The sequence below is a fragment of the Trachypithecus francoisi genome, unplaced genomic scaffold (genome assembly GCF_009764315.1).
Source record: "Trachypithecus francoisi isolate TF-2019V2 unplaced genomic scaffold, Tfra_2.0 Lachesis_group10, whole genome shotgun sequence".
Taxonomy (NCBI): Eukaryota; Metazoa; Chordata; class Mammalia; order Primates; family Cercopithecidae; genus Trachypithecus; species Trachypithecus francoisi.
The window spans coordinates 127,843,047-127,987,225 of record NW_022681455.1 but is presented as its reverse complement, the minus strand read 5'-3'; the positions used below and the strand labels follow the sequence as shown (position 1 = coordinate 127,987,225).

Here is a 144,179-nt window from a genome sequence, read left to right as displayed (position 1 = left end):
TCACATATTGAGGGATGCTTATAAATATACATAAAATTGCTTAGTCAGATTTAAAATCAGAATCTTATTGCGATAACAACAGTCATCATAGCTGGCATTCACTGAGGTCTTATTAGTGCCAAGAATTGTAGAAAGCATTTTTAATACTTTTCCTGAATAAATCGTTAAGGCCACCCTGTGCCATGCATATTGTCACCGTCTCTATAATCATCATCATCATCGTCACTATTATGGACTGAATGTGCCCCCACCCCAAATTTGCATGTTGAAGCCCTAACGTCCAACTTGATGGCATTTGGAGATGGGGCCTTTGACAGGTAATTAGGTTTGGATGAGGTCATGAGGGTGGAGCCTCCATGATGGGTTTAATGTCAGTATAAGAAGAAACACCAGAGTGTATGTGTGCTGTCTCGCTCTCTGTCTTTCCCCCTGCCTCCCCTTCTGTCTCCCTCTCCCTTTTCCTCTCTCTCTTTCTCCTTGCCATATGAAGACACAGGGAAATATAGCTGTCTACAAGTCAGGAGGACAGCCTTCACCAGAACCTGACCATGTTGGCACTGTGATCTTGAACTTCCCAGCCTCAAGAACTGTGAGAAATAAATTTCTGTTATTTAAGTCACCCAGTCTATGGTATTTTGTTGTGACAGCCTGAGAAGACTGAAATAGTCACCGTCATTGCCGTCACCACCATCATCACCGTCATCATCACCATCACCACCATTATCACCATAACCATCATCATCACCACCATTCACCATCATCACCATCACCATCACCACCGTTACCATCATCACCATCACTAACATCACCAACATCACCATCATTACCATTATCATCATCACTATTATCACCATCATCACCATCATCACCACCATCACCATCATTATCACCACCATTACTGATGCCACCATCATTACCATCACCATTATCACCATCATCACCATCACTGCCATCACCATTGTCATCACCATCACCACCATCATCACCATCACTATCACCACCATTGTCATCACCATCATCATGATCATACCATCATCATCACCACCATCACCATCACCACCATCATCATCACCATCACCATTGTCATCACCATCACCACCATCGTCATCACCATTATCACCATCATCATCACCATTATCACTGTCACTACCATCACCATCATCACTATCATCATCTCCATGATGCAAGTTTTGCGTATTTCTACAAACATACATGTGTTTTAATTCTCTGCTCCTTTGCTCAGGTGAACTCTCTTCACCTGGGAGGTGGTAGAAGGAATGAGTATGAGCTGGGGCTCTGGGGTTAGGCTGCCCAGGTTCACGTATGAGGTATTAACTGTAACTCCTGGATAAGTGGTTTAGCCTTCCCAAGACTTGTTCATACAATGGGAATGAAACCAGGCTTGCAGTACCGATACTGACTCACAATTTCTAAGTCAGATGTGCACAAATGTGTTTTTCCTTATTTGTAAATAATTAAACTGAACTCTTGAGGTTCTGTTTTCACTCAGAGCTGTGAGATCAAATCTTTCTGTTCCAAGGAACTCAGTCATATCTGGTTTAAAATTCTATCTCTTTTTTGTCGGGGGGTCAATTTTTTCTGCACCCTTTTTCCTCCCCTTTTTTGCCGGGGGATGTAAGTTCCTGCAGGGTTTATGCATCCTTCTAGCGTACAGGATGGGACCCCTGGTTTGTGTCTTTCTCTGTTCTTGTTGGTGTTTCCTAAATGTAATTGCTGAGGAGGTATTTTAAAAATTGAGGTGACATTCATGTAAGTGTACAAAATTAGCCATTTTAAAGTGTTCAATTTGGTGGATTTAGTATATTCACAGTGTCCCCCAGGACTTTGGTGACGCCCTTCCACATCAGGGTGGAGGAAGTAGTTGCTTCTGACTTCAGCATCACTCGCTTTTCCTGACCTCTTGAGCAGCCGTTAATTGGGGGTGGTGCCACCCAAGGGCTGTTGGGAAATGCACAGGATGGTTTTGGTTGTCATAGTGACTGGAGGAGCCGCTATATCTAGGCCCTAGGGCCAGGAGAGCAAACTGTCCTGCCACGATTGTGGCAGCTCTGCAGGGTCAAGAACCGTCTGGTGATGGCAGAGGTGCCCGGTAGAAACAACGTGGGGAATTTTATCCACAATGTCTGCCCTTTGCAGCAGACATCCACCCCCACCCCCACCACCGCAGGGTTCAACAGTGCCCTGACTGAGAACTTGCAGTCTTCCGAAGGAAAGCAGCTGCAAGACTTCTGGTCAGGCTCACGTTTCCCAGTCCTGGTAGACCTTCTCCTCTGCTGACTTTTGCTGGGATTTCTCCTCCATGCTGTTCAGATTCCTCAGGTTGTATAATTATTACATCATTTGGAGGTTCCGGATCCAATTGTCTGAGCAAGAGAATTATAGTTATGCAACTTCCAGCCATTATGCAAATTGTCTCCAGTTTGCAAGGGCAGGAGCTCTCCCCTTTCCCCAGACATCAGCCAGTGCAGTCAGGGTCGCACTCTGCTGGGCCTGGCTCCCATGGTTTGGGGGACATTTCTGTTCATCAGCACTGGGTCTAGGGTGGGGGCCAGGGGGCCGGGAACTGTGATGCTAATCACTCTCTTCTGCTTACTTCGTTTTGTTTGTTTTAAAAATGACAGGAACATTGACTTTCTTTTTGTTGTACATGTTAACACATGTGTAGATTTGTGCAGCCCTCATCACAGTCAGGACATAAAGTGGTTTCATCACTCCAAAAACTCCCGCGGGCCATCCCTGTGAAGTTTCACCCTCCCCTCATCACTCACTCTTGGCACCCACTAATCAGTTCTTCATCACAAGAATTTCGTCTCTTCCAGAATGCCTTATAAATGGAACCCTAAGGGTATGGAACCTTTTGAGCCTCACTTTTCCCACTCAGCATAAGGCCTCTGATCGATCCGGGTCATTGTGTGTATCACTGACTCATCTGTCTTCTCTTTCTGAGTAATATTTCATTGTTTGGACATATGACATTCCGTTTATCCGTTCGCCAGTTGAAGGACATTTGGGTTCCTTCCAATGTGGGGTGATTATGAGTAAAGCAGCTACAGACATTTGTGTGCAGGTTTTTGTGTGAACATTTGTCTTTATTTCTCTTGGGTAATTACCTCGGAGTGAGATTGCCTGGTCCTATGGTAGGTATATATTTAACTTTAAAAAAAACTGCCAAACTTTTCCAGGGTGGCTGCACCATTTTACACTGTGAGCACCATATGACTGTTCCTGTTTCTTCCTTTCTTCACTGGCACTTGGCATTGTTGCGTTTTTCGTTTTAACTGTTTTAGTGAGTGTGTGATGGGGTGTCATCCTGGTCTTAATTTGCAATTCCCTGACGTCTAATGAGGGAGACCTGTTATGTACTTACTCGTCATCCATGTATCCTGTTTGATGAAGCAGCTGTTAAAGTCTCTTGTCCATTTTGAATTGGGTTTTTTTTTTTCCTGTTGAGGAAGAAAAATGAACTGCACGTATTTAGATCATAGCGTTTGGTGCTTTGACATATGTAGTCACCTGTGAAGCCATCACAGCAGTTCAGACAATGAACACGCCATCACCTCCAGAGTGTCCTGGTGCTCTTTTGTCTTCTCTCTCACCCTCCCCCAGCCTCTTTCCTGGGCAACTATTTTTTTTTGTTTGTTTTTGAGACAGAGTCTTGCTCTGTCACCCAGGCTAGAGTGCAGTTGTGCAAGCTTGGCTCACTGCAACCTCCGCTTCCCGGGCTCAAGCGATTCTCCTGCCTCAGCCCCCTGAGTAGCTGGGACTACAGGTGCCCGCCACCACGCCCGGCCAATTTTTATATTTTTAATAGAGACGGGGTTTCACCACGTTGGCCAGGCTGGTCTTGAACTCCTGAGCTCAGGCAGTCCTCCTGTCTCAGCCTCCCAAGGTGCTGGGATTACAGGTATGAGCCACTGCACCTGGCCTAAACCTCTTTTCTTTATAAATTACCCAGCCTCAGATGTTTCTTTCATAGCAAGGCAAGAATGGACTAGCACAGTAGTGTTCCCTGATTACCCCTTTAGTGTCTGCGGGTCTCACTGAATACTTTCTTGAATTTCTAATACCGCTAATAGATGCCTTCTATTTTTCCTTGTCATTCTTGCTAGAATTTTATTAATTATTTTGAGTCAACTTTTTGTTTCATTGATTTTTCTCTCTTATTTTTCTCTTTTCAATCTCTTTGGTTTCTGCTTTTCTTACTGATTTCCTTCAGCTCGCCCTGGCTGATTTTGCTCTGCTTTTTATAGTTTCTAAAGGTGGAAGCTCAGAGGATCAGTCTAAGCCCTTTCTTCTTTTTTTAATGTAAGCATTTGATGATATAAATTTGTCTGCCAGCACTTACTGTAGCTGAATTCCACAAATTTTATATCTTGTAGTTTCACCCTCATTCAATTAGAAATACTTTCCAACGTCCCTCCAGAGTTTCTCTGTGACCCATGAATAATTTAGAAGTGTTTTGTTTAATTTCCAAGGTTTTGGAAAATTTTTAATTATTTTTCTGTAACTGACTTCTGTTTTAATATCATTATTTTCAGAGACCATACTTTGTATTATTACAATTTTAATTTTTTAAAATTACTTTAATTCTTTTTTTTTTTTTTGAGGCGGAGTCTCGCTCTGTCGCCCGGACTGGAGTGCAGTGGCCAGATCTCAGCTCACTGCAAGCTCCGCCTCCCGGGTTTACGCCATTCTTCTGCCTCAGCCTCCTGAGTAGCTGGGACTACAGGCGCCTGCCACCTCGCCCGGCTAGTTTTTGTATTTTTAGTAGAGATGGGGTTTCACCATGTTAGCCAGGATGATCTCGATCTCCTGACCTCGTGATCCGCCCATCTCGGCCTCCCAAAGTGCTGGGATTACAGGCTTGAGCCACCGCGCCCGGCCTACTTTAATTCTTTTAAATTAGTTGACGTTTTGTGTTAGGAACCAGGAAAATCGCTTTGTAATTCTTTTTTTTTTTTTTTTTTTAAGAGACAAGGTCTTACCCTGTTGCCCAGGCTGGAGTGCAGTGGTGCGGTCATAGCTCACTGCAGCCTCAGTCTCCTGGGCTTCAGTTACCCTCCTGCTTCAGCCCTCTGAGTAGCTGGGACCGCAAGCAAGCGCTGCCACACCAGGCTAACTTTTAAATTTTTTGTAGATACAGGATCTCACTATATTGCCCAGGCTGGTCTCAAACTCCTGGCCTCAAGTGATCCTCCTGCCTTGGCCTCCTAAAGTACTGAGATTAGGCTGGGTGTGGTAGTTCACACCTGTAATCCTGATGCCCCTATCTCTACAAAACATTTAAAAACTAGCCAAATGTGTTGGTGTGTGCTTGTAGTCCCAGCTACTCAGGAGGCTGAGGCAGGAGGATCGCTTGAGCCCAGAGGTCGAGGCTGCAGTGAGCCGAGATTGTGCCACTGCGCTCCAGCCTGATTGACAGAGCAAGACCTTGTCTCCCTTGTCTCAAAAGAAAAAAAAGTACTGGAATTACAGGTGTGGGCCACCATGCCTGGCTTTTTCTGATCATTCTAACGCTGTCGTCATCTTGGTGTTGGGGTCTGTTCCTTATCCTGACTTGTGCAAGTTAAGATTTTCCTGTATTTTCATATGCTGAGTAACTTTGATCTGTATCCTGGAATTTTGCGTCCTATATTATGAGGCTCTAGGTCTCATTTAAATGCCATGGAGGATGCTGATAGTTTTGTTTCATTGGCCAATCAAGGTGTTTGGATTCAGGCAACAAGTTCCAAGCAGCCTTTGTGAGCTGTACTCCCAGTGGCCACTCAGTCGTCAAAGCAGGGCAGTGCTCTTCAGATCTGTCCTATGTGTGCACCACCCAGTGGCCAGGCCTGGGCCTGGCGATGGTTTATCCTTGAGCTCAGTTCTCAGTGTCTTGGGTCTGCTTTGTAGGGTCAAATGCGTGCCTGTGCAGTTTAAGGGTGAGCCCAGGATTCATAAAAAACTTTAAACTCTCTCTTTCCTGATCTCCGCCCTCACTGCAATCTCCCTGGCATTTTTTGGGCTCCCTGGGGCTTCCTTTTGGGGTCATCCACTCAGAAAGCTGAGACGTCAGTTATTCTGCTTTGCCACATACTTCTCATAACCGTGGCCATGTCCGGGACTGGGAGGTGGGAGTACAGAGAGAGAGAGACAGAGCGAGAGAGCGAGAGAGAGAGAGAGAGAGAGAGAGAGAGAGAGAACATCTGGGGTCCCCCTGACCTCCTGCAAACACAGATTTTTCTTATTAGAGAGGAAGGTTCTGCCCACCCTGAGTTTCAGAGGCCCATGGGCCATGCTGTAGTCATTGTCATTAGTAAAGCCACGGACTTGTTGGACAACTGGGGTGCAATAGAACAGAAGAAACTAAAAAGGAAAATGGGATTTCCCTAATTGTCTTCCTTCCCTCTCTTGAAGCACTCCTTCTCTGAGCCTGATACCCGTGTTCAGTTTCAGGTCACTTTGAGTCTAGGCTGGGGATACTGGGGGAAATAATGGGAGACTCACCTCTAGTTCAGTGAAACTGAATTTTTTTCTAGTCTGCCTGCTGGGTCTACAGTTCAGAGTCCTCGTACGGCTGCTTCATGCTTTCTTGTCGGACATCCCGGCTGCATTCAGTGGAGAAGACGGTGGAGAGTGCTGACTCCACCTCATCCTCCATCCCAGGCCCTTCTGATGGCTTCTTCACTGTTTTGGTTGGGACAGTTATGGCTGCAAGTGGAAGCCGGCTACATTCAAAGCTTAAGTAAAACAGTGTTCATTTACTCACTTAACTGAACTGGGGAAAATGTAGGAATGGCTGGTCCCAAGGACGTCTAAATCCGGAAATGCAAATGCTGTCATATTGCCATCTCTCCCCTCCATCACAGGTCTGTACCTCTCTCTGAATTGTCATTCTGTTTCCTCAGCTGCATTGAGGCTTGCTTCATAAGGTGGGGTGCCTATGGCCAGGGAACACTCTGAGCTCTTCCAGCATCGTCCTCAAATTTCCCCCAAATTCCAGGATACAAATCAAAGTTACTCAGCATACAAAAAAATCGAGGAAAACCTTAACCAATTTAATGCATAAAAACAAGGAAGGGACAGAAAATATCTGTCCTGTTCTATGGTGGAAAATCCCAGGGCAGAATTTCACTGGACTGGCATAGATCACATGCCCACTCTTTGGGCCAATCATGTGCTGACATGTGTGGGTACCCCAAGACTGGAGCTGGGAGGGGCAGTTTCCCCAAAGAAGGAAGCGAGGATAGAACACAGAGTGGAGTGCCTGTTACACTCCATAGTTTTACATGAAACTGAGTGTGCTTAGCAGAATAAAAGTCACTAGTGTGTGGCAGTGCCAGCAAGGGGGCGCGAGGGACTGGAACACAGGCAGGGGCAGGAGCTGGGAGGTCAGAGGCGGGTGGTAGAGTGGTTGTGATGGGATTTGAGGGGCCAGGAGCTTTTAAAAGTAGCATGAGAGCCGGCCCGGTGGCTCACGCCTGTAATCCCAGCACTTTGGGAGGCCGAGGCAGGTGGATCATGAGGCCAGGAGTTTGAGATCAGCCTGGCCAACATGGTGAAACCTCATCTCTACTGAAAAAACAAAAATAAGTTGGGTGTGGTGACATGAGCCTGTAATCCCAGCTACCTGGGAGGCTGAGGCGGGAGAATCACTGCATCCCGGGAGGCAGAGGTTGTAGTGAGCCAAGATGGAGACAGAGCAAGACTTTGTCTCAAAAAAAAAAAAAAAAAAAAAAAAGGTAGCATGAGAAATTCATCGGGCCTCACCTCCACAAACAGTTAAGATGGATGCTGCTCTGCTCCCTGGGGACTGACTCATTCCAGGGTGTGGGCTGCCAGTGCGACGTGGCTCCGCCTCCTGAGGCTCCTGAAAAATGTACAGGCTTTGAAATCAGAAAGCTCAGGTCCAGCTGGACACTGCTGCTTATGAGCTGTGTGGCCTCAGTCTCCACTTCCTTAAAATGGGTGTAGTCAATAGCAAAGAGAGGGAATCAACCTAAATGCCTGTGAATGATAGACTGGATAAAGAAAATGTGGTACATACACACCACGGAATATGACACAGCCATAAAAAAGAACGAGATCATGTCCTTTGCAGCAATATGGATGGAGCTGGAGGCCACTATCCCAAGCAAATCAATGCAGGAACAGAAAACCAAATAGTGCATATTCCTGCTTATTAGTGGGGGCTAAACATTGAATGCACATGGACACAAAGAGGGGAACAACCCACCTTCCTCCCGTCCCATCTCCCACCCCTCTCCCTGACCCCTGGCAACCACTTATCTGTGTTCTATTTCTAAAATGTTATGTAACACTTTAAATGTTATGAAATGTTTTATGTAACGTTTCAAAAATGTTACATAAATGGAGTCGTAGAGTAACCTTTTGGGATTGTCTTTTTTCATTTATCATAGTTTCCTGGAGGTCCTCCCAAGTTGTCCTGTGTGTCATTAGCTCCTTCTTTTTTCTTTTGTTCCTTTTTCTTGCTGAGTAGCGCCCCACAGAGTGGATGAACCACAGTTCATGCTTTCACCTGTTGAAGGACACCTGGGCTTGTTCTACCTCTTGGCAATTACAGGCAGAGTTGATATGAACCTTTGTGTACAGATTTTGTGTGAACCTCAGTTTGAACTTCTCTGGGGTGAATGATCAGGAGAGCAAAGATCTATGGGCAAACGTGATCATTCTCTCCACTTTACAGGTGAGGGAGACTGTGGTTAGGGGAGGTGACTTGGCTGAGAACACTGGGCGGAGAGGTGGCAGGTCAGAGTGGCGCCTGGGTGTGTCTGACCCAGCACCTGAACTCTTAGTGGCTACATTCAATGGCCTTCGTCCATGTCTGTCCTAGGCCAGACCCAGCACTGAGGGATGGAGGGGATGTAGAGTGGATGGGACTACCCCTCAATCACAGATGGCTCTAGTGTCCCCTCAGAGTCTTCTTCCCTGTCGCAGCTCTGGCTGTGGTAAGTACATCCTCAACATTGCCTTTCTCATTTAGGTTGCAGCTCAAACTTCTCTTTGGCTGATGATTCTGGCTCAAGGACCCCCGCCCGGGCAGTGCTCCCGAGGGCCACAGTTCCGGTCCTGAGCAGGGCTGCCCAGGGCCTGTCCTGGCCATTCGCAGATGCGCCTTTTGCGTCTGTTCCCTCGTGAGACTGGGAGTTGAGGGCTGGGTCTCCATTTGCTGACAGGTCCCTGGGGCTGTCACCCAGTACGTAGTGTGCCCAGTACGTAGTGTGTGCTTAGTAAGTATTTTATTACTGCCCAACAGCGTTGTTTAGGAAGATGCGTGTTGATGCTGGGAAGGCTGGGTGGCTGCTCTGGAGCTCTGAGACTGTTTATTACTGAAAATGAGCCCAAGAACGAACGTTCAGTAGCAGGAGTCTGAGGGTGAGACTTAGTGCCTGAGAATCTCTCACGATGCATCCAAAGTGGTGTGGGTGTTTTTTTGTTGTTGTGGGCTTTTTGTTGTTGCTGTGGTTTTTTTGGTTGTTGGTGTGGGTGTTTTGTTGTCATTGTGGGTTTTTTTGTTGGTGTGGGTGTTTTTTTTGTTGTGGGTGTTTTTTTGTTGGTGGTGTGGGTGTTTTGTTGGTGGTGGTGTGGGTGTTTTGTTGTTGGTGTGGGTGTTTTTTTGTGGTGGTGTGGGTGTTTTGTTGTTGGTGTGTGGGTGTTTTGTTGTCATTGTGGGTTTTTTGGTTGGTGTGGGTGTTTTTTTGTTGTTGGTGTGGGTGTTTTGTTGTTGGTGTGGGTGTTTTGTTGTCATTGTGGGTTTTTTTGTTGGTGTGGGTGTTTTGTTGTTGGTGTGGGTGTTTTTTTGTTGTGGGTTTTTTTTGGTGGTGTGGGTGTTGTTGGTGTTGTGGGTGTTTTGTTGTTGGTGGTGTGGGTGTTTTGTTGTTGGTGTTGTGGGTGTTTTGTTGTTGGTGGTGTGGGTGTTTTGTTGTTGTTGGTGTGGGTGTTTTGTTGGTGGTGTGGGTGTTTTGTTGGTGGTGTGGGTGTTTTGTTGTTGGTGGTGTGGGTGTTTTGTTGGTGGTGTGGGTGTTTTGTTGTTGGTGGTGTGGGTGTTTTGTTGTTGGTGGTGTGGGTGTTTTGTTCGTGGTGTGGGTGTTTTGTTGTTGTTGGTGTGGGTGTTTTGTTGTTGTTGGTGTGGGTGTTTTGTTGTTGGTGGTGTGGGTGTTTTGTTGTTGGTGGTGTGGGTGTTTTGTTGTTGGTGGTGTGGGTGTTTTGTTGGTGGTGGTGTGGGTGTTTTGTTGGTGTGGGTGTTTTGTTGTTGGTGGTGTGGGTGTTTTGTTGGTGGTGGTGTGGGTGTTTTGTTGGTGTGGGTGTTTTGTTGTTGGTGTGGGTGTTTTGTTGTTGGTGGTGTGGGTGTTTTGTTGTTGTTGGTGTGGGTGTTTTGTTGGTGGTGGTGTGGGTGTTTTGTTGTTGGTGGTGTGGGTGTTTTGTTGTTGGTGGTGTGGGTGTTTTGTTGGTGGTGGTGTGGGTGTTTTGTTGGTGGTGGTGTGGGTGTTTTGTTGGTGGTGGTGTGGGTGTTTTGTTGTTATTGGTGTCATTTGTTTTTGAAGTAGGTCTTGCTCTCTTGCTTAGGCTGGAGTGCAGTGGTGCAGTCACAGCTCACTGCAGCCTTGACTTCCTGGGCTCAAGTGATTCTCCTGCCTCAGCCTCTGAATGGGACTACAGGTGTGAGCCCCCACGCCCGGCCTGGGTGGTGGTGTTGTTTTTAGAGAGACTGTCCTTTGTTGAAATTAGATACTCTGTGGTGTTTGTGGGTTCCACATGATCAAATACGCCTGTATTTTATCTTACCAGTTTCCAGGTGCCCCCTGCACTGCCCCATGGTTGTCCTTGGTTATTTTTATTGCAAGGTTTTGAGAAGTAATTTTCGAGCAGAAATGGCACCAACTGAAGGGCCCATGGGCTTCCCAAGGGGCGGCGATCTGTCAGTGATTGAGCCTGAGATCCGGGCTTTGTCTCTAGGGCCTCATCACCATCACCGCATCTGTCACCAATGGGCTAGGAGAGGTCAAACCCCAGGGATGCTCTCCTGTGGGTCCTGCAGTACAGATGCTGCTGAGCACCCTGACTGGCCAGGAGGAAGCCTGTTTTACAAGACCAATGTAATTGGCAAAAGCAAACAGGATGAGGCATTCGGTTGATTGGAAAACGATAAGACTTCATGCTGGCCCAAGGGGCTCAGGCAAGACTCTTCATTTGCAAGTCAGACAAACTGCTTCGTTGGTCAGAATGGGCTGGGCTCTGCGGCAGTGGGAAACAGTTCCGCGTGTCAGTGTCATAGAGCAGCCAATGCTGATTTCTTGCAGAGATGTAGTCAACTGTGGGCGGGGGCTCCCTGGGACAGCTGCCGCCTATAAATGTGCTCAGCATTCAGGTGGCTTTGATCTAGGGGCACCTCCGTGTCAGCACGCACTTCCTGTGGGCTGGGCGAGGGAGAGCTGAAGAGCAGAGGTTCCAGCCACAGGATGCTTCTGCCCAGGGGGCACATGTCACCTCCATTCCCATTTGCTTGGCCAGAGCAGGTCATGTGGCCACACTTTACATCCAGGCTCAGGAAGAGGTGACTCTGGCTGTGGGTTGGCAGTAGTGGCTCCCACCTTCGAGGCTCTCCTGAACCGAAGAACACCAAGGCAGCAGAGGGGCCTGGCTTCAAACCCTGGCTCTGCTCACTGGTTCTTTTTTTCCTTTTTCTTTTCTTTCTATTTTTTTACAGCCTCACTTTGTCTCCCAAGCTGGAGTGCAGCGACAATCTTGGTCACTGCAACCTCTGTCTCCCAGGTTCAAGTGATTCTTGTTCCTCAGCCTCTGAAGCAGCTGGGATTACAGGCATGTGCCACCACTCCTGGCTACTTTTTGTATTTCTAGTAGAGACAGGGTTTCACCATATTGGTCAGTCTGGTCTCAAACTCCTGTTCTCAAGTGATCTGCCTACCTTGGCTTTCCAAAATGCTGGGATTACAGGCATGAGCCACTGCACCTACTTGTTCTTGTGATCTTTGTGCCCTGGTGTGAGCTGTTCACGTTTGTGCTGATTAACTTAATGTCGGCTTGACTGGGTATGCCCAGGTAGCTGCTTAAACATGATTTCCAGGCGTGTCTGTGAGGGGGTTACTGGAAGGGGCCAGCATTTGAATTGGTGAACTGAGGAAAGCAGGTGGCCCTCCCCAGTGTAGGTGGGTGCCATTCAATCCATTGAGGGCCTGAATAGAACAAAAAGGCAGGGGACAGTGGGGTTTGCTCTCTGCCTGGCTGCTTGAACTGGGGCATCCATCTCCTGCCTCAGCACTCCTGGTTCTCAGATCTTCAGATCTGGACTGGAATCTATGCCCTTGGCTCTCCAGCTCTCAGGCCTTCCCACCACAGCACCTGGACCAACTACAACTGGACCGACTTCCAACTATAGCACCACCACCAGGCCTTCCTGGACCTCCAGCCTGCAGACAGCAGATTTTTTTTTTTTGCAGGTCACAAACTGAACATTTATTTACAAATATATATATATTTTTTATTATACTTTAAGTTCTAGGTACATGTGCATGACGTTTATATCATGTATAACTCCCCAATGCAATCCCTCCCTCCTCCCCCCTCCCCATGATAGGCCCCAGTGTGTGATGTTCCCCTTCCCGAGTCCAAGTGATCTCATTGTTCAGTTCCCACCTATGAGTGAGAACATGCGGTGTTTGGTTTTCTCTTCTTGTGATAGTTTGCTAAGAATGATGGTTTCCAGCTGCATCCATGTCCCTACAAAGGACGCAAACTCATCCTTTTTGATGGCTGCATAGTATTCCATGGTGTATATGTGCCACATTTTCTTAATCCAGTCTGTCACAGATGGACATTTGGGTTGATTCCAAGTCTTTGCTATTGTGAATAGTGCCGCAATAAACATACGTGTGCATGTGTAAGAAGTCAGGAAACAACAGGTGTTGGAGAGGATGTGGAGAAATAGGAACACTTTTACACTGTTGGTGGGATTGTAAACTAGTTCAACCATTATGGAAAACAGTATGGCGATTCCTCAAGGATCTAGAACTAGATGTACCATATGACCCAGCCATCCCACTACTGGGTATATACCCAAAGGATTATAAATTACTCTACTACAAAGACACATGCACACGTATGTTTATTGCAGACAGCAGATTACGGGACTCCCCAGCCTCCATCGTGGCATGAGCCAATCCTTATAATACGTCTATATTGGTTCTGTTTCTCTGGAGAACCCTGATGAATGCAAACTCTGCATGCTTTGTTTCATCAGCTATAAAATGGGGACATAAATAGTGTTTCCTCATAGGAGGGCTTCTGTGGGGTCGAATGTGTTAATCCACGTGCAGCACCCAGGACAGTGCTTGACATCTTGTAAGTGCTCAAGAAATGCGCATGGTCAGAATTCATACGAGACGGCATGAGGCAAGCAGGGCACTGCCTCGGCTCATGGGAAGGGCAGGTGGGGAGGTGGCTTAGAGGTGCCCAGACCTGGAGACTGCAGTCCTATCAGGACCCTGTCTCTGTCTTCCCTTTCTGTTTTTGTGTATTGGTTCCCTTCTCTCAGGACGGCTATCCCACAGGCGTTCTTTTCCCCCTAGATCCACACAGAAAAATCCCAGGGAATAACATGATTGGTCTAGCTTGAGTCACATGCTGTTCTTTGGCTAATCACAATGGCCAGAGGGTGGAGTCCTATGATTGGCAACCCCACCACAAGGGAGGAGGGGCCATTCCGTAAAGGAAGGGTTATGGGTTGGAGGAGGGGAAAAGAGGTGCTTGGCTGCTAAGGAGCCCCCAGACTCAGTGGATTTTTCTCAGCTAATGGCCCACCTCACGCTGGTGGCTCCCTTGGCTCCTCTGTCTTACTGGCAGGCATCTGAGGAAGAATGGGGCTCTTCCTGGCTACCCTCCCCTGCCTGTGCCTGACAGAGGGAGATTTGAATGGTAGCCTTCCTTACAGGCTATAAAGGGGATGGCTGGAGCCAAACTCAGACAGTCTAGATTATTTTTGTGATCATGCAGGAGCCTCGAGACCATGTAGGGGACCAGACGTGGTGCTGTGGGGTCTCTACTTCCAGGCCTGGTTGGACTGGGCGTCAACCTGCCCAGCAGGCTTGGGGTCAGGGCGGAGGCTGACTCACTGTGTCCAAGCTCAGGACTCACTGTGTCCAAACTCTTGGAATCCAGGCTGCAGGCCCACACCCTGCACCTGCTGAGCCCAGAAGGCTGTCAGGCTCAACGCCCGGCCCCATGGCTGCAGATGCGACCTCGATCTGTGAGGCCGGGTCTGCGAGGGAGCAGGACTGCCGAGGAGGTCTTGGCAGCCTCTGAGCCCCCTGCTACCCAGCATGGAGTGTGGAGCTGCATTCCAGGACATGTGAGATGCTCTCTGCAGCTGGAGAGGGGGCAAAATGAGGCTCTAGCAAGAACAGGGTTCAGGATCCGGACAGTGCCCAAGAGTAGCAAGCCCTGGTGGACCCTCCAGCCCTGGAGAGGGGTGCTGGGAAGTGGCTGGGGAGGCCCCTGAGAGAGAGATCACTGAGGGGGCCAAAAGGGACAGCCAGCCCCACCCACTCGTGCTCCCCATCTACTTGTCTGTCTTAAAGCTGCAGCATTGGTCCTAGCAGCATGACTGGCAGAAAGGGGGCCTTCGAGAAGTACTTGTTGAACACTGAATTTATTTAGGGCCATCCCAGGATCTGCCATTCCAACCACAGGACCTCAAGCAGGCCACATTGCCACTCTGAAACCCCTTTCTCACGGATAAACTGGAACCACAAGGCTGATCTTTGCAAGGTGCTGCAAAGCACATGGTGGGGAAGTGTGTGCTCTGAGTCCCTCACATGCACCGTGCATACCTGGTTGCCTCTGCCCTCTCCATCATCCTAGGGCTGTGGAAAGTCTGCTCAGAATGTCTTCTGAATCCTTTGTTCACTAGCACTTGCAAAACATTATTAAATACACAACACCCTGAAAAATATTCAGTCTTGCTTTTGCCAGAACGTGTGGGATATGAAACCCACCCGCCCAGAGTGTGTGGTTTTTCCCAGGTCTTTCTTTGTTTTTGAGACAGAGTCTTGCTCTGTCGCCCAGGCTGGAGTGCAGTGGCATGATCTCAGCTCACTGCAACCTCTACCTCCCGGGTTCACACCATTCTCCTGTCTCAGCCTCCTGAGTAGCTGGGACTACAGGCACCTGCCACCACGCCTAGCTAATTTTTTGTATATTTAGTAGAGATGGGGTTTCACTGTGTTAGCCAGGATGGTCTTGATTTCCTTACCTCGTGATCCATCCACCTCGGCCTCCCAAAGTGCTGGGATTACAGGCGTGAGCCGCCGCGTCTGGCCAGTTTTTCCCAGGTCTTTGTATCCAGGTACTGACTCTCCTCATCTCCAGCTATTCCCTGTTCTGGAGATGCCCCTGAGGTACTGGTATGAACCATCTTTCAGCCTAGCCGTGACCACCCTGCTGAAAAGGAGGGGGTTCAGGGAAGTCAGCAAAAGCCATGAGGTCATGAAGGTCTCTCTGTGACAATGACTCTGGCCATTTTGTCGCGAGGGGTTTCTCTTTCCTTTTGTGGCTTCCTTGATCTCAGGCTACATTGTGGCTTTGCAGGTATGAAAATCCAATCCAGCCATGTCACCAGAAATGTGTTTGGGGCGTTCATTTTCTACACCTTGAGCCAGGCACCAAGTGCGATAGAGCCTGCCAGCCAGGAGGTTCCACTCCATTTGTGGGGTGAGCCACATCCACAAGTGACAGGATACATCACATGCTGTGAGATTCAGCAGGAAAGGAGAGGGACAAGCCCAGGACACAGAGCCAGGTAGATGTGGGTTCAAATCCTGGCTTTGCACTTGATGGCTGTGACCGTGGACAAGTTCCTTAACCTCTCTGAGTCTGTTTTCTCATCTGCAAAATGGAGATCAGAATATGCAAATTAAACGCAAATCTCAAATGCAAATTAAAGCCACAGTGACATATATGCATTTCTCACCTATCAGATTGGCCAGAATTGAATAACTCACCATACTGGTGATGCAGAAATGGGCATTTTCATAAATTGTTGGTGAGAGGATAAGCCGACAGCATCTCTAAAGAAAGCACTTTGGAAATACCTGTTGAGATGTACAGTCACATATCCTTTGACCCAGCAATTTCAGTTCTAGACATTTATATTATACTCATACACAGATGGAATGATTATAACTCATTATATTAAGATTAAGATTATACTCATACACAGATGGAATGATTATAACTTTCAATTTCAGCGTTGTTGGTGATAGCAAAAAAATAGAAGCACCCTAAGGATCTATCAATAAAAATATATTAAATCATTGTCGGTTTAGTCACACAATAATATATTATGTGGCTGTAAAATGGAATGAATCAGAAATTTACAAACTGACATAAAATGATTTCCATATTGCAGACCATGTGAGGGCTTTCTGCTACATCCTGCCAGCCCACTTCTGATTTCTGTGGACAGTTTCCATGTATGCCAACTGCATCCCTTCCCAGGACCTTGCAGGCCTCAGGAATCTCCAAGCTGCAGTCTGAAGGGTGGGGAAGGTGAATTCCCCAGGAGGTATCCCTAGACCCATTAGGGAATGGGAGTCCATCCCTGCCTCTTGTCCTTTAGAGCAGGGGTCCCCAGTCCACCAGGCCGAGGACAGTACTGGTCCATGACCTGTTAGGAACCAGGCCGCACAGCAGGAGGTGAGCAGCTGGCAAGTTGAGCTCGGCCTCCTGTCAGATAAGCAGTGGCATTAGATTCTCATAGGAGTGCAAACCCTACTGTGAACTGCATATGCACGGATCTAGGTTGTGTGCTCCTTCAAGAATCTAATGCCTGGTGGTGTAAGGTGAAACAGTTTCATCCTGAAACCATCTCCCCCAACCGTCCATGGAAAAACTGTTTTCCATGAAACCAATCCCTGGTGCCAAAAAGACCAGGGATGGCTGCTTTAGAGGACAACTCAGGTATAGCTTGAAAAGTTCCTCAGAAGCTCCCAGCAGGGCTGAGTCCCAGCTTCCTGTGGCAATGATGAACTCAGTGACTAGGGCATGGGAAGAGCTCAACAAATGTTCTCTGAACTGAGCAACTGGTGATGAGAACTTATTTTCACTGTATTAATTTTTTATAGTTGATTTCTATTTATGGTAAGTGATAGATGGCTTCTATTGTTTTTCTTTACTTTTTTTTTTTTTTTTTTGAGATGGAGTCTCGCTCTGTCACCCAGGCTGGAGTGGAGTGGCACAATCTCATCTCACTGCAAGCTCTGCCTCCCGGGTACACGCCATTCTCCTGCCTCAGCCTCCTGAGTAGCTGGGACTACAGGCACCCGCTACAGCGCCTGGCTAGTTTTTTGTATTTTTAGTAGAGACGGGGTTTCACCATGTTAACCAGGATGATCTCGATCTCCTGACCTCGTGATCTGCCCACCTCGGCCTCCCAAAGTGCTGGGATTACAGGCGTGAGCCACTGTGCCCGGCTGGCTTCTATTGTTGATGATAACATGAAGTTTCATTTTAAGATGCATTTAGGCTGGGCCTGATGGCATTTAGGTTGGAAGGCCAAGGCAGGAGGATCGCTTGAGCCCAGGAGTTTGAGACTAGCCTAGGCAACATATACTAGTGAGACCCCTTCTCTACAAAAAGTAAAAAAATTTAACTGGGCATGCTGGCACCATCTGTGGTCCCAACTACTTGGGAGGCTGCAGTGGGGGGATTGGTTGAGCCTGGGAGGTTGGGCTGCAGTGAGCTGAGATTGTGCCACTGCACTCCAGCCTGGGTGACAGAGTGAGACCCCATCTCTGTATATGTATATATGCATATATATGTAGGTATATATATATATATATATATGCACTTATATCAGTTTGAAAAGTAATGAGTGAAATAAATTAGTCACAAAGGGCCACATATGATACAATCCCACTGATATGAAATACCCAGAAGAGGGAGGTCCTAGAGACAGAAAGTGGATGAGTGGTTGTCAGGGGCTGGGGAAGGTGTGCGGGGAGTGACTGCTTATGGAGATGAGGTTTCCTTTCGGGGTGATGAAAAGCTCTGGAACCAGACAGAGGTGATGGCTGCACAACACTGTGACTGTACTTAATACCGATGAATTGTGGACTTTACTGGGGTTAGAATAAATGTTATGTGCATTTTACAGTAAAACAACAATGACAAAGTAATAGATGGATGTGACGTAAATGCCAGTACAGGTGGCCCTTGGTTAGGCGTTGTCCTGATGGGGTGAGAGGGTGTCTGAGGCTGGGGGGCCTGGGCTGGCCCCATCAACGGGCGGGCAGCTACAAGGGGCTCTTGCCTTCCAGTGCCTGGCCGTGCCCACCCTGTCCCGTGGTTTCCAGCCAGGCTCCCTTTGATCTCCTGTCCGGGTTTCTTGTTGATGCTCTGAAACGGCAGCCCTGAGCGGGGAGCCCACTCTGTGAGGCTCAGTCTTGGAAGCTGGCCCTGCCTCAAGCCAAGTGAAGGTCAAAGAAAACAAGATTCATTTCCAGGGAGAAGCCAAAACTGTGTTTGCTGTAACATCAGGAATCAAATGACGATGTGGTCCCCCCCACCGTGGAAAAATACTTCCATCTAGTTTCTTCTATTAATAACGGTGGTCAGCCCGTAAAAATTAATGTGTCAACTGCCTCAGAGCCGAGCTGTCTCACAGCCTTTGATCCCCTCATCGCGGCTGCTGGCCCTCAACAATGTTTTCACTCCACATTTTCCCTTGATGGGTTTGCAGGAAGGTAATTAAATTATTAAAACTTTAATTGCCTTCCTGTATATAATTATCGCCTGCTAAAGGACACTTTTTATTCACAGGCTGAAAAGCCCGAGTTTTTTCCCCACTTTTTCTTTCCAGAAACAGCCTTGTGATGCATCTTCTGAGGCATTCGTGTGCTGTGGGATTTTTTTTTTTTATTTTCTGTTTTTAACACGGGTGAATGGGAAATGGTGCTTTTTGATTCTAAGGATGAAGATGGAAGCTTTCTCTTTTCCCTCCCAATGCCCAGACCTTTTCTCACCCTGGCTTTTGTATGGAAGGACCTGTCACCAATAGGGTCCAAAATACCATCTTCTGGGGTTTCCCCAAGGAAAGAGCGTGATTGCTTTTTGTTAGGGATTTTGAGTCCCCCGGAAGGTGTTCTTAGTACAGACAAAAAAAGCCAGAGCTCAGAGAAGGACCTGATTTGCTCCGGGTCACACAGCAGTTAGGCAGCAAGGATGATAGCCAAGGTGTGCTCTGGGCAAGTCAAAGACATATTTTGTCAATGGATTTTACCCTCTGTATACAGGATTACAGCATCTACAGGGTCTTATGATTTTTTCAAGAAACTTCCACTCTTCCCTGGATGGCACCAGGGACCCACGCCCATGTAGCACAATGGTTTTCAACCTTGTCAAACCCAAGGATCCCTTCTAATGCAACTACTTTATAACAGTTCCTTTTTATTCTGAAATGGAATTCATATAACATCATGTACCTACTGATGGAATTTCAAAAATAATGCTGTAACTCAAATGAAAAACAAAAGGAAAAATCTTTTGTATTTGAAATATGTATTTCAATCTGTAAGGGCTCAGGGTCATCTATGCTAGAAGTCTTAACCAAGTAGTCAGCTGCTTCTACCTATCATGAGTGAATTTGGACTTTAAAGAAGATACTACTTGATGACATATTGTCAGGCCTGTCTATTGATATTTAAGATTTTTAGATAGGGATTAAATAAGTATATTTGCATATGGGCTCGCAGACTTGCCAAGAGGGTGGTAGCCTCAGAAGCAGCTCCTCTGAGTGCATGTGGGTGACTCAGATACCACAAGGGCTTGCCAACTTTCATTGTAATTTTCTAAACAATTTTTAATGAGGTAATGAGCCAAGCGAGTTGTAGTCTTCCTTTGATTTATGTGGTAGTTACATATTTGAAATATTCAGAGTATGTTAAAATTATTAAAAAATGCTTTGCATCTGTGTATAAAAAGAGCCATGTCCCAGGCTCAGATAATTACTCAATGAACATTCGTCTCTATGAGTGCCAAAAGTTGCACAGGGTGTGGGTCAAATTCTTGGTTGAATGAGGCTGTCTTAACCATTGCAGGATGCCAAGTGGCCCTTGCTGCACCTCCTTCTGTAAATGCCAGTAACACCCCAGCAATGTTTCAACCAATAATGCCCTTAGTTTCCAAAACACCCTCTACGCAGCAGTATCACCCACATTGAGAATTTCTGATGCAAGGTAACATAGTGCCAGGAATTTGGGTAGCAGGAATTAGGAGTAAAACATTTAATTCTGTATCGTGATTTTGTGGGTCAGGAAGTGGACAGGGCTCAGCTGGGTGATTCTTCTGCTCTTTGTCACATGGATGGAAGTCACTTGGTGATATTCAGCTGACAGATGGGTTATTCTGAGGGTCTCAAGGCTGCTTTACTCTCATGTCTGGCACCTTGGCAAGGAGAGCTGGAAGACTGGCTCAGCTACTGTCACCTACAGATGGCCTCTGCAGGGTGGTCTCAGAGTGGGTGAACTTTTTACATATCAGCTCAAGGTTCCTTCAGTGTGTTCACAGAAAACACTGAAGGTGCAAGCCTGCTTAGGATCAGTCCTTGGATGCCCCAGCTCATCACTGTCACAGTTCATTGGCCAACCAAGTCACAAGGGTAGCCTAGATTCAAGAGGAGAAGAATTAGACTCTGCCTCTCAAAGGGAGGAGGAGCAAAGACTTTGTGTCCACTTCAGTTGGCCATGGCCCCTTCTTTTAGGCTATCTTCTATAGAATGAAGCTGACTTTTCTCAGTACAGCCATTTAGGTGCTGGGCTGATGCAGATGAAAAGGTCTCACTAACCATTAAAAACACAGAGTTAAAGCCATCCACACACCTACTTTCCAAACACAGCTCCAAAGCTGCATTCCCATTGCTGTTACGGCTCAGCAGCAGCTTCCAGCTTTGTCCCAAAGGCCTACAGTCTCAGCTCATGGGGTGGCCAGTCTGGAACCAAAGAAAACAAGTTGCATTGCAGAGCGGCAACTGCACTGTGGAGCAGAATTGAAGCAGAGGCGATTCTCCTGAGGAACCCTAAGAAATTAATACCCAACCGGTGTCACTCTGCAGAAACCCCTTGTACTTTGGGTTGTCTCTCCAGGAATCTGATGCGCCTGTGGTAGGGTAATGGCCACCCAGGAAACCTCAGTCAACCTCAGGGCCACCCAGTCACTGGAACTGGAGGGCCTTCAGCAGGGACTGGAGATGCTTGGGGTGCAGCAGCCAACTATTTTTTTTGAAAGCCTTATTGAAATAAAATTCACCTACCATACAGTGTGCCCATCTAAAGTATATAATTCAGCAGTTTTTAGCATATTCACAGAGTTGTACCATCATCACCACTGTGTAACTCCGAAGCATTTTCATCATCACAAAGAAAATCCCTGCACCCAGTGAGCAGTTGCTTTCCACTTCCCACTCTCCCCAGCCCGGGCAGCCACCTCTCTGCTTTCTGTGCCTGTGGATCAACCTGTCCTGGATGTTTAGAGAAATGGACTCACACACGATGCAGCTTTTGGTGCCTGTCTTCTTTTACTCAGCATCATGGCTTCAAGGTTCATCTATGATGCAGCCTGTGCCAGAACTTCATTTCCTTTCATGTCTGAATCATATTCCATTGTGTGGAGAGACCTCGTTTTATTTATCTGTTCATCAGCTGGACATGGGGCTTATTCCACTGTGAGACTATTAGGAATCAGACTGCTGTGGACATTTGGTTCCTCCCTTGACAGACTGAGGTGCTTTGACGGGTGCCTGCTACTAATGAGGGTGCTGGTGAGCAGCTCACCATGGACCTCACGTGTGGGCAGAGCTGTGAGGCCGAGAATGAGAAGTAATGTCCGGTCCCACTGGGTTAGGACATGCCCTTGGGCTTCTAAACACCTATAGTTTTCCCACTGAGATATTGAGGAGGCGTAAACAACAACATTCAGACCCTGCCGTTGTGATTTACTGCCTGCTTTCTGCTTAGGGAACCTGGTGCCTCCTGCCCATGCTCCTTCAAAATTCAGAACTGTTCAATTTTGGAGAATGTGGGACCCAAAAGGAAGAATGATATGTACTTTATTTTTTTCTCCCTTTGGAGTTTTTGTATATTTATGTAATTCCTTACAAATATGTATATATTATATATCTAAAAGGTATATATATATAAATATATATAATAAATATACATATTTGTATATATTTAAAGCAGAATCCATTAAGGAAGATGTATTTCATAAAAGTTGCTTTGAGAACTTGGTGGTCATATAATGGGCTCTGTCATCTGTCTACACATGCACACGTGCACACACATACACCCACACACATGCACACATATACACACATACACCCACACATGCATGCACACATGTACACATACATCCACACCCACACATGCACATATGTCCACACACACATGTATACACAACCACACACGCACATGTACACACCTGCACCCATATGCACACATGTACACAATGCACCCCACACATGCACACATGTACACACCCACACATGTACACATGTACATATACACCAACACATAAATGCACATATGTACACACACACCCCAGACATGCACACATGTACACTTACACCAACATACATGCACCCATGTACACACCCACATGCACACATGTACGCACACATGCACACACGCACATGTACACACGGCCACACACACGCACACATGTACACACCCACACATGCACACATGTACACACATACACCCACACATGCACACACGTACACACACCCACACCCACTACATGCACGCATATACACACGCACACACACGCACACATGTATACACACCCACACACATGCACACATGTACACACATACACCCACACACATGCACACACGTACACACATATACCCACACCCACACACATGCACCCATGTACACACACCCACACACATGCACCATGTACACACACCCACACACATTCATGCACATACGTGTGAACTCTACCTTGTCTCCAGATCACACATGCATGAGGTATAATAACAGGCATGACCAGATGTGCAAGGCTGAGGAAAGCTCCGTGAGGGTCATGGCTGGTGTAGGGTGGCAAGGCTGTGGTTTTGTGACGGGGCCATGGTGTGCCCTCGGCTCTTGGCCTGGGTGACCTTGGGAAGGCTAGTCCCCTGAGGTCGTCAATCCCTACTAACGGTGGGGCTCATGCTGTCCTGTGTGCCCCTGAGAAGGGGCCCCTGACTCCAGAGGGCTCCCTCCTCTGGGAAGCCAGCCTGTGGCATAGGCTGGAACTCCTGCTGAGGGTGTGTGGGCGGAAAAACAGCTCACAATGGGAAATGGGCCGGACTCGGCTGGGAGAGAGGAAGTGCCGTCCGCAGGCCCGTTTGGTCTCGGGGTAAGATTTCAAAGGTCTCTGTTTTGAAATTATGAGACCACCAAAAAAGCATGCCAGGGCCAAAAATGACTGTAAAAGGTAATAATTGTTAATAACTTGGCATCCGCTCGGTCATTCGAGCAGCCTGGTTTTGGCAAACGTAAAGGACAACATTGTAAGCAATAGGAAGGCAACAGCCTGGCCTATAAAACCATTAACCGCACCATAACTGCATATTAAATGTGAGTTTTAATTCAATTTATAGTTTAAATAAGGATCTTTGCACCGGCTTAGAGGGGAGGAGGGATTGTGAGGCTCATAAAACACACGGAAACAGTGCTCTGCCCTTGGATCATCGCACAGCATCCTCAACCCTGGCCCTCCTGGGAGGTCGCCCTGGGTGTCCCTGTGTGCGGGGGACATTTTCAACACGGAGGGAGCCCAGTGGTGAGAGGCGGGTGCCCACGCCTCCTGGCTGGTCAGGACGGTGGGCTTCGGTTCTGTGGCCTCCAGGTCCACCGTCCCTCCTAGGTGGGCCGCCAGGTGCCAACCACAGCCGGGCGTTCTCTCTAGGTGGGATTTTGGTCTTGACCTTCAAGCTGCCCCAGCAGACCCCCCGCGGCTCATTAGGGCGGGATTTGAGGAGTCATGGAAAGAAAGAGTCCTCACTTTGGGTGTTGGCAGGATTGTGAGCTGCTTTCCCTGGGGCCTGGGAGGAGCCGGCGCTGACTCCTGCGGTCCTTTGCTGTGCGCTTTCTGTCCAAGCAGCGGAGGTCAGGACTGTCAGATGCAATGGACTTCCGTCTAAAAAACTCTCAACTCGCTCCTTCTCATTCCGTAAAAATTACATGTTGATAGTAGAAAATGTGGGCAATTCAGAACATTATCTTTAAGAAAATAAAAATCATGTGATTCTAACACTTAGGGGTAAATTTTGTTAACATTTTGATCTGTTTGCTCTCGTTCTTTTTTAAGCAAAAATATCTTTATTTTACAGCAACAATAGTGGCCACAGCCTGTTCTTACAGCGCACCAGGGACTGTGCCAGCTGCTTGCTGGAACTGGCTACTTTAACAATGGGAGCCCCCTTGTGGGGTAGGTTTTTATGGACCCATTAACGGGAGCCCAGGGAGACCAGGCAGCTGGTTCATTGCACAGGGAGCATTTGATGAGGTTTGAATCCAGGTCTGCCCGATTCCAAAACTCATCCAGTCATTGCGCTCTGCGGATTCCTTAAATCCAACGGCTTGTTCAGGCCGGTCCAGCAGTTAGTTATATCATTGCTATGTTTACCCGTGGATTTGTCCCTGTGGCTTCATGGGCTCCTTGAATGAGCGAAGCAATGGATGGATGAATGTAGTCAACAGTGCACGAATGGCATTTCCAAGCTAGCCCCCTGCGGGGAGCCACGGGGATAAACAGTGCACCCCGGAAGTCCTTTTGCACTTGGGAAGCTCGTTTTGTATGTTCCTAACAAATATAATGCTTTATATCATTATTTAATATTAACGCTATTATCCAAGTTGCATTGCTCTCCAGCCTTTATTATCATGTAAGGTTTTATTCCCAACATTGGCTCAAATTTTTTATACACACACACGTGTGCACACACACACACACACGTACACATACATATTTTTTTTGAGACAGGGTCTCACTCTGTCCCCCACGCTAGAGTGCAGTGGTGCAGTTGTGGCTCACTGCAGCCTCAGCCTCCCAGGCTCAAACAATCCTCCCACGTCAGCCTCCCGAATAGCTGGGACTACAGGCACACACCACCATACCTAGCTAATATTTGTATTTTCTTTTTGTAGAGACAGGGTTTTACCATATTTCCCAGGCTCAAACTCCTAGACTCAATCAATCTACCAACACCAGCCCCCCAAAATACTGGGATTACAGTCGGGATCCACTACACCCTCCCAGCTCAAGTTATGTTTTTGGAAGGGATGTCATTTCATTTTATGAATAGTAATCCAAATAAAGAGATTAACATGTTAGGGAATTATCCAACTCCAGGGACCCTGGATCCCTCTCCCCACCTTCCCTGCACCCACAGCCCCTCCCACTTCAGACCTCCATGGGAAAATGCCCCATGATGGCGCCTCTGTTTTTCACTTCATTTGTGCCTCCCCTGCCTTGCCCATCAGTGTCTCAGTCCAACTCTTTCCCATCTGAGACCCCCTCCCAACACTACACCCACACATTCCTTCTGCCTGGAACACCGCTGGCCCTTTCTGTGGTCAACTCATTTTCATCCCCCATGTTTTGGCCTAAATGCCCCTTTCCCCACCACCCAATCCAAGGCAGGTCCTCCCCTTCCTCAGTGCTTTCTATCTTTACCTGCTGTCCCTTCTTCACCAGCTCCCATTGTGGTTTGCAGCCTGAGTTTTTATTTGTCTCACATCTGGCTCCTCCATCAGACTGTGAGCCCTGCAACAGTAGGGGCTGCTGTCTCTTGCGCACTGCTGCATCTTCAACATGTAGCACATGACCGTAAAGATTTGAGTGAATGAACGCACGAAAGGTCGTTTCCAGGGGTTACCTTTCTGCATTGGACTGATCTTTGGGATTTTACTACCCAGAATATGCTTATAGATATTCGAGAGAAAAAGCTCGTGAGCACTCTGGGTGTCTGTTCAAGTGGACACCTCGGTGACAAGTGGACACACTGAGGCGAGTTTACCTGCACCTGCCCTGTGTCTCAGTGCTCTGTTGGGCAGCTGTTATGGCCAAGCAGCTATCATCATGGATGGACGCCAGGTGGTGCAGCTGGCAGAGGGCGCTCAGTGCTGGTGGCCTGAGAGCACTCCCTCCTACAGTCTCCTATGATCTGGGGGCCACGCCTGTACCCACCTTGGGGTTTTGCCTGGTGCCTCCTTCCTAGAACCTTCCCACCCCCACCCCAAGGCTCAGCTGAAGCCCACCACTCCAGTAACTGGTGAGTAAAGAAAATGTGGCCTATCCATACAGTGGATTAATACTCAGACATGCAAAGGAATGAAGAGCTACAACATCAATGAACCTTGAAAACATCAGGCTAAGTGGAAGAAGCCAGTCATGAAAGACCACCATATTAGACTATCCTTGGAGTGCTATAAATAAATGCCTGAGCCTGCGTAATTTATAAAGAAAAGAGGTTGAATTGGCTCCCAGTTCTGCAGGCTGTACAGGAATGTGGTGCTGGCATCTGCTTGGCTTCTGGGGAGGCCTCAGGAAACTTACAATCACAGTGGCAGGTGAAGAGGGAGCAGGCATGTCACATGTCTGGAGCAGGAGCAAGAGAGAGAGCCAGGTGCCACACTTTTAAATGGCCAGATCTCACGAGAACTCACTCACTATCTGGAGACCTGCACCGAGGGGATGGTGCTAAACCATTTATGAGAAATCCACCCCCATGATCCGGTTACCTTCCACCAGGCCCCATCTCCAATACTGGGAATTACAATTCAACATGAGATATGGGAGGGGACAAATGTCCAAACAATATCGGCCATATACTGCATGAGTCCATGTCTATAAATTTTCCATAATAGGCAAATCCACAAAGACAGCAGAAAGCAGGTGCCAGGAGGAGAGGGAACAGGGAGTGGCTGCCAGTGGGCATGGGGTTTCTTTTTGGGTGATGGAAATGTCCTGGAATCTGATAGTGCTAATGGTTGCACAATTTTGGAAATATACTAGAAACCACTGAATTGCATACTTTAAAGGGGTGACTTTTTAGTATCTGACTTTTATCCCAATAATAAAGAATTCATTTCTTCTTTGTGTCTGACTCCCGCCCTTGGACTATAAGGCTATTGTTTTTTTCCAGTGAAATATTCCCAAAGTGTTGGCTCAAGAATAGCCAAGAAGGTTAACACATTGTACAGTTAAGTCTGAGGTCCTCCTGGGCAGAACAGTGGGAGTCTAATTAAAGGGACTAGGGGCTTCTAGGGCTGTGGTTTTGTTTAGACTGGCAGGCACTGGTGAACTGGGGCAGAAGGGCTTCCTACTGGGCCTCCCAGTTTCTCTCTGGCTCCACCAGAGGGGCAGATGAGTAAAGGGCCTGTGGCCACTTCTGTGCTGGGAACAGAGCATGGGGCAGGAGGTCTAAGTCAGGAGTTACCTGGTGCCTTCGAACTCTGCAGGCCCTGAAAGCCCTGGGCTCCCTTCAGAGGCACCTGAAACTGTAAATCATCGGATCTCTGCTCCACCACTTCAGCTTTTTCTTCTTTTTTTTTTTTTTTTTTTGAGACGGAGTCTCGCAGTCGCCCAGGCTGGAGTGCAGTGGCCGGATCTCAGCTCACTGCAAGCTCCGCCTCCCGGGTTTACGCCATTCTCCTGCCTCAGCCTCCCGAGTAGCTGGGACTACAGGCGCCTGCCAACTCGCCCGGCTAGTTTTTTCTATTTTTTAGTAGAGACGGGGTTTCGCCGTGTTAGCCAGGATGGTCTCGATCTCCTGACCTCGCGATCCACCCGTCTCGGCCTCCCAAAGTGCTGGGATTACAGGCTTTTTCTTCTTTAACATGGGGATGGTGACGAGGAGGGCTCAGTGAGTGAAGATGTTTCAAGTCCTCCCACCCAGGCTCGTGGCTGCAGCTGCTGTGCCTAGAGGCTCTCAGCAAATCGGAGGGCAGCCACTGAAGGCAGCAGTCCTCCCCCTCCCAGAGCAAAGGAAGAAAAAGCACTAACCAGTTCCCCTGGCTTCCCCACCCGGTCTCACCGTGATGCGCACTGGAAGGGCTCAGGAGAACTGGAGTCCACTCGTGGGTTAGCACTGGGGTAACCAGTTCCCCTTGCTTCCCCACCCGGTCTCACCGTGGTACACACTGGAAGGGCTCAGGAGAACTGGAGTCCACTCCTGGGTTAGCACTGGGGTAACCAGTTCCCCTGGCTTCCCCACCCAGTCTCACCGTGATGCGCACTGGAAGGGCTCAGGAGAACTGGAGTCCACTCCTGGGTTAGCACTGGGGGAGCGTCGCTCTGTCCTGGGTTCTGGGATGGCCACGTGTAGGATGTGATGCCCCTCAGATGGACATTATTTTGTTTTTACCTAAAATTGGTGAATCTGAATGGGCAAATGTTCCCACAGTTTGAAAGTCAAGCTGGGAGGGGCTGCTGAGACGCTCTGCTCCAGTTCCCATAGGTCCACCCATACCCCGCCCCTCTGCAGGGCAGCAGCCTCAGTGGGATCCGCTTCTCTGGTGCCCTTCCTGAGCCCATGCAGCACACGTGGGCAGGAAGCAGAGTCTCTTTAAGAACAACTTGATTGCGGGAAATTTTACTCATCATAAAGTTCACTCATTTCAGGTGTGCAACTCAAAGATTTTCAGTAATTTTATCAAGTGGTGCAACCATCACCTCAAATCAGCTTGAGAGCATCCTTACCCCCTAATAAGTAAGATTCCCCAGTGCCCGTTGTCAGCGAATCCCCGGCCCCCTGCAAACATGAAACTGCTTCCTCTCTCTATGGATTTGCCTTTGATGGATATTCCATAGGAATGGAAGCTGCACTGCATGGCCTTTGTGACTGGCTCTTACACTCTGCGTCATGTTTTCAGGGCTCCTCCAGGTTGTTACATGTGTCAGCCCTTCCTTCCTTCCTTTTTTTTTTCTAAGACAGAGTTTCTCTCTTCTCGCACAAGCTGGAGTGCAGTGGCACGATCTCAGCTCACTGCAACCTCCACCTCCACAGTTTAAGTAATTCTCCTGCCTCAGCCTCCCAAGTAGCCACCACACCCAGCTAATTTTGTATTTTTAGTAGAGAAGGGGTTTCACCATGTTGGCCAGGCTGGTCTTGAACTCCTGGCCTCAGGTAATGCGCCTGCCTCGGCCTCCCAAAGTGCTGGGATTAAAGGTGTGAGCCACCGCACCCAGCCTCCTTCCTTCCTTGTTATGGTAAATAATATTGTGTGGTCTGAATCTGCGGTGTTTTGTTTGTATGTTCATCTGTTGATAGACACTTAGCTGTTTCATAAAAGCAGATTCTTTTCTTCCCTTTCTTACATGCTATGTATCTATGATTACATATGTGAATACACATATGTGTGTATGCGGGTGTCTGCATCTGTGTGTGCATTTGTATATGTATGTATGCATATATGGGTGTACTGTATGTATATATGCATATGTGCACATGTATATGTGTGTGCTCAGGTATGTGTGCATGCACACACAAGTTTACATGCATGTGTATATGTGTGCATGTATATGAACATGTACACATGCATACTATATTGCATGTAAATGCATGTTTATGCACATGTACACACGTGTGCATGTCCCTGGAGCGTATCTATATGTTTATGTATGTGCATGTACACACGTGTGCGTTCCCTGGAGCGTGTCTCTATGTATGCACATGTACACACGTGTGCGTGTCCCTGGAGTGTGTCTGTATGTTTATGCGCATGTACACATGTGTGCGTTCCCTGGAGCGTGTCTCTGTTTATGTATGCACATGTACACAGGTGTGCGTGTCCCTGGAGTGTGTCTGTATGTTTATGTATGCGCATGTACACACGTGTGCGTGTCCCTGGAGCGTGTCTGTATGTTTATGTGCATGTACACACGTGTGCGTTCCCTGGAGCATGTCTGTATGTTTATGTATGCGCATGTACACACGTGTGCGTTCCCTGGAGCGTGTCTGTATGTTTATGTATGCGCATGTACACACGTGTGCGTGTCCCTGGAGTGTGTCTGTATGTTATGCGCATGTACACATGTGTGTGTGTCCATAGAGTGTGTCTCTATGTTTATGTATGCGCATGTACACACGTGTGCATGTCCCTGGAGTGTGTCTGTATGTTTATGTATGCACATGTACACGTGTGTGTGTCCATAGAGTGTCTCTATGTTTATGTGTGCGCATGTACACACGTGTGCGTGTCCCTGGAGTGTGTATGTTATGCGCATGTACACATGTGTGTGTCCATAGAGTGTGTCTGTATGTTTATGTATGCGCATGTACACGTGTGTGTGTCCATAGAGTGTGTCTCTATGTTTATGTATGCGCATGTACACACGTGTGCGTGTCCCTGGAGTGTGTCTGTATGTTATGCACATGTACACGTGTGTGTGTCCATGGAGTGTGTCTATATGTTTATGTATGTGCATGTACACACGTGTGTGTGTCCATAGAGTGTGTCTATATGTTTATGTATGTGCATGTACACGTGTGTGTGTCCATAGTGTGTCTCTATGTTTATGTATGTGCATGTACACACGTGTGTGTCCGTAGAGTATATCTATATCTATGGTCTTGCACCTTGGTCGTTTCACTTAACAACACACATGTGATGTGATTCTTTTTGAAATCATTGCCAACGCTGATTTACTGCCATACTTCCCAGCTGTGGGCACAGCCCCCTGGTGCATTTTCCTTCCTCCTGGTCTCTGTGTGTGGGGGTGCAGCCTTTGTCCCCTCCCTTGGCCATGAGTAATAATACACCCAGTATGACCTTGTGCTGTTGGCACGGCACCCGCCAGTAGATGGTGAGCCCTTGGGGGCAGGGGCTGCCTGTCTCTGCCCCCTGAACCTGTCTGGCGTGTGAAGGAGCTCGGGGCTTGTCTGTTACTGATCAGAGGAAGGTGCCTGTGGCCTCCACACATGTTCTCCAAGGGCTTATCCTGGCTCGGATGCTCTTGGTTCTTTGATAAGGGAGGGGTGGGTCTCTCTTCCCGCTGCTGTGCCGCAATCTTGGGGACTCTCTGAGAAAGGACTCGTATTGGTGGGGAGACCTCCGTGGCCCCTGCTGCAGGTGCCCATGGCACGCATGTGATGTCTGCCCTGGAGGCTGTGGAAACTCCATGGGGGCCAGAGCAGAGCTTCACAGGCTTCTGATGGTGATGGAGGTGAGGGCTGTGGCAATGATGGCAGGAGCTCACATTGGTGGCACATGTTCTGTGCCAGGTGCTCTTCTGAGCCCTGCACATGGATGGACCCATTGATTCTGCCCAAGGACTCCATGAAGGAGGTGTTGATGCAAAGCCATTTACGGACGAGAACAGTGGGCACTGAGCCGACACCCTGCACCTGCCACGCCTCCTCCTCCTGCTTTCCAGCCTCACGCCTGCTCTGAAGTGACAAAACTGGAATACGGGTGACAACGAAACAAACCACGCATGTGCCAGGCTTCCTTAGGGACTTTGTGCGTGCCCCATGGCAGTGCTGTGCCTTCCCATTCACAGATGAGACCAGCAAGGCCAGCAGGGAGGATGAGGGGCTGAGGCTGCACAGCTGGGAGGGGCGGCTGAGCAAGGCAGGATTTGAACTCAGCTTCAAGCCAGAGGTCAGTGGTGTCCTCCCCGTGTGCATTCAGGCTGTGTAGGGGGGTGGGGCGGGAACTGTAGCTCTGCCTCCCTGGAAAGTTCCCGTTTCCTGCAGTGGGCTCTGGTCAGTGACCGGGCAGGTTCCTGCCCCTGCCCTCCCGGCCCCTGTCCTGGCCCAGGGCCCAACACTCCAGTCTGTTTTCCAGACAGGAAACATGAATCAAAATAGCATGACACATGAAACCGTAATTAGGGCTGTGCTGTGAGGCCCAGGGGGCCCTAACGAGTAGAGGCCTTTGCCATGGAACCTGCTGTGGGTGCCCTCCTTCCACCCTAGGAACCCTCTCCCCTGAAACAGCAGCCAGCAGCCTCGCTCCTCACCCAGGAGACCAACACGGGGAAGGGGGTGGGGGTGGGGAGGAAGAGGGAGAGGGAAGGAAAGGGAGAGACACACAGAGACAGAGGGAGAGACAGAGGGAGAGAGAGACGGAGAGGGGGTAGAGATAGGGAGAGAGGGAGAGAGAGAAGGGGAGACAAAGGGAGAGATAAAGAGGAAGAGAGGAGGAGAGAGAGCAGAGAGAATAGAAAGGGAGAGATTCATAAGAGGAAGAAAGGAGGGAGAGAGGGAGAGGGGGAGAGAGAGATGGAGAGAGAGAGAAAGAGGGAGAGGGAGAGAGACAGAAGGACAGAGGAAGGTGGGGAGAGAAGGAGGAAGAAAGGGAGGGGGAGAGAGAGGGGAGAGGGGAGAGAAGGAGGGAGAAAGGGAGGGAGAGAAGAAAGGGAGTGGGGAAGAGAAGAAGGGAGAAAGGCAGGGAGGGAGAGAGAGAGAGTGGGGAGAGAGGGGAAGAGAGAAGGAGGGAGAGGGAGAGAGCCACACAGGGAAAGTGGAAGAGGGATGGGGAGGGAGGGAGAGCAGAGGGGCTCTCTGTGCCTGGTTTGGTTGTGCTGTTTCTGATAACTCTGGCCCCGAACGACTGTTGCTTATTCTGGACATTTCCAGGGTCTCTGCGTTTAGGGTCCATCTGAAGGTTTCTGTGACGGCCTCGGCAGCTCTAAGGGCAGGTGGCCCTGTGGCTTGTCCTAACTCTGAGGGGCTCCTCTCAGCCTCTGTGTGTTTTCGTCTCTGCCTCTCTGTCTCTGTCCCTGTCCTGTGCCTGCATCTTTCTGTTCCTTTCCCTATCCCTGTCATCTTTGTTTCTCCTTTTCTTTTCTTGCCTTCTCCCTCCCCTAGTTTCTTGCCTCAAGTAAAGGACACGGGAGACAGAAGGAAGCTTCGGAGACCTTCGGGCTGTGTGGAAGGCCCCTTCCGACCCAGCCTCCTCCCTGCGACCCCCACAGCTGCGCCCCCTGTGCCCCTCATCCCATCGCTCTCCTCTGTCCAGCCTCCCAGCCCTTCCTGCCCGCTGCTCCCTCCCTTCCTGCCCAAGACCCCCCAGAATCTTCCTCCTGGAAATGCCATTGCCCCCCTGGGGCCTGACCCTCGCTGGCAACCCTCCACTTCCCTGGTGGTCTTCCCTCTGGTCAGCCAGGTGAAAGGTCGCCAGCTGTTGGAGGGGCCGGGGTCTTTGAGGGCATCTAACTGGGTGTTCCCCACATGGGGGCCTTGAACCCCTAAGGGGCCCCAAGGGCCGCCCCAGCCATGGGGGGAGGATCTGTGCTCAGTTCCCTCCTTCATTCGTGATGCGTCCTCCCTCTGCACACGCCATCTCTGCTCCTTGGGGGAAAACGCAGGCAGGCCTAGTGTGAAGTGGAGCCTCATCCTCTCTCTGTCCGGGGGGACCACTGAGGACCGTGGAGAGTAAGGTCCAATGGCGATGGGCTGCTTCATCCCGGATTTCCTCACTTGGCAACGCAGTTTTGTAGCTCAGTGTGCAGCTCTTAATGGTCCGATCTGGGCCAGGCTGCTTAGCCCCCTAAGCTGAGGGCACTTCCGTGAGCAGGACAGGTCTGTTCTTTACCCTCGAGGGCTTTCCGTCCAGCGAGCAGACGTTGGACACCGTCCCAGTGAGCAGACGTTGGATACCGTCCCGCAGGGACCTTCCATGACCCAGCTCAGATCTGTGAGAACGGCTGACCCGGCCTGCAGGTGAGGCAGGACTTCCCTGAGCGGGTGGCCGCAGTGGTAGGATTGGCCAAAGAAGTCAGCAAGGGGCAGCAGGCAGAGAGACAGCGCGGGCAAGGGCCCTGCGGTGAGCAGAGCTTGGCGTGATCCTGGAGCGGGACCAGAGTGAGCAGAGAAACATGGAAGGTGAAGGCCGGGGTGAGTGGCAGAGCAGACCCTGCAGCCTTGCAGGCCCCCAGGAGCCTGGTCTTCCCCAGGCTGGGGTGGCCGTGCCTTGTGCTGTGGTGCCCGGTCTTGCCATGAAAGTGCCAGATGTCATCCCCTCAATCGGGGGAGGCTGTAGGGAAACCTGAAGCCCAGGCCTGCCTTGGCTGCCAGCAGCTTGGTGTCTGACAGTGCACCCAAGCTGGCTGGTGGGAGTCCTCTGAATGTCTGTCTTACCGGCGTTGGGTTCTCCTGTTCTCATGAGGTCATGGTGGGCTTTGGAGGTGCTCAGCTCAGCAGGCTGCCTGGATCAGGGATGCTCATGTGCCCTGCAAAGAAGAGCTTTATCCTCATTGATTTCTTTTTTTTTTTTTTGAGATGGAGTCTCACTCTGTCACCCAGGCTGGGATGCGGTAGCCGGATCTCAGCTCACTGCAAGCTCCGCCTCCCGGGTTTACGCCGTTCTCCTGCCTCAGCCTCCCGAGAAGCTGGGACTCCAGGCGCCCGCCACCTCGCCCAGCTAGTTTTTTGTATTTTTTTAGCAAAGATGAGGTTTCACCGTGTTAGCCAGGATGGTCTCGATCTCCTGACCTCGTGATCCGCCTGTCTTGGCCTCCCAAAGTGCTGGGATTACAGGCTTGAGCCACCACGCCCGGCCTCCTCATTGATTTCTAAACAGCTTTATTGAGTGTGATGTACACACCCTAAAAGTCACCTGTTTTCAGTGTACAATGGAATCAACTCAATAATGAAAAAGAATGAGTTACCAATACATGTAACAACACAACCAAGGCTCAGAAGCATGCTAAGTGGAAGAAGCCAGGTGTGAAAGGGCACATATGCAATGCTTCTATCTGTATGACATTTCTAGAGAAGACCCTGTCTTTTTTTTGAAACATCTGGTCCAGAAAAATTCAATAGAATTTGAAGTCTGTTTATATCAGCCCTAGTCCATTTAACATCACTTTTGTCTGTGACGGAAGATGAAGCACAGCGAGTGTCTTTAAAACTCTCAGTTTTTATACGTTTAAACTGAGTTGGCTGGGCATGGTGGCTCATGCCTGTCATCCCAGCAGAGGCAGGTGATTATTTATTCATTTGTTTTTGAGATGGAGTCTCCACTCTGTCACTCAGGCTGGAGTGAAGTGGAGGATCTCGGCTCACTGCAACCTCTGCCTCAGGGGTTCAAGCGATTCTCCTGCCTCAGCCTCCCGAGTAGCTGGGACTACAGGCGCTTTGGGAAGCCATGGCAGGTAGATTATTTCGAGACAAGCCTGGGCAACATGCTGAAACCTCATGTCTACAAAAATCACAGAAAGTAACCAGGCATGTGGTGCATGCGTGTAGCTACTCTGGAGGCTGAGATGGGAGGATGGCTTGAGCCTGGGAGTCACGGCTTCAGTGCACCATGATTGCGCCACTGCACTCCAGCCTGGGCGACAGCGTGAGACCCGGTCTCAAAATAAATGTAAATAAATAAAATAGTTGTCAAAGTTGGTTAAAAGTCTTTAAAATCACCTGTAACTCCAGCACTTTGGGAGGCCAATGTGGCAGATCACTTGAGCCCAGGAGTTGGAGACCAGCCTGGCCAACATGGTGAAACCCTGTCTCTACTAAAAGTACAAAAATTAGTCAGGCACGGTGGCAAGTGCTTGTAATCCCAGCTGCTCAGGAGGCTGAGGCAGGAGAATCACTTGAACCCAGGAGGCGGAAGTTGCAGTGAGCCGAGATCCTGCCACTGCACTCCAGCCTGGGCAACAGGCAACACTAGGCCTCAAAAAAATAAAAACATAATAAATAAATAAATTAATTAATTAAATAAAATCACCTGCTTCTGCAGACAAACTGTGTCTTCGAGAATGATTATCAAGAAGTGAAAGAACTCACCACAGAAATGTCCTGGCCAGGGCCTGATGCTGCCCGTGCCTGTCCTGCATCCCTGGGCCACCCAGGTCCCTGCAGCTCTGTAGGTTTCCGGGAAAGGCAGTGGGTGATTTGGGAGTGTGTTCCACATGCCCCTCAGAGGCCTCCAGTGGGTCTGATGTCTGCCCCTGGGCCTGTCTTTAATGCATCCCGCAGGCTGGTCTCTTTTCTCTGCCTCAGTCTCCTCGCTCCTCCCTCGTGCTTGCTGGGGCCACCAGCCTCCCTGGCCACTTTCTCCCAAGGCCTCATCTCACCTCTGCCTTGGGAGGAACACAGACCAGGAGAATCCCACCGGTGTCCACCCATTCTGGCATTCACCTGATTCCAAAAAATCATACTCACAAAAGCACGATCAAGAGCTTATTATTTTTTAATGGACTTGCCTTTATTTGGAATTTTATTCTCTTTCAACGTTTAAAAATCTTCCCCAGTCGGGCGAGAGCTCACGCCTGTAATCCCAACACTTTGGGAGGCCAAGGCGGTTGGATCATGAGGTCAGGAGTTCGAGACCAGCCTGACCAACATGGTGAAATCCTGTCTCTACTAAAAATACAAAAACAATTAGCTGGGCATGGTGGCGCGCACCTGTAATCCCAGCTACTCAGGAGGCTGAGGAGGAGAATCGGTTGACCCTGGGAGATGGAGGTTGCAGTCAGCAGAGATCCTGCCACTGTACTTCAGCCTGGGCAACAGAGGGAGACTCTGTCTCAAAAACAAAAAACAAAAACCAAAAACCCAAAAAACTTCCCCACCTTTGAATTTCATGTTTTCCGTAGCTTAAGTAGAAAACAGGACGTTCCAGAAGGGCCAGGCTGAAGAGGGCAGTGGGGTGGGTGCCATGGTTTAGGGAAGTGGGTTTAGGAAAACTCTGGGATGATGGTTTGTGACCTGGAGTGAGTGAGAGAGCACGACCTGGAGTCGTGCTGTTGTCTCAGGGAAGAGCAGCCCGGGCAGAGGAAGTGGGACTGCGAAGGCCAGAGGTGGGAGGGGCTGGGCCAGTCAGGAGGCCATGGTGACAGGCCCTTGGAGGTGGAGGCAGGGCTGGGGCCGGGTGAAGGGCCTTGCGATTGTGCAGTGGCCCCAGGCTGTGGGTTCCTTCAGGGTGCTGAGCACGAGGGCGGGGACTACCCTATAGCACAAGGGACCCCCCTGCGTATTGGGGACCAGGCTGCTGCCCTGGCAGGGGAGAAACGGTGTTGGGGTCGTGTGGAGTGCCTGGCTTCATCTATTCTGAAGGAAGAGCTGAAGGGTTCTGGGAAGAGAACACTGAGTTCATGGTGTCACACTCAGTCCTTAGACCCTCAAGGCATGTGGCCTGAAAGGTTAGTGAATGCCGCCCTGAGGATTAGTACTAGCGACACTCCACGTACCAGGGACTCGACCCTTTACCAGGAAGCCATGGATGGGACCCACCACGGCAAACCTGAGTTTCCACCTGTGGGGGGGGTGGGGGCAGGCAGTTCTCAGCACCCCCACCTTGGGGAAGAGTGCTCCTTTCTTGAGGGGCATTCCCTGTGGTCCTGGGGGTAAAAGGGCCACTCTGTTGAACACAGCCATCCTCAGGCAGTCTAATTGCCATTTAACCTTTGTGGAGCTTAATTAAGGATGTTTAGTCTGGGCAGCCTGCACTTGACTCAGTAGGTCACGCCCGTGGCCTTCCCTCCAGCCCACAGCAGCCCAGACAGACAGGCTATAGAGGCGTCCCCAGAGGAAGGGGAAAGGGAGGGTTTTGCTTCTGCACTTCTCAGCCCATGGAGGGTGTGGCCCAACAAGGGGGCCCTGGAGGGTGGGCTGGGAGGATGGCTGCCCCCAGATACGGGCACAGTGCCCGGGGCAGCAGGGAGAGCTGAATGCATGCTCAGTGATTCACTCAGATAATGTCTGACCTCAGTGTGTGTGTGTGTGTGTGTGTGTGTGTGTGTGCGCGCGCGCGCGCGCATGTGGGTGTGTGCCCACACCTTCCTCCCTGCTTACGCAGGAGGAAGGCAGAACTAGGGGTTTCCTCTCCGTAGGTGAAGGTGTAGAAAATGGCAACTCCCAGCAGATTCTAGAGGCCATGTAGTGCAGGGGTTGACAAAGTCTTTTTTTTTTTTTTTTTTTGAGACGGAGACTTGCTCTATAGCTCAGGCTGGGGTACAATTGCGTGATCTCGGATCACTGCAACCTCTGCCTCCTGAGTTCAAGCGATTCTCCCATCTCAGCCTCCCGAGTAGCTGGGATTACAGGCACCCGCCATCATGCCTGGCTCACTTTTGTATGTTTGTAGAGACGGGTTTCACCATGTTGGCCAGGCTGGTCTTGAACTCCTGACCTCAGGTGATCCGCCTGCCTTGGCCTCCCAAAGTGCTGGGGATTACAGGCGTGAGCCACCATGCCCAGCCTGGCATAGTCTTTCTGTAAAGGGCCAGGTAGTGAATGTTGCAGCCTTTGCTGGTGTCTGTCCTGGTGTCTGCATAACTTGACTGCCTTGGGAACATGAAAGCAGGAACGGTGGATATGTAAATGGGCGTGACTGAATTCCAGTGAAATTCACCACGACAGGCAGTGGCCAGATTTGGCCAGAGGGTGCAGTGTTGACCACAGGTCTAGCGCTCGCATGACTTTCTGTGAGGAATCTGAGGGTAGAAGGATGAAGTCCCTGGTTCAAAGGCCCTGCAGGTTAATGTAGAATTTGCTCAGAATTCAGAGTGGCCCTGCCATATAGGTGTTCAAAACCCAGCTCTTGGAACCAGACAGGCCTAGGATTGAGACCTATTCTAAATTCTTAAGCCTCAGTGTCCTCACAGTAGACAATGCCGTGTTATCGGATCCACCCTTTCCATTTATTCAACAAACATGGTCTGAATCAAAGTAAACACATCCTTCTTTTCCTCCATTCCATGGCTATTCGTTGGATGTTCTCACTGGTCAGGTGCAGAGCTAAGGCAGTAATGGGGACAGACGTGGTCCCCATGTCCTCCAGTGCCATGTTCCCTGAGGAAGCTTTGCAGACCATCAGCTGTGCAGTTCCTGTTGCTGGTTACAAATGTGATTCTGGGCCCTCCCTGAGTTTTGGAGGTCGGGAATTCCACAGTCTCCCTACCACAGTCAGTTCTGCTAGGATGCTTGTCTAAAAACATAAATTTGTTCCAATATGATTGATATTTTAGGGAACAATTTGAACATCATGTGGATTTCAGCTGGCTTATACATGATTTTGTTGGGGAGAAACACTGGGTGGACACAGATGACTGCACTCAGCTGAGCCAGGTCACATAGGAACATGCAGGACACACACACATGCACACACATGCACACATGCATGAACACACACATGCACATATGCATCCACACAGACATGTAAACGTATGCACATGCACAAGATGGACATACATGCACGCAAATGCACGCATGCACAAACATGCACACACACATGCACACATGCACACACGCACATACATGAACACAATACACATGAATGAACTTGCACACATACATGCACACACATGCACACATGCATACACACTTGCACACATACATGAATACACACATATGCATACACATACCTACTGGCCACCCAGTGCACCTCAAGTGTTAGGGCCACACCTATCCTCATCGGAGTTACAGCTTTCTATCTCATACAGCTCTCCTTCTGCCGTGCATAATAACTCAAAAACTGCAACCCTGCCTGAACCCCCTTCCCCAGCAAACTTTGCCTTTTTCAAGGTGAAACATTGTATCTCTTGTGGTCTTTATGTACTGTGTAACTATTGGTACCAATTTAATTAGATTCGTATCATTTGTAATGTGAGGTGTCACTGTTGAGGTTTCTGAATGCTGTTCTCCTAATCCCACTTTCTCCATAAGCTTTGTGACTTTGATATGCAGTCTTGCACATAGTGCAGTGATTTTAAGGAAAAAATACGTTACTTTGCAGTAACTGTATTTATCACTGGGGCTTCCTGAGTTGTAATCCAGTATTTTCCCATCTGTGTTAATTAGGATGAGTTAGGCTTTGCTGCAGTAACAAATACGTCCTGAAATCTCAACAGCTTCATGCCATAAAGGTTCACTTCTGTTTTGTACAAAGCCCAGTTCAGGTGAGTGGCTCTCCAGGGTTGCTGCCTCCATGCTGAGACTCAGGGATCCAGACTGTTTTCATCCATGGCCCCCACCCCTCACCATGCAGCCTCCATAATCACTGTGGACAAAGTGAAAGAGAGACTTGCAGGATGTTTCCTACACTGGACCTGGGAGGGGCCTCAAACACTTCCACCAGCACCCATTGGTCAGAAATCAGTCTCACGGCACCCACCTAGCTACAAAAGAGACTGTGTGTCCAGGAAGGGGACCAGGGTCAATGAATGCATCACAGTGTCTCAGCCACATCACGTTGTCTTGGTTCACTCACCTTCCAACAGTTCCCTGGCACTGACTCAGAGCCAGGCCGTGCTCCAGGCTCTGGGGATACAGTAGAGAAGATGAAAACCAAAATAAAACAGGACTATAGAAACAAATCCTCCCTCCATGGAGGTTACATTCTAGGGGATAGGTAGATAGGTAATAATCTTTTAAAAGTAAATGTGATGTTTGTCTGCTGGTGACATGGAGCCAAAAAGAACACATGGAAGTGAGAGAGAGAGTTTGCAGTGGAGGGCAGGAGGTGAGGGTGGCCTTACAACTTTAAATAGGATGGTTGCCCCACAGCCCTCTCGGAGAAGGTGGCATTAGAGAAAAACATTTAAAGAAGTTAGACAGGGAGCCATATGGAAACATGGGGTAAGAGTCCCATTGGGTGAGCAGACAGTACAAAGGCCCTGAGGTAGGAACAGACCTGGAAAATACCATGGGCTGCAAGGAGGCCAGTATGGCTGAGAGTGTCTGGGGGGCGCAGCTGTAGCAGGAGATGAGATCAGAGCACCATCAAAGCGCAGCTTGCTGAGGAACTTGTTTTCAAGACTGAGTTTGAGGCCACTGAGAGTCATGTGACAGCTGCCCTTGTACTCCGGGCACCCCATTCTAGCTCCTGGCTCCCCTGCTGACCCCTTGGTGCCAGGTCCTTTGACAGACAGGAAATATGGGTCTCATGGAGGTCAAAGATGGCCATTGCCCAGGATCATTACAAGATGAAAATGAGAAAACAGCTATATGTGCTGGGTCCACCCAATGTCACTTTAGTATAATGTGTAATGAATTCTGAGGCAGGTTTGTAGTGGTGGGTGGGGGATTGGTAACCAAGGAAACAGCGAGTTACCCCTACTACTTCTTTCTCTGGCTGGAAGTTCAGCATTCAGACCCTCTGTCTGAGGATAGCATCTCTTGCACACACTTAGGGCCCTCGGAGGGCTGCAGCCCAGGTGAGGACACTCTGTGATAGCCCTTCCTCTCCGGGAAGATGGCAGGGGAAGCAGCAAATAATTAAATTGATGTCGACATTTATTGCTTGTGAAGCCAGTAAAAGCATCACGTGGCCTGCTCATATAGCCATATGGCCTATTTACAGTCTCACATCATTTTTTTGGTAATCCAAACCAGCAAAGCGCTCTGAAGCTCCTGTGTGTTCAGCTGAGAACTCCCCGCCGTGAGGAGCTGGTCGGGGATGCACCAAACCCTCCCTCTCCTGATGGCAGAGGGGGACCTTGTTTACTTGGGTTCATGTGTTTTACTGATTGAGGGAAAATACCTTTTGGCTATTGTCCAAAAGGTCAAATGCTGCAATCTTGGCATTTCTTGGGCAAATGGCAGGGATCCCGTGCCTGAGCTGTAGAAGCCAGCAACCTTGAATCAACAATTGCCCATGATGCCATCTCCCATGTTGATGCAGCTTAAACTTCCTCCAGATGTGTTTGAGTAAAGTATGAACTGGGGTAGGCTCTGAGGGGAACAAGTCGATCACATGTTTCAAAATTTAAAATTCATGTACCTCTTCATCTGGCAGTTTCACCTCTAGATACCCATGGTGCTGATTAACTTACAAATATACCAAAGGCACAGGCATTATCGCAACGGTTATTTAATTTGAAATGTTCACATGAATATATTTCATTTAAAATTTAATGAATGAATATATGATATGAATTGAACATTGGGATGCTGCCTGGGCGCGGTGGCTCACGCCTGTAATCCCAGCACTTTGGGAGGCCGAGGCGAGACCATCCCAGCTAACACGGTGAAACCCCGTCTCTACTAAAAATACAAAAAAATAAATAAATAAAAAACCCACAACTCAGCCGGACGTGTTGGCGGGCGCCTGTAGTCCCAGCTTCTTGGGAGGCTGAGGCAGGAGAATAGCGTGAACCCGGGAGGCAGAGCTTGCAGTGAGCCGAGATCATGCCACTGCACTCCAGCCTGGGCAACAGAGTGAGACTCCATCTCAAAAAAAAAAAAAAAAAAAGAAAAAGAAAAGAAAAGAGATGCTGAAACTACTGGGAACAACAGAAATGTCTGTTAGTAGATGATTATAAATAAATCAGGGCACACACCTGTAATGCAAGAATAGGTAGCTGTTAGAAATTGAGGGTGGTCTCTGTGCACAGGCAGCATGAGCTCCAAGGTACAAGGTTTGAAAGAATGAGGCAGAATAAAGACTGCATTTAGAATAGGCCCATTTATCTAGATTTTAAAAAAAGAATCTTGATGCTGGTATACACAAAGACAAATTCTGCAATAATAGGTAAGTTTTTTTTTTTTTTTTTTCTTTCTTGAGACGAAGTCTCATTCTGTTGCCCAGGCTGGAGTGAAAAGGTATGATCTCGGCTCATTGCAACCTCTCCCTCCTGGGTTCAAGCAATTCTCTTGCCTCAGCCTCCCAAGTAGCTGGCATTACAGGTGTGCACCATCATGCCCAGATAATTTTTGTGTTTTTTGTTTTAATAGAGACAGGGTTTCACTAGGTTGGCCAGGCTGGACTCAAACTCCTGACCTCCAGTGATCTGCCCACCTTGGCCTCCCAAAGTGCTGGGATTACAGGTGTGAGCCACTGCACCTGGCCTCAGGTAAGTATTAAAAGTAGTTTTGGTGATAAGGGAAACAGGGTCTTTAAAAAAAGTAATATGCATGCATTATTTTGTAGTAATAAAATAATTCCCATCCTGTAAAGGCAACCATTATAGAAGAAAGAATACTGGAATTGAACCCAGACCTTCTAAATCTGATCCCAGCGACTCACCTAAGAGCTGTGTGGTCTTGGGCACGTGACAGTCTTAACCACTTTAAGATGTTATTTACTTGGTAGGGTCGGTGTAAGGTTTAAATAAGGTGATATTTGCTGACACCGTTAAGTATGATATGATGTCACCCCATGGTCGACAGTCTTGATATTATTTCATCTTTATAATGTGTGTGTGTGTGTGTGTGTGTGTGGTGTGTGTGTCTCTCTAAGAAATAGAAATGGGCTTGGCCAACATAAGGAAAAAAAGTGGGAAGTGAACAAAGGGAAGTTACTTGGAGGAATAAGATGGGAACACAGAAGAAAAGCTTAACAATCAGGTCCTGGGAAAGACTGGAACTGGAATGCTCTTATGACTTGGGAACCAGGGAGCAGGATCCATTAATTAGATGAATTAGCTGTAACCATTTGTCTTCTTCATTTACTCTGCTCGGGATCCAAAGTCCCAGGATAGAGGCTGATTGGCTTAGTTTGGATCTGGTGCCTACCCCCAGACTTATGGAGGGTGGAGCACCTTGACTGACAGTAGGATTCACTAATGAGGGAGGAGGAAAATAGAAGGGGGGTCAACAAAAGAGAGATGGATTCTGGGTGAGCAGAAAGCCAAAATGAAACACATAAAATAGTGATTGTTTTTCTTAAACAGTATTGAATTAGCCATGGTAGGCCAACTGCTATGATAAACAACCAGCATTGCAATGGCTTAATTCATAAGTTTATTTCTCACTCTTGCTGCCCTCCAATGTTCTTGCTTCTCAGTTGGGTAGCTCTCCTGGGTGTCTGCTCCACACAGTCATTCAGGGACTCAGCTTCTTCCTGTAGCCTCCTCATCTTTCACTGCATCCACTGATCTGTCACACCGACAAGGGAAGAGCTAACAGAGGGTACCCTTATGGGGTAGAATCTGGTTATGTGACCATACCTAACCACAGTTGGAAAATTGTCTCATTGTGTGTTGAGCAGAAAAGAAAAAAAACACCTGGTGACTGACCTGCTGGGTCTACTGTAGGTATCATAACATAGAACAAGTAATATTTTCATTCCTGGTGTGAGGCCCTGTGAGTTTAATGCTTTCATCTAGGGTGAGTTATTTCTTCTAAGTCTTATTTTATTCATCTAAAAAATGAGAATGTGGCTGGGTGCGGTGGCTCACGCCTGTAATCCCAGCACTTTGGGAGGCAGAGGTGGGCAGATAACGAGATCAGGAGTTCAGGAGCAGCCTGGCTAACGTGGTGAAACCCTGTCTTTACTACAAGTACAAACATTAGCCAGGTGTGGTCACGGGCGCCTGTAATCCCAGCTACTTAGGAGGCTGAGGCAGGAGAATTGCTTGAACCGGGACCCGCAAGGCTGAGATTGCAGTGAGCCGAGATCACGCCACTGCACTCCAGCCTGGGCCACAGAGTGAGACTCCGTAAAGAAAAAAAAAAAAAAAAGAATGTTGCAGAAGATATAGGTTTTAAGCTTTTTCTTTGTCCAGATAACTTTCTCCGACTAGACCCAGTGAAGAACTAAACAACAGCTGCGGAGCTGCTCTGGCTGACGTGGGGTGCAGGTGGGGGGCCGAAAGCCTGCACACCCACCCTGCTCCTTCCTGGCGTGGCCCAGTGCAGACTGTTTATGGCTCTGGGCACCCCACGGGCAGGCTGTTGTTGACTTAGAGAGCCTCCAGTTAGGACGTGATCAGCTAGTCTTTTGGACTCCTCAGGGAACTTTCAAAGCTTTGCTCTGTTCTCACTTTGGAACTCTGAAGACATTTGAAACCAGGGCCACTTGGCACCCTCCCCGGCTGGCCCTGGGATGTGAATCCTCCCTGCTCAAAACCACCTGCTTGGCACTCCCTTACTGTACCACAATTTACTCATTTTTTTTTTTTTTAAACTGAGGGGAAATGTTTAGCATAATAAATCATGTGCTTCCAGCATTCCCTGAGCCATTTCCATGAAGAGGGGATCCAGAGCTGGTCTTCAGACTTTCAGGCTGTGGAGCACCGTGGGCAGAAGCTCTCATGGTGAAAGGGAAGCAGGTCTCCCCTGGGCATCTCCAGAGTCAGGGGAACATAACGGGCACATCTGCTTAGATTAGGAAAGAAAAGCCTCAAGGACGAAGTGTTGATATCAGTTTACAGAGTGGGGAGACAGTTCCAAGCACGGGACAGACTTTTAATTTTAAGTGACAATGATTTTGAAAGGAAATTTGTGTAATCCTGGCAATTTAGACATTAAGGTTTCAAAGCTCGAATGGACCCAAAGTAAATATATACACATTTTCCACCAAATTCAAAAATAATAATCCTAAACCCAATTGACTTTAGTCTCATTTCTTGAATCGGCTGCTTCCTTCCTGAAGTGGAAGAGGTTGAAGAATCAGAGGAGAAAAGGACAAGCACACGCCCTGGTGGGTTCAGGGGCCTTTGGTTTCTCCCCTGAACTGGATTCCAAATGTAGCTTGTGCTGCACTTCAAACTGCGAATGTCACCAACAGCCTCTTGAAATCGACAAGCCTCTCAGTGTTTTCTCCTTCTAGAGATGGCGTTAGAGTACCAAGGGACCCCGAAAATTGCCCACTTGGGATTAAAGTCTTAAAAATCAGCCAGGAATTCCCTACTCTAGCATTCTCAAGCTTCCTTGGAAATAAGTGTCTATGTCAGTAGACAATGTTTACCTTCTGGGTTTATCTTGACAACCAGAGAGACTGGACACTGCACTTAGTCAACTGACCTTTCTTTAGATCAGGAGAGAAGGAAGGAGATGGCAATTAAACAAGAGATGAGACCAGGCACAGTGGCTCACACCTGTAATCCCAGCACTCTGGGAGGCTGTGGTGGGTGAATCACTTGAGCCCAGGAATTCAAGACCAGCTTGGGAATACGGCGAAACCCCATCTCTACCAAAAAAATTAAAAAGCAAAAGTTAGCCAGGCATGGTGGTGGGACATGTCTGTGGTCCCAGCTACTCAGGAGGTAGAAATAGGGTATCACCTCAGCCTGGGGAGGTTGAGGCTGCAGTGAGCCATGATTGCGGCACTGCACTCCAGCCTGGGTGACAGAGCGAGACTGTCTCAAAACAAAACAAATGAGGATGAGTCATCTTTCTCCAGGTCTTCTGGGACCCCCCTTGCATCTAACGATGTGTCTCCAGGGAATCTTCTAGGGGCATCCACGTTTTCTGGGTTTGTAGATGAAAAAGCTGGGGTCCACAGAGAACTCTGGCAGAGGTCTCACCAGGAGAAAGTGGGAGCGCTTCAATAAAGTGTTAAGAAGAGTGCCGGCCTGGGAGGAAGATAGAGCTCAATTGAAATCCCACATGTGCCTCTTATTTTCCTCCATGAACTTGGATACAGCAAAATTAGAAATGATAATGGTCATAGCTATCTCTTATTGTGATAAAATGCCAGTGAAATGTTGAGCACTGTTCTGGAAGGTGGAGGTGCTTGGTCAATGGGAGCTTTTGTTATCTATGAATCCAACAGAAAAGTTCTTGCATCATGTACAAGAAGAGGGGATTTAATACAGGGCATCCGTTTTTTTCTTTTCCTTTTTTTTTCTTTGAGACAGAGTCTCGCTTTGTTGCCCAGGCTGGAGGGCAGTGGCGTGATCTCGGCTTATTGCAACCTCTGCCTCCCGGGTTCAAGTGATTCTTCTGCCTCAGACTCCTGAGTAGCTGAGATTACAGGTGTGCGCCACCATGCCCAGCTAATTTTTGTATTTTTAGTAGAGACGGGGTTTCACCATATTGGTCAGGATGGTCTCAAATTCCTGACCTCGTGATCCGCCCGACTCGACCTCCCAAAGTGCTGGGATTACTGGCGTGAGCTACCGCGCCCCGCCCAGGGGTTTTCAAGACTGTTGACAAGCTAGGGGAGTAAGGACAAGGGAAAGCTGTCACTCGTGCTCAGGAGTAACATGAAAGTTTGACAAACCAGGGAATTGCGGGACCACAGGAACTGCTGCGGATGGTACCAGCTGCCTGCAGCACTGAGGTGGGTGGCTGGCAGGACCTCGAGGCTGCCAAAGCTCACAAGTCCATCTGCCAGTGCAGTGCCAGGGAGCAATGGCTTCAGCCTTTCTTTTTCTTTTTTTTTTTTTTTCAGAGAGAGATGAGGTCTCACTCTGTTGCCCAGGCTGGCCTCCAATCCTGGGCTCAAGCTATCCTCCTGCCTTGGCCTCCCAAAGTGCTGGGATTATAGGTGTGAGCCACAATGCCCAGCCAGGCTTCAGCCTTTCTCCCACTTCCCAGATCTTGTATGGGAGGCTCTCAATGACGAAGTCTAATCTAGAACCATCTGGATGGCAAGGGATTCTGGGAAATATAGTTTCCAGGCTTCCAGCCCCTGCAATAGTTGCCATGATGTCCAGTATTGAGCGATAAGCTTGACCGTTGACATTGTAGAAGAAATCATGTAACTAAACAAGAAGACCAAGAGAAGTCTCGAAACGGCTGGAAACATCTACTTCAGACGCATGGTTATCCAATGGAAAAGTGCTATTGGAAGTCAGACTATGCCATCACAGTCAAAGAGTTGGAAGCCTGGCTTTGAGAGTCATTACATGCCCTGGAAAGTGTGGGCATGAAGTTGTCTGACCAAGACAGAGGCCTTGAAGTGTGGTGCTTGGGTGGCCAGGCCCAACTGGTCTGCTCTGAGAAGTGACCCTGCCCCAGGACTCACCTTCTCTGTGCTTCTGTAGTGTCCTTTGTCTAAACCACCTGTGAGTCTGTTTTCTAATGGTTTGCCCTGTAAAGTATCTTGTTCCTAAGTAGATTTTTTAAAAATCATTTTGAGGGTAAATGTTTTCAAATCTTCAAAACCCACAAGGAAACGTTTCTTAAAAATAACACCAACAAAAAAATATGCTCATTAGGCAAAACTGAAAAACACAGAGAATTGAAAAAAGGAAAAGGTAGACATTCCGGAACTTCACCATTCCCAGTTCTTATGCACGACCTTCCGGAACTTCACCATTCTCAATTCTTACGCACGACCTTCTGGAATTTCACCATTCCCAATTCTTATGCATGACCTTCCGGAACTTCACCATTCCCAGTTCTTAGGCACTGCTCATATGTTGGTGGCTACACTTTCACTTTTTCCCCCTAATGCACACACATTATAAATGTGTGACTGTGTTAACACATTCATAAAAAGCTTCCGCACGCCTACTGCCTGCCAGGCACTGACTACATTATTCATCATTTATAATAATCATAAACCCGATGATCAGCTGTTGTTGGGGTGAAAATAGGTTTCCACTCCTCGTGTTCCAAGGTGGAAGTCTCCACACTGGGACACCATTCCTATTCTCTCTGCCTTAGAAAGCTCTTCCCTGTAGTTGGCTCCGTCCGTGGAGCTGGTGTTGCGGGAGGCATGCTTTCCCAATCCTCTGTGCCACGGGTCGTACAGGGACAGACCCCACAGAGGAGGCTGTGGTTTTGCTGCTCTGCTGGACTGTGGGGAGATCTGTGGAATTTGGGGAGAAGTGTTAGCTACTCATAAACCAGCTGACCTAGAGGTATGTCCCCCAATTAGCTTTATCAATAATAAACATGATCTGTCCATCTCCATCTCCCTGTCCCTGCACTCATCTCTCTCGCTGCTCTCTGCTTGCTATGTGAAGAAAGAGAGATTGTGTATTGACCCCTGTCTACTGTGTTGTGTTCACATGCCTGGCCGAATTGATCCTGAGGAAGGCAAACAGTTGGTATCATTTTTAGATGGAGTCTCACTTTGTTGTCAGGGCTGGAGTGCAGTGGCACGATCTTGGCTCACTGCAACCTCCACCTCCTGGTTCAAGCGATTCTCCTGCCTCAGCCTCCCGAGTAGCTGGGATTACAGGTGCCCATCACACGCCTGGCTAATTTTTGTATTTTTTAATAGAGATGGGGTTTCATCATGTTGGCCAGGCTGGTCTTGAACTCCTGACCTCAGGTGATCCGCCTGCCTTGGCCTCTCAAAGTGCTAGGATTACAGGCGTGAGCCACTGCCCCCGGCCATGACCATTCTTTTAAGGTGAAAAAATTAGGGCACAGAGAGGCTAGTCACCTGCCTGTAGGTCACACGGCTAGGAAATGGTGATGTTAGGTTTTGTCTCAGCTCTTTCCTTTCTTCCTTTCTGTGTTCGTTTCTTTCTCCTTTCTTTCTTCCTCCCTTCCTTCTCTCCTTCCTTTTCAACTTTATTGAGAAATAATTCACACACCATATAATTTACCCATTTAAAGTGTAACTCAATGGTTTTTTATATTCACAGAGTTGTGCAACTGTCACCACAGTCAATTTTAGAACATTTTCATCACCTCAAAAAGAAACCCTGTTTTTACCCCCTCTCTTTCCCTTTCCCTCTCCCCCGGTCCCTGACAACCACGAATCCACTCCTGTCTCTGTGGTTTGCCTGTTCTGGACGTTTCCTAGAAACGGGCTCAGACAATAGGTGGCCTTTTGTGTCTGGCCTGTTCCACTCAGCACGAGGGTTTCGAGGCTCGGCCGTGTTGTGGTGTGCATCAGAACTGTATTTCTCTTATTGATGAATAATATTCCCCCGTGCGGATGTGCCTGTCTGTCCGCTGATGGCCACGTGGGCCTGTTGGCGCTTTGAGTCAGCTCTTTCTCCTAAGACTCTTCTCCGCGCTCCCTCCCTGTGGGGTGGTGGATTTAGCTGAGGGCAACACGATGTGGCAGAGACTGGCCGGCTTCAGCTTCGGGGCAGGCCCCCATGACAGTAACTTACCCAACCTGCAATTTAGGCTCAGCCCAGAGAGGGGAGCAGCATGGGGCCTCCAGGGCCAGACGCCAGGGTAGCCTCAGTGTAATGAGAGCTGTCATTCCCTCAGAGACGGGGAGGTGAGTGAGTGGGTTCAGAGGCGAGAAAGACAGTGTCACAGCTCTCTCTTCCTCCCAGAACCCCATCTCCTGAGCCCAGCGTCGTGGCTCTGCTGGACAAATCCCCAGGGACTTTTCGGTGTGCTCTGAGCCACGGGGCAAGCTCTGTTCCTTCTGCATTCCAGCACCTGAGCAGCAGAAGGTCCAGGACAAGCCCGAAAGAGGGAAGAGCTCCCTGCAGGCACGAGGAGCAGTCCCGGAGGGGGCGTCTGGCTGGGCAGCTCTGCCGAGTGCCCTTGGGGCTGTGGGGTTTGCGTGGGACTGGCAGACAATGCCCCAGAAGGGCCTCCGCCGCCACATGGATCTGTGTGTTCCTACAGTCTGTGGTGAGCGGGAACGAGAGTGACCCAGTGTCGCCAAGGGACTTGCTGTGCTCAGCAGCCAGGGTGGCGACAGAATGCTTCTGGAAGAGTCCTTCCTGCTCATAACCAGCTCTGAGTGGCTCCCGAGGCCAGACTGGCTTTGTTTGCCAATCTTGGGAGTCAAGGGAAATGTGGCTCTTTCAGCTGCTTCAGCAAAAGAGAGGCTCTGAGCTCACATCAACAGGCTGCCAGGAGCAGGAGCAGACACAGAAATGTAGCTGTGGTGAGCCTGAGGCCAAGAAGGGAGAGGAGTCCATTAAGAAGAGGGATGGGGGCAGGGGCGGGGGGTGTGTGCAGTGTGTGCACCTGTGGTCCCAGCTGCCTGGGAAGCTGAGCGGGGAGGATCGCCAAGTTCAAGCCCAGCCTGGGCAAAACAGCAAGACCCTCATCTGAAAAAAGAAAAAAAAAAGGCTTCTGTCTCCTTCTCCCTCTTCGTGTGACAGCAACTTATAAATCTGGAGGGAACAATTTATCCTATGAAGTGGGTAGTTTTATCCTCTTTTTTTTCTGTTTTTGTTTTTATTTATTTTTATTGTTGTATTTTTTGTGGATGCATAGTAGGTGTGTGTACTTGTGGGATATGTGAGATGTTTTGGTACAGGCATGCAGTGTGGCGTAATCACATTGTGGAGAAGGGGGTGTTCGTCCTCTCAAACTTTTATCCTTTGTGTTACAGACAATTCAATTATACTCTTAGTTCTTTTATTTTATTTTATTATTATTTTGTTGAGATGGAGTGTCTCTCTGTTGCCCAGGCTGGAGTGTAATGGTGCAATCTCGGCTCAATGCAACCTCTGCCTCCCAGGTCTTAAGTGATCCCCCTGCCTCTGCCCCCCAAATAGCTGGGATTACAAGCATACACCACTATGCCCAGCTAATTTTTGTGTTTTTAGTAGAGTTGAGGTTTCAACATTTTGGCTAGGCTGGTCTCAAACTCCTGGCCTCAAGTGATCTGCCTGCCTCAGCCGCCCAAAGTACTGGGATGAGCCACTGTGCCTGGCCTCTCAGTTATTTTAAAATGTACGATTAGGTGATTATTGACTGTAGTCACCCTGATATACTATCAAATAGTAGGTCTTAATCAGTCTTTCTAGCTAGTTTTTTGTACTCCCACGAGACCATCGCCCTGCTGGCCCAACTGCCTCCCACTCCCCTCCCAGCCTCTGGTAGCCACGTTCTTCTACTCTGTGTGTCCATGAGTTTGATTGTTTTGATTTTTAGGTACCAAACATAAATGAGAACATGCGATGTTAGTCTTTCTGTGCCTGGCTTATTTCACTTAACACAATGACCTCTAGCTCCATCCCTGTTGTTGTAAATGACAGGATCTTGTTCTTTTCTATGGCTGAATAATACTCCACTGTGTGTACACACCACATCTTCTTTATCCATTAACCTACTGGTGGACACGTAGGTTGCCTCCAAATCTTGGCTGTTATGAACAGTGCTGCAATAAACATGGGGGTGTGGATATCTCTTTAATATATTGGGTATCTAGCCAGCAAAGGGATGGCTGGGTCAGATGGTAGCTCTAGTTTTAGTTTTTTGAGCAATTTACAAACTGTTTTTCATAGTAGTTGTCCTAACTTACATTCCCATCAACAGTGTACCAGGGTTCCCTTTTCTGCACATCCTCAGCAGCATTCATTATGACCTGTTTTTTGGATAAAAGCCACTTTAATGGGGGTGAGATGATATCTCATTGTAGTTTTGATTGGCACTTCTCTGACGATCAGTGATGTTGAGATTCTTTTCAGATGCCTGTTTGCCATTTGTATGTCTTCTTTTGAGAAATATGTGCTCATATCTTTTGCCCGTTTTTGGATCAGATGATTAGATTTTTTCCTGTAATGTTGATTGAGCTCCTTATACATTCTGGTTATTAATCCCTTGTCAGATGAGTAGTTTGAAAATATTTTCTCCCATTCTGTGGGGTGTCTCCTCACTTTGTTGATTGTTTCCTTTGCTGTGCAGAAGCTTTTTAACTTGAGATGATCCCATTTGTCCATTTTTGCTTTGGTTGCTTGTGCTTGCGGGGTATTGCTCAATACGTTTTTGCCCAGACCAGTGTCCTGGAGATTTTCCCCAATGTTTTCGTATAGTAGTTTCATAGTTTGAGGTCTTCAATTTAAGTGTTTAATCCATTTTGATTTGATGCTCGTATATGGGGTCTAGAGCTAGGGGTCTAGTTTCACTCTTCTGCATATGCATAGCCAGTTTTCTAGAACCATTTAGTGAAGAGACTGTCCCTTCCCCCGTGGATGTTCTTGGCACCTTTGTCAAAAATGAGTTCACTGTAGGTGTGTAGATTTGCTTCTGGGTTCTCTAGTCAGTTCCATGGGTCTATGTGTCTGTTTTTATGCCAGGGCCATGCTGTTTTGATTACTAGAGCTTTTCCTGTGTTTTTATGTTGACATGTAATAATTGTACATATTTATGGGGAACAATGAGATGCTTTGATAAATAGATACATTGTATAATGATCCAATCACGGTATTTAGCACTGCCATCATCTCAAACATTCATCGTTTCTTTGTGGCAAGAATGCTTAAGATTCTGTCTTCTAACTCTTTTGAAATATACCAAACAGTATTGTTACCTATAATAACCGTTCTTCCCATTAGCACACCAGAACTGATTCCTCATGTCTAATTGACCCTGTACCCATTAACTACACTTTCTCCATCCCCAGGCCCCCTCCCTCCCCAGCCTCTGGTAACCACTATTCTACGCTTCTGTAACATCTGCTTTTTGGATTCTGCATGAGTGAAGTCATGCGTCATACAGAGTGTACCTTTCTGTGCCTGTGTCTTCCAGGTTTATCCATGTTGCCACAAATGACAGGATTGGGTTTTTTTTTTTTTTTTTTTTTTTTTGAGACAGGCTCTCACTCTATCACTCAGGCTGGAGTGCAGTGGCCAGATCTCGGCTCATGGCAACCTCTGCCTCCCGGTTTCAAGCAATTCTCCTCCTTCAGCCTCCCCAGTACCTGAATCACAGGACTGCGCCACCACATCCAGCTAATTTTTGTATTTTTTGTAGAGATGGGGTTTCACCATGTTGGCCAGGCTGGTCTCTTGAACTCCTGGGCTCAAGTCATCTGCCCACTTCAGCCTCCCAAAGTGCTGGGATTATGGGCATGAGCCACCATGCCTGGCCTGGATTGCATTCTCTTTTGTGGCTGAATAGTATTCCGTTGTGTGTATAGCCAGATTTTCTTTATCCATTCATTTGTTGATGGACACTTGGGTTGATTCCAGATCTCGGCTATTGTGAATGATGCTGCAATAAACATGGGAGTGCAGGTATCTCTTCCATATGCCGATTTCACTTACATTGGGCATATACCCAGCAGTGAAACTGCTGGGTCCTATGGCAGCTCTGCGTGGGGGCTTTGAGGAGCCTCCACACCGTGCTCTGTCATGGCTGTACTAATTGGCATTCCCACCCACAGTGTACTCCCCTCCTCCTTTCCCCACATCCTCGCCAGCATCTGTGATCTTTTGTCTTTTTGACAGTAGCCTTTCTTACTGGGGTGAGGCGATAGCTCACTGTGGTTTTGGTTTTTTACACAGGGTGATCTGAGACTCAGAGAGACCGAGGAACCTGCCTGAGGTCACCCAGCTGGTTGGTGGCAGAGGTGAGCTGTGGGCTCAGGTGTCTGGTTCCAGAAGCAGCCTCTGCCCACTGTGCTGCATGTCTGGGCTCACTGCCTGCTGGTTCCTGGCCCTGGTTGGTTTCTGGTGCACTTGAGGAGAGGTCCTGGAGGTTCCGCTGCCCAAAACAGTCTTTTTAAAAACACTGTGGTAAAATACACATAACATACAATTTACTGTTGTAACCATTTTTAAGAGTTTAGTTCAGACATTAAGCATATTCACATTGCTTTGCAGCCATCAACACCACCCATCTCCGTAGCTTTCTCACCTCCCAGACAGTAACTCTGTCCCCAAAATTAACTCCCCATTTTCCATCCTCCCTCCCGCTGACCCCGAGCACCCACCACGCTTCTTTTTGTTTCTATTATTTTAATGACTGTAGGTTCTTTGTATAAGTGGAACTTACATATAGCTTGGGCTACAGGTGTGCACCAATATACCTGGCTAATATTTTATTAATACTTTTAAATTTTACTTTAAGTTCTGGGATACATGTGCTGAATGTGCAGGTTTGTTACATAGGTATACATGTGCCATGGTGGTTTGCTGCACCTATCAACCTGTCATCTAGGTTTTAAGCCCCGCATGCATTAGCTATTTGTCCTAATGCCCCCCCTCCTCTTGCCCCCTAACTCCCCGACAGGCCCCAGTGTGCAATGTTTCCCTCTCTTGTGTCCATGTGTTCTCATTGTTCAACTCCCAATTATGAGTGAGAACATGCGGTGTTTGGTTTTCTGTTCTCGTGCTAGTTTGCTGAGGATGATGGTTTGTAGCTTCATCCATGTCCCTGCAGTGGACATGAACTCATTCTAGTTTATGGTTGCATAGTATTCCATGGTGTATATGTGCCACATTTTCTTTATCCAGTCAATCATTGATGGGCATTTGGGTTGGTCTGGCAGAGACAGAGTGGCCATCTCTGGCCAGGTGGTCTGGAACTCCGAGGCTCAAGGATTTCCACGATGGGAATTCAGAACCCGAAGCTCAGAGGTACAATGGTTTTTTAAGGCGGTTGATTTTCCCACCTGGAAAACTGCCATATCGTGTGACATCTTTGGCGTTTTTCCTGGGTGGCTGGAGAGCCGTGGTTATAGTGCTGTGAACGTTACCACCCGAGGATGAGACCAGGAGCGACCTCTGAGGAGAAACGTGTTCTGTGCCATGGAGTAGGGAGGGCAGCCATGGTGCCGGAAGCTTCCATTGTCCTTTGCCCCAGCTTCGGGGTCTATGCCAAGTTACATTCTTGACGGCTCCCCCGTCTACAAACCCAAAGTGGAGGGTTGGAGGTAAATTCCCAAATGACTGTCCAAACCATCAGCCAGTCACACTCCGGTCGCGGGAAAACGATTCCCGCAGGGTCCGCCCCACTCTGCCCCCAGCAGGGAGGGCAGCTGCAGGCCCCAGCCTTGTGTCTCAAGTAGCATTTTAAAATTCAAACAGAATTCAGGCTCAAGTAGAATTTGGGCTTGGAGTGCCTGAACAATTGCTCCTGGATATCCCAATATAGGACACAGACTGGAAAGGTAAACTGAGGAAGGCTCCCAGAGGTGGCCTCCTGACCCCTGGTCCCCCTGAGGCCGGGAGCCTGGAGTCTGGGAGAGACAGTTGCCTGTGCAGAGCCCCCAGGTGCCAGGTCAGGCCCTGCCATCCTCTCTGGTGGCCCTGACCAAATAGGTCTCTGAGGTTCACCCCAGGGCTGGCTCCCCACAGTGTCTGATCCCTCCGTGTTGCACTGACAAGGAACAGACATCCCCAGTGAGGTCTGGGGGACGCCTTGTCCTCCCCTCTCGGCCTCTGTCCTGGTGGTCCCTGCTTGGTGAGAGCAGCACCTTCCTACCAGGTGGTGTGGGAGCAGGGCTGCGTGAGGGCGATGAAGGACCGTAAATAACCCCGGCTTACTCCCAGAAAGGGGAGCCTGGTCCCTCTCATCTTCGGCACATCAGGCTCCACCAGGCTGTGGCAACCTCTCCTCCTTCGCCCCCTCTGCCTTCCGCCCCCAAGGCTCCCAGGGGAGATCCAGGAGGGCAAAGGGCTCAGATCTTCCGAGGCCCAGTTTCCCGCCTTTAGAAAGTGAGGGCTGTGCCAGGAGAGCCCGCAGAGTGGCTCGGGGCATGCATGGGTTTTGGAAGACCTGGGTTCCAAATTACCCAGAGGCTTTCCTTCAAGAGACAGAGTCTGTCCCACAGCAGCTGCCCTAGAGTTGACGACAAGCAGCCACCTCCCTGATGTGGCTGAGAGAGGCACAGTCTCCCTTCCATTGTAAACAGCTGAACTGTATCTTGACCAAGCTTCAATCTTCTCCAGGGACCAAAAGCTGGAGCCTCTTAATGACAGCACAGATCCCAGCCTGGGGGTTTTATTTTAAGCCTAGTGAGAGTGACTTGATGAGCTCTTTTCTCTGGAAGAGCTTGCTGAAGCTTAGGATGAAGGAGAGCGCGAGAGGCCCCCAGAGAGGTCTCAGCCCCCACACTGTGCATGCTATTTCCAGGACAAGAGGGCCTTGGTGAGGTGCTTAGGGATCTTGAGGGGAAGAGATTTTTCTAGGTGGACCCTAAATGAAGCCACAGGCATTCTTATTAGAGGGAGGGAGAGGGAGATTCCAAATGGAAGAGAAGAGGCCATGCACCGCTGAGCAGGGACTGGAGTGAAGTGGCCACAAGCCAAGGAGTGTGGTGGGTGCTAGAAGCCCAGAGAGATGTGGAAAGGGATTCTCCCTGGAGCCTCTAGAAGGAACCAGCCCTGCCCATGCCTTGATTTTAGCCCAGTGAGGCTCGTTTTGGACTTCTGGTCTCCAGAAGGGTGGGAAGACAAGTGTGCTGTGTTAAGGTGCAGAGTCAGTGGTTTGTGACGGCAGCCACAGGGAATGTGTGCAGAAGAATGGGGTCGCTGAGGGCCCAGAGGAGAGAATAATGCGCCAAGGAGTGGGAGCTGGAGAAACAAAGCAGCTCCACCCGACGCACACACGGCACAGCACTTTCCCCCTGGAAATCTATAAAGAAAAGCTGGGTAATTTATAAAGAAAAGAGGTTTCATCAGCTCACAGTTCTGCAAGCTGTATAGGAAGCATAGTGCCAGCATCTGATCAGCTTCTGGTGAGGCCTCAGGAAGGTTTCAATCGTGGTGGAAGGTGAACAGGGAGCCGGCATATCACATGTTGAAGTGGGAGCAAGAAGGAGAAGGAAGGAGGCCCCAGACTCTTTTATTTTATTTTATTATTTTTTTGAGACAGTCTTGCTCTGTCGCCCAGGCTGGAGTGCAGTGGCATGATCTTTGCTCACTGCAACCTCTGCCTCCCAGGTTCAAACCATTCTCCTGCTCGGCCTTCCAAGTAGCTGGGATTACAGGCATGCGCTACCATGCCTGGCTAATTTTTTTGTACTTTTAGTAGAGATGGGGTTTTGTCATGTTGGCCAGGCTGTTCTTGAACTCCTGATCTCAAGTGATCTGCCCACCTCGGTTCCCAAAAGTGCTGGGATTACAGGCGTGAACCACTGTGCCCTGCCCCAGACTCTTTTAAACAACCAGATCTTGTGTCAGCTCCGAGTGAGAACCCACTCGTCATCAAGGGGCCATTCATGTTGGATCTTGCCCTCGTGATCCAACGCCTCCCACCAGGCTCTACTTCCAACGCTGGGACTCACATTTCAACCTGAGGTTTGGAGGAGCCACCCATCCACCCTGTGTCACCCACTGGGTGCTATAGCAACAGCATATGCACTTGACTCACTTCAGGTATGTTGTGATGTGAACAAATCGGCGTGTAGAAGAGTAGATGACCTGCTGCAATCTGGTGAAAAGGAATTGACCAAAAACATCTCTGGAAGGAGACACAGAGGGGCCAGCTGGTGACAGGGAAATGGTGGGCAGGGGATTTCTACTGGATGCTCTGTTTCCTTTTGCATGTTGAGTTACGTAAAAGTCTTACCTATTCAAAAAAATCTACTTAAAATGAAAGACATCAAGTAAGAACCACAGTATGAACTACTACTTTGGAGGGGAACCATAAAAAAATTATCCTCAGCAAGCTATGGTCTCTATCTGCTCCTTTCCCTTTCAAATCAAACTGTTCTCCTTAAGTGGAATTAGATAATGTTAAAAAAAAAAAAAGAGAGAGAATGAAAGAAAGAAAACAGAACTATCCTCTGCAGTCTCTTCCTTGCAGCCCTGAAGTCTCCAGTACTTTCTGTTTTCCTAAGGACTTTTTTTTTTTCCTGATTTTATTTTATTTTATTTTATTTTTTAAATTTTTTAAATTATACTTTAAGTTCTAGGGTACATGTGCATAACGTGCAGGTTTGTTACATATGTATACTTGTGCCATGTTGGTGTGCTGCACCCATCAACTCGTCAGCACCCATCAATTCGTCATTTATATCAGGTATAACTCCCAATGCAATCCCTCCCCCCTCCCCTCTCCCCATGATAGGCCCCGATGTGTGATGTTCCCCTTCCAGAGTCCAAGTGATTTTCCTAAGGACTTTTAAATGGACTGTAACATGACACCCAACAACTAAGAACTATGCCTCAGAATTTTGGGCTGTGGTACTATTGAAATATTACAAAAGGAATTATTACTGGGCTATTACTCACTAATGTTATGCAAGGTATATGATAGTAGCTAAGACATGGGGTTTGGAGTCAAACAGATCTGGGCTTGGAGACTGTTTTGAATAGACACATAAGCTGTGTGACCTTAGGCAAGTGAATCACCATCTCTGACCCTCAGTTTCCTCATTAGTAAAAAGGGGAGAATAATAGTACCTGCCTTGTAGGATTGCAGTGGGGGCATGGCTGATGACGGTGATAGTGACAATGGTGACCCTCACGACTGCCACAAATCAGACGCAGGGTGGTGCTCATCCCCCGTCCCTGTGGTAAGACTGCCCTCTGATGTCTGGAACAAATGTCCCTTGGGTTTCATGGTCAGATGGGGGATGGAGTGTGGGCCGTGGAGCTCAGGCCTCGACGTTCTCCTCGGGAGCACGGCGCCGTGCTGGTGGCCTCCCGTGGTGCTCACACCAGTCTTGCCGGCAGCTTCCCCTCCTTGCCCAGCCTTGAGCTTAATTCATCCACCGCCCTGCTTGGATCACTTTCGGCTCCTCACTGTGATGAATGTTCTCAATGTTTACCTTGTGGAGCCCACATTCTCTCGCCCTTCTTCCCTGTTCACCCCTGGGAAGATCCCTCGAGGGAGCCAATTAGCACCACGTTTTCAATGGCAGCCCCTCCTGGGATATGTGCAGTTTTATTTGATTTTCTTGTTGCCACCCAAGCATGGAATCCTCTCAGGGCTGGGCTGTGCTCATTTCACTGATGAACAACAAGAATAAATGCTGAGCTCACTTTATACCCGGAGCCCACTGTTCCTATCCACAGGAAGAGAATTTCAGAGATCCTGGTATTATTGTTGTATACAGAAAGGAAAAAAATCTCGTAGGAGCAAATGCGTTGAGAATGGGTGACTTTTTTTTTTTTTTTAATGTTTAGAACATTATATTCACTTACAAACTGCTTCTGTGGGCCCAGGAGCCTAACTCATGTTTGTGGAACTAATTTAAATTTTCTACAGAGATTCCATAGCTCCTGCACCAAAGGGAAAACAGAGCCCTTCCTGCTCCCTCCCCCACCATTGAAGAAGCCACACATAAAGTATTTGCTGCTGTAAAACAATTTTTTTCTTAAATTTAGCTGCTTAAGACAACAATAAACATTTACTATCTTACACAGTTTCTGAGGGTCGGGAACTCAGGAGCAGCTCAGCTGGGTGGCTGTGGTCTCTCATGGGGCTGTAATACAAGATGGCAGTTGGGCTGCAGTCTCATCTGAAGGCTTGACTGGGACTGGCAGATCTGCTTCCAAGGTGGCTCCCTCACATGGCTGTGGGCAAAAGGCCTCAGTTTCTTGCCACAGGGGCCTTTCCATAGTGCTGGGTGTTTAAAGTAATATATTACAGCAAATCTGGGTCCTGAATCATATTTCTTTTTTTTCCCCCCCTTTACATGGAGTTTTGCTCTAGTGCCCAGGCTGGAGTGCGGTGGCATGATCTCAGCTCACTGCAGCCTCTGCCTCCCAGGTTCAAGCAATTCTCTTGTCTCAGCCTTTGAGTAGCTGGGACTGCAGGTGTGTACCATCATGCCTGGCTATTTTTTTTTTGCATTTTTAGTAGAGATAGGGTTTCACCATGTTGGCCAGGCTGGTCTCGAGCTCCTGACCTCAAGTGATCTATCCACCTGGGCCTCCTAAAGTGCTGGAATTATAGGTGTGACTCACTGTGCCTGGCTCATGAATCATATTTCTGAGAGTTGTTTTGATATTTCTTCTTTTCTTTTTCTTAAGTAACGTTCCTGGACTCAAAGTGCAAAGTTCATCTCTCCCTGTAATATGCAGCCACTTATGTCTCTGCTCCGTCTTGCTTGATTCTTATTTTTTATTTTTTAGCCTGGCTTCCTGGTGTTTCCCTTTGTCTCTGCATAGCTTAGTGTTCAGCCAATGACTTGGTTGGATGTTGTGCTCAAACACCTTGAGCCTGAAGGCTTACATTATCTGCAGTAGATCTGTCCGTAGGTTGGTGATATGGTTTGGCTGTGTCCCTGCCCAAAATCTCATCTTGAATTGTAATCCCCATAATCCCCACATGTCAAGGGAGAGATCAGGTGGGAGGAGCTGAATCATGGGGTTCCTTCTCCTCCCTGCCGTTTTGTGAAGAAGATGTCTTCCTTCCCCTTTGCCTTCCACCATGATTGTGTTTCCTGAGGCCTCCCCAGCCATGCTGAATTGTGAATCAATTAGACCTCTTTCCTTTCTAAATTAGCCAGACTTGGGCAGTTCTTTATAGCAGAGTGAGAATGGACTCATACAGTTGGGGAGTGTGTTTAAAGTCCCCCAATTTTCAGATCTTCCTTTGCTTTCACTTCCTAGTGAGCTCCTTGGTTTCCCCCGGGGAAGAAGCAGTTTTCTAGACAACCAGGGACCAGGGGCAATCTCATATCGATCTTCTATGCCTCTCTCGCGGACCTCTGACTGCTGTGCTGCTCAGCCCAGCTGAGACCTCAGCCTCTGGCCACCAAAGCTGTGAGTGTTCTCCACCTGTTTTCACATCACCCCTGTTAGCTGACCAAGCCTTGGATTTTTATCCCCTGACCTCACATTCTGCTCCAGCTGGCGGCCCAGGCACTGGTTTTCAAAGCCAACTCCATGCTGGCAAAGCTGTATTTTCTGCTAATCAGGAAGGGTGGGGAGATGGGAGAGGCTCCAGGTAAGAAGGCAGCAACTCCCAGTGTTCTTACCCAAAGCTGAAGCTGTTTTTCTTTTGCTTTTTTTTTTGAGATGGAGTTTTTCTCTTATTGCCCAGGATGATGATGTGCAATGGTGTGATCTCAGCTCATTGCAACCTCTGCCTCCTGGGTTCAAGTGATTCTCCTTTCTCAGCCTCCCAAGTGGCTGGGATTACAGGTGCCCACTACCACATCTGGCTAATTTTTGTATTTTTTTTTTTGAGAGGGAGTCTTGCTCTGTCGCCCAGGCTGGAGTGCAGTGGCCGGATCTCAGCTCACTGCAAGCTCCGCCTCCTGGGTTCACGCCATTCTCCTGCCTCAGCCTCCCAAGTAGCTGGACTACAGGCGCCCGCCACCTCGCCCGGCTAGTTTTTTGTATTTTTTTAGTAGAGACGGGGTTTCACCGTGTTAGCCAGGATGGTCTCGATCTCCTGACCTCGTGATCTGCCCGTCTCTCGGCCTCCCAAAGTGCTGGGATTACAGGCTTGAGCCACTGCGCCCGGCTTAATTTTTGTATTTTTAGTATAGACAGGGTTTTGCCATGTTGGCCAGGCTGGTCTCAAACTCCTGACCTCAGGTGATCCACCCGCCTCAGCCTCCCAAAGTGCTGGGATTACAGATGTGAGCCACTGTGCCCAGCCTGAAGCTGTTTTTCAAGCATAGACTCTTCTCACGCCTTAGGTTAATTTCCAGAACCCTGACATGTTTTTTTGTAACAATTTTGTCCAGTTTTACCCTTGCTTCTTCTAAAGAGTGTTTGCCATAGGCCTTGGTCTGCTCATGCAGCAACACTGGTCTCCAAGATCTCTGTCTCCTCCCACCCTCTCATGGACTTAGGGTTCATTTCTTAGCAAGAGATAAGGACTTAGGACTCAAATCCCGATGGAGAGTTGAGTTTTCAACATGTTGGCTCTTCATAGTGTATCCCCACAGTGTAAAAACATCGGATAAGGGCAAGAGAGCCTGGGCAGAGCCTTTATTAGGCATGGAAGGTGATTCAAAGACCCAGGAAGGGATCCCAGGCTCCTGGTAGATGGCTTCAGAGAGTAGAGCCAAGTGTGCTGCAGAGGGCTTACCCTAGGGCTGCCATTAAGAAATGATAACAAATGACCGCAAACAGGGTGACTTTAAACAGGCACGCTTCTCTCCAAGTTCTGGAGGCCAGAAACCTACAATCCAGGTGTCATCAGGGTTGGTGCCTTCTTGTGAGCTCAGAAGGAGAATCTGTTGTCTCTATAGCCTCTGGTGTTGCTGGCCATCCTAGGACTTCCTTAGCTTGGAGATGCATCACTTTATTCTTAGCTCTGTCTTCCTGCCATCCCTCCTCTGCAGCTATCTGTCTCTGCTCTCCTGTCTCCTAAAAGGACACTGGCAATTGAGTTTCAGGTCTCCCTGGATAATAAAGCATGACCTCATCTCAAAATCCTTAACAGAATTACATCTGCAAAGACTGTTTTCCAAATAAGGTCAGGTTCACTGGGTCCAGGTGAACATGTCTGTTTCCATCATCTGAGGCTTGGGGCCTGGCATAACACCATGGATGGGGGAGCTGTCCCAAGTCCATGTCAGTGAAAGCCCAGGTGGGAAATGAGAGGACTCGGCAAACCCCAGGGCAAGAGGAGTGAGTGTGGCAGGGAAAGGAGGGTAACAAGTTCTTCCCACTTCTCCCCTCGGGTCTGGATGGGCTCTGTGACTGCTGGGCCAACAGAATGTGAATGTGGCAGAGTGACGCTGTCCAGATTCTAAGCCAGGCCTCGAGACAGGCCCTTTCCACTTCTGCCTCTGGGAAGGCTCACCTTTGAACACCTATTCAGGGGAAGTCAGCCTCTGTGTAAGAAGTCCAGTTAGTCTGATAGTGTCTTCCAAAGGAGCTACACATAAGTGTTCTGGCTGAAATCCCAGATGAGCCCAGCCTTCCAGCTAACCTGTCCAGACCCCAGACACATGAACAAAGCCACCACGGACCCTCCAGGCCTGTGCACCCAGCAGCTGAAGTCTCCCAGACCACACTTACTTCTGATACCAACTACAAAGGTTTTGGGTCCCCAAGTCCACCCTTAGGTTTGATAATTTGCTAGAAGGACTCACAGAAATCAAAGCCAAACATGGCCATACTCATAGTTACAATTTATTACAGGATGAGATTTAAATTGGCCAAGAGTGGTTGGTGTGGTGGCTATGCCTGCAGTCTCAGCACTTTGGGAGGCTGAGGCAGGAGGATTGCTTGAGACCAGCCTGGGCAACATAGTGAGAGCCTGTCTTTACAAAAACAAGTAAAACAATTAGCCGGGCGTGGTGGCATGCTACTTGGGAGGCTGAGGTGGGGGGGATTGCTTGAGCCTGGGAGGTCAAGGCTGCAGTAAGCTGTGATTGCACCACTGTATTCCAGCCTGGGAGATAGAGTGAGACCCTGTCTCAAAAAATAAAATAAAAATAAATCAGTCAAGGAGACGGATACATGGGGCAGGGTCCAGGAGGGTTCCCTGCACAGGGCTTCCAACTGTCCCTCTCCATGGAGTTGTGGCCAGTATTAACTCCGTATGACAACAGCGTGTGATGGCACACACAGATCATTGCCAACCAGGGATGCTCCCCCAGACTTGGTGTCCAGAGTGTTTGTTGGGGCTTGGCCATGTGGGCACGGCTGACACCATGTGACTGACCTTAACCTCCAGCCCCTGTGCAGGTCGAGCTCATACCACATGGTCCAAAGCTCCCGCCATGGGTCTCATCATTAGCATAGACTGTCCAGGGTGGCCAAGGCCCCAGGTAAACAAAGATACACCAGGGAGGACTCTCCAAGGGCCTAGAGGTGACACCCCAGCAGCCAAGGGCAAAGGTCAGGCCTTCTGTGGGTCAGCTCAACCTTTTACTGCACATCCCTGGAGGTCCTGAAGAAGGAAGCTTCACCCTCCGGGGCCTGCCCAAGCTGATGACTCACGGATTCAGGAGCTCTCCTAAAACCGCCGCTGCCACAGCCATTGGCTGTCATGTCATGTGTTACCTGGCAATGAGTCATCGGCACAGTGAGGAAGTGCGAGGGTAGAGTGAAGTTCTCAGGGGACCCAAGGAGGCCACCCTCCTGGGAGTCACTGTCCTACCACAGACAGACGGAATGGCTTTGGGGTCAGATTGTCACTGCTGTATCTCAACACTGGGAGGGCACATGACTGGAGCTGAGAACGCGAGCAGCTCCTCACCTCTGCCCATGATTGAAACTGAGAATGTGAGCAGCACCTCACCCCTGCCTGTGATTGGAGCTAATGCCAGTAGCTCCTTACCCCTGCCTGTGATTGAAACTGAGAATGTGAGCAGCACCTCACCCCTGCCTGTGATTGGAGCTAATGCCAGTAGCTCCTCACTCCTGCCTGTGACTGAAACTGAGAATGTGAGTTGCTCCTCACCCCTGTCTGTGATTGGAGCTAATGCCAGTAGCTCCTCACCCCTGCCTGTGATTGAAACTGAGAGTGTGAGCAGCTCCTCACCCCTGTCTGTGATTGAAACTGAGAATGTGAGCCGCTCCTCACCCCTGTCTGTGATTGGAGCTAGTGCCAGTAGCTCCTCACCCCTGCCTGTGATTGAAACTGAGAGTGTGAGCAGCTCCTCACCCCTGCCTGTGATTGGAGCTAATGCCAGTAGCTCCTCACCCCCGCCTATGATTGAAACTGAGTATGTGAGCCGCTCCTCACCCCTGCCTGTGATTGAAACTGAGAATGTGAGCTGCTCCTCACCCCTGTCTGTGATTGGAGCTAGTGCCAGTAGCTCCTCACCCCTGCCTGTGATTGAAACTGAGAATGTGAGCAACTCCTCACCCCTGCCTTTCCATTTGTTGGTCCTGATCTTAGACTTGTGGGATCAAACTCCTCGCTTTAGTGAAACATCTCCTGGTTATTTCCAGAGTCACTGCTGAGGTCCCATAGACTGGGATAGTCACAAGGCATAAGCAGAGTGAGAGGGACCCGCTCTGCTTCAGTGGGTGGGACGTCCCCTGTGCATTCCCTATTGGCCTGACAAGTCCCTGCCCAGGGTCTTGCATACACGAGGGACTCTGTAAAATTTTCTCAAGTGGTTGAACGTTTGGAGGCCAGAAAACACTCACTCTTAGGAACGGATGTGGCCCCAGCCATGACTGTTAGAGTCACTGGAACAGGAATGCGAGCAGATGAGTACAGACAATCTAAGTCCTGCATTTAGGCTGAAAAGGTCCGTTGCCAAAATGCAGCACCAGAGTGAATGGGGCTGACTAAGAAAACCGCAGCGAACTCCAAATGAAGGAACAGAACAGCCCTGAAAACCTCCCCACAGCCGCGGACTGTGGTGACACCAGCGGGAAGGATTACTGCCTGAAGTTGTATTTCCTGAAGTACGTAGACCATCAGTCCATGAGATGCCGATTAATATCAAGTCCAGGGGTCAGGTCAGCAGAGGCAATGCTACATCCCATGTGCCCCTCTCAGTGGTTGCAATTCACAACACGGGCTGGCACAGTAAATGCTCTGAGAAGGCCTGCGGGAAGACATGGGCCATTTTGTTTTACTCGGCGTTTCCCAGACTCACTGGACTGTAGGCCCTTGGTAGTGTAGTGCTGGCAGACATCCCGTAGGTCACGTTTCTGTGCAACCACGCTGGAGAATGTCCGTTCCTAAGGAGGATGCTTCTAGGGGAGGTTTCCAGGTCAGGATGTGGTGGTGATTTGGGGCCAGGATGTCCAGAGCCGAAAAAGGCAGAATGAGCCCAGATTCCTGGATGTAGTGAGAAGGCGAGCCACGCTGTCTCAGAGCCTGCAGGGCTTGGGTGTGAATTTGGCCCACGTAAGAGGGTCAAGGGCACCCCACAGGGTCCACGCCTTGCCTGTGCCTCATCGTCTGCCAGCGGACCCCATGAAGCCCTTGTTGTTCTTGGCCACTGCCAGGTCCCATGAGTCTGCAGCCTCCCAGGTCACTTCCCGGGAACAGCTGGCACAGACCCAGGAGCAGATGAGCCAGGGCTCTGGGGGTATGGGCAGGCGGGGTAGATTGAGGACCAAAGGATGGGGGACGCCCACCGACCAGGCCTGAGAGGGGCTCCATGCTGCTCACATCCTCTCCCCTCCTGTTGGGTCCCTGTAAACACCCTCAGGCCAGCCCTGGGCAACCTGAGAGGTATTCATGTGGAAATCTCCAACCGGCCTCGCCTCACATGCTGGGCCTGCAGTGGGGCGTGGAGCGCCGTGGTTTTGGAAGCAGCGGGGGCTTGTAACTTCCCTGGGACGTGTCAGAGCCTGCATGATGGAGGGCGGCCTGCAGGCCCTGGGCCCTGCTCAGCTAGGGCCCAAGTAAACACATCTCTGACGATCACAGAGCACACCAGCTGGAAAGAAGCCCAGAGACTTGTGCAGTGCAAAACTCCTCAGTCCAACAGTGGGGAAACTGAGGCTTGGAGTGGGGAAGGGATTGCCCATGGCTGAGGCAGGCCTGGGGCCCCAGGCTGCATCTCAATTCCAGGACTCCTTTGCACCCCCTGGGGGACATTCTGAAAGCCGAGCTGCCTTACAGTTGAACACTGGGCAGCCTTTCTTCTGCTTTGGTGTTGGTTTGTGTTAGGTGGGGAGTAATGACGATCAGTTTATTTGCTAAAACTCCCTCAACTTATAAAACAAAAGGAGAACAGTGGCAAATACAGTGATTCTTTCTTTCTTGAGTTTTCAAAACACAAAACTTAATTTTTCTAGAAACCTGATCACCTTCTACAATTTTCCTTATTACTGCTTCTCCAATTAACTTTTCAAAACGGTGAGCATTTAAAAGTGTTTGGGCGGGATGTGGTGGCTCACACATGTAATCCCAGCACTTTGGGAGGCTGAGGTGGATAGCTTGAGGCCTGGAGTTGGAGGCCAGCCTGGGCAATATAGCAAGACACTGTCTCTAATCTTTAAAAGAAGAAGTTTGATTATGGAAAATTTCAAGTGTATACAAAAGTAGAACAAAGTGCTGTGTAGCCACCACTGAATGTTAACAAAGATCCCCTCACTGATCTTATTTCTATACTTCTACCCCAACAACCCCAAGCAGCACTATTCTGAAACAAATTCATGATCTATATTTTCGCATCTAGCTATTTCAATATGTATCTCTAAAAGACAAGGAGCGCTCTCTTTTTTTAATGCAACATTTTATGTTTAGCTAATTTTAGACTTACATGCATTTGTAAGTAATAGCACAGAAACTTTGTACACTTAGGACCTTTCCTGTAAACAGAACCATAATATTATTATTACACCTAGAATATATAACAATAGTTAATATCATCCCATATGCAAACAATGTTTGCATTTCCCAAATGACTCATAATTTTTCTTTTTATAGTTTGTTTGAATGATTAGCTTTTAATTAATTAACAAGCTGTTCAAGGTAATCACATGTCCAAGTTGAGTGGCCAAATCTTGTTAATTAAACATTTTCAGTTGCTTTATTGAGATACAATTTGTGGACCATACAATTCACTCAAAGTATACAACTCAATGGTTATGTATTAGCTTTTTTTTTTTTTTTGAGACAGAGTCTGGCTCTGTCACCCAGGCTAGAGTGCAGTGGCGCAATCTCAGCTCACTGCAGCCTCTGCCTCCTGGGCTCAAGCGTTTCTCCCATCTCAGCCTCCCAAGTAGCTGGGACTACAGGCACATGCCACCATGGCTAGTTTTTGTATTTTTAGTAGAGACAGGGTTTCACCATGTTGGCCAGGCTGGTCTTGAACTCCTGGGCAAAGCTTTCTGCCCGCCTCAACCTCCCAAAGTGTTGGGATTACAGGCATGAGCCACGGTATCCAGACTGTTTTAGCTTTTAATTTAAAATGTAATATATATCCATTGTAGATCATCCAAACAGTACTCTAGTAGAATGTTAAAATGAAAGCTTTCTGCTTATGGTCATCACTATCTATGGAAGGCTTCCTTTTTATCCTACCAGCTTAATAATAAAAATGACATATAGAAGACAAACAAAAAAGGAAAAAAAAAACCCTTTAACTACTGTACTTGGAAATAACAACCAAATTTATTTCAAACTTTTCCCCTTCTCTGAGGGTGCCTTTTTTTAAAACAAAAAATTTAGAATCTCAGACTTCGTGTGCTCGCCTGAATATTATTGCAGGTTTATAGCTGAAGGATTTCTCTTGTTAACTCACTGAGCAAGACTCAAACGGCAGTCGGGAGTGTTCTGATTATCCCTGGAGTCCTAACCAACATATCCATGGGATAATTCAGGGGACTGGTGAAACTGGGGGGAAAACGATCACATCTTAATCTTCTCTAAGGCCCAACTGAAATTTAGCTTTTCCTTCCATTATGGCCATAGGCAACAAGCCAATCACGTTAACAGAACCTGTCACTTTGTCACCAACAAAATCACAGATGTTTTCTCATCACATATAGCCATGGCTGCTTTTCCAGACTATAATTTGAGCTCAGTGCTACTTTGAGGTAAGGATGTTATTAGACTCTCTGTGAGATCCATGTTTCTAAAAAAGCACACATCTGACTAGAGCACAATTTAAAATATTTTGATAACTGTATTTCAATGTAATTGTTTCTTTTGTAATTCCACAAATTTTATACGTTTGGAAACATTCTGAGAAGGGCTTATTGGCTTTGTAAGACTTCCAGAGGGCTCTGAGGTCCCCAGAAGGTTAACAGCGCCTGGATTGGAGAGAAACGCTTTTTTTCCCTGAAGTCACTGATAATTTATTTTTAATTTTTAATTAAAAAAAAAAAAAAAACCAGGGCCCCTTTGCAGAGCTCAACTGCCTCCTGCTTCTCACCCAAATCCTTTCTTGTTTTTCAGAGCCGAACACAACCGGCGCCAGGGTCCTGGGGAGAGAGGCAGCAGGAAGTGAGGCTGAGGGGCTGTCTGTGTTGCGCAGGGAGCCGGGCAGGGCTGTTTTCCATGGCTGCCGGCCCTCTCCTTAGATGAGTACACAGCTGCTTTTCACAGCGCTCAGCCTGCCCTCCTGGAGGGAGCATTTGAGGAGAAAATCCATCTCAACATCCACATGTTGTGTATGACTGGAACGCGGGGCAGGGCGAGGAAGACCAAAGCTCCCCCACTTTCAGGAGGCGACTCCCCCTTCTCTGCTGGACAGGGGCGAGCGGGAACCACGTTGACTTTGGAAGTTCACAGGGCAGTGGATCAAGGCCACAGGAGGAACAAGATGGTGCAGCTGCAGGCACTTCCGAGTGATGAGACAGGCGTGCGTTCCAGGTGATCTGCGGGGCACCCACTCACATGGCTTGGCAAGGTCCTGCAGTCATGGGGAACGTGAATGTTCTGACCCAGGCCTTCTGTCACCGGCCCCAAGCCCACATCGTTTCTGCAACAGCGTAACTGCCCAGTAAGTCATCTGCTTACCAGTGTCCCCCAAGCCAAGGACAGCAATGGAAGGCCGTGCGGAATCACTCCGGAAGAGGAATGTTGGTGGCCCTTTAAGCAGGATGAAGTCGATCCTACAGGCCACCCGGTTTGCCACGTGGCACGTGCTGTGCTAAGTGCTCCCCGTGACCTCGTTCAATCCCTGCAGAGCCCCTGGCGGCTGTCGTGGTACGGTTGGCACCAGCATGGACTCCAGAGCCCACCGCCTGGCCTATGGTCCCAGTTCTGCCCTTATTAGCGGTGGAACCTGGGCAGCAACTTAACCTCTCCGTGCCTCTGTTTCCTCATCCATAAAATAAGAATAGCACTGGTACCCCTGCACAGGGCTGCTGCGAGAATCAAGTGAGCTAGTATCTGCTTAGAGGAAAGCCTGTTAACAGTGCATGCTTCCCATGACTGCAGTAACAAAGTCCTGCAAATTTAGAGGCTGAAAACAACACAAGTTTTGGAAGCTAGAAGTCCAACATGCATCTCCCTGGGCTAGAATCAAGGTGTGGGCAGGGCCAGTTTCTCCGAGAGCTCCAGAGGAGGATCCCTTTCTTGCCTTTTCCAGCTTCTAGAGGCCACCTGCATTCCTTGGCTCATGGCCCCTCCTTCATCTTGAAGCAACATTGTGTCTTTCTGACCTCAGCCTCTGTCATCACATCATCATTCCCTGATTCTCTATTCTGCCTCCTTCTTCCATATTTAAGGACCCTGTGATTACATTTGACCCACCTGGATAACCCAGGGGAATCTCCCTATTTTAAGGTCAGCTGATTGGCAGCCTGCGTTCCACCTGCTACCTGAATGCCCCTCTGCCACAGAAGGTAACATAGTCACAGGTTCCAGGGGTTCGGGTGGGGCCATTCTTGGGGCGTCATTAAACCCCCAAGCTCGTGGATGTCTTTGGGGGCTAGCTGCCACGTGTTACAGCCGTTTTGCCTGAAATGTTTTCTGTTTTAGTGGTGCCTTCCAGAGGTTCCCTTTAAACACGGAAAACTTGAGGAAGTGAAACACATTCATTCATTTGCCAAACATTGAGCCCCAGGGAGCCATGCTAGGCTCTGGGATGCAGTGGTGGGCAAAACACAGTCCCTGCCCTCATGGGATTTGAAATGAGTGTAGGTAGAGACAGGGGATTAGAAAGGAAATAAATAAAACTGAATGATCGATTATGACATGTGCCTTTGTGGAAACAGGGTGCCTCGCTGGAAATTAATGCCAGGGGAGCTAGTGTGGTCTGTGAAGGCTCCTTTGAGCAGGTGACATCTGAGCTGCCCTCTGAAGATGACAAGGATCCAAACGTGACAGGAGAAGGAGGCGCTGCAGGCAGAGGACAAAGGTGCTAGATGGACCCAAAGGTGGGAACGGGCTTGGATGAGAAAAGCTCATGCAGCTGGAGTGCAGGGCGTGGGGGACCTGGGGAAGGTGGACAGGGGTCAGAGTCGGAGGTCAGGGGTCAGGGGGCGTGGGGGACCTGGGGGAGGTGGACAGGGGTCAGAGTCGGAGGTCAGGGGTCAGGGGCCCAGATCACAAAGCACCTGGCCTTGTGCTTGGAAATGGGGGTGAGTTTCCATTTCATTCTGAAGTTTGAGACCAGGTGTGGCCTAATTGAGATGCTATTTTCTGTGTGTTCACACATCTGTGGAGTGGGAGGGTGCAGCCCTCAGTTTCTGAGACTCTTAGTTTGTCTCAGCGTCAAACCCTGCCTGGCACTGGAAGGTGGCAGCTGGGTGCGGCATTCTCAATGGTACTGTTCTACATAAGAACCACCTAGTTATCCATTCCCTACTTCCTGCAGTTGACTGCCTGAGGTTGCCACTGCCCTGCCTGTGCCCTCTCCTGCTCAGCATGTGATGGTTTGAATGGTTCTATCTCCCCAGATTCCTGTGTTGGAACCTAAGACCCCACGTGATGGTATTCAGAGGTGGGGCCTTTAGAAGGTGATTAGGCCATGAGGACCCCTCCCTTATTAATGGGATCGGTGCCTTATAAAAGGCTCTGGAGAAATAGCTAGATCCTTTGCCCTTCTGTCTCCTCTGTCAGTTAAGGACACGGTACTCCTCCCCTCTGAAGGGCACAGCAACAAGGCGCCACCATGGAAGCAGGGTCCAGGCCCTCACCCGACACGAAGCCTGCCAGGGCGTTGATCTTGGACATCCCAGCCTCCAGAGCAGGGTAAGTTCTGCTTTTTATAAATTACCCAGTCTCAGATATTTTGTTACAGCAGCAGGAATGGACTAAGACACAGTACATGCTGGTGACCTTGTGTAAATACCAAAAATGTCCCAATTGGCAGTTCCTGTCCCCACCTGATAGCTCCTCTCAGCCCACACGTGGGGAGACCAGGGGTGCTTGGGGGTCCTCAGTAGCCATGGATGGGAGTTGGAGGATAAATACCCCCAATTCCTCACCTTTTGGGTGGGATATACTGAGAAGTGTTCTATACCATCTCCTGAGGTTCCCAGCAGGGCTGAGCTAGCCAAAGGTCAAGTTATTAAGATTTTCCAGATGGCAATGGCTGAGTGTTAAGCCAAGCCCAGGGCTCTCTGAGGGAATGCCCTATGTGGCTGCACAGGGTGTGCTGAAGCCCCACCATCTTTTCTTGTAATAATTCCGCTTGTTTATTAATCTTATTTTATTTTTAAAAAATTGTTCTTAGCTTAAGCTAGCTCAAGTGGGTTTTATGTTACATACAACTAAAGAAGCTTTGACCAGGCAGGTATGAGAAGACTCAGAGGTTCCCTTTCCTGGGTAGCATTTTTCCATTTTAATGATGCTGCTTTGGAGATAGCACCAAAATGACTCTAATGGAGAAGACTTCAGGAAGGTCTCCTTTGGGAGACTTGGCAGCGCCACGTCTGGCCCAAGGTCCTGCTGGTCCTGGCCCAAAGCACCATTCCAGCCTCTAGCCAGTGAGGTCTTTGTCTTATTTTACACTGCTATAACAGAATGCCACAGGCTGGGAAATGAACAGAAATTTATTTGGCTCCTGGTTCTGGAGGCTGGGAAGTCCAAGATGGAGGGGTTGCATCTGGTGAGGAACTTGTTGCAGTGTCATCCCACGCAGAAGTGTCAGAGAGCCAGAGAGAACAATGCGGCCAACTCGTAGCCTCAGGCTCCTCTGTCATTGTCATTGTCATTAATCCTTCCACGGGGTGGGGCCCCATGACCTAAACCCCTCCCATTAGGCCCCGCCTCCCAACACTAAACCCCTCCCATTAGGCCCCGCCTCCCAACACTAAACCCCTCCCATTAGGCCCCACCTCCCAACACTAAACCCCTCCCATTAGGCCCCGCCTCCCAACACTAAACCCCTCCCATTAGGCCCCGCCTCCCAACACTAAACCCCTCCCATTAGGCCCCGCCTCCCAACACTAAACCCCTCCCATTAGGCCCCGCCTCCCAACATTGTTGCATTGGGGATTAAGTTTGCAACACATGCTTTTTGGGGGATGGATTCAATACAGAGCAGTCTTGGATTCAGTTTTTCAGCAAGACTTACACACACCTTTCGATGGAAAGAAATGGGTCACAGAGAAGGCAGCATTTGGTCCAAAATCCCAAGGTTGAAAACCACCAAAGGCAACTTGCTTCCAAGGCTCCAACTGCATAATTCAGAAAAAAGACAACCTGACCATGGAAAGTGTTACCCCAGTGCCTGGAGGGCAGCCTGGAGACTGCTGCAGAGGCCATGGAACTATTTGGTGGCCCAAAGGATGGGAAATTATGACCATAAACAACCAAAGAGCAAATACAGAAGGGGAAAAATCTCCTGGATGAAGCAGGTATAGAAAATTGGTTTTGTTTCAGGCACAAACTCTCATCCACTGTCAGAGACTTTCTAGAGGCCTGGGATTGATGAGTGAGGTCTGACAAGGACGTAGAGTGGGGAGAATGAGCGGCAAGCTCTTGGCATGCTGGGAAGGAGAGTTCTCGTTGGTATCACTGCCTCTGCTCCTGTAGTGAGCTGCGCACAACATTATTTTGAAGCTGGAAAGGTAGTCTGGGGCCAGTGACACAAGAAGAGCTTTCAGTGCTGAGAATGAAAGAAGGAGCCTCACTCTGTCGCCCAGGCTGGGGTACAGTGGCGTGATCTCAGCTCACTGCAACCTCCGTCTCTCGGGTTCAAGCGCTTCTCCTGCCTCAGCCTCCCAAGTAGCTGAGACTACAGGCATGTGCCACCACACCTGGCTAATTTTTGTGTTTTTAGTAGAGACATGGTTTTACCATGTTAGCCAGGCTGGTCTCAAACTCCTGACCTCAGGTGATCCACACACCTCAGCCTCCTGTAGTGCTGGGATTATAGGCGTGAGCCACTGTGCCTGGCCTAACTTTGGTCTTTAAACCTTTTAACATCTTTTTTTTTTTTTTTTTGAGATGGGGTCTTGCTCTGTGCCCAGGCTGGAGTACAATGGTATGATCACGGCTCACTGCATCCTCTGCCTCCTGGGTTCAAGCAGTTCTCTGCTTCAGCCTCCTGAGTAGCTGGGATTACAGGTACCCACCACCACACCCGGCTACTTTTTGTATTTTTAGTAAAGACAGAGTTTCACCTTCTTGGTCAGGCTGGTCTTGAACTCCTGACCTCATGATCCACCTGCCTCGGCCTCCCAAAGTGTTGGGATTACAGGCATGAGCCACCGTGCCTGGCCTTAACATCTTTATTTTTGGCTTTGTTCTTCCCCCAAACTGACACATCCTCCTCCTTGTCCCTTCCCTGACTTGAAATCCCATTTCCTTCACCAATTTCAGTTCTACTTCCCCCGCCCCAACTCCTCCATGGGTCACCCTCATGCCAATGGCTTCTCCTCACTCTCTGTTAAAGGAGAAGCGTCCAGTGTGACCTGGCATTCATTGCCAAGTATACTCTCTGGTCTGTGATGTCAGCGATCCAGCTCACCAACATACTGTTGAAGCATGCAGATTCAGCACAGTGCTGGCCACTGCAGGAGACCCAGAGCAGCTGCTCACCTATGACTTGGTGTATGCATCCCAGAAGGTTCTAGAACAACTCAATATACTGGCCCCCAGAGTGGTACCACAGTGCCCTCTTCCTGGACTGGCTGTCTTCTTCTTATGGGTCTCCAGCAGATGGGTGCCTGTTAGAGGATCTGGGAGGAGCTGAGCCTTGGGAGTGGCTACGGCAGAACCTAGGGCAGGACTTTCACAGGGAGGTCTCTTGGGTCAAGGTCTGAGCACCTTCCTGTCCCCTGTGTTCTTGAGCCAGCTGGAATTCAGCTAAAGCAGTAATGGTTGACATTGTGATCAGTGGATTAGAAGGGACGTGGTCACTGTGTCTGGAGTGAATGCTCTTGGCACAAGCTTTTGTGCTTCTATAAGTAAAAGCAGCGACAGAAAGCCAGATTCCTCCCACATCCTGTTTTTCTTCTCGATGCCAGAATTCAAAGTGCTCGCCATCCCCTGCCACCATCAAGCCTCTAGGTTGGCAGTTGGTGGAAGTAGAGAGAAGAAGCAGACATGAAGTGAGGGGTCAGGCCAGCTTTCTGGGTTTGAAGCCTGGGTCTGTGACTTACTAGACTGTGTAACTGTGGACAAATTACTTAACTTCTCTGGACATCATTGTCCGTTTCTGTAGAGTGGAATAATAAGAATCCCTCTCTTAAAGGAGTGCTGTGATGATTAATGGGTTTATACGTGTTACGGCTTAGGAGAGTGCAGAGGAGACACCCAACCATTGTCCCAGCACTAAGAACTCCACTCATGGGGACAACATGAACCTGGCTTCTGAGGAAGTGTCTCCCCTCTGTCCCCCTTTCACTCACAGCTTTCCAAACAATTTGCAAGAGTCCGTCTTCCCCTAAAACCCAGTCTGGGGAGGCAAGATTCACAGCCTGTGTCCTAGAGAATAGAGAGGGGAGTTGCTTGGAGGGAGGCTGATGTTTATTAGAGCTTCCGTTACTCTCTCTGCCTCTGTGATCTTGACAAGTCGCATGGCGGCCTGGAGACATTCACATCTGAGTGGTTTTGTTTACATAAGAAGACTAGATGAAGGGCAACCAGCTGAGATTTCATAAGGATTTCCATGGCATCACTGGGGGACCAGGGAGCCTGCAGGTGGAACTCACGGCCTGGGAGTTGCTGGTGGGTGTTGGGAAGTGCTTGTCTGTACAGTGCATGGACGGGGCAGGCAGGGAACCAAGGCTGTGGCTTGGGAAATGGTGAAGAAGCCCAGGAACAACTTGGAGCTGACGTGGGCTCCTTCCCGGCTTCCTTCCCTCCTCCAGCCCCTGGAGGGGATGACTCCTCAGGGCGCATGGTCAGGCACTGAGGGCCTGTGGTCAGTGGGAGAGGAGGTCCAGAGCATCCTTGAACTTCCTGCCAAGCTTGTCACTAGCTGACCAGGTGGTGTAGACAGCGACAAGAGAAGGGGCTTTTTGAAAAACAAGCTGTTGAAGTGAAGACACATGAACCCAGCATGCACCCCTATGCTGTTGACCCTGGAGGGGCCTGGCTGCCTCCTGCCCTCGCCCACCCATGCGGCACATTCCTGATCCCTCTCCATGGCCCAGTTCAATTGTCACCTTCACCACACAGCTGTCCCTGACCATCCCCAGACACAAGTGCTCTCTTCCTCCTTTGGGCTTCTGAAACTCTTCTCAACGGGCTGTGTCACCAGCATCTGAAACACACCCCGCCACAGAGTGGGCCATCTGCGAAGGCTGGCCGAGGCGAAGGACAGATGGCTGCTGGGTGTGCTGGGGCAAATTGTGTCCCCCCCAAACTCATGTCCGTGCAGAGCCTAAGACGATGACCTTATCTGGAAAGAGGGGCCTTTCAGAGGTGATGATGTCCTACCGGATTATGGTGGGTCTGAGTCTAATGATTGTGTCCTTATAGGAAAAGGGAATTCAGGCACACAGACACACACAGGGAAGCCGTGTGTTGAGGAGGCAGAGGTAGGAACAATGCAGCTGCAAACGCAGGATTTGGGTAGCCACCAGGAGCCAGGAGAGGCAGGAAAAATCTTCCTCTAGAGGGAGCACAACCCTGCCCACACCGTGATTTTGGAATGGGCCCCCAGAACTGGGAGAGAATAACTGTCGTTTTGACCTCTGGCTGTGGTCCTTTGTTTTGACAGCCCCAGGACTCATTCAGGTGGACCCTGCTCCAGCCCGGATGCCCGGCCGTCAGGGTAGGTGGCCAGGGTCATATCACGCGCTGGATGCCCTGGCCCCCTGCCCATCATGGCCAAGGCCCCGCCGTTAGCCCAGGTCAAGCAGTTCGCTTCCTGTTGACCTGTTCTTGGCTAAAACTAGGGATGACGATGAGGGGCGACACCCAGAGGCATCTCCACTGCAGATGGAGGCTGGGAGGGCGGGCTCTGGAGTCTGACAGACCCAGGTTCAGATTCTGCCTCTGTTACTAGCTAAGCACAGTGACCTCTGGGCTCTCTTCCCTTCTTCGAGCCTCAGTCTTCCCATCTGTAAAGAATGGCACCGAAAACAGTACCCTCGTCAAAGTGGTGTCCTTAGGATTAAATGAGATGGAAGAAGGCACATGCCACGGGGCCTGGTGCATCGCCAGGGCCTCTTGGTGTTCTCCATTGTTGTGTGGAGAGGTTGGCACCATGCTTGGCACATAGGACATGCTCCATAAACGGTCATGGCAGCAATTATATTCATTCATGATGACGAGGGAGTATTTGCAGTGTCGCCGTCCCCAGAAGTCAGGGTGAACAGTCCCCTAAGGCTCACCCCCAATTTTGAGGTTAATTTCCCTGGGAGCTGGGACCAAGGAGGGAGAAGGGAGCTTTGTTTGGTAACAGAGAAGATCTGCCCAGCGGCTCCCAGTGATGGTGGCTGATCAGCCCGATGGGACGCCTCAGCCCGGGAATGTTTTCTTTCCATCCGTCTCTCGGAGACATTTTCTTGCCAATCAGGGCGTTGGGAAGGCGGGTGGGGAACAATGGAACGCGTTGTCCTCACTCCCCGCTGCCTCGGCTTCGCCGACAGAGTTCACTCAGCGTGTAATCCTTGAGGCATGTGAAGCCTGCGGCAGCGAGGGAGGAGGAGAAATCGCCTCGCGTCAGGGAATTAGAAACAGATTGCTGGACGGGGCCAACGTGTCCCAGGTGGGCCCTGCACGGGCACCACTGGCAAGTCTTCCTGGAAAGGTGTCCAAGAAATGCAGCCGGCCGCTGGGGCTGTTGCAGACTGACATGGCTTTAATGACAAGGCCCCTTGTCAGGCTGGACTGACCCAGGGGGACAGAAGCAGCCCCCAGCGCAGAGCCTTTTCCCTCCTGCCTGCTCATCTGTCTTGACTTCTGTGTCCATAAAGGAGGCTGCTGTCTATGCATGCAGAGGGGAAAAACCCAGGTGGGTCAGGCTGGAGCTGGAGGTCGGAGGAAAGAGCAAGGCAGGGGCCTGCACCTGCTCCTGGCTTCACCAGTGACCCATGGTGTGACCTTGGCCTTGCCCCTCTTCCCTCTGCATCTCGGCTTCCTGTGTAGAATGTAAAAATGGGCACAAGAAGCCATGCTTGCACTGCATGAAGGAGACAGCAAGGGCACCGTCTCCTCAGGAGCTAGAATGCAGGAGAGGGGGCAAATGTGGAGAGAATTTAGTCCAGTAGTTCCTAGCCCTGACTGCAGGGCTGGGTCCCCCAGGAGTTACCCAGCCCCCGCCTGGTTCGCTCAGGCAGGACCTGCAGGGCTGCATGTGGAGGATGGCCCTTAATAACCTCCTGGATGGCTCTAACGCAGAGTGAGTGTGAAGGGATGATCTGGGCTGTCTTCTCCCGAGTTCACGCGTTCTCACAATTTCCACGCGATTTGTTTGCTCACCCGCTCCCTGCACCTCCTGCTTCACTGTCTTCTCGCCTCCTCTTTCTGCAGCTCTCTGCACAGTGCACTGGCTCCAAGTACAGCCTCTGCAGCCGGATCTTGGATGGAGCCTGCGTTTGCCACATCCCATCTGTGGGCCCTTTGTGCCTCAGTTTCTTCATCTGTGAACTGAGCACAGTCAGCTCCCTAACTCTCAGGGTAAATGTGTAGAGCCCTCAGTGTCTGGCAGGCTGCAAGCTAGCCTGTCACCACGGGTGCTCCCAGTGTAGACCTTCTGTGGTGTTTGCCAGACTTGGAAGCTCCAGGTGGGTGTTTTCAACAGAGATGGAGAGAGAGAGAGACAGAGAGAAAAAGAGAGACACAGAGAGAGAACTAGAGGGAGAGTGAGAGAGAGGGAGAGAGAAAGATTTAGTAGCAACTGCTCAACTTTTTGTGAAGCATTTAGGACGACAGGTTGGGTGGGAGGGAGGCCAAGAGGACAATGCTTGCGTCTCCACCTCCTCAGGAGGGAACCCTGCGGGACATTGATGGGGCTACCCCTGCTTGGCTTCTCGGAGTTGGTTCCACACCTCCTCACCTTTTGGAGGAGGGAGTGGCTTTACTGCTATTAAGTTCAGGACAGATTCAGACTATTTGTTATTGGTCGTAAGTATTAGCATTTAACAATAATGATGATGGGCTGCCCCCAGGGTACGGGGCTCCAGGCAGGTATTTTTTGCTAGGCTCCTTTCTTTATGGACAATCTGAATGACTCTAAAGTCGTGTAGATTCTGGGGGCCCAATCTCATGAGACCTCAAACAAGACACAGACAGTCCCCCTCCCACGATGGAGTGAGGGGGCAACAGGCATTCCGCCTGCTCCTGGACTCATGATAGGGTTACATCTGGATGAACCCGTCGTCAGTTAGAAATATTCTAAACCGACTTACAATATTTTTTATGTATGATGGGTGTATCGGGATGTGACCCCATTGTAAGCAGAGGAGAATCTGTATGCTGCCCTGGTCAGTGGTGCCAGGCCTGGCCACTGGACTCTTCAGGGTGACTCCATACGTACAAGTCTTTTTTTCTTTTTTTCTTTTGAGATGGAGTCTCACTCTGTTCCCCAGGCTGGAGTGCCATGGCACAATCTTAGCTCACTGCAACCTCTGCCTCCTGGGTTCAAGTGATTCTCGTGCCTCAGCCTGCCAAGTAGCTGGGATTGCAGATGAGTGCCACCACACCTGGCTATTTTTCGTGTTTTTAGTAGAGATGAGGTTTCACCATATTGGCCAGGCTGGTCTCAATCTCCTGGCCTTTTGTGATCCACCTGCCTCGGCCTCCCAAAGTGCTGGGATTATAGGCGAGAGCCACCAGTCTTGAAGCGGCTCAGGGCCTGTGGTGGTCAACCTTTTGAAAAAGTAGAGTTGAAAAGTGGAGAGAAGTGAGAACAGAGGCTCACATGGGTCCCACCCTGGCTTGAGGCATACCACTTGGATGGCACTGCCCACCTAGCTCTAGGAAGGCCTGAGCTCCCTGCCTTCAGTGTAGGTCTTTTTCTTTTAAATTGCCATGGAGCTGGTTCTCTTTCCTTTGTGCTCTGTCCTGTTCTCTGACTCCAGTTCCTCTCTCCCCTCCTCCCTCTGGCAGTGTTTCTGATTTGCGCTGCTGGAAAGTAGCAGCAGTGACCAGTGACCCTTACACAAGGCAGGAAGAGGGGAGCTAGGGGGCCCAGACTCTGATGGGGGTGAGTGGGGAGGACAGGGTGGCCACACACCAGACAGGAAGGAATGCCCCTCCTCAGCCGTGGACTTGCTAGCTTTCCTGCAGGCTCTTACAGGCTATTTTCCCTAAGGGCGTGTGAGTCATACCCAGAGCTCACCTCTAACTCCCTTTCTTCCACCCCATGTGCTGCCTCCAGGTCCTGCTCAATTCAGCTGAAGGACTATTTATCTAGCACCTCCCCTGTGATGTTTTTAGGAGAGTCGGCCAGAAAAAATTACAGAATCAAAAATCTGAGTGTTGTCAAGGCCCTGGGAACTTGCTGCCACTTTGCTTTCTGTTCCCGTGGGTTGGGTGTGAGGCTGCACTTTTCATCACACCGGCACCAGCACCAGGTGTTCTGTTTTATCAGGTTTTAAGAGATGTGTCTTTGGGGGGCCCCTTGTCTCACAGGGAATTATCCTCCAAGTTGGAGTCAGGAAGGAGGAGGCCCAGGTCTTGGACGTGGAGGGAAGGAAGTAGAGACATGGGGAAATAGGAACTTTGATGCTCTGCTGGCTGGAGTATGAACTGGAGCAAATCTTTTGAATCTCAAGCTGGTTCTGATGAGGCCAATGCACAGCTAATGTGGTTGGCACTATAGTGTTCCCAGCTCTACCCCAAAGACACCCACCAATGCCCAGAACCTACGAATATATTACTTCACTTGGCAGAAGGTGCTTTGCAGATGTGATTAAGTTAAGGAGTTTGAGTTGGGAAGAGTATCCTGGATCATCAAGGTGGTGCCAATGTCATCACAAGGGTCCTTATGAGAACTGGGCAGGAGAGTTTGCATGAGAGGAGAGGTGAGAATAGAAATAGAGGTTGGAATGATGGGGCCACAAGCCAAGACATGTGGGCGGCCTTCAGGAGCTACAGAAGGCAAGAGGACAGCTGCTCTCCTGGGGCCTCTGGAGAGAGCCAGCCCTGCTGACCCCTTGATTTTTGCGCAGCAAGAAATCTCATTTTGGAATTCTGACCTTCAGAATAAATGTGGTGATACTAAATCTGTGTTGTTTTAAGTCACCAAGTCAGTGATAATTTGTTGCAGCACGAATAGGAAGCTAATATACCCAGCAGCAATTTTGCTTCCCTGTGCATATTTACATGTATATTTTTAAACAGAGGGGGTCTCGCTGTGTTTCCCAGGCTGGTGTGCAGTGGCTATTCACAGGCGAGATCATAGTGACATAGAACCTCGAACTCCCAGACTCAAGTGGTTCTCCTGCCTCAGTTTCCCAAGTACCTGGAACTATAGGTGCACACCTTCCCTGTATACATTTTGAGGCGTCCTCACCATGTTCGTAAGGGGGCATGGGGTGAGGATGTGGTGGTGGTGTGGGGGTGCTGTGTGTGTGAGACCCCTGGGGGAGTGGTGAACGGGAAAGGGCCAGGGAGGCATAATATGGAACAAGATGCATCTTCACCCAAATTGGAAACTACGGGTCTGCTATGCACAGAGCACCCCCCGCAGGACCCACAAGATGCTTAGTGGGAAAACAGGACAAGAAATGATAAATAAAAAGCTCTCTTTGTTTGGTGAAGCAGGGTGTGGAAGGGGCCCCAGGGGTGTTCTCAGAAGCTGGGTAGACTTTGTCTTCCAGTCCAGGTGCTGATTTTCTGGCTCTGTTCCATTGGTGACAGCTCTTTGAGTCCAGCGCTTTTTGGTATGAATATTATCCTCAAGAAGATGTTTTAAGCAATCCATATGCACACCACAGCCCAAGAACACCCTTACATCTGTGGAAACTCATGAGGCAGGATAAGATGCTGCCTGTCGGGGCTAGGAGCGGGGCCAGGGAGGGAGGGGCCTTTGTGAAGCCTCCCTGGAGAAGGGTCTCGCATGGTCCAGTGACAGCAATGCACCCCGAGTTGAGCGGTAAGAGTTAATCCTTGCCACCTCCTGCCCTGGAGCCCCAGAACAGAAAGGAAGGGGTTTCCAGGAGTCCTTGAGAAGCAGAGGCTGGGAGGGCTGTGGGAAGCTTCCATTTGGGTGAAGGAGGCACACCTCCCCCGTCTCCTGTTAGGATTCAGCCATGAAAGCTCAGCTGGCCAGGTGGAGCCCACGCAGCTGCCCAGTGGTGGGGATGCGGGTGTGATGGGGTGGGGGACCTGGTCTGACCTGGTGGTCTGGAGGTCTGACTGCGATCACCAGGCTCAGCACTAACGGAGTGGCAGGAAAGGGCCTGGATGCCCTGCTTAGAGCATGCTGTGATGGGACGTTTCAAGGCTGGGCTGCAGCAGCCAGGCTGGAGCAGAGGAGGCCCAGGGTTTCCACCCGCATCCTAGTGAGGCCAGCCCCAGCTGGCTGCGTCCTGATGGCTGTGCCCCTCCCCAGATGGCCAGTGAGCTGGGGCTGGGGCCGCCCGTGCAGCGAGTCCAGTGTCCCCCCAGGCTCTCTCCTTCGCCCTGCCAAGCCCACCTCCGGAGAAGGGAGAGAGAGCCCCCTGCTTGGGAGGTGAGAAGCAAGTTCACTCAAAACGTCAGCCTCAGCAGAGCCTCTGCCTGCCGGCCTTCTAGATAAACACAGTGGTGTTTAAAAAATCCATGGGGAGGCGTTTTGGCCTGAAGGGAGGGAAGGTTCCAGGCCTCACTCTGAGCTGAGCTGGGATCGACGCATTCCCAGGACAAATTAAAGCCTCAGTCCACCATGTCTGAGGGCCATTTCTGGGTTCTTCCGGGGGTCTTGCAACGGGAGGCAGCCACTTAGCCGGCCCTTGACCACGGCAGAGCGGCCTTTGCGGAGGCTGCTGGGTCCCCTGCTGGAACGTGGGACTTGATGGAAAAACTGAGCCCACGAGCACACGCAGAGGAAATTCCAGGGAGCGATGCTGACAGGCTTGTCTTGGAAAGCGGCTGGTTACTTTGGCCCCAGCCCAATTCTCCCGCTCTCCTCTGCACCGCCCTCCCACCCCTCTCTGCACTGCCCTCCCACCCCCCATCTTTGCTTTTTCTCTCAAAAGAAAAAAATAACGAAACCAGAGAGGCACAACGGAATCAAACAGAAAAATCCCAACTTTAGAGAAAAGTGACGAATCCCTAGCGGCATCAGATCACCAGGGCCCTCACAGGCGCTTGTCTGCTTGCTGGTTAAAGACTGACAGGCCGGTGCACAGGGCCACCTACGAGGGCCAGGGGCAGGCACGTTAGAAGCTCCCATCTTCCGAGTCCTCGCGACCTGCCAGCACTATCTTTTTTCTTGAGGAGTAGCTCAGCACTCACTGCGGCTCAGTGAGTTATCCCACATGTGTGTCCTGGCGTGACCATGCCCAGGTGGCAACACAGCCCGCTCCCAGTGCCCTTGGGGCTCCCTGGTCCTCCCACTCAGCCAGTGGCCTCCTGCAGCTGACTTTTGTCTTCAGCTTTGTATCCACGGACTCTTACAGCATGACCCATTTCGTGGAGGCTTCTTTCACTTACGATGTCTGGGTGGTCCCTCTGTGGGGCTGGGGATGGCAGGGACTTGCTCTTTTCCTTTGCTGGGCAGAATTCCATTCTATGAAGGTGTCCCAGGTCACGGTGCCCCTGCCGGTTGATACACATGTGGGCTGTTTTCATTTTCTGGACGCTTTGGATAAAGGTGCTATGAGCTTTCTTATGCAACGTCTTTTGGTGACCGAGTTCGTTGTATGTGTCTCAGGATCAAAACAGTTCCAGGACATGCATCCAGTTGTCAACATTCCACCTCATAGACAAGAAAACTGAGGCTCAAACTTTTCATGCCTGGTTCCAAGTCCCAGACTCGGGAGTGGGGCTGGGATTCAAACCAGATGCATGTGATGGAGACCTGCCCCCTGAGCGCTTTGTAATGTCTGCTCAGGGCACAGCGCCTCAGTGGCGAAGTGGCCAAGGACTCCAGGGTTTCAAAGTGCAGGAGATGTGTCTGGATGGGGGGCCCAGCTCCTCCTCTTCGGCAGAGGAGCAGCTGGCTTATCCCAACTAGGTTTCGAGCCTTCCCTGCTCCCATCCTCTCTGAACCCCACCTAAGCCCCAGCTGTGCGCATACGGCCCCTGACAGCTGTATTATATGTCCTGGGGAAAGGCAGGATCTCTCACCATTGGGGAAAATCCCTGTAAATCCTGTGACAAACAGCTCTAATCTGGTGTTTAATGCAGAGCCTGATGCCGGCTGCAGTGAGGGAGGGCGCGCTGGCGCTGGGGAACACGACTGTGCCAAGGCTGGAGGTGCATTTGGCCCCTGCGAGGCCATCGCCCTGCTGACCCTAAGCAGGCAGCCAGCAGGGCATGGCCGGAGGCTGCTCGGCTTCTCCACTGCATGGCTTGCTGACCTCGGGGTGCGTGGGGAATGGTAAGATAATCATGAGAAACCAGAGCTTGGCCTTGATGGATGTTAGCTGGCCTTAGCGTTTTCAGTTGTCCGAAATTGGGACGCTCTGTCCCACAGGCACCTTATCTGAATACCTTATCGGAGGCCCTGAGGGCCAGATCCGTTTCAGAATTCAGAATCTGTTAGCTTTTAGAACGTTAAGTCAGTGCTTATGTTGCATGTCATTAGCAGCCCTGTGGGATCCTGGGCCGGACGGGGCAGTGAGACTCACGAAAGTTTCTTCAGCCACCGCGTGGCGCACACAGCCATGGCTTGCCTCGCCTCAGCACAGGCGGCTTTGCTGACCATGGGTTGCGCTTGCTGATGCCACTCAGATGCATGGGATCTCAGCATCTGCAAGTTCAACTGCACACGCTCAGCACTGTGTGGGTGGCCTGGGGGTGTGAGTGTGGTGTGCGTCTTGTGTATGTGACTGTGTGGAGTGTGTGTTCTGTGTATGTGTGTTGTGTGTTGTGAATGTGTGTTGTATATGCGGTGTGTTGTGTGTATTGTGTCATGTGTGCAAGTGTGTGGTATGTCTGTGTGGCATGTGTGTGTTGTGCATGTGTGTGTTGTGTGTTGCATGTGTACATGATGTGGTTTGTGGTATGCATGTGGTCTATGGTGTGCATGTTTGTGTGGTGTGTGTCAGTGGTATGTGCATTGCATGTGTGTGTGCTGCATGTGTGAGTGTTGTGTATGTGGTGTGTGTTATATGAGTGTGCTGCATGCGTGTGTTGTGTATGTGGTGTGTGTGGTATGTGTGTTGCCTGTGTATGTGCTGCGTGTGTGTGGCATGTGTGTTGCATATGTGAATGTGTGTTGTGTATGTGGTGTGTGTTGCATGAGTGCCTCGTGTGTGTGTTGTGTATGTGGTGTGTGTGGCATGTGTGTATGTTGCATACAGGAGTGTGTTGTGTGTGTGCTGCATGTGTGTGTGTTATGTGTGTTGTGTGAGTATGTATTGTGTACGTGATGTGTGTTATGTATGTGGTGTGTGCTGGGTTTGTGTGGTTGTGTGGTGTGTGTTGTGTTTGTGTGGTGTGTGCGTGTTGTGTATGTGGTGTGTTGCGTGCATGTGTGTTGTGTATGTGTTGTGTGTTGCGTGAGTGTGTGGTGTGCATGTGAGAAGCTGCTGCTCTGTCAGTGGGTCCTGGTAAGCTCAGCCCGCCTAGTGAGCATCTTTCTCAAGGAGGTGAGGGTCTCACCCCTGGAGAGGTGCATTTTTCTTGTACCTTTTCCGGCCACTGCCTGTGCTTATGCAATGAAGGAACGGTCTGTCCCCACGTGACAGTGAGAACAGCTGCTCTGGCTTGCGGGTTTGGTGCATGATTTAATTGGCTTTCGATGGGTTTTGCCCCATGTGCTGACCAGTGACAGTAGTGATGCTAGTGAAATGAAGCATCCCCATGGCTCCTCCTTCCACCTTCATGACAACTCTGTAAGGTGCATGGAAGTTTGCATCCTGGCTGTCTAACTGACGGGGAACCGGGGGCTTGTGGGGCCAGGCAGCCTGAGATCATGCAGCAAGCCTGGCAGGCCTGGCTGGGACTCACACCCGCCAGGCTGCTGCGGACCCTGCAACCTTGTCATTTACCACTGAGTCACAAACCACTCAGACTTAGGGGATGGGAACAACAACATTCATTCATTTTCTGCTCGTGAACTGTACTTTGGGCAGGGATCTGCAGACATAGCTCATCTCTGTCCTGTGTGGTGTTAGCTGGGGGTGCTCCAAGCTTAGAGGTGAGTTGATGGTGGGGTTCTGGAATTTGCTGAAAGTGTGTTTACTCCTATGTCTGGTGTTGAGGCTGCTTGTTAACTGGAACCTTCATTAGGGTCTCTCATCTGGAACCTTTGCACACGGTCTGCCTCATGGCTGCTTGGGCTTCCTCCCACCATGGAGGCAGAGTTCGAAGCATACAGGGTGGACACTGGTGGCACTTCTGCGGTCTAGTCTTGGCAGTCATTTCTGCCGTACCTTACTGGTTGAGACAGTCACAGACTTCCTCTTGGACCTGGGCACATGTTCCCCACCACTCGACTTGGGGAGCATCAAGGTCACGTCCTAAAAAGAGCATGTGGCCTGAGATATGTTGTGGTGGCCCTCTTTAGAAAATGCAAATGGCCACCAAAGCTACTGCCTACCTCAGAAGTGTCCAGGGTCTCTGGAGGACATTCAGGTCCACTGCAGCCTTCAGAAGCCTCCTCCTGGGACTCAAACAGCCACATGCTGCCTGGGAACCTCTGTGTGCATCTCAGACCTCCTGGACCCTTTAAACTGAAGATACTTAGTGGTACTCTTATTGATAATAATCTTTAAAATAATTTAAAATGTAATTTATATTTGTTCATTTATAAACAGATATATATTACACAATTATATTTATCATAAAGCTCCCATATCAATCATATATATCTATATAATTTTATATTTTATTTAGGTAACACATGTGTTATATATGATGTTTTTATTTATTAATTTTACATAATTGTTATATAGAACAAATATATAATGAATGTAAGTATATTTATATTTATTAATTAAAGTGTTTATTTATATGAAACATTTTAGAATAAGCATAAAATTCACCACGTTAATTAGTGGTAATATATTACCTCTAAAGAAGATTAGACATTATTATCATATTGAGGATCTCTGTCTAAGTATTCGTTGTTCAAAAGTAATTTCAGCAAGAACCATGCATTTTCCAGGAGGAAGGATTTTCTAGGGACACATCTCGGGATATTTCTGGGGAGTTTAGTCAGAGCTATAGGTTGTTTTCAGCACAATGGGAAGAGTTACTGGCTATGAAAAGGGAGCGGTCGGAAGATCTGCTGTCTAAGGCTCCTAGCTAGTGAGTTATCCCACGTTAGAATGGTTAAGGAGGGGGGTTATCCCACGTTAGAATGGTTAACGGAGGGGGGTTATCCCATGTTAGAATGGTTAACGGAGGGGGGTTATCCCACGTTAGAATGGTTAACGGAGGGGGGTTATCCCACGTTAGAATGGTTAACGGAGGGGGGTTATCCCACATTAGAATGGTTAAGGAGGGGGGTTATCGCACATTAGAATGGTTAAGGAGGGGGGTTATCTCACGTTAGAATGGTTAATGGAGGGCAGTTATCCCACGTTAGAATGGTTAACGTGCGCAGTGGCTCAAGCCTGTAATCCCAGCACTTTGGGAGGCCGAGACAGGCGGATCACGAGGTCAGGAGATCGAGACCATCCTGGCTAACATGGTGAAACTCCGTCTCTAGTAAAAAAAATACAAAAAACTAGCCGGGCGAGGTGGTGGGCGCCTGTAATTCCAGCTACTCGGGAGGCTGAGGCAGGAGAATGGCATAAACCCAGGAGGCGGAGCTTGCAGTGAGCTGAGATCCAGCCACTGCACTCCAGCCTGGGCGAGAGAGCGAGACTCCGTCTCAAAAAAAAAAAAAAGAGTTCGGGATCAGCCTGGCCAACATGGTGAAACCCCGTCTCTACTAAAAATACAAAAGTTAGCTGGACTTGATGGTGCACACATGTAATCCCAGCTACTTGGGAGGCTGAGGCACAAGAATCACTTGAACCTAGGAGGTGGAAGTTGCAGTGACCTGAGATCACACCACTGCACTCCAGCCTGGGCGACAGAGCAAGACTCTGTCTCAAAAAAAAAAAAAAAGAATGGTTAATGGAGAGCGGTTATCCCATGTTAGAATGGTTAAGATTTAGGGGGGGAAATCCCATAACAAACATAGAAACAAATAAAAAATTCCACATAGGCTCCTAATGGATTGTCTAAATGCAAGAATGGACCATTTTGTTTAATTTCTTTAAAAAGTCGTGAGCACCCAGGGCTGGAAGGAAGCGTGGAGACCAGGTAATCCTGTGCATCTTAAATTGGGAGGCGCGCAGCCCCAAGGGTAGATGGAACGGACAGGGGGAGCCACAGTGTAAACATGCTAAGCTTTGGTTTTTCCTAGACGCCAAGTAATCCAAAACATTTCCAATATTCAAACAAACATGGATATTCTTTGGAGTAAGATGTAAAATCTCCATAAGTTTTTAGAATAGAACAGAATACTTCAAAGAAATTCCACTTCTCCCAACTCTCAATTCATTCCATGTGCGGGGCTAGAAAGCCCCGATTTTTCACTATGTTCCAACACCCTGGGGCAGAAACTGTTGGTTACCAACACCAAAGCCCGGGTCAACACCTTTCTTCAGCTACAAAGACGGGATGAGCCAGATATGTGCATTCTCAGGCTTCTTTGCAGCCAGGGTGCCTGGTGACCCCGTTCTGGTCAATAACTCAAGGGGGAGTCAGCAGGGGCTTTCAGGGAAGAACTTTCTTCCTGTATAAAGGAAAGGAAGCTGTGTGGGGACTCATGCAAAGAGTTCCTTTTTGTGCTATCCCAGCCCTGCTCCACTTCCTGCCATTGATTATAGTTGAGGTGGCTGGTGGTGCAGCAGCCACCTTGGGGCCATGAGGTGATAATCCAGGGGAGAATAGTTGAGAACAGCAGAGCAGAAAGACAGAAAGGGCATGGATAAGGATGACACAATTGTGGTGCCAAGCCCACCCCAGAACCACCTATTTACTGGCTTTTAAAATTCAGATACAATGCTTTTGTTTTATCATCTAAGCCATCCTTCATCCTTGCATCAGAATGCCTCCTAACTGATACACACTCCACATTATTGCAGCGAGAAATAACTCATGCAACAGCCAAAACGTGTAGTATAAATTCATGTTACCACGAAGCCAGAGAGTGACGGTCTCACTGTCCCAAAGCATTGATCGGTGTGACCTAAACTGTCACAGCAGTTACAGCTTCTTGAGGCCAGGCCTGGGGGCAGTTCATGAGCAGTACCTCTTAAACATCTCGACGGCTCTGTGAACCAGCCTCTGTTCCTTCCTCTAGTGTGCAGAGGAGAAAACTGTGGCATGGAGAGAGAGAGTAACATGTCCAAGGTCACACGGCTCTGTCATCTCTGAGCTGGAGGAGCCCAAATCTGAGCCCAGACCCTTAACAACTAACCTCTCCGTGCTTCCTATATGTCTTTGCTTGGAGGCAAGGCTGCTGTATACTCCCAGCATACCTCCTCTCCAAGAAATCCCAGCACGACTCTAAAAAACAGGAAAAGAAAAAAGAGGAAACCTCTTTTTCTTTTTTTTTTGTTTTTGAGACGGAGTCTCGCTCTGTCGCCCAGGCTGAAGTGCAGTGGCCAGATCTCAGCTCACTGCAAACTCTGCCTCCCCGGATTCGCACCATTCTCCGGCCTCAGCCTCCCGAGTAGCTGGGACTACAGGCGCCCGCCACCTCGCCCGGCTAGTTTTTTGTATTTTTTAGTAGAGACGGGATTTCACCATGTTAGCCAGGATGGTCTCGATCTCCTGACCTTGTGATCCGCCCGTCTCGACCTCCCAAAGTGCTGGGATTACAGGCTTGAGCCACCGCGCCCAGCCGGAAACCTCTTTTTCAAGCAACACGGCGGTTCCATTTTTCAGACAACACACCTGTTCCCCACTCCCAGGCAGGCCGCCTACTATTTATCTGGGGCGGCATCAAAGATGTCCAGTGTTGTAAGTTTTTCTTTCCTGCAGGTAGGCAGTTTCTAAATGGACAAATCACGTTTTTGATCTGAAAATAACACATGAAAGACATAAAAAAGAAAAAAAAATGTTCAGTAGGTTTATAGGCTTTCTGTTATGCCAATAAACAAAGGAGGCAGGACGAGTTGACTGACCTCCAAACATGAGAAGTGCTCATCAGAGAAGCTGGGGAGGGTTCCTGAAAAGGAACTTAGCTCAAATTTAGCTTGAATGAAACACTGAGTCATATTCTTGTCTGGATAAACGTGGGGAAGTAAGTCGGTCTTCTGGAGAGACAGGAGGTGAATTTGCTCTTCCAGAATATAACCCGGTCTTGTCAGTATCTCCCACAGTGTGGGTCTCCATAACAACAGAGACATGAAATGGGACCTTTTCAACCAGTGTTTCAGCATTTTTTTCTCTTATTGGTACAATCAGAGTTCCCAAGAACTACCTCCTCAAATTGTTACTGGTTTCAAATGGAAACACTGATGAATTTAACACTCACAGAACAAAAGAGTGACCATATATATTTTTAAAGTTTGATATTTTGGCTGGGCATAGTGGCTCACACCTGTAATCTCAGCACTTTGGGAGGCTGAGGCAGGAGGATCACGAGGTCAGGAGTTTGAGACCAGCCAGACCAGAGCGAGACTCTGTTTCAAAAAACAAAGAAAGAAACAAACAAGTTTGATTTTTTAAGTTGTAGAATGAATGTAACTTGATTCTGAAATTTAATGAGGATAATAACGGTAATATTGAGCATTTTAAGTGCTTCCTGTATGCCAAGAATTTTGAAAAGTGGCATGGGCATTAGCTTGCTATCCTTGTAAGAATTTTATAAGTTGGTTCCAGTATTATCCCTATTTTACAGATGGAAAAACTAAAGCCTAGGTGCCTTGTTTGAGATCACACAGCTGAAGAATTCGCATCTAATCTTAGGTCTGTCTGATTCCAGAGCTGTGTTCTTTACATACCAGTCTATTTTGAAATGAAGTGTTTTTACTTCAGGTCCTCACAAGAGCGGACCCTGAGACAAGAATTTTTTTTTTTCAGACGGAGTCTCACTCTGTCGCCCAGGCTGGAGTGCAGTGGCGTGATCTGGGCTCACTGCAAGCTCCGCCTCCCGGGTTCACACCGTTCTCCTGCCTCAGCCTCCCCCAGGTAGCTGGGACTACAGGTGCTGCCACCACGCCTGGCTAATTTTTTGTATTTTTAGTAGAGACGGGGTTTTACCGTGTTAGCCAGGATGGTCTCGATCTGACCTCGTGATCCGCCCGCCTCGGCCTCCCAAAGTGCTGGGATTACAGGTGTGAGCCACCGCGCCCGGCCGAGACAAGGATTTTGATGTAAGGGCTTTATCTGAAAAGGCCCCACAGGAAGTGCTGATAGGAAGCTGGGAATGAGAAGCAGGAAAGGGCCAAAAGCCAGTGCCAGGCATGTCCATGAGCAGGTTATTATCATGGGCAATTGGGGCTCAATCCTGCTGCAGGGATGGCGTGGAAAGTCTTCCACCTGGGGGCTGAGGAAGCTGCCTGGTCCTGGTAGTCTCCGACCCCACCCTCTATTCTTCCTCGGTTGCAGGCTGTTCTGGAGCCATGACCAGCCCAGCAGTCCCAACCTGCCCCTGCATGCCCTCCCATGCACCTTTGCCAGCAACTCTGGCAGAGGATTGCATGTACTGCTGGTAGAGAACTGTCAGCCCGCACAGGATGAGGCGTTCTGAGGAAACACAAGCCAGGGGTATCAACTGTGTGACACTATGACAACAGAAGCTGCAGTCCAATTTGCCTAGTACCAGGACTCACAATGCAACATTTTGACTTATTTTTGCAGCATTGTAAGCACTGAAATAATAACAATTCACTATCACCAGAGTTTGTGTAACTTGGGGATGGCTTAATTTTAGAATGCTTATTAACATAATCGATGGATAATCGGATTACCTCAAGAGATGTTCAAATAAACACCCATTTCTATTAAAACTGGTAAATAAGAATCCTCAGCAGCAGGAACAAAAAGGCTCTCTTCTAAATCAGGAGTTGTGTTAAGCTGAGCACCACACTGGTCACAAAATCACTTTAGACATCACGCACACTCCCATTACTATTTAATATTGCACCTGCCCAAAATAAATGCATTTTGAAAATTTGTAATGAAAAATGAATTCAGGACAGACGCAGTGGCTCGCACCTGTAATCCCAACACTTTGGGAGGCCAAGGTGGGCAAGATTATGTGAGGTCAGGAGTTCAAGACCAGCCTGGCCAAAATGGTGAAACTCTGTCTCTACTGAAAATACAAAAATTAGTCGGGCTTGGTGGCCCATGCCTATAATCCCAGCTACTGAAGAGGCTGAGGTAGGAGAATCGCTTGAGCCCAGGAGGCGGAGATTGCAGTAATCTGAGATGGTGCCACTGCCCTCCAACCTGGGCAACAGAGAAAGACTCCATCTGGAAAAAAAAAAAATTAAATGAAATTGAGACTCTCATAAACACAGATCAATCCAAATAAATCAACTAACGTACCTTATTCTAATTGTTCTGAGATCAGAACAAACTATACCCTGAAATAATATTGTTACATACCACCAATAATTTATAAAAACGTATGTTAAAATAGATTTAAAAGTTTTGTTCAGAATCACAACACAAAATGAGAAACAGTCAAGAGTAAACTTAACAAGAAATGTAAATAGTTACATGAAGAACATGATGCAATTATGGAGATTAAAAATAAGAATTGATTAATCTGCTTATGGTCAAAATTTCAAAAATTAATGTATTCATTAAATGTTGTCTTAAAACCAACCCCCACAGGTATTAGATTGGACCTCATGAAATTTCCATTTTCGTAGGTCAAAGATAGATAAACATTGGTGATATCATATGGCTCCACTTCATATTCTTGAAATTTATTCTTCTAAATGAAATGCATATATTCTAAAGAGGTAATAGATATATTTGATTTAGATATTCTAAATAGATAATAGATGTAAATACTGTATATAGATAATACATTCTAAATAGATAATAAGAATATTCTACTGTGAAAGAATATTCTGAAGAAGAAGACTAAGGAAGGGGGTTTGCTTCCCTAGGTGTTTTTATTAAATTCTTCCAGATAATAGGGTCCTTATCAGGTTTGCATGTCTAACAGTTCTGCCTTTTCCTGGATACCATAGGACAAAGAAAGCAGGACATGATTTTGATAATTTTTTTTTTTCTTTCTGAATAGCATTGGGATGGTTGGTTTGCTGTCTGGAAGAAAATCAACGTAGTAACCCACATCACATTATAGATTAAAATAATTTCTTCGTTCATTAAGAATTAATTTGTAAAACAAACAGAAAATATGTTAGAAAAGTGTCTGCTTGGCCGGGCGTGGTGGGTCATGCCTGTAGTCTCAGCTCTTTAGGAGGCCGAGGTGGGCAGATCATGAGGTCAGGAGTTTGAAACCAGCCTGGCCAACATGGTGAAACCCCGTCTCTACTAAAAATATAAAAAATAGCCGGGCGTGCTGGTGGGTGCCTGTAATCCCAGCTGGTTGGGAGGCTGAGGCAGGAGAATTGCTTGAACCCGGGAGGCGGAGGTTGCAGTGAGCCGAGTTCGTGCCATTGCACTCCAGCCTGGGCAGCAGAGCAAGATTCTGTCTCAAAAAAAAAAAAAGAAAAAAAAAAGAAGAGTGTCTGCTTTATGCCTGAGATCTGGTTGGAAGAAACAGGCATGTATGCACATGCAGAGACATGTACACACACGCACACACACAACACAGGCACACACCACAGAGGAAAGAAAGACAGGTTTGATAAGGTAAACATTTCAAACTTCAACCGAAAAGAATAGCCAGTTAATAGAACAGAGAAAACAAATATGACAAAGATATGTTTCACGGATTCTTATCAGTTTATATAAATTGTTTATAATAGATGACTGGATGGAGGCTAGACACAGAATATATATAAGTCCCAAAGTAGAATTTAGATGCAGCTTTTCTTTGATTGCTGGGTAGATTGAATAAATTAAAACAATAAAACCAATTAAACAAAAAATTTACTAAGATGAACAATTTCACATGTATAAAACCAGTGAAAATTTAACAAAAATATATGAGTATCTGTGTATATTTATGCATATATATACAAACCCATATATATGTATATGTGTGTATCTGTATGGGTATATATTTGTATATATATGCTGATACACACATATAACATATATATACACATGCCAATATATATACATGCTAATATATGTACACTGATATATAGACATACCATACATATATACACACACATACATGCACATATATCCCATACATACATACATATATATATATATATCACTGGCATATAAATCAGTAACTGCAATGGCAATATTATGTTTTAAACATGATCAGTATTTTTAAGTAATAAAATAGTTTCATGTGAAATACATACAACTTGAAAACACTCTTGTTCTGCCATCTTTTGTCCAGAGTGAGCCAGGCCTGAGCTCATTGGATAAGGCACTCCTCTGGCCTTCCCGATTGGTGGATAGGTTGGCACATGCTCTACATTCATCCAATCAGAACTCAGCACAAAGCTTTTTTTGGTAGTGTGTGGAGCTGGGTGCTGCTTCTCTCTGGGGATGAGCGGAGTAGCATGGAGTCCCATAGATGGTGTTGGCAGCCACTGGTGGCTTTGAGGACAGCCAGGTTTGGGACAGAGCTGACACCATGAAAAGCCAAAGAGAGAGAGATGCTATAGGTAACTGGTCTCTCATTTACAAAATGTGCACTGTTCTCCTCTTCCAACCTCCTGTTCAGATTCTGTGTTTCAGATATCTCCTCCCATTGGTGGTTTACTGTTTTACTTTTTAAAATTGCATATTTTGATGAACAAAAGTTTTAAATTTCGATGAAGTCCAGCTTATCAGTTGTTTCCTTTTTGATTAGTGCTTTTCGTGTCTGGTTTAAGAAATCTTTGCTTATCCATTGATTTTTAAGGCAATGGTCCTTAAATGCTTCCACATTTTATTTGAGGGGTGTTAGTTCACTTCGCATTCATGGCAAACAGAATAGCTGGCTTATTCCCTGACACCCTCACTTATTCATGGATTTCAGCGTTTTAACTTCCTCAGAGGGACACCTGTCTCTTGTGGGGCTTTGGGAAAGAGTTGTAGGTTTATGGACTTGAGATGACTGGGTGAGATTCCCACCTCCACTGGCAAGTGAATTCATTCAGATGGAGATTCTTTGAAGGAAGATTTCCTTCGGTTTCAGATATAAAAGTGGAGAGTAGTTAGGTTTCACCAGAAAAGTCTGTCTTTGAGCTACGGGAGTTTTCAGACACTGTGTCTCTGTTTATAAAATAAACAGTAAAAAGAGGACATGAGAGAATGAATTTTAATGAGATCATTGGATGGGAGGGGCACCCAGTGTTCATTGTATCTCATTGCCCTGTGGAAAAAAAAGGAAACCTAAAGCCACCATCATATAGAAACAGTGGCAATGTTCAGATGCAGCCCTCCCAAGATGACTCCGTAACAGCCTCTTCAAAGAAAAGAAGTTTGCTACATGAGAATCCAGACTTCTTTAATCATGTAACTAAAGAGAGCTAAAACATATAAAGCAGTTCCCTTTGAGAGCAGAAATGTCTACCTTTCCTGACTATGCCTTCATCCTTTAAAAGAGAAACAAAAAAACATGGAAAGAAACTTTGTAGAAACACTAGATGAAATTTGTTTTCTTGCTTTCCTCTCCCTTGGCTTATTTTTGTCTCTTTTATTTTTCTTTCCCCACATGTTCCATTCTCACTAGGTTACCTCCCTGTGTCAGAGGCATGTGAACCAGAACAACTCCACCTTAAACAGGGGCTGGGTTTTTGTTTGTTTGTTTTTGTTTGTTTGTTTTGAGACGGAGTCTCGCTCTGTCACGCAGCCTGGCGTGCAGTGGCGCGATCTCGGCTCACTGCAACCGCCGCCTCCTGGGTTCACGCCATTCTCCTGCCTTAGCCTCCCGAGTAGCTGGGACTACAGGCACCTGCCACCTCGCCCGGCTAATTTTTTTTTTTGTAATTTTAGTAGAGACGGGGTTTCACTGTGTTAGCCAGGATGGTCTCGATCTCCTGACCTCGTGATCCGCCCGTCTCGGCTTCCCAAAGTGCTGGAATTACAGGCATGAGCCACCACACCTGGCCAATACGAGCTGTTTAAGATGGAGTAAAATAAGGCTAACACCTGCTGGGCTTCATTCCCAGATGGTTAAGGCATTCTAACTTATAGGAGGTCAGCACAAGCAAGATACAGGTTTCTCCTTGCCGATAAAACAGGTTGTAGTAAAGAAGTCGGCCCAAACCCATCAAAACTAAGATGGCCACGAGAGTGACCTCTGATCTTCATCACCGCTACCCTCCCACCAGCAACATGACAATTTACAAATGCCATAGCAACATCAGAAAGTTATTCGTCATGGTCAAAAAAGGGGAGGCATGAATAATCCACCCCTTCTTTCGCGTATCATCAAGAAATAACCATAAAAGTGGGTAACCAGCAGCCTCAAGAGTTTATGGAGTAGCTTGTTCTATGTAGTAGAGCCAGTTTTGGAGTCTATGCAGTAGCCATTCTTTTATTCCTTCACTTCTTTTATTTATTTATTTATTTATTTTGAGACGGAGCTTGCTCTGTCGTCAGGCTGGAGTGCAGCGACTTGACCTTGGCTCACTGCAACCTCCGTCTCCTGGGTTCAAGCTATTCCCCTGCCTCAGCCTCCAGAGTAGCTGGGACTACAGGCATGCGCCACCACACCAGGCTAAATTTTTTTTTGTATTTTAGTAGAGATGGGGTTTCACCCTGTTGGCCAGGATGGTCTCAATCTCTTGACCTCATGATCCACCCTCCTCAGCCTCCCAAAGTGCTGGGATTACAGGAGTGAGCCACTGCGCCCAGCCATTCCTTCACTTCTTAACAAACTTGCTCTCACTTTACTCTGTGGACTCACCCTGAATTCGTTCTTGAATGAGACCCAAGAACCGTCTCTTGCGGTCTGGATTGAGACCCCTTTCCTGTAAGGCCTGGGCCCCTGGCTCTCAGTCCCTTCCTCTTTAAGACGGGGTAATAACAACACTTACCTCCCAGGATTGTGGAAGAATCTGATGAGTGGGTACCAAAAGGTCTCAGAACAGTCCAGAAAGTCAACCAAAAATAAAATTCTAGCCCCCCACAGCCATCTGAATGAACCTCTACCCCTCCTCTTGACAAGGGCATTGGAACCTATTCAAATTATACATTATGTTGATTTTACATTTATTTATTTATTTATTTTGAGAGGGAGTCTTTCTCTTGCACCCAGGCTAGAGTGCAATGGTGCGATCGTGGCTCACTGCAGCCTCCGTTTCCTGGGTTCGAGTGATTCTCCTGTATCAGTCTCCTGAGTAGCTGAGATTACAGGCACCAGCCACCACGCCTGGCTAATTTTTGTATTTTAGTAGAGGCAGGGTTTCACCATGTTGGTTAGGCTGGTCTCGAACTCCTGACCTCAAATGATACACCTGCCTTGGCCTCCCAAAATGCCGGGATTACAGGCATGAGCCACCGTGCCCAGCCTGTTGATTTGATTTTTTATGAACAAGTTAATCCTTTGCCTTGGAGTTTTGTGATTAACCACGGGGCTGACATTTGACCTGTGTGGCCAAGAGCCTTGGCCCCTAACAGTTTGTTGAAAAAATCACTGACATGAGGCAGATTGATTAATAGGAGAAAAGACGTGCAATTATTATTTAATTACTTAATGTGTATATACACAGGAGCCTTCAAAATGAAGACCCAACTCCCCAGCAAGGTATAAATGCTTATCTATCATCTCGGGGTTATAGGAAGAGTGAGGGCCGAGAGCATGGCCCGGACCGGGTTATGGTGGAGAACCAGGTTTCCGTGGCAAGACAGGTTATGAGAGGGATAAAAGAAGAGGGTTGGCTGCAAATGGGGCCTTGTTATGTAGATGAAGCCTCTTCCACAGCAACCTTTAGAGAGAATAGATGGTAAATGTCTCTTTTCAGAAACTTAAAGGTGCCAGACTCTCAGTTCATCTCTCCTAGATCTGAGAAAGTCCTAGAAGCGGAAGGCCTGGCTACATTAATGGAGATTCTTCTCAGATGCAATTTTTCCCCACAAAAGACAGCTTTGCAGGGCCACCTCTGTCTGTTGGCCCTGCAGCAGCCATTTAAAAATATGTCAAAGAAACATATTTTAGGGAAAATATTTTGATTCCTTCACTTGACATTTTTCTATTTGATCCTAGAACTACTTTCCATCTATAAAAATGAACCAAAGACACCTGCTTAGGCCTGTTTCCAGCAATCAAACTGTGTTTCCAAGAAATACCAACTCCCAAAGACAGGAAACAGTCTGAGAAGTGGCCAGTAAGTGGATGCCATCACCAGACAGACAGACGCATGAGTAGGCTGCCCGTTTAGTAATATAAGTAAATAAGAAAAATGTCATCTCTTTTCAACTCCTCCGTATGAAAAGCTGCATGAAATAAAGCAGTAATGAAAGTTAAAATTTAGCCAAAATCGAGCCAAAGTTTTGCCTAGCACATTTTATATCTATGGTCTCTCTCAAGTACAAATATTAATAGTCTCAATTTATGGGTGAGGGAACTGAACTCGAAGACGTTGTGAGCCTTACTGAAGGACCCACAGTCATTTTAGGAAGGTGTGGGAGAAAGGTGCCAAAACAGATTGTGATTTACATAAGTAAATTTAGAAGCTGACCCTTTTGATGTATAAAGTCTTCTAATCTTCTAAAAGGTTCCAGGACTCAGTGTGATTAGAGTGCAAGGTTTGTTACCCCCGCTGGGAGTTTCAGAGCCCTCTTTGGATGGGGCAAGAACAAAAGTCACAGCTGCTGTCTGTGTCTGGACCCCACAGCCACTCCTTATTTGGGTCATGACATCATGACTTTCTCAGGGGAGACGCTCCTCCCCACTTTCCTTTCTTGCAATTGGGCTGGGATGGCCTTGCCCCTTCCAGCTGCAGGGTTGAACCCCTTTCCCAAGACCCGTGAATGATCACCGTTCATTCCACGAACACAGGGGTTAGGTTGGGGATGGGTGCATGACCCAGGTCATCAATCAGGGCAGACCATCAGGCAGCAGCCAGGAGTATGGGGATACCACCAACACAGAGACAGCCTGAAGAGAGGAGAAGGATGAGGCCTGTGACACCATTTGCACCTTTGGGTTCTTCTGCTCCTGAAGCCGGGGTAGTCTTGAATAGGTCACGAGAAGAGTCCAGGTTGGCACAGGTTTGATTTGGATAGTTGAACAAAGGGTAGGAGGAAAATAATGTGGAATGTCTTCTCTCTATGAAACTGTCGGAGGTGTGTGAACCAGAGCAACTCCATCTTGAATAGGGGCTGTGTAAAATGAGGCTGAGACCTACTGGGCTGCATTTCCTGATAGTTGAGATATTCTAAGTCACAGAATGGCATAGGAGGTTGGCACAAGACACAAGTCATGAAGACCTTGCTGATAAAATAGCCTGCAGTAAAGAAGCTGGTTAAAACCCACCAAAACCAAGATGGCACCGAGAATGACCTCTGGTTGTCCTCATTGCTACACTCCCACCAGCTCCATGACAGTTTACAAACGCCATGGCAACATCAGGAAGTTACCATATATGGTCTAAAAAGGGGAGGCCTGAATAATCCATCCCTTGTTTAGCGTATCATCAAGAATAACCACAAAAATGGGCCACCAGCGGCCCTGAGGCTGCTCTGTCTGTGGAGTAGCTGTTCTTTTATTTCTTTACTTTCTTAATAAACTTGCTTTCACTTTACTGTATGGACTCACCCTGAATTCTTTCTTGTGGGAGGTCCAAGAACCTTCTCTTGGGGTCTGGATTGGGATCCCTTTCCTGTAACAAAACCACCATTGCAAACATTATAACTGAGGAAATATGACAGTGAAAGAGATCAGACCTAACCGACTCCGTCTTGCTTCTAACCTTTAAGCTATTCCTTGTTCATTCCTGGGCATAGGCTGAACTAACCTTGGGAAGGAATTCAGTTTATGGTTTGACTCTGAAACAAAATTGATAATAGCCCTTTCTTAAAAAGAACCCCCTTTTGCCCGGGACCCAGTCTGCCTTTTGTAGGACTAACAAATTAGCTACGAGATTAGAAATTATGATTTAGAGGTCATGTAGCCTCTGGCTGTAAGAGTCTGAACCTCCCCAGATTGCTCCTGGGGATATCATCACTATTTTGAAACCTAAGATCAAGGCTTGAGATATTTTGCAGACCCTGCACTTGATGGATCAGCTGACACCACCCAGACCCGTAATGTGACTCAACCAGATCTGTGATCCTACCCAGGAACAAAAGACAACAGTGAAACCCCACTTTGACCCCCTATGAATCCATCTCCAATCTGACCAATCAGCACTCCCCACTTCCCAAGCCCCTACCCGCCAAATTATCTTTAAAAACTCTGATCCTGCAATTCTCAGGAAAACTGACTTGAGTAATAATAAAACTCGCGTCTCCCGCAGTGCTGGCTCTGTATGAATTACTGTTTCTCTATTGCAATTCCCTTGTCTTGATAAACTGGCTCTATCTAGGCAGCAGGCAAGGTGAACCCACTGGGCAGATGCAACTCTCCATCCTGTAACAGGGTTATCCTGTAGTGAGGTCATTAAAATCAAATATTAAATATTCAGGTAGTGTCACATTTTAGAGAAAATCCAGGCAATGTAAAAATGACCATCCCAAGAGACCCAGCGTTGACAGCCTTAGACTTTGGCCTATCTGGCTCTTCTACCTCCTGGACCAGGATCAAGTCTTCTTGCTGAAGCCCGGTTCCTCCAGTTGTTGGGTGAGAGTCACAATCCTATCTAGGAGGGTTGTTAGGAAGATTGAATGAGATGATACATGGAAAGTCCATGGCTCTGAAGAGCTGTACAAATATTTGTGGGGGAATAGATGACTCATGGTCCAAGCAGCCTGATTAATTCTGCTACTAATAAAATCACAGCAATAATAATAACTGCTACCAATTATTGAATAATTCCTGCATAAATTAGCTTTTACTGTGTAACAAACAGCTCAGGAACGTAGCAGTTTGAAATAATACCTTTGTTTAATTCATTTTGTGCTGGGACTATCTGGGTGGTTCTTCTGGCGTCTGTGGTTGTCTTCTGGATTGCGTGGGGCTGGTTGGTCTGGGTGGGAGAGGCCTGAGCATGGACAGCTCACCTGTGCTTTGCATGGCCTCTCCTCCTGCAGCAGGCTAGCTGGGCTGCCCACTTGTGGGTGCAGAGTTCTAGAGAGAGGGAACAAGGCCTTTTGAGGCCTGGATTCAAGTCTGTTGCACTGTCACTTCTGCTACTTTCTATTTGGTTAAAGCAGCCAAAGACTAGCTCAGATGCAAGGGCGGGGGCGGGGGGGGGGCAGGAAAATAGAATTTACCTGTAACTTCCTGGGAGGAGATGCAACATCTCATTTCTAAGGCTGTGAAAACTCGGGGCCATGTTTTTCAGTCTACCACATTTACTTTGGTTCACATGCTGTTCCAAGTGCTCAATATGCACCATCAACTCATTTAACTCCTGTAATAATTGTGGGTAGTTATATTATTTATGTCGTTGTCATTGTTTTTGTCATCCTGTGATGTATGGGGTATGTGGTTTTGAAATCTCAAGGTGTTTTCAGGCGGACATGGGAAGAAGTGGCTGAGACGTGAGCTCTTTTTCAGTAACTGAGACTTTGATGCTCCCAGCCCATGGAGTCCTGTGAATGACCGGGGGGATATTGGCAGCAGCCATGAATGGCTGAATGGCTGCTCTGTCCATCCTCACAGCAAAGTTCCTAGTGCCAGGGCCATTGTGATCTTCATTTGCCGGAAGAGAAGACTGAGTCACAGAGGTTAAGTCCTGTGTTGAGGATACACATCTAGAAAGCAACAAAGATGAGGCCACCTGTTTTGGATGTCCTCCATGGGCCCTTTGGATCAATTTCCACCTTCTCACCCTGTCCTGTGCCCCAGGAGGCTGCCTTGCACAGGCTGCATTGGTGACTTCCCTATTTGCCACTTTCTGCTTGGGTTTGGCCAGTGGGAGGCATGGCAGAGGATCAGAGGGTGGCAGAAATGAGATCGGGGCATTGTTCCCTCAGCCTCGTTTCTGCCTAGCACCTCTGCCCAAGGCCATAGCTCCTGTCACATAACCCTCATTCTGTAGCTTCCTTCTCTGGATTCTCGCACCTGTCACCCCTGCCATCCCCCTGTAGATCTGCACCCCCTGTGATACTACCTGGGGATTCTGCACTATCCCTTGTTGGCTTCCTTGAATTCTGCCTACACCTTTGGAATTCCCTTTGTTAAACTTTCTTCAAATTACCTTCTTTTAATGTATGCCATCTTATTCTTGCTAGGACCCTGATTAAAATGCCACCTGACTCAGTAGTCCCTATGTTTAATATTGAAAAGGTGAAAAGACTGAAATACTAATGACAAAATTGCTAGATGATACTCAGAGCTGAGATCCTTGAAGGATGAAATCAAAAGTCTAAGACGAAAATGAGACAAAGTGAGGTTGTCTCCATGCTGGCCAAAGGCACAAGGGTCTGTTTCTGTCTGGATGAACACCAAGCATTGAAAACTGTTTCTGTGTTATTTCCAAAGAGCTTGAATTGCATTTTAATTAATTTGCCTTGAAATTAACATACTCCACTTCTTCTTGAGCCAAGCTCAAACTTTCCAGCTTATCTTATTGCAAAGAAATGCTTCCATACATCAGGGTGAATGTGGCGTTGGAAACAGAGCAGAGAGGGAGATATTTATATATGAGTGTTTCATATTCTGATCTTGTGCAAAACTTTAAAAATATATTTGCAAAAGGCATATTCCAGTCTGGCAGCCAACAGATCCTCTGAGGACGTTCTGAGTGTGGCTGTTCCTCTACCTCTAAGTGACACATCCGACCCAGGCACACCTGTTTATGCAGAATCGTGGGGACAGGAGAGGGAAGTTAAATTCGACCTGGGTTCTAGCCCAAGCTATGCCATGTACTAGCTGTGTGACCTATGGTATGTTATTTAGCGTCTTTGAGCCTCAGTTTCCTCATATGTAAGCTAAACCAAGAGATTCAAAGGGGAAGCAAAGAGAGAAAAGCTCCTCAGTGTGCTCTGGCAACCCCTCTACTCTCCAGCCACCATATTTTCCACTGGAAGGTCTCTAGCTGGGACCTCAGCACCTATGAGGACCCCAGACTCTCAGATCTGCACTCATTGCGTGGACAGACTTGGAGTAGCCAAAGAGCTGTCCACAGAAGTGGATCTTCTTATGGAAACGGCAAGAAGTTTAATTGCAGAGTGACTGAGAGGATGTCTTGTGGAAGAATGCATTCAATTTTTTGTTTAAATTCTGACTCTATCGCTTATTCTAATAGCTAATAGCTAAGTACCAGAAGGGAGGCGATCTCACTTCTCTGGTGCCCCCATTCCTGGATTGTGGGTTGGGAACACTAATATCTCTCTCAGAAGGCTGCCAAGAGGGTTGAATAACATGCGATGCACATGAAGCCCTGAGCCATTGCCTAGCATGAAGTAAGAGCTCAAAACATGGCAGCAGAAGCCAAGCAAAAAGAGGAAAATGTGTTCGTGTACTCAGTAAGCATTTACTGCGCACCTGCCTAATGTTTAGATACTGTATAAAGCAGGCGATAGGGCGATGAAGGAGGTTGACATCGTCTCTGTCTTTAGAAGAAGACATTATAGGAATGACACAAGTAGCTAACGAATTACAAGTTTTAATAAGTCTAAGAAGAAAACAAGAAGAAAGAATCAAGGGAGGGCTCCTAATTTAGGGAGAGAGTGATCAAGAAAGGAAGTGGCATTTAAGTGGGACATTGTATTAGTTAAGGGGATGGCAGCTGCTATGCAGATAAACCCGAATCACAGTGCCTAACACAAGAGTTTATTTCTTGTGCGTAGGATGCTTGGCTGTATGTGTTTGGCAGGCATTTTTCCAGATGGCGATTCAGGAACCCAGCTTCCCTTGGTCTTGAGCTCAGCCATAATAAGATGATATCAACATAGGGAAATCAATTATACTTTTATACACTAGCTATGAGCAACCTGATAATGAAACTAAGAAAATTATTCCACTGACAATCGCATCAAAAAGAATACTTAAGAATAAAGTTCGCTAAAGAAATGTAAAATGTCTACTCTGAAAAATACAAAACATTGTTGGAAGATATTAAAAATACCTAAAGAAATGGAAACACATCCTGTGTTCATAGGTGGAAAGACTTAGTCTTGTTTATGACTGCAATACCTCTCAAATTGGTGCAGATTTAATGTAATTACTGTGAAAATCCCAGCTGGGTGTTTTGTAGAAATTGATATGGTGATTCTAAAATCATATAGAAATACAAGTCACCCAGAATAGTCAAAAAAGTCTTGTGGCCAGATGTGGTGGCTCACGCCTGTAATCTAAGTACCTTGGGAGGCCAAGGAGGGTGGATCACTTGAGGTCAGGAGTACAAGATCAGCCTGGCCAACATGGAGAAAGCCCATCTCTATTAAATATACAAAATTAGCCAGGTGATAGTGGTGCGTGCCTGTAATCCTAGCTACTCGGGAAGCTGAGGCAGAGAATTGCTTGAGCCTGGGAGGCGGAGGTTGCAGTGAGCTGAGATCATGCCACTGTGCTCCAGTCTGGGTGATAGAGTGAGACACTGTCTCAAAAAAGGGGGAAAATAAAAAGTCTTGAAAAAGAAGATCAAAGTTGGAAGATTCACCACTCTAATTCAAAGCCCGCTAGAAAGCTACAGGAATCAAGACTGCGTGGCACTGGCATGAGGGGAGACATATGAGTCAATGGAACAGATAGACTGTGTTTAATAAATTCCATGGAATGAAATACATTTACTGGCAATTGCTTTTTAACAATGGGGAAAGAATGACAAATGGTGCTGGGACAACTACGTACCCACATGCAGAAGAGCGAGGTTGGACTCTGTTACCCTACACCACATAAAAATAAACTCAAATGGTTCGTGTCCTTTGCAGGGACATGGATGAAGCTGGAAACCATCCTTCTCAGCAAACTCTCGCAGGGACAAAAAACCAAACGCCGCATGTTCTCACTGTTCTCACAGGTGGGAATTGAACAATGAGAACACTTGGACACAGGAAAGGGAACATCACACACCGGGGCCTGTCGTGGGGTGGGGGAGGGGGAGGGATGGCATTAGGAGAGATACCTAATGTAAATGACGAGTTGATGGGTGCAGCACACCAACCTGGCACATGGATATATATGTAACAAACCTGCACGTTGTGCACATGTACCCTAGAACTTAAAGTATAATAATAATTTTAAAAACCCTCAAATTGTTAAAAGACTGAAATACAAGAGCTGAAACTATAAAAATTCTAGAAAAAACATCAGTGAAAATCTTTACAACCTTGAATTAAGTCATTTTTTTAAAAAAAGGACATAAAAATAAGCACACCCTCCTCAACTAATAAGTTATTCTTAATCAGAATTTTTAAAAAATATGCTTCAAAGAACATACTTAAGACAGTTAGAAGAGAATCCATAGAATGGGAGAAAATGTTTTTGGTGCATATGTCTGATAAGAGCCTAGTATACAGAATATAGAAAGATATATTTGGCAAACATATAAAGACAAATATAAAGATAATATAAAGACAAATAGCCTAATTAAAATGTGGACAAAGGACCCAAATAGACATTTTTCTAAAGCAGATATAGAGGGGGCCAATAAACACATGAAAAGATGCTCTACAGCATTAAATATTAGGAAAATGCAACTCAAAACAACAAGATAACATTTTTATATCCACTAAGGTGTCCATAAGGAAAAAGTCAAACAAAAACAGGTGTTGGTGAATATACAGAAAAATTGAAACCCTCACATGTTGGTGGTGGGAATATAAAATGCTGTAGCTACTTTGGAAAGTGGTTAGGCCATTCCTCAATGAGTTAAATACAGAGTGATCGTATGATCCGGCAGTTCTACTCCTATGTATATACTCGAGACCGTTGAAATTATATCCACAAAGGTTGGATGCAGTGGCTCATGTCTGTAATGTCAGCACTTTAGAGGCCAAGGCAGGAGGATTGCTTGAGGACAGGAATTTGAGACTAACCTGGGCAATGTAGTGATATCCTGTCTCTAAACATTTTTTTTTTTAATTAGCTGGGCATGGTGGTGTGCAACTGTAGTCCCAGGTACTTGGAAGGCTGAGGCGAGAGGATCACTTGAGTGAGCCCAGCAGTTGGACACTGCAGTGAGCTGTGATCATGCTACAGTACTCCAGCCTGGGTGGGTGACAGAGCGAGACCCTGTCTGTAAAAAGCAAAAACATATGTCCCTACAGAAACAGGTTCACAAATGTTTTTAGAAGCAAGTAGTAACAACCCGGTGTTTATCAGTTGATAAATGAGTAAACAAAATATGATTTATCCATACAATGGAGTATGATTCAGCAATAAAAATAAGTGAAGTACTGATACGTGCCACAACATGGATGAACCTGGAAAACATGCTATGTGGAAGAAGCCAGTCACAAAGGCCACGTATTCTATGATTCTGTTTGTATGAAATGTCCAAATCCCTAGAGGCAGAAAGCAGGTGCGTGGTTGCCAGGGGCGGGGCTGGGGTGGTTGTGGGCGTGGTTGCCAGGGGCGGGGCTGGGGTGGTTGTGGGCGTGGTTGCGGGCGTGGTTGCCAGGGTCTCGGCTGGGGTGGTCATGGGAGAATGGGGAGTGATTGCCAGTGGGTGTGGAGTTTCTGGAGGGATTAAATGTTTCTGGAATTAGGTTGCAGTGATGCCCTCACAACTATAAATATAATGAAAGTACTAAAATGTACACTTTAAAAGGATGAATTTTATGGCATGGAATTTTTTTTTTCTTTTGAGCATATTAACATTTTTTTTATTTTTATTTTGTGGGTATGTAATAGGTGTATGGCAAGGGAATTATACCTAAAAAAATGAATAAAAGATTTGAATAGACTCTTTATCAAAGAGGATATGAATGACAAATAAGCACATTAAAATATGCTCAACATCATTAGCCATTAGGGACATGGAAATTAAAGCTATAATGAGATACTTCTACATACTCATTGGAATGGCTAAAATAAAAAACATAAACTGAAAGCATCAAATGCTGGCAAGGCTGTTGAGCCCTGGGACTCTCCTCCATTACTGCTGGAAATGTGAATTGGTCCAGCGACTTGAGAGAAGAGATGGACAGTTCCTTACAACGTCAAACAAGCATTTGCTCTATGACCCAGCAAATGTACTCCTCAGTGTCTACTCAAGAGAGTACTCAAAAATGTGTCCATGGGCCAGGTGCAGTGGCCCACACCTGTAATCCCAGCACTTGGAGAGGCCGAGGTGGGAGGATCACTTGAGGCCAGGAGTTCAAGACCAGCCTGGGCAAGATGGCAAGACCCTATCTCTACAAAACAATTTTAAAAATTAGCCAGGCATGGCAGTGTGTGCCTGTAATTTCGGCTACCTGGAAGGTTGAGGCAGGAGAATCAGTTGAGCCCAGAAATTCCAGGTGGCAGTGAGCTGTGATTGCAGCACTGCACTCTAGCCTGGGCAACTGAGACCCTCATCTCTAAAGAAAAAGAAAAAAGACCGGGCGCAGTGGCTCATGCCTGTAGTCCCAGCACTTTGGGAGGCTGAGGCGGGCGGATTACGAGGTCAGGAGATTGAGACCATCCTGGCTAACACGGTGAAACCCTGTTTCTACTAAAAATACAAAAAATTAGCTGGGTGTGGTGGCGGGTGCCTGTAGTCCCAGCTACTGGAGAGGCTGAGGCAGGAGAATGGCGTGAACCCAGGAGGTGGAGCTTGCAGTGAGCCGAGATCGCGCCACTGCACTCCAGCCTGGGTGACTGAGCGAGACTCCGTCTCAAAAAAGCAAAAAACAAACAAAAAGGGTCTGTGGATGTTCACAGTAACTTATTCATCAGCACCAGATGGTGGAATCAGCTGCAAGTTCTTCAGTGGTAAATGGATGAAGATATGAGTAGGCACATCCTTCTAGTGGGGGACCACTTGCCAATGAAAAGGGATGAACAATTGATACACATAACATGGCTGAATTTCAGATACGCTAGATTGCCTGAAAGAAAGCTATCTCAAAGACTACGTCCTCCATTATTCCATTTACATGAGATTCTGGAAAAGGCAACAGTACTGGGATGGAGGAAATGGTTGTGGTGGTCAGGGGTGGGTGTGACTACACAACTTCAGGATGGGAAATGTTTTTTGGTGATGAAACTATTCTGTGTTCTGACTGTGAGGCTGCTTACACAAATTTATGTATGAGTGAAAACTGGACACCAAAACAAACAAACAAACAAATAGGAAAGGGCATACAATTGTATTGTGTGTTATGTTTTAGAATAAATTTTAAAAATGAAGACAAAACATAAAGCATAAACTACATTGCCAATTTTTTTTTTTTTTTTTTTTTGAGAGAGAGTCTTGCTCTGTCGCCTAGACTGGAGTGCAGTGGTGCTATTTCAGCTCCCTGCAAACTCCACCCCCAGGTTCCAGCGATTCTCCTGCTTCAGCCTGCTGAGTAGTTGGGATGACAGGCACGTGCCACCACGTCCAGCTGAGTTTTGTATTTGAGTAGAGACAGGGTTTCACCACATTGGTCAGTCTGGTCTCGGACTCCTGACTTCAAGTGATCTGCCCGCCTCAGCCTCCCAAAGTGCTGGGATTACAGGTGTGAGCCATCATGACTGGCCTGCCGATTTGTTTTTAAGTAATGGTTTGGGGAAAATAAATTATTTTGGTAGATTTAGAAAACAAATGACATATGTCCTTTGCAATTGAGTCTCGGTTGATGTTTCAGTTGGCCCCCGCTAGGAGAACTATTGGAATGCCCAGCAGCCCAGGAGAAGGACTTTGAGTTTTATCCTAAATGCCATGGGAAGCCATCATCACAATGATTGTAAACATTCTCAGAATCATGTGGAGGGAAGGGATTCTTTCTTAATAGGAGGAGAAACAAAACTCATTACTAGGCAATGACTTCTAAGGGCCACTTGTGACAGGCACCCACTCCCTGCTTGGGATTTCGCCCAAGGAAACAGGAAGAAGATTCCAATGCCTTGTGGATTGGTTCATTTTTGTTATGCCCCCAAAACAAAAGGAAAACAGAAGGAAGAAACCATTTGCCAGTGTACCAGCTGTGTTACTTTCATTTCTGTAGGATCTCAAGGCCAAATGTTGTCCTTCAGTGATCTGGGGGTCACACCCTGTCCCTTTCCATGAGTGCAAATAATCAAAAGTTGGCCTGTTCATTCTACTTTATCAGCAAATATCTTGTTTTTAAGGGTTTCCAGGAATTGTACCTACATTTTAATTCCTTTTCCAATTAGTCAGTACTCCAGTTGGAGGAACTGGCATTGATTATAACCACTGTATGTACCAATGCCGCCTTCTCAATCCACTTTCCTTTCTTCTTTGTTTTCTGACTCACTGGCCTAAGAGACTAGTGGTGCTGCTCATTCGGCAGAGTTCACAAAGTTTCTTTCAAAGACAGTTTTTTCTCCTTGGGATTTGTTGAATGAATGAATGAGTCACCATGAGATTTCAATCCAATAGATTTTTGTGTGTTTGCTTTCTGAGGAATGAAACGGAACGTCATGACTTGAAGGGCCCTAGGGACATGTGGATGGGCGTCTACAGAATGTAATGCAGCTCTGAGTGAGCGTTTCTGGGCCGAGAGTCCGCATCTTTCAGAAGAATTTGAAAAGGCCCCAGGATCCCTTCAAAAGTTAATAACTGCTGACGGTTTCCCAGTGCCTTTTGCTGATGGCTGATTGGATGGGGGCCATATTTTAGGTGTCCTGACTGCCTCTTCCTGAGGTGGGCGGGGGGTGTCTGGAGGATGGAGTGAAGGTGGTCAGCTGTGGGGCTGTGGGTGGGGGCGGGGGACAGCAGGATTTTGAAGATGCATCTGTATGTGAGTCCCAGTATTTCACTTTGTGGAACTTGCTGAAGCTCTCTGAGCCTCCATTTCCTTATCTGTAAGATGGGATCCAGGAAAATGCACTTCCTAGATCATACAATAGCTGAGGGGAAGGGAGGGTGTTCAGTAATACAATGTACAAATGAAATAGTTACACACTGTTTATATATGAAAATTACTTCCTAGATCTTAGGGTAGCTGGGGGTTCAGTGATACAATGTACATATGAAATAGGTATACAATGTATATATATGAAAACTACTTCCTAGGTCCTAGGGTAGCTGGGGGTTTCAGTGATACAATGTATGTTTGAACATATATACAATTTATAGCTTGGATTTATTGATGTATATTGATGTATATATGAATATACATCAATGTATATTCATATTGTATATACATAGAATATACATCTATGTATATATGAGTACATAGATACAATGTGTATGTATATACAATTATGACTGAAGCATAATAGTTCCTTTTCAGTGCAACTTTCTCCCGCTATGGTTATGACGGCTGTCAGTAGTTGCCATTGATTGAGGGCTTACTATGTCTTAGTTACTCTCCCAAACTTTTTCCATGTGTTACTCCACTTAATCTGTCTCAGAAACCTTTGTAGTTGCTCCTTTAACACTCAAAGGCTCCGAGAGGATAGATAACTTGTCTAAGGTCACACAGCTAGTGAGTGACAGAGCTGAGACTTGAACTTAAGTCTATCTGACTTGAAAGTTCGTGGCACCAGCTACCAGGGTGGAATTGTGTTTACTGTATGCCATGCTCCCTGCTTGAGCCCCAAGGGAAGCAGTGGGGTCTGGTGTTGGTACATCTGCCGGGTCTACCTTAAACACCCCCTGCCCCAACTACAGTCATGTGCAAAGTGCCTGAGAGCCCAACCATTTTGGTGGATGTGGGCCAGGTCAGCAGAGACTGTGCAATCCGTTCTGACTGTTAAGGTAGAGGTGATGCTAGGCTGAACCCCAGAGGACTCCCAAGGCTCTGGAACAGGTGAGGAAGGGGGATGTCTGGAGCCACCCCAAGGCCTGTGGCTCTCCCTGGCAGAGCTTTGCTGAGGCACACGCTGCTCTGTATACACTTCTCTAGGAAAAATCGCCACCTCTGCAGAGGCTTGTGTACTGGGAGGGGAGGTGCATTCACAAACAAATAAACAAAAACAAGACCCCAGTCACAAATAAATATGGACTGCTGCACTGCAGGGCTCCCCGCTTCCTCCTGGGCCACCTCTGCCCATCAGTGGGAATTGCAGCCCTCCCTGTCCCCCCGCCGTGGTGTGTGAGCCCTGCAGGGTCAGAAACGCCAGGCTGAGTCTCGGCTTCACCACCTAATGGTGAGTAACTTGGCAAGCCTTTTAGCTCCACCAGCCTGAGAGTCCTCATCTATGTGTGACGTGGGGCTGATCCTTCCCTTAACAACACCCACCTAGCACACTGGTGTGACCATGAAGTGAAATCTAGGACGTTCTAAGAGGTTGCTGCATGGTGGGTATCTCCTTAATAAATGCTTTTCCTTCTAAGTGCTAAATAAATCTGAAAGAATAAATACACGTGAACTTGGAAAGGAAAATTCGCTAGTCTGTCTGTGATTAGAACACACTGTGTCTGTGGGCTTCCTTCACTGTGCTGTAGTGTGAGCGCTCACTGTGTGCTGGAATTGGAATTCACCCTTCTTGCCCTCCTGCTTGTCCTCCACGACGCACCCCCTTTAGGCTCTCAAATGCAGTCATCACTGTGTTCTAGAATGGTGGCTCTCAAACTGGCTTCTTCCTTTGCAGTGTGCAGCATTCAGTGGCAGCCAGGGGTCATCTCAGAGAGCATGGGGGTTGGGGAGGTGGGCTGCAGACACGCTCTGGAGCCTGTGTGGGGTGGATTCCTTTCCTGGCATTGTGTTTATTCCATACAAGCCATGTTGCAAGGAATAGATTTCTACTAATTGTTCAGGCACCCACAGTTGCACATGTTTTGCTCTGAAAAATCTAAGAGTAGGTTCAGGCTTCTCCAGTTGTCTTTCCTACCCACCTCCCAGTGTGCTTTCTTGCCTGGGGCCAGTGCTTAGGACATAGACATCTTAGGGGCCATTATTCAGATGTCTGCAAATGGTAAAGAACATAACGGCGCTAGGAAAAGGTGAGAGCTTTACTACCCAAGCTACCTCCTTCTCCTGCTGTGCTTCCCATGGCACGGATCCATGACGGGCAGCTGAAGGGAAGGGGACCTGCTGTCACTGCGCTGTGCTGGGGAGAAGGTTGGGGAGCAGAGCTGGAAGAGCAAATGCAAAAAACAGGTGCGGGGACATGAAAAGCTCCCAGCAAATGCTGTTTTGTTTGTAGCCCCGGAGGGAGGGGGCAGTGACCATCAGGAAAACAAAAGGCTTCAGTAGCAGAGGTCACTCCTTGGCCCATTAATCCTTTGTGCTGGGGCTTTTACAAGCTGTCAGACCTCCTCCTTTGGGTGTGAGGGAGGGGCTGAGCTCCCCCATTAGCTTTATGATGGCCGTTTTTCCTCCAGACACTACAGGGAGGTAATGCTTTGAGGATTTCTTGAGTTTGTCCCTTCTTTCCAGTTAATAGCATGTTTGAAATGCTCGTTGCCATGTGGGATGGGGAGGCAGCCTAACCCAAGGCCCTTTCTAATCTGGGTCCTGCTTAATTGATGAATGCCCTCAGCATGTGACTCTGAATACCAGCCACATGGAATCACTTGCAATTTTCCTGAGCGATCCACACCCCGGCCTTTGCATAGGCAGTTCCTTCCGCGCGGAGCATGCACCTGACTGGTTCCTACCCCTGCTTCAGAACACAGCTCAGATATGGAACTGGGGTGAATCTGTACCTGTCTCCATTTAGAACCCAGGTCTGTCTTCTTCTGGAATCCAGGTCTCTCTCCCTCCGAATGGCTTGGTCTTCACTACACAGCAGGACACACAGCCCCTTACCATGATCTGGGCTCCCCTATCCTACTTTTACCTCCTAGGACTTCCCCTCTAGAGCCCCCCGTCCAACTCCAGCCACTCTGGGCTCCTTCCTCACACCCACCGTGCGTGTCCCCTCCCTGGCCTTTTGCACGTGCTATTCCTTCTGCCTGGATGTCTTTCTTCCAGGTGTCTTGGGACTTTCTCCCTTCCTCAAGATATTTGCTCTGAGCGCTTTAGGACTGTGGCCCTCCCTGCCCATACAAGATGTCACCTCCAGTGTTCCACAGCCTTCAGCCCTGCTCTGATTTTAAAAAGCACACCATGAGGTGACATCACCAATATTTGTTTCTTGTTCCCAGTCTCCCCTGCCCCACTAGTTGGCAAGTCCTACATGTCTAGGACTTTGTCCAGTGCACTGCTGTATTCGCAGCCCCAAGATTAGCACCTGACACATGGCAGGTGCTGAATAAGCATCTGTTGGGTGAAATAATGCTGGACCTCTCCAGGGAAATTATTGGCCCAAGGTCATGCAGCTATCACTGGTGTAGATCCCAGTACTAACCCTACTGAGGGAAAAGTATGCAACAAAAGTCAGAGTGTCATTGCATCTGTGTGCACGATGGAATATTATTCTGCCATGAAAAGGAATGAAGTAGTGACAGTTGCTACAGCATAGATGAGCCTCACAAACATCATGCTGAGCGAAAGCAGCCAGATACACACAGTCACCCACTGCCTGGTTCTATTTAAAGGAAATGTTTAGAATGGGCAAATCTACAGAGACAGAACACAGGCTGCTGGTTGCCAATGGGGGAGGAAATAGGAAGCTTTTGCTTAATGGTGGTTTCCTTTTGAGGTGATTCAAATGCTTTAGAACTAGACAGAGATGAGGGCTGTACAGCAGTGTGAATGAACAAAGTGACATTGAATCGTTCACTTCATTATAATTATTATGATTGTTATTCTTTTAGACAGAGTCTCACCCTGTCACCCAGGCTGGAGAGCAGTAGCATGATCTGGGCTCATTGCAACCTCTGCCTCCTGGGTTCAAGTGATTCTTCTGCTTCAGCCTTCCGAGTAGCTGGGATTACAGGTGTGCACCACCATGCCTGGCTAATTTTTGTATTTTTAGTAGAGACAGGGTTTCGTCATGTTGCATTGGCTGGTCTCGAACTCTTTGACCTGAGGTCATCCACGTACCTTGGCCTCCCAAAGTTCTGGGATTACAGGTGTGAGCCACCACACTCAGGCTGAATTGTTCACTTTAAAATGGTTACTTTTATGTTATGTTAATTTCACCTCACTGAAAATAGCTCATGCATGTGTGCGCATGCACACACACACACACACACACACACACGAGTCAACATCCTGGGTGTGACATTGTACTATATAGTTTTGTGAGATGTTACCATTGGGGCAAACTGGGTGAAGGGTACCTGGGACCTCTCTATATTATTTGTTACAACTGCATGTGAATCTATAATGATCTCAACATTTTAAGAAATGTTTTAAGAATTATTATTGCAGTAGAAGATTGAAGATACTTATGTAAACTTTAATTACTTTGAAGTATGAAATTCAACAAATAGCTACCAAGTACACAGAGTGAGCAAAAGGCAGAGTGGGGCTGGTACCTCCGCCTGCCTATGCCCTGGCCCTGCCCTGGAGAGCGTGGGGTTTCCCCTCAGACTGTCTTAGGAGCGAAACACAGCAGTTCTCTCACTCCCCAGATCCCAGGGTTATCATGTTGATGCGCATGAAGCCACTGAAGATGGAAAATAGACAAGTTACAGGGTCTAGGTTATGCCGAGGAGTAAAATAGGTTGATAAAAATGAAAATCAAGCCCAGTTTTCATCCAAACCGAAGCTGGCATGGGCTACAGAAGTTCAGTGTGTTTGCCCTGTAGCTGGTATCAGCTGGAATCCAGTCCTCCTAACATACATTATGCAGCAAGAGATGGTTTGGATTATGAAGCTGTTTCTCAGGGTTGCTCAATTTGGAAGCAAAAGGGATTTTGAAGTAGATGGAACTTAAGACAAAAAGCAGGGAGTTTGGCACAAACCCATTCTCACAAAATCCCTCCCAGGTGTTCCTGCTGAATAACCCCTCTTACCACCGCGTGATTGGGCATCGCTATTCACCGAGGGAAATGCACCTCAGCGGTGTCTTTGGGATTGGAAGGCAGAGTTCTCAGTCCTCACGTTTACCCACTGGGGCTCCGAAGCGCCCATTTACAGGGGTTAGTTACAAAGGTAACATGGAGAAGGTACCTGCAAGGGGCTGGCAAAGCCATAACCACTCTCAAAGGCATGATCATTTCTCCTGTTTAACAGAGAGGAAGCCTCAGCTCAGAGTCACGAGAAGGCAATTGTAGCTAACGTTTTTTCATTATATTTATTTTTATGCTTATCTTCTTTTTAGGAAAAAATGATGGTAGCAGTTCATTTGTGGTGGAGTATGTCATAACCATTTAAAATAATTAAGAAAAAAATGTATTTGGAGAAAACACTAAGTTGATGCAGATAGATAGAAATTGTAGACGGATGCTAAAACCATGGGTGAAAATGTACTGGGAACTGGGCAGTTACACCTCTCTGTGTATGTCCCTACAAATTAATGATTAATTACAAAGGAAAGATAAGAACCCTGGGGGACCCCACACTGTAGCTAAGCGATCAAAATCCACATCACTGTTAATGGAACAAATAGCATCGTGTGCCTCTGATATGGGGCACTGAGAAGGGAACGCCTCCACTTGTGGGGTGTTCCTGCTGCAAATGATAGCCAGAGTCTCATCACAAGGAAACAGCAGAATAACCCAAATTAGAGACACTTTATAAAGTAAGTGACTCCAAAAATGCCAATGATGTGAGAAACAGCAAAGGACTGAGGAATGTATCTGATTAAAGGAGATTAAAGAGATGAGACAATTAAATGCAACACATTATCCCCCACTGGAAAATGTTGCTATGAAGGACATCATTGAAATGACTGGGGAAAATTGAATATGAACTGTATACGAAAGCACAGCAGATTATTAGTGATAACGTTCCTAAATTTCACAATTGTATTGTAGTTCTTTCAGAGGATGCCACTGTTTTTAGAAGATGTATATTGAAGTACACATTTGATAGGGGTACTTGTGTCTAAAAGTACTCAAAAATGGTTCAGTAATAATAATAATTGTGTGTGTGTGTGTGTGTGTGTGTGTGTGTGTGTGTGTGTGGAGAGAGGACAGAGAGACAGAGAGAGAGAGAGAGAGAGCACTGTCAGAGGCTTTGGAACCACAGTAACTCCATCTTGAGTAGGAGCTGGGTAAAATAAGGCTGAGACCTACTGGGCTGCATTCCCAGGAGGTTAAGGCGTTCTTAGACATAGGATGAGACAGGAGGATGGCACAAGATACAGGTCATAAAGACCTTGCTGATAAAACAGGCTGCAGTAAAGAAGCCAGCCAAAACCCACCAGGATGGCGATGAGCATGACCTCTGGTCGTCCGCACTGCTACACTCCAGCCAGCTCCATGACAGTTTACAAATGCCCTGGCAATGTCAGGAAGATACCCTGTATGGTCTAAAAAGAGGAGGCATGAATAATCCACCGCTTGTTTAATATATCATCAAGAAATAACCGTGAAAATGGGCAACCAGCAGCCCTCGGGGTGCTCTGCCTATGGAGTAGCCATTCTTGATTCCTTTACTTTCTTCATAAACTTGCTTTCACTTTACTCTATGAATTCAGCTCCAGTTCTTTCTTGCACGAGATCCAAGAACCCTCTCTTGGGGTCTGAATCGAGACCCCTTTCTGGTAACAGCACTATTCCAGCAAAATGTTACTGGGTGGCTCTATGGGAAAGGCATATGGTTGTTCCCTTACAACTTTCCTGTAGGCTTGACATTTTCCAGAATAAAATCTTTTCAAAAGATAAGTAAAACACCCGGTAAATAAGCATAGATGCGATTTGCAGGTGTGGAGTGGGCACAGCACTACTCAGTCTCTAGTTGGGGAAAATGGGATGAGTCAATCTCTTAGGAGTCTCCCGGCTTTCATGTTCAAGGGTACTATCCCCACCAGCAAATGAACCATTTTCATATTTTCCACTCATAAGGCACATATGAAAATTAGCTGGGGGAAATAAACAAACAAAAAACCCCAAGTTTCGGCAAGTATCCTCCAGGGGCCTATAAATGAGCTCGTGTGCAGGTTCCTCTCGTAAACAGGCTGCACAGACACACAGGCTGACTTCCTCCTGCAGCTTCACAGCCATCTGCAGGGCATTCTTTTCTTTCGTTTTTTCCCTGCTTCTGGTGAGGTTTACTGGTGAGTTCTGTTTGCTCTTTGCCACCTCGCAGTCAGAGTTTTTCCAAGTGCCCATTGTTCCTGCTGAGTGCCTAATTGTTATTTCTCAGGCAGAATGAGCAGCCTCCTTAAACATCTGGTTAGTTTCCAAGAGGGTCCTGGTGAGAAGCAGAGAATACCAGGCACTACTTGCAACCTTAGACAGCCAGGCAGCCCCAGGGCAAAATAAAACCTGCGCCCTGGACCTTGAAATGAAGCCTGAACACAATATCCTCTGCCACGGACACCCATGAATAATGGCCCTGCCTGCAACAATGTCTGGCACTGAGTCCAACCAAGCCAGCTGGGAGTTGTAATCCCGGGACAAGACACTGTGGTACGCTGGCTTCCAGGACTGGCTGCTCGCTTGGAGATACTCACCTGGAGATGCCTTCGGAAGAGGCAGGCTTCCAGTGAGATAGACCTGGAGGGTGGGATGAACCTCGAAAGTGCTCTACTCAGCTGCACCAACCATCCCGGGTCCCCGTGCCAGACCCTCTTCAGTGGAGAGGCCTGGTGCATGGGCTGGCACCGAGGGACGCCCTGGGAAGCCAGCTGCCAGGGTATTTGGGGAAAGGGTATGCCCTGCCACTGCATCTGGGGTTTGGGTGGGACCTGGGGTGCTGCATGACTAACAACCTCCCCGTGGCTGCTGCTGCTGCTCTGAGGTCTTCATCCCCTGGAACAGTCTGTCCCAGCACAAACCTGAGTTGCAGAACTCACTTCTGACATGAGGGCCTCTGAGGAAGATGCTGTTTCCACACATCTCATGAATTTTACTGTAAAACCGAGCTGCTGCTGTTTAGGACAACCCCGTGCTGAGGTCAGTCAAACCCACCGTTTCCAAGTAGGGTTGGTATGCGGGCAGAGTGCGTGCTCGGACATCAGAGAGGAGAAGAATGTGCCAGCAATCACAAGTGCAGACAAACAGGGCACTGCCCAGAGCACCCCAATCAGAAGCAAATGTGTTCTCAGGGATGCTTGTCAATATGCCCTTGTCCCTTCCTTGTTGGCTGCTCCCTTGGGCTATAGGATTTGCCATTTTCTTCCACACTGGCAGCACCCTTCAGGCCACAAGAGAGCATCACCCCGAGACAGCACTCACCTTCCTGTGGCTCTTCCAGGCAATGCCCTGCTATTTCCCATGAGTGCAGAAGACCTGCAGGGGCTGGGGGTGGACAGGAGGCTGACTGGGCCCTGCTGTTGACAAAGGCCCACTTGAAGGTGAAAAGATGGCCAAGAGATGCCCTGGATGTGGAGGAATTGGAGCCACCTACACTGCTGATGGGAGTGAGACACAGTGCAGGGCCAAGGAAAACAGCCAGGCAGCTCTGTAGTAAGTGAAATACAAGAGTTCTAGGACCCAGAGATTTCACTCCTGGGTATGTACCTGAAAGAACCAAGCACAGGTGTTCAAACAACAGCTTGCACATGAGTGTCCATAGCAGTATCACTGACAATGGCAAAAGGCAGACACAACCCACGCATCCGTCAATAGACAGACAAAGGTGGTCCATCCACCCAATGGACTCTCAGGCATTAAGAGGGAATGAAGCTCTGACACTTGCTACAACCTGGATGAAGCCTGAAAACATGATGCTGAGTGGACAAAGCCAGACACAAAGGTCACAAATTGCATGACTGTATGTCTATGAAGTGTCCAGAATAGGCAACTCCACAGACAGAAAGCAGATTAGTGGCTGGGCGGAAAGGAATGGGGAGTCATCAATAAATTGGGTACAGGGCTTCCTTTTGGGGTGATAAAATGTTCTGGAACTAGATAGTGGTAATGTTTGCACAACATTATAAATGTACTAAATGTCACTAGTGGTTAAGTTATGCGTATTTTACCAAGTACAATTTTAAAAAGAAACAATTCTAATCACAGTGGACATTACAAAGGGGCTTTTTAAAAACATTTTATTTATTTATTTATTTATTTATTTATTTATTTTGAGACCGGGTCTCCCTCTGTCACCCAGGCTGGAGTGCAATGGTGCGATCTTGGCTCGCTGCAACCTCCGCCTCCCTGGTTCAAGCGATTCTACTGCCTCAGCCTCCTGAGTAGCTGGGATTACAGGCGCGCATTATCACGCCTAGCTAATTTTGGTATTTTTAGTAGAGATGGGGTTTCACCATGTTGGTCAGGCTGGTCTCGAATTCCTGGCCTCGTGATCTGCCCATCTCAGCCTCCCAAAGCACTGGGATTACAGGTGTGAGCCACTGTGTCCGGCCGCAAAGGGGCATTTTTGATTCACAAAAGCATGGTATAGATCTGCTTGCTGCAGGCCTCCTGTGGACAGCTGGGTTGTTTAGCCTTCAGAAGAGGGTGGTGGAGACACCCAGGATGAACAGAGGAAGCGCTGATCACAGACAGCAAATGCTGACTGAACACTTACTAGACGCCAGGGGTGGTTCTTAGTGTATGTGTTTAAGTCTTTAAATCCACACAACCACCCCAGAAGGTAGGTTTTATTTTGTCTCCATTTTACATCTGAGGAGCCGTAGGCACAGAGAGGTAAAATAATTCACCTTGGGGCGCAGAGAGAGCCCCTCGAAGATCTGGGATTTGAACCGGAAGTCCAGTCCACCTGTTAAGACATTGCTGCTGCTGAAGAGAAACAGTGCCTGCTGGGCCCAGGATCAGGGCTCCCAGAGCCCAACATTGTTGGCAAGAAGACATCATTTTTGGAATTACCAAAAGGTCCTCTAGTTCTCACGCTGAAGGAACTGTGGACATCAACGCCCTCAGCTTTGGCGTCTTCTCCCACGAGATGAAAAGCCTGGATCTGAGAAAGTGGGTGGCCAAGATGGCGGCAGTAGGACGAGGGCAGGTGGGAGAGAGGAGCGGCCAGTGCTGCTCCACAGTCCTCTGAGCAGACTGCTGAGGAAGCACCATGACCTTTCCCATTTTGTGCGTTAGGGAACAGAGGCTCAGAGGGGCAAAGCCACTTGCTCAAGGTCAAATAGCTCAAAGATGAGGGGGCCAGAATTTAGACGCAAGGCTGACTGAGTTGAAGAGTCTGCTCCTTGCATTGCATCCAGCAGCTCTCTTGATGCTCCCTGAGACACTCAGTGTCCTGTTTCTCATGCCAAATTCAGAAAGAAAGATACACAGAAAAAAAAATAGAAGGTTGCTCATAAAGATGTCATCCAGAGAGATCTACTGTGCCCCCTTGGATGTGCTGTGTGCCTTGGATGTGCTGTGTGCCTTGGATGTGCTGTGTGCCACTGGCGTCTATGTGGATGCATAAATATACATATTTACATATTCTTATAAAATTGGGATCATGACAAATATATGGTTGTCTCATGCGTTTAATATTTTGTTTATATTTCAGATTCATTAGGAGAAGATTTGGTTTTTAAGGCCTGCATAGTCTTCCATCATCTGCACCCCCCAGAATGTAAGTATTTCTGTTGTAACTGTATCTGCTGCTGAACATGTGGGTTTCGTTTGTTTACAAATAAGAGTTTATTTGCTCTTAAAAATAATACAGTAATGAACATAAGTATTGGATTTGACATATAGTAGATGCTCACTTAATATTTATGAGTGAATGAGTGATGGATGGATAAATAGATTTTTTAAGAGTGGGTCCTGGGTGTTCGCTTAGTTGGTCTGAAGTAGGCTGTCTATACCACAGGTTTGCCTGGGATAGTTTCTGTTTTCTCCTGTTGTCCTGGTATCATTCGTCATAGTGCTCCCTTTTATCTTTGAAGGTGTCCTTATTTGAATGATAAATTATGAGGTCACTCAGTCAAATGGTACAAACCTTTCTGAGGTTCTTTATACACATTACTAATATGCTCTACAGATAAGTTGTACCAAGGTACACCCAGTTGGTGATCTGCTCCTGAAAGAGGAGAGCTGGATGAAAAATATCTTGATGAAAAGTTTGGGGAAAGGAATTAGCCTTGTGAAAAAGAAACTTGCCTTGGGAAATTCAGAAATGGCTTTTACCAGTGAGTCCAATCCCCGCGACGTTCTTATGTTCTTGAAATGCACAGTGGCACATTGAGCTTGGTACTTACTGTTCTTCCAGAATTTTAATGAAAGTATACTGATGCTAAATGGTTATAGCTTTTAGTTGGGAGAACATTGAGCTTGTTACTTATTGTTCTTCCAGAATTTTAATAAAAGTATACTGATGCTAAATGGTTGTGGCTTTTAGGTGGGAGAACATTGTGATGCTGAAACTATTCAGAGTTGAATCCCAACTCAACCACTCACCACCAGCTGTCAAACTTTCAGCAAATCCCATAACTGAGTCTTAGTTCCCTCCTCTTTGAATTAAGGATGGATGGATGTTCGTTTCAGAAGGGCTATGAGGAGTAGATATCAGGGTCCCACACCAAGAAAACCAGCCTCATGCTACCTCCATCTAAATCCATCCTTTGCCTAGGGAACTGCCCACCCCATCAGTCCAGCAGCAGCGTGGGCTCGGCTCTTTTCCTATTTCCCACACACACCTTCACTTTTCATTCTGGGATCCAACTTGGTCCCAAGGCCTGAAGGAGTTGCCTTGCTGGGTGAACTTTGTTGGCGGACTAGCTAGGCTCATGGCAGTGGTGAATGGTTCCTTGCTTTAAAATGCACCCTGGCCGGGCGCGGTGGCTCAAGCCTGTCATCCCAGCACTTTGGGAGGCCGAGACGGGCGGATCACGAGGTCAGGAGATCGAGACCATCCTGGCTAACACGGTGAAACCCCGTCTCTACTAAAAAAATACAAAAAACTAGCCGGGCGCGGTGGAGGGCGCCTGTAGTCCCAGCTACCCGGAGGCTGAGGCAGGAGAATGGCGTGAACCCGGGAGGCGGAGCTTGCAGTGAGCTGAGATCCGGCCACTGTACTCCAGCCTGGGCGACAGAGCGAGACTCCGTCTCAAAAAAAAAAAAAAAAAAAAAAAAAAAATGCACCCTCTGTGCAGACTGTCGTCCTGTCTAAAGTCTCCCTTCCAGAGGCTGGTCCTCTCTGTGTGTCTCCTCTTAGGCAATGTCCCTTAGGGCCAGTTAATGGATCAGTTTCCCTCATCTTTGGGGTCAGTAGGAATTGCCTGATGTGTGGAAGGAAGATTTACAGAAAGGAAGGAAAAGGGAGCCAGGAGGTGGGTCTCACCCCCATCCTAACTCCCTGAGTTCCTCTCTTGGAGAGAGTACTGCTACCAGAACTGTTGTCCAGGCAGGCACTCCTGTAAAGATACGCTAAACATCTAAGTGTGGAATGACCTCACATTTCTGCTTGGCTGGGCATGCGGCATTGTTTACAAGTGGCCTCATGGCTTTTGACAGTAAAAAAGAAAAAGCAGGCCAGGTGCAGTGGCTCACACCTATCATCCCCGCACTTTTGGAGGCCGAGGCAGGTGGATTGCTTGAACCCAGCCTGAGCAACATAGAGAGATCCTATCTCTACAAAAAATACAAAAACTAGCTGGGTGTGGTGGTGCACGCCTGAAGTCCCAGCTACTCAGGAGACTGAGGGAGGAGGATTGCTTGAGCCTGGGAGGTTGAGGCCGTAGTAAGCTGAGATTATGCCATTGCACTTCAGTCTGGGCAATGGGAGTGAGACCCTGTCTCAAAAAAATTTTTTTAAAGCAAACTTTATAAAATATGATAAGGGGTTTATTTTGAGCCAATATGAGTGATGATGGCCTGAGGGATGGTCTCGGTAGGTCCTGAGAAAGTGTACCCAAAACGGTCGGGTTACAGCCTAGTTTTATACATTTTAGGGAGACAGAAGTTACAGGCAAAGACATAAGTCAGTATATGTAAGGTATACATTGGTTTGGCCGAGAAAGGTAGAACATGGCAAAGCAGGGAGGCTTACAGGTCATAGGTGGATTCAAAGATTTTCTGATTAGCAGTTGGTTGAAAGAGTTAAGCTTTGTCTAAAGACTTAAAGTCAGTAGAAAGTTAAGGTAAGGGGTGTTGTGGAGACCATGGTTCTTGTTATGTAGATGATGCCTCCTAGGTAGCAGTCTTCAGAGAGAATAGATGCTAAAGGTGTTAGACTTTTACTTAATCTCTCTTAAATCCAGTAAAGATCTGGCTGCATTAATGAAGATTCTCCACAGATGCAAAAGTTTCCCTACAAATGCCTGGGTTGCAGGAGCCTTTCAAAATATGTCAAGGAAATATATTTTGGGGCAAAATATTTTGATTTCCTTCAGTCTCTGCTATCTGTTATGTGATGCTATACCAGAATCATGTTGGGATTTGATATCTTATTGCCACAAAGAATCTGTTTTGTCTGTCTCATGATCTCTATTTTAATGTTAATGCTGGTCAGTTGTGCCTAAACTCCAAAGGGAGGTGTATAACAAAGTGTGTCCAACCTCCCTTCCTGTTAGGGCCTGGAATCTAGTTTTTATTTTATTTTATTTTTTTGAGACAGAGTTTCACTCTGTCTCCCAGGTTGGAGTGCAGTGGTGTGATCTCATTGCACCCTCTGACTGACAGATTCAAGTAATTCTCTTGCCTCAGCCTCCCAAGTAGTTGGGATTACAGGTGTGCAGCACCACGCCCAGCTAATTTTTGTATTTTTTGTAGAGACAGGGCTTCACCATGTTGGCCAGGCTGGTCTTGAACTCCTGACCTCAAGTGATCCTGTCAGAAGTATGTTAACCGGAGCAACTCTGTCTTGAGTAAAAGCTAGGTAAAATGAGGCTGAGACCTACTGGGCTGCATTCCCAAACAGTTAAGGCATTCCAAGTCACAAGATGAGATAGGAGATCAGCACAAAATACAGGTCATAAAGATCTTGCTGATAGAAACAGGTTGCAGTAAAGGAACTGGCTAAAACCCACCAAAACCAAGATGGCGACCAAGGAGTGACCTCGGATCATCCTCACTGCTCATCCCACTGGTGTCATGACAGTTTACAGATGCTGTGGCAACGTCAGATAGTTACCATATATGGTCTAAAAAGGGGAGGCAGGAGTAATCCACCCCTTGTTTAGTATATCATCAAGAGTATATCATCAAGTATATCATTTAGTATATCATCAAGTATATCATAACACTGGGCAACCAGCCACCCTTGGGGCTGCTGTGTCTATGGAGTAGCCATTCTTTTATTCCTTTACTTTCCTGATGAACTTGCTTTCACTTTCCTCCATGGACAAGCCCTGAATCCAAGAACTGAGCGAGGTCCAAGAACCCTCTCCTGAGGTCTGGATCAGGACCTCTTTCCTGTAACAATCTGCCCTCCTCGGCCTCCCAAAGCGCTGGGATTACAGGTGTGAGCCACTGCGCTTGGCCTGGAATTTAATTTTTCAGGTTGCTCTGGGGTCTTCCTGGCCAAGCGGGGGCGTCTGTTCAGTTGGTTGGGGGCTTAGGGTTTCGTTCGGGGCTTATGTGCACCAACGAAGGAGGTGAGAGCACCCACGCAGCCCAAGGGAGCGCCAGGGACAGTCTTTCCTTGCACCCTTCAGCTGGCGTGAGGTCTCTCCATGGTGATTCAGCTCAGTCTCTTGGGTTTGGGTCTCAGAACCCCAGTCTGCCTCCCAAGGGCTCTAATCCCACCATTTCCTCAGGGACTGGGAAGGTCAACCCCTTCTATTTTGTCCACTCTGCCTTTCCTGTTTGTTTTTAAATAGACTTCATGTTTTAGAGTTGTTTTAGGTTTACGGCAACATTGAGCAGAAGGTACAGAGATTACGCTCTGTTTTCATCTCCTGGTTTCTGTTGATGGGAAGGTACAAATCTACCTCCTCTTCGCTCCTGGATTCCACCCACTCAGAGTTTCTGTTTCTCCTAACCTCAGTTAGGCATGACTCCTGAATGTCTGTCTTTTAACTTTTCCTTCTTTCCTCCTGTCATCAACTGATTAATTCTTTCTTTTCCCCAAGTAAACACCCTGATGGGTGCCTCCTATGAATTGGCTGCGCTCTGTTCGGGAGCCCAAAATTAACCCAGTAAATCATGGCCTCAGTGACTGCAGGATTAGGAACAGGGTTGCCTGGGGACTGTGGGTATGGCATACCTTGTGATTGACTTTTACTGTAGCAAATTGAGTGTCACATTTAGGGAGTTGTGGTAACTCCTGTTTCCTCACTCTAGCAGCACAGTAGCCCTGGGAAACAGTCTAGTCATGATTATCTGGATACGTGAATTTTGGGATGATCCCTTGGCTGACCTTCAGCGGTTACAGGCAGAATTGCTGATGCCCAGGGGCAGGCTTTGGGTGATGGTGTTGGTGGATGGGGAAGAATGGTGAACTCCTGACTCTCTCCTTCCCAGCCCAGGGAGCCAGAGGAAGTATGCCAGGGGAATTTGACTATCCAGTGTTGGATGCAGTCTCTTGTGTTTTGGTCTGTGTTGGCCACAGGAGCCTTCATTATAGCTGAGCTAAATCAGAAGCCCTGGAGTCAAATGAAGGTCATGCCTGAGCTGCATGTGCTAGCCCACTGAAAACCCATTTCCTGGTACAGAGTTGTACACAGGCTTGCATGCACAAATAAGGTCTTTCTTTCTGATGGCAATAGCTGGCTGCACAGTCTGTGGCTCAGTCGCTTCTCTCTGGCCTGACCCTTCCGTGGTGGGCCTGTGAGGTCAGTCATTGCCAAGCAGAGTGCTCCTGGCCACTGTAAATCTGGCTCCAGTTTGGATTTAAATTCATGCACGAGTCCTTTTCCTTGGGCTTGACTGCTCTGGGACCACCTGCTCCCTTCTGGGAAATCAGCATTTCCTTTTTATCCAAATCAAAGGGTGACTGAGCCAGTGGCCAAAAGGGTGTTTGCATTGGTATGAAGAGGAAGAGTGGTTCAGTCCCCCTGGAAGCGGACTCAGTACCCTCATCCAACGTCCAAACCCTCAGAACCCAGCAAGGCTCCAGGGCCCTTGGCTGAATCTCATCCTTTGGAATTTAGACTGGCGTGAAATTCTCTTTGAAGGTAGCATGAACCTGGGTCAAGGAGAGGACTTGAAGAGATCTCTCTCCAACCTGGAAACTGGTATTTTGATGGTTTACATGAAAAGGATTGAACATTGGCGTTGAATTTCTCTTGGATACCATGGGACCTAAAATGTAAAGGAAACAAGTTGAGCAAATACCAGCATGCATTTGACTATAATGAATATATTCTGAAATGTCCTTTGGAAAGTTATAGCAAAACCCAGTTGGGGCATGTCAGAAGCAACTCTGGATATAATCCTTAGCCACCTGGATTTTCCAGCTTGCACTCACCCTAAGTGGACTCCAGCCAAATTACTCTCTGTTCTAACACAGGAAAAAATTACCTTGGTGATCCGATGGGGTGGGTGTCTCCCACTCCAACAGCTAATTGTGGAAATGCAATTTCATTAAGTCTTGATATTTTTAAAACCAAACAGGGAAACTATGATGAAAGTGTGTTCCCATTTCCTTCTCCATCCCTCTCCTGGGGAGAGAAGGGGACGCTGCATGGGAAAAGGACTCATGCATGAATGTGAGTCCAAGTTGGAGCTGGATCTGTAGTGGCCAGGAGCACTTTGCTTGGGAAACTTCTCTGTTGCTGAAGAGTTTGCTGGAGAGCAAATCTACCTGAAGCTTGTGCTTCACAGGATATAACTATGAGGTGACACATGATATGATTATGAGATGACTTCAAAAAGTTTGTGGAAAAATGGAATTAAAAGATACAAATAAAATATAAACTTTATTTCTCAACATAAGCTTCACCAAGGTCAAGACACTTTTGTCAGTGATGACACCAGCCATTTAGTCCATCCCTAAAGAACTGAAGCTGCTGGGAATTTAACCACATCAATGCAGCCTTTAAAATATTATTAACTCAATAAAAATGGGTGCCCTTTAAAGGTTTTTCAAGATTAGGAAACAAAAAGAAGTCCAGACAAGCCAACTCAGGTCTGTAAGGTAGATGCCTAATGATGTCCCACTGACATTCTCACAAAATTGCCCTTGTTTGATGAGAAGAATGAGCAGGAGCATTGCTGTGGTGGAGAAGGAGTCACTCCACCACCAAACGATTTCACAAGCATTTTCTGCTAGAGCTTTGGCTAACTTTCTTAAGCCACTTCCATAATAAGCAGATGTTATAATTCTTTGGCCTTCCAGAAAGTTAGCAAGCAAAATGCCTTGAGCATCTCCAAAAAATGTTGCCATGACCTTTGCTCTTGACCAGTCTCCTTTTGCTGTGACTGGACCACTTCCACTTCTTGGTAGCCACTGCTTTAATTGTGCTTTGTCTTCAGGATGGTACTGGTGAAGCAGTGCTTTATTCCCTGTCACAGTTCCTTGAAGAAAATGCTTTAGAATCTTGATCATGCTTGTTTAAAATTTCCATTAAAAGCTCTGCTCTTCTCAGCAGCTGGTCTAAGCACAATGGTTTTGGCATCCGCCAAGTGAAAAGTTTGTTCATCTTTAACTTTTCAGTCAGAATTGTGTGAGCTGGCCCAGTAGGTGTCTGAGGTGTTGGCTATTGTTTCTGCTGTTAATCACTGGTACCCTTCAATAAGGACATGAACAACATACATTTTTTCCTCGAAAATTGATGTGGATGGTCTGATGCCGTGGGTTTCATCCTCAGCGCTGTCTCATTTCTTCTTAAAATGAGTTAATTATTTGTAAAGTGCTGATTTCTTTGGGGCATTGTCCCCATGAACATCTTGTAAAGCATCAATGATTTCACCCTTTTTCCATCCAAGCTTCACCGTAAATGTGATGTTTGTTCTGGCTTCAATTTTAGCAGAATTTGTGTTGCTCTGATAGGTGCTGCTTTCAGACTGATATCTTGTCCCTTCCTAGTGCCTCAAGCTAGATCCTGTGCAGCTTTGTCATAACCAGTTAACAGGAGTTTATTTTTGTGTGAACAAATTTGAAATTTATTTATAGTTTTTTTCATAACACATAAGACCCCTTGTATTTCTACATTATTTCAAACATTTTTTACTCTCAGAATCTGACTTGCCCCTTTCTTCATTTGGAAAATTGGATTTGTCTCCTACTCCATAGAAGACATAGAGGCCATCAGATAAGAATTTCCTCAACTTGGCTGGGCGCAGTGACTCCTGCCTATAATCCCAGCACTTTGGGAGGCCAAGGCGGGCGGATCATGAGGTCAGGAGATTGAGACCATCCTGGCTAACACGGTGAAACCCCATCTCTACTAAAAATACAAAAAAAAAAAAAAGCCCACTTGATCATGGTGGATAAGCTTTTTGATGTGCTGCTGAATCCAGTTTGCCAGTATTTTATTGAGGATTTTTGCAAAATGATTCATATGTTAAAGGATCTATTGGAAAAGGTGGAAAATGTGTTAATTGATAGGGAATTAAAGCAAAGACATAAAAACTGTAATGAAGAGTCAATTGGAAATGCTGGCTGGGTGTGGTGGCTCATGCTTGCAATCCCAGCACTTCGGGAGGTCAAGGCAGGCAGATCACTTGAGGCCAGGAGTTCAAGACCAGCGTGGCCAACATGGCGAAACTCTGTCTCTACTAAAAATATGAAAAGAAAAAACAATTAGCTGGGCATAGTGGTGCATGCCTGTAGTCCCAGCTACTCTGGAGGCTGAGGCAGGAGAATTGGTTGAACCTGGGAGGCACAGGTTGCAGTGAGCAGAGAATCACACCTCTGCTCTCCAGCCTGATCAACAGAGTGAGACTCCGTCTCTGAAAAAAAGAAGAGTCAATTGGAAATGCTAGAAATTTTTAAAAAATGGTAGCAGAGGTGAAGTAAGCCTTGGCACAGCCAAGAAAAGTATCAGTGTGCTTAAGACTAAGTACACCATCATCACTGGAACACAGTGAGAAATAAGAGGTGTGAACAGCAGCAACCGCCACCAGTGGAACAGAGCACCCAAGAGTTATGGGACAATATTAAACAGTCTCATAAGCAAAACTCAGAATCCTAGAAGGGAGGGAGGGAGGGAGGGAGGGAGGGAGGGAGAGAGAGAGAGAGAGAGAGAGAGAGAGAGAGAGAGAGAGAGAGAGAGAGATGGAGACATAGAGATAGAGCCATAGAGAGAGCTAGGGAAAGACACACACACAGAAATAGAAAAATAGAAAGAGAAGAGGAAAATGGCAAGAAAAATATTTAATAAGCTAATGGCCAAGACTTATCAAACATAATGAAAGACATCACATTACAGAACCAAAAATCCCACAGAGTACTAATGAGAATAAACACAAATATTTTTCATGTAGAATCCTAGATATAAAATATTTAAACTGCTGAAAATTGAAGATAAAGAGAAAATATTAAAAGTGGTCAGAGATAAAGGACATTTCTCATACAGAACAGCAAAGGTAAGAATCACAGAAGACTTACCCGCAGAAATTATGCAAGCTATAGGACAATGGAATTATATCTTTAAAATGCTAAAAGAAAACACAAACAAAAATCTGGCAACCCAAAATTCTTTTCCCAGTGAAAATATCTTTCAAAAATGAAAGAGAAGTAAAGATTTTTCTCAGAAAAACAAAACAAAAAAAAAATGGGAGAATTTATTACAAGACGTTAAAGAAAGTGCATCAGGAAGAAGGTAAATGAAACCAGTCAGAATCTTAGATCTACGTACAGAAATGAATAGTCATGGACATGGTAAAAATGAAGATCAATAGGAAGTTTATTTTTTGTATGTTTAATTGCTCTAAAATTACTAGGCAGTTGAAATTTAAATGAGTTGCAATGTACAGTGTGTTTAAAATTGCAAATAAAAATAAAATACAGAACAAGAGCAAAAACCAACATACGGGAGGAACTGGGAGTTTGGAGTTATATGCTATGTGTGAATCGTATGATATTATTTGGAAGTAGATTGTGATCAAATAAAGATGTATATTGCAAACCCCAGGGTAACTATTACAGATTGAACATCCCTAATGAGAAAACCCAAAATCCCAAACTTTTTGAATGCCAACATGATGCTCAAAGGAAATGCTCATTGGAACATTTTGAATTTTGGATTTTCTGATTAGGGATGCTCAACTGATATGTGTTTCTATGTATATTCCAAAATCTGAAAAAAGATTCAAAACCTGAAATACTGGTCTCAGCATTTTGGGTAAGAGATATTCAATTTGTATTAAAATTTTTTCAAAAAAGGTGTATAAATGTGACCAATTATCTGACATTAAGCAAAACAAACAAACAAAACCCCCCAAAACCCAAAAAAACCCCAAAATGTCATCCTCTACCACGGGATTGCTCCTCTCACCTTTGAAGCTACATTTCCCAGGAGTATTGTCTACATTTGCTGCCTTCATTTTCTAACCTTCTACTGACTTTTCAATCAATTATAATCTGGCTCTCACGTCCATTATTCTAATAAAATAGCTTTTCCCAGAATTACCAATGACCTTGCTATCACTCTGTCCAATACACATTTTTCAGAGCTAACTTCAGACTGCTCACAGTCTTTGCCACTGATCTCCATGCCACCCCCCAGCACCCCTTCTTTCCTGGTGCTGCATCCCCTATTTTCACCTACCACTCTGGGGTGCCTCAGCTCTATTTATTTTTTTGGAGGCTTATCTCCTCTATTTGGCCATGAAATGTTTGCATTCTTCAAAATTCGTATGTAGGCCTGCTTTACTTCCTACTTGATACTTTCTCCCTAAGTGAACTTGTTCATAACCACACCTTTAACTGTTGCCTTCACCCCTCTTTCTATCTACCCTGCAGCTCTCCTCTGAGCTTCAGTCCACATCCTGAGCTGTCTAATTGAGTGTGGCTCAGAGGTAACTCAGATCTCAGAGCTCAACATATATTTTTATACATATAAATATATTTTATATACATATATTTTACATATATATAAAGGGTCATCATTTTATCTTCTTACCTGGTCTCTTTCCACGTACCCTACCTCAGAAAATGTCACTCCTACGTTCACTCCCACCATCATTCATTCACTTTGAAAATGTTTATTGAGCACTTACTTTGCATGAGAGACTGGCGATATGGTCAACACATGGACAAGGTCCCTGCCATCTTGGAGCTGGTACCCAGTGAGGAGACAAACATAAACCAACAAAAAGCCAAGCACCATAGAATTCCAAAGGATCAAGGCTACAAGCGAAACTCAAGCTGGGTGAAGGGAGAGGCAGATGGCACTTGTGTGTACAATCTCCCTTGCTGCAGGAAGCTAATAATCAATCCCAACTTGGTTGACTACAGCTGTGTTCCGGGGGACTTGGGCTGAGGGCTTACCATGATGCTAATATGCTAATATGTTTGAGTCTGAGTGCTCTCTGCCCTATCTGCATTTCCGGCGACACAAAGAAAGCACTTGCTTTCTTTGTTCCCATTGCCTTGTTTTTCTGTTGGGTTCTTTCTTTTCTTTTCTTTCTTTTTTTTCTTTTTTCAGAGTTTAGCTCTTGTTGCCTAGACTGGAGTGCAATGGCATGATCTTGGCTCACTGGAATCTCTACCTCATGGGTTCAGGTGATTCTCCAGCCTCAGCCTCCCAATTAGCTGGGATCACGGGTGTCCACCATGCCTGGCTAATTTTTGCATTTTTAGTAGAGACGAGGTTTCACCATGTTGACCAGGCTGGTCTTGAACTCCTGACCTCAGGTGATCCACCTGCCTTGGCCTCCCAAAGTGCTGGGATTACAGGTGTGACTATTGGGTTCTTTCTACTGACTGTCTGTTGGGTTCTTTCTTTTGAGTCTGCCATATTCCCTCCCTCATGACGCCTTAGTGCCTATGGGGCTCTCTATTCCCAAAGCTCTTCCTGATTTGAATAATGAACATCTCCGGCTTCAGTTTGCCCCTTCAACATAATTTTGCACCTGCCTCCTCACTTCCTCAGCAGGGAGGGCTTCTTCACCTTCTCAGATGAGGTCAGCTCTGACTTTCAGGCTTTGTAACACAGCTCAGTTGGTTGGCCCTAACATGTATTACAGTCATCACTTTCCCTGCACTTGGTGATTTTATTAACATTGATTTCTGCCACTGGACAGAGTTCTAGGAGGGTGGGAGATGGGTTTGCATAGCAGATGCAGATACACGACATCTTGTTGAATAAAGAGATGGATGCGTGCACACTCGCAGAAAGCTGGAAATCAAATAGGTTTGGGAAATGCTGACTTGAATGTAGTGAAACAGCTCCCTCCACAGCAGGATGCCCAGAACCTCTGACCTGTTGCAAAGCCCTGGGAGATAGCTGGTTAGTTACATTTGGCAAATTCTGCTTCCTCCAGGTAACTAACCATGGAACATTTTAGTTGAGGTAAGACATAACATTTTCTGGAACATTCATATCTTGGGGAGGGGAGATTTGGTGTGGGAAATACTGACTTTTGGTATAGTTGATTATCTCCCCTCTACATATGCTTACACACGTGTTCCCATTCCCCCCACGTGTGCATGTATGTATATACATGTGTATGTGTGTGTTTGTATGTATGTGTGTGTGTATTTTCCCCTTTTATTCCTATTGCCTGCAGCTGCAGGTGGAAATGACAAAGTGACAAAGGCCATGTTTAGGTCAAGGACAAATGGAGCAGGTGCTGTGGGCGTCTTGCTAGGTCACACCAGCCTCTAGGGGGAGCTCCTGGGCCTTGGCAGGCAGCTAAGCACAGGGTCTCTGGGGCTAGTCTCCCTGGCTTGAACCCTCCCAGGCCAGCTTGTCAGCTCGTGGCCTTGGGCAAGTGATGTGCTTGTGACTCAGTGGCCTCTTCTGTATGAGGGGCAGCAGCAGCAGCTACTTGTGGGGTCATTGTGAGGCCTGAGTGGGTCACTACGGGCTGACAGTGGGCAGAGGCCCTGCACAGAGCACAGGCGCCATGGGCACGGTGGGTGCTCTGGCTGGGACGATGACTGACTTCCCTGACTCAGTGCCCTCCTGGCCCTCAGGCCCGTCTCCCTGGGCGGGGAGTATGAGGTCATGGGTTGCTGCTTCTATTCAGAGGGAGATGAAGGGGCCTCCTCCAAGGAGAACCCGGGAAGATCCAGGCAACCACTCCTCTGAGGAGTGAGCTGTGGGGGGAAACAGACAGACCAGCACTTGCACAGGTAGTGTCATGCCTTCTGCTGGAGCCCCAGTTCAGCCACCAGGATCCTCCGCACGCAGCTGGGAAGGGAACTGGAACCAGCGCTAATGGAGGGGCAAATAGATGTTTCCTTCCGGCTGAGATACGATGGAGATATGAATCTGGAGAGAATTCAGATGGGGAAAATAAAAGATCGATAACACCTAAGTCTGGGGGTGTGTGTGGGAAAGCAACCGCTCGTAAACTGCGTCTGGCTGCCTAAATTGCTGTAAGTTTGTGAGAGAGGAAAATCTGACCATTGTTTTGGAAATTTGAAACATGCATAAAATTTGACCCTGCAGTCTGATGTGGAGGAATCTAACTTCGAGTGTCGAGCGACGGGGAGTAATGACACCGGGGGAGTCATTGACTACCTGGTGAGCAGGGGCGAGAGCGGCCATCAGCCAGTCTTTAGAGTGACAGGGAATGGTAGGACAGATGATGACTCAGTAGCCGCAATGCTGAGCAGTATGCTGCTGGCAGTGTGAGCGTGTTAGTGCTTTATGTGTTGGCATTGCACACGTGTGTGTTAACTGAGTAAAATGGCAAGTTGTTGAGTTATTTTTAATTTTTGAGATGGGGTCTGGCTCCGTCACTTAGGCTGGAGTGCAGTGGCACAATCTCACTCACTGCAGCCTCGACCTCCTGGCCCAAGCCATCCTCCCACCTCAGCCTCCCTAGTAGCTCGGACTACAGGTGTGTACCACCACACCCTGCTAATTTTTAAAATTTTTCTTTTTGTACAGATGGGGTTTTGCTTTGTCATCCAGGCTGATCTTGAACACCTGAGCTCAAGTCATCCTCCTGCCTCAGCCTCCCAAAGTGCTGGGATGACATGCTTGAGTTACCATGCCTGGCCCATTGAGTAGTTTTGAAAAGAAGAAAAACACAAGCTACAGATGGGTTGGGGTGACCATCGGATGGTGTGGAAGAATTCACAGCAGATAAACCCTGCTCAGCTCCCACTGTTGGGGCTAGAGGAAGGGGTAGTAGAGAAACTAACAAACAAAAATATTAAAATGGGGGTGGGGGGAGACAAAAAATACTTATTCCTATAAAGACAGAGGAGAATAATCCAAGTAGCAGTATGGAGAAGTAGTTTTATGGTTGGTCACATAAATTTGGACACACTAAAATCACATTAATTTGACAATTTGGTGGAAGGAAAAGGATTTGTTAGGCAAGAAGAAAATGTAATTTTGTCATTGTGGGGCCCCCTTCCTTCTGCTGGGCGCAAGGCCCCAGCATTCTCCTCCCGTCTGCTCACACCCTCTGAGGGTCAGAGCTTGTCCCTGGCTTTCTTTGACAATACTAGTCACCGCTGGCCACTGGCCCTAGCCACGTAAGAGGCAATGTCCACGCTCAACCAGTGACAGGTGCTTTCCACCTTGCTCTGCAGCCATGTGGATTGGGGTCACCTTAGGTCTCGCAGCCACGTGGATTGGGGTCACCTTAGGTCTCTGCAGCCATGTGTATTGGGGTCACCTTGGGTCTTGCAGCCATGTGAATTGGGGTCACCTTGGGTCTTGCAGCCATGTGAATTGGGGTCACCTTGGGTCTCACAGCCATGTGGATTGGGGTCACCTTGGGTCTCGCAGCCATGCGAATTGGGGTCACCTTGGGTCTGCAGCCATGTGGATTGGGGTCACCTCGGGTCTGCAGCCATGTGGATTGGGGTCACCTTAGGTCTTGCAGTCATGTGGATTGGGGTCACCTTATGTCTCGCAGTCGTGTGGTTTGGGGTCACCTTGGGTCTCGCGGTCATGTGGATTGGGGTCACCTTAGGTCTTGCAGCCACGTGGATTGGGGTCACCTTGAGTCTCGAAGCCATGTGGATTGCGGTCACCTTATGTCTTGCAGCCACATGGATTTGGGTCACCTTAGGTCTCGCAGCCACGTGGATTGGGGTCACCTTAGGTCTCTGCAGCCATGTGTATTGGGGTCACCTTGGTCTTGCAGCCATGTGAATTGGGGTCACCTTGGGTCTGCAGCCATGTGGATTGGGGTCACCTGGGTCTTGCAGCCATGTGGATTGGGGTCACCTTGGGTCTCGCAGCCATGCGAATTGGGGTCACCTTGGGTCTGCAGCCATGTGGATTGGGGTCACCTCGGTCTGCAGCCATGTGGATTGGGGTCACCTTAGGTCTTGCAGTCATGTGGATTGGGGTCACCTTATGTCTCGCAGTCGTGTGGTTTGGGGTCACCTTGGGTCTCGCGGTCATGTGGATTGGGGTCACCTTAGGTCTTGCAGCCACGTGGATTGGGGTCACCTTGAGTCTCGAAGCCATGTGGATTGCGGTCACCTTATGTCTTGCAGCCACATGGATTTGGGTCACCTTAGGTCTTGCAGCCATGTGGATTGGGGTCACCTTGGGTCTCTGCAGCCATGTGTATTGGGGTCACCTTGGTCTTGCAGCCATGTGAATTGGGGTCACCTTGGGTCTGCAGCCATGTGGATTGGGGTCACCTCGGGTCTGCAGCCATGTGGATTGGGGTCACCTTGGGTCTCGCAGCCATGCGAATTGGGGTCACCTTGGGTCTGCAGCCATGTGGATTGGGGTCACCTCGGTCTGCAGCCATGTGGATTGGGGTCACCTTAGGTCTTGCAGTCATGTGGATTGGGGTCACCTTATGTCTCGCAGTCGTGTGGTTTGGGGTCACCTTGGGTCTCGCGGTCATGTGGATTGGGGTCACCTTAGGTCTTGCAGCCACGTGGATTGGGGTCACCTTGAGTCTCGAAGCCATGTGGATTGCGGTCACCTTATGTCTTGCAGCCACATGGATTTGGGTCACCTTAGGTCTTGCAGCCATGTGGATTGGGGTCACCTTGGGTCTTGCAGCCATGTGGATTGGGGTCACCTTGGGTCTTGCAGCCATGTGGATTGGGGTCACCTCAGGTCTTGCAGCCATGCGGATTGGGGTCTCCTTAAGTCTCGCCATCTCTTTCTAGGCTTTGGGTTTTCCGTCAGCAAATTCCCTTTTAATGCTGTTTAAGTTTTCTTGTTGTTATTTTGCTTTTGTTTGTTACTATGGTTATTTTTAGCCCCGTGGCTGAAACTGGGACACTGAGGTGTGAGGGAAAAGGACCCGCCGTGAGTGAGGTGGGTCATCCACACGTCCGCACTGTCTGCCAGAGCTGGCTGGTTCTCATGATCATAACCTGAGCTGCTGAAAACAAAGCGGAACGACAAAGAGACTCTGGGGCCCACCCACTGGGTCCAGACCCAGCATGTCGCTGGGGCGTGCAGTTTCAATGAGTGTCTCCTGTGTACTCATCCGGAATGCTGAGTTACTTTTGTGCACAGATACACGAGTTACATCACTATCTGTAGATGAAAAAAAAAAAAGAAAGAAAGAAAAGAAGGTGTGTAGAGCACCACACATGTTCCACGCAAGGGAAGGGTGAGCGGATCCCTGGTGGTGGGGGGCAGTCAGGCAAAGCTAAAGCTAAAACTAGTTTCAGGCTCAGAGTTGTCTCCCAAAGAGCCTCTTGGGCCATCTGCTGATGCCTGAAAGTCCTGGTCCTTGCAGTAGCAGAGGGACGAGGCAGGAGTGGGGTATTCCTGAAGGGCTGGACGCTGGCCCCCAGCAAGGTTGGGAGGCCGCTTGAAACTCTTCTGACACGATCAGGTGGGCTTCAGTAGTCACCCAGTAGGTGGAAAACGAGCATCATTCAGGAGAAAGAGGTATTTATTTTCCTCTTATTTATATTTCTTTGTCTTTTCCAAATTTTCTCTCTGTATTATGAAGGTCGTTACCTAATCATATTATGAATTGAAAAAAAGGGGTTCTCAGAAATCTTATTATCAAAACGGAGTTAGACGGTTTGGTGTATTTGTTTCCAGTGTTTGTCTAAGCATTGGGTTATTTTATAAAATGCTGCACACGCTATATACAGTAGGTATTTTCTATACGTATTTCCCTGTCGATGGCACAAGCTGGTGTTACAATTCAGGGTGCCCTCTGCAACCCCAGAAGCACCATGTGAGGTGTCTCATGGTTATGTAAGAATTGATTTAGCCAGTCTCCCATTTTCTTTGACTCTCAGGCTGTCACTTCTGCCAGGCTCTTTTTGCTTTTATTATAAATAATGATATAATAGACATGTTTTGTGTACAAGCCTTTCTTTCATATTGGTTGATATTTATATGTAATATTTATAAGTATTATTTATAATATAGGTATAATATAATTTTAAAAATATTTAATATTATTTCTATACATTATTAATTCCCAGAATTACAAAGACAAAAGGTCTACATATTAAAAATATAAAATTTTATATTATAAAATTAATACTGGACATTGTAGAAAATGTGGAAAATGCAAAGTATGAATAATATTAATAAAATAAATGTGAATTTCCCCAGTCAGATAACTACTGCTATGATTTTGGTCATAACTACTTAGTCTTTTGTTTCTGTGCGTTTTACAAAATCAGACATTTCATTCTAGGTACTCTTTTGTAGCATGTTTTTTCACCTAAGGCAATGTGAATATTTGATATTTAAAAAATACTCTTCAATTTACTTGATTGTTTTAATGGTGGCATAATATTCTCCACAGACTTATCATACTTTCTTTTTTTTACATTTCGGTCCTGCTCCTTCTGTAAGACTCTTACCATCACACAACTCCTGCACTGAAGTTGCATCCAGTTTTGTAAAAATCGCCCAGCGAAGACAATAATTCTTGCATTATCTCCACAGGATAACGTAGAAAATGAATCACAGTGTGTGATCACTTGTAAAACTTATAAAATATGTTGAATTTCTTACCAGGAAGGCTGTTTGAATTTAAAACAACTTCGCTGTCATGAAATATTTTTTTAAACCCTCTTCTCATCAGTTTAAGGCAAAAACTGGCAATCTAGTGATTGTTTTAATTTGCACTCCTTTGATTACTAGTCAGGATGATGTTTTTAAAAAGTGTTTAAGGGCATTTATATTTCTTCCCGTCATGTCCCATTGTACATTTTTCTTGGGGATTTGTAAGCATTCTTTACAGTTGAAGGACGGTGCTTTGTATGTTATTTAAGTTGCAGATTTTTCTGACTTGCTCGTTTGTATTTTAATTTTGTTTTATTTTGCCTTCCTTCCCTCCTTCCTTCCTTCCTTCTTTCTTTCTTTCTTTCTTTTTCTTTCTTTCTTCTTTCTTTTTTTTGAGATGGAGTCTTGCTCTGCCGCCCAGGCTGGAGTGCAGTGGCGCCATCTCGGCTCACTGCAACCTCTTCCTCCCAGGTTCACGCCATTGTCTTGCCTCAGCCTCCCGAGTAGCTGGGACTACAGGCGCCCACCACCACGCCTGGCTATTTTTTTTTTTGTATTTTTAGTAGAGAAGGGATTTCACCATGTTAGCCAGGATGGTCTTGATCTCCTGACCTTGTGATCTGCCTGCCCGGCCTCCCAAAGTGCTGGGATTTCAGGCGTGAGTCACTGTGCCCGGCCTTAATTTTGTTTTCTGACTTTTTGTCAAATAAGTGTTATAAATTGTATGCAGGTGTTTTAAAGTATATGATCTATTTATCTTTCATTTTTTTTTGTTTTATACTTTGAAAGGCCTTTCCCATTCTAAGATAAGAAATGTATATTTTATTTTATTTTTTATTTTTATTTATTTCGCCCAGGCTGGAGTGCAGTGGCACAATCTTGGCTCACTGCAACCTCTGCCTCCCAGGTTCAAGCAATTCTCCTGCCTCAGCCTCCTGAGTAGCTGGGATTAAAGGCACATTCCACCATGCCCAGGTAATTTTTGTATTTTTAGTAGAGATGGGGTTTCATTATGTTGGCCAGGCTTGTCTCAAACTCTCCTGACCTCGTGATCCGCCCGCCTTGGCCTCCCAAAGTGCTGGGATTACAGGTGTGAGTCACCGCGCCCGGCCTGTTTTTTTTTTTTTTTTTTTTAATAGTTTAAAAAATGGGATGACTTGCTTCTTGATCTAATGGAGTTCCCAGTCTGGAAGACGGTAGCAGGAGCTGCGAGAACATTCACCAGGGGTCAATATCTTCATTGAGTGTCTCTTCTCTGCCTGCCACTGGACGAGGCTTTTGCGTGTCATACAAGCCTCCCATGAATTAGATACGAGGGTTCCCTTCCTGCCAATGGAAATGTCAAGACTCCTCTAGCTCAGACAGTCTGCCCAAAAGCAAGAACTCAGCTACCAAAACCAGGTGTTTTTAGCTCTAAAATCTGTGGGCTTAACCTCATTTTATTTTGCACAAGTCCCTGTCACAGTGACTTTGGAAAGTGTCCATTCTCCTATAGAAGGGCCATAGGTAGGGGCTGTAAGCCCTGGAATCTTTCCAGGCTCTCAGGAGGGATCCGCTGCCAGGTGACATCTGGAAAGGCAAGTGGGATCCTGAGCTGGCATATGTCGTCCGACTGCATGCTGGTGCCCAGGTAGCAAAACAACCCTCCTATGTCTTTGGGCTCAGTCAAGCCTATTTTCCAGTCAAGTCTCCTCTGAATCCAGTGTTTTCCCCTTGGGCTTCCTTTCTGATTCCTGTTTCCTAAAACAGTGTTGGTGAAGAAATGAATGGAGTGGAACATGTTTTTCTTAGCTCTTGGGTTTTCATAACCAGCCTTAGCAAGAGGTGGCCCCTCAAGTCACCTCTGCTTATGAGAGGCGATCATGGCATAGTGGCCAGGTGCCAAGAGCCGGGACCAGGTGGTGGGGTTAAAATCCCAGCTCTCCCAGCACTTTGGGAGGCCGAGGTGGGTGGATTGCTTGAGGTCAGGAGTTGGAGACCAGCCTGGCCAACATGGTGAAACCCTATATCTACTAAAAATACAAAAAATATTAGCTGGGCGTGGTGGCATGTACCTGTAATCCCAGCTACTTGGGAGGCTGAGGCAGGAGAATCACTTGAACCTGGGTGGTGGAGGTTGCAGTGAGCCGAGATCGTGCCACTGCACTCCAGGCTGGGATACAGAGTGCAACTCCATCTAAAATTTAAAAAAAAAGAAAAAATCCCAACTGTACCACTTCTGAGCTAAATAGCAGTTGGCAAATCACTTCTCCTCCCTTGACTTCTGACCTGTGAAATGGGAATGCAACAGCCCTTCCCTCCTAGGGGCTTGGTGCAGTGTGGTGAGGGTTATAGGTGTTAACATGTGCTAGGTACTTAGACTGGCTGGTTGGAAGCACCATATAAACATCAACTCTGACAATTTTTTCTTGTTTATGGTTAGTACTAGCTGAAGTTTATTTTTAAATGCCAACCACCAGTTAAGAAGTGCCATATAAACATCTGTGGCTCAGACTAGAGAATAACAACGAGGAAGGATTGTGAATGGAAGGATCCCAATGTGTCAGATGTTTCCGGCACTCTCACTGTGCCTCTCCTGGTGCCTGGCCACTCCTCATCACCAAGAGGTGGTCAACAGCCTCATGGAATATTAACAACGCCCACCTTTAAAATTCTGAGTGTGTATTTTAGGCTAGATAGCATTGATTACCTCTAATCCTCACAGCCTGGGAAGTAGGTGAAATTTTAACCATGAGGGGAGTAAGCTAGGATCTGAGGTTCAGAACTGGCTGAAGTTCTCTGAGCCAAGAAGGGCAGGAATGGGGCTCTTATTCACAGGGGCCTGAGATTCCAAATCCTGCTGCAAGGAGTTCCCCACTATCCCTCCTTGTTTGGTCTTCTGTGAAATGGGAGCTAGCTGGAAATGCATACCCCCATTGTGGAGCGGTCAGGATCTGCTCCCCCAAGCTGCAACTGGCCTGGGTTCAAGTGCAGAGAGGAATCCCACTGCATGGGGCTGCACCCTGCAGGACTGGAGCTGCCCACAGCAACATCCTCCCAGCGTCTCTCTGTGTGCACAGCTTCTGAAGTCATGTGACCACCCTCATCCTCCAACCTCCACCCAGAGGAGCCCGAGGAGGGCGCCTGAGTTTGTCCCACCACCACCCAGTGGCATCACTTTGGCTACAGAAATGGAGGAAACTGCAAGAGGGCTGGGCTGACACTTGGTGTGGAGCATGGTCCCAGGGTCAGCCCAGCGGCCACACTCAAGTCCGTGATGGAGCATGGTTCCAGGGTCAGCCCAGCGGCCACGCCTGTGTCCACAATGGAGTGATGGCATCTGCAGATGTCTGTCCCCAGGGAGGCACTGCCCCTGGTTTATATGCACTGCCATGTCCCTCTCTGTCCCTCCCCTTCTCTATCTGTCTCTCTCTCCCTCCCTCTCTTTCTCTATCTCTGCCTATCTCTATCCCTCTATCTCTGTTTCTGTCTCTGTCTCTCTCTTCTCTGTCTCTATCTCTGTCTTTTTCTCTCTCTCTCTCTCTAACCAGGGACAGGGCCCATCTCCCGCCAAACCCAGCAGGGAGGGCCCATCTCCTGCCAAAGTCTGACAGGGAGGCCCATGTTGAGCCAGGAGCTCCCAGGTAAACCATCACCCTGGAGTCCCCTCCCAAAGGAGACGTCTTCCGTAAACGTGTGGCAGGTTTGCAGACTGTGGGTGGGCAGACTCAACCCTTCTTTCTGGCCTCTGAGGACGGGGTAGAATTATCCTTTAATCCCAGTTGACAGGCTTACACTGGACTGTAAATTGGTTCGAGTCAACTGCGAAAGGAAAGCAGAATTTCAGTTTATTTAAAGTGATCTTGTCACTGCACTCAGCGCCATGGGATGTTAGCGTAACAAATAAAAATAAATGAGAATACGATTTCAACAACTTGGCTTTCGTTGTCGTCACTGCAGCAGACACTCCAAACACCCCGTCTTGGCTGAGATCAGTCTCGGAAAATGTCCTCTGAGGTGGGACCCTGCACGGAGGAGCCTCCGGTGGGAGGCAGGAATAGCTGTGCATTGGTGGGAGTTTTTTGTTTTGTTTTGAACGTGGCTACTTTCTGAAAGTCTTTTTCCAGGAAATACCAAACTGGAAGAGAACAGGCGAAGGAAAAAATCCTATCATTTTAGCAATGAATTTTTAAATTTCTAGACTTTATTTTTTAGAGCAGTTTCACATTTACAGAAAAACTGAGCAGAAATACAGAGTTCCCTTCTAATCCTTCCCATTCCCCTATTATTCTCGCCTTGCACTGGTGTGTTATATTTATTATAACCCACAAGCCAAAATGGATACATTATTATTAACTAAAGTCCATAGTTTGCAGGGTTGACTCTTGCTGTTGAACATTCTGTGGGTTTGGACAAATGTAAAGAAAAATATCCACCCGTATAGTATCATACAAATAAAGAAAAATATCCACCCGTATAGTATCATACAAATAAAGAAAAATATCCACCCGTATAGTATCATACAAATAAAGAAAAATATCCACCCGTATAGTATCATACAAATAGATTTGCCAGTCTCAAAATCCCCTGTAGTGGTGACATTTTAAAGCAACTAAAAAAGAAAAAAAAAAAAAGGAACAGTCCCAACTTTCAGAGCTGCGTAAAAAGCCCAGGAACCGGATACCTAATGAATACTCAAGTGAGGACTGACTTATACACTTTGGGGCTCCGCGAGGACCTGAAATGTGGCTGCGTTAAGAGGCACTGCACCCAGAGGATAGAACATGGCTCAGGGAGGGAGCAGAGGACAACACGGGGACGTCTATAGAACATATGAGTGCATATATGTACATATGTACACGAAGGGATGGCCTATGGGGAGGTGTGCGCCGGCCCATGGGTTCTGGCTAGACTTTCCTTTCTCTGCTGGACTCAGGAAGCAGCGGTTGTAGGTGCCGGAGCTTGTTGATGCTGTGGGTGCGTTGCCACATCCGTGACCATGCAGCGGTGCCAGCATTGAGGCTAGCGAGCACCTACGCAGGAACCAGACAGAAGGCAGAGCCCCTCTTCTGCGCGTGCTCTCGCCGATGCATCTGAAACTGGGCTGTCCTCCCTGCCCTGTGCAGCCACACTGCAAACACAGGCAGCCAGCTGCCTTTGCCCGGGGATCCAGAGATCATAAATCGCTCTCTTGCTTTCGGGGGGTCCAAGAGGAGTAAGCGGTGGCCTCGCAAAGTCCCGCAGACAAAGCGGGTTCTTACGTCCACACAGCAGTGGCCTGCGGGACATGGCCACTCACGGCTCCGGGAACTACCGACGGCAGCTCCCACTAGCTGCTGTCCTAAAATAGACACTCACAGACCCTGGTTGGTTCCAAAGTGTAGGGTCCTGAAGGTATTTGTGTATAAAAGAAACCCTCTCATGCCTGTGTGCGCTTGATTTATTTGCTCTAATTCATGATCCTTCACTTTCTGAAAGGCAGGCGCTGGATGAGATTCCTGGGGGCTGACACATTCCCCTCCCCGACCTTGGATGGTTGGGGGCAGGATCCCTTTTGTGCTGCACAACTCCAAGTTGCTGAGAAGACAGGCCTTGCCCACTTTCCTCTCGCATTCCCTAGCTCTGGTGCTAAATAAGATGAAAAAGCACTAATTTGTAACATCCCTGTGGGCTGTTGTCGCATTTGCTAGCTGATCTGCCAAAATCAGACATTAGGGGAGCATGCAGCGTCTTCTTGGGAGCTGCTCCTGGACTCCCATATAATTCTAAATATACTCAAAGTCGGTTCACTGACTGCGCTCTCCTGCATTTATTCTTCCAGCTGAAATTTTCCTGACTTTTTTTCCCTCTCATTTTATTAGGTTAATAAAACTTGGTTTTCGAGCATTTGGCTGCCCCAGGAGGGCCATCGGCCCCATGTCCAATTCATCAAGCGCTAATGAGTGGCCTCGCAGGCCCTGGCCCTCCAGCCCAGAAGCTCTCCGTGGCTCGTAAAGGGGAGGCCCACGGGCTGTGCTGTGTATTTTGTCTGTTGGTTTCCCAAATTCTCTCACCAGCTCGACCGTCACTTTTCGGGATTTATTTGAGGCCGACAGCACCGTCAGGGAGCTCCTCCGCAGCCGGACCCTCCTCCCTGGCCCGGGCTCCACACAC

General features: G+C 47.7%; 1 long non-coding RNA gene across 1 annotated transcript; it reads left to right on the top strand.

Annotated features, from left to right (window-relative positions):
* The first annotated feature begins 68,990 nt into the window (after positions 1 to 68,990).
* On the top strand, positions 68,991 to 120,707 carry LOC117088170. The gene is made up of 4 exons (XR_004439033.1): positions 68,991 to 70,380; positions 70,753 to 70,914; positions 71,600 to 71,731; positions 120,641 to 120,707. It is a non-coding gene; the product is annotated as an uncharacterized LOC117088170 (long non-coding RNA).
* Positions 120,708 to 144,179: the final 23,472 nt, after the last annotated feature.